Here is a 144,179-nt window from a genome sequence, read left to right on the forward strand (position 1 = left end):
TAACTGTGAAATGCAGCAAGCTAGAATAATGAACATTAGAATGTGATTTTAGAATTGTGTTTTGAATCCAAATAATCAAAAGTAAGCCAAGCACACTCCATACTTTCGAAATATGCTGGAAAGTCAAGAAATGAATATTGCTGGTAGTTTATAATTTGTATTGGTGTAATGGTGGAAGGTGAATCTTTGATCTCTTGACGAGAAATTTCACTGCTTTTACCTCCTTTCTCAGAGTAAACATGACGAGACTGAAAAATAGATGTCTCTTACTTTTCCACAGATTATTTATTGATAGATTGTATACTTAAAGTAGGTTAGGGTAGTGAAATTCTTTGAAAAACATATCGGCTTCGGACTGCCTGACTTTAAAAGGGAGCGTCTGCAATGCTTTAGCCTGCCAATAGGTCAATGATGTGCGTCCGCTGAAACACACCCATTTATGAAGGAGTGGCCTTCCATTTGTAATACAAAGGCAATAAACAAAGGAAATTGTCTTTACTTTGTACTCAGAAAGATCAACAGAAAACGTTCTAAGAGCAGAGTTGTGACGGTCAATATGATTCACAGAAGCGGTCTAATTAGCTGAACAAAATTTACTTTTTCGGAATCGAGATAGGAAAAAATGATTAGACATGAATTCAATTTAATGATTTCAATTATGGTATTATGCAGAAGAATAAAGCAGACACTTATCTTTAATTTTTTTAATCCCTTCGTATACAATAACGAATCTGACTGAAGCATCGAAATAATGAATTTCTGATTTTAAATCTACATATATATGAAAGTATTAAGTAATTTAAAATACAAAATTCACTTTAAAACACTACAAAATATTAGATGTTTTTACATTATTATAGGAATGAAAATAATATGTCCGAAAAAAGTGGCATCTAATTAGAAAGTTACATAAAATCGCAGGTCAATAGGTTAAAGAGAATTAAAATCAGTTTTATTTCCCACGAACTCGACGTCTTTTTAGGAGAAGCAAGCAACGCAGCTAAACTTGAGTGTCATTAAAAATATATATATATAATTTATGACACACATAACTAAAGATTTCGGATTAGAATATTTATCTAAATACTAAGCCTGTTTATGCTGCTAATCGACGATGAAATAGAATTTGGAGCATTTTGCTTCCAGAGCTGATGTTCTGTGATGATGCCACTTTAACAGCAGAAATCTTTACAAGCACAAATCAATATTTCGTTCTTTCGGTTTTAATAATGATCCGTTTCGAAGTAACAAGAAGGTTATTTTTGGACTGACTTCGTCGTCGGCCAGCATGCAAGTCTTCCAACTTCCGCAACACATCTACCAAAATACGTTTGGAAATTCTTTGGGTCAGACTTAACGTCCATTAGATTCACACATTATGCGGTTCTATGACGAATTAATTTCTAATCAGAAATTCTATAATTTCTAATCAGAAATTCTATTTTCTAGAATCTTATAGACACCTTATCACTGTGGGTCAGTATCAGGATAAGGGCAAACCAAAGATGAATACATGCATGTATCAAACTATGCATGTATTCGTCTTATCAAACCATGCATGTGTGCATCTATCAAACTGTGCATGTATTGAAAACGGATTTTACCTTTGATTACAATTTGAAAGTAAAGAAATGATAAATTTTCTCTGATAAATTACGGGATAATTTGTCCTTTTGGGACTACAAGGCAAATTATCACGCAAATTTGGACCTGTTTGGTCGAGTTTTTGTGAAAACACGATATTTTTTATTTCATATTTTTTAATTACTTATAAAACAGTTTGAATTTTGTTTCTAAGACTATTTTTTGGGAAATTGCACTGATTTTTATATTTTCACTTATAGACATTTTAATGCTATTTTACATTTTTGAAAGCTATTTTCTAGAATTATCTTTGGTAGAATTTTGTTACGAAAAACCTTATAATTTAAAATCGAATACCTACTTTTTTTGTTCAAATTTGGTATAATAATTTCTCTTCAGTTCCTGAACTAGAGAATAAGTAACTATTCGTTTAAAAATTTTCTAATTGTTTTAATGCTTTACAATCCGAAACAATTTGTAAATTTCATATTTTTCAGTCGACCCTAATAGTTAAAGTATGACTAAAAATATAGCTTATTTTTTTAGTTCAAGAGTTAGGTAATTATTTCTTAAGCTTTAAACAAAAAGCTTTTTTGCTTTATACCTCTTTTTAACCAAAAGGAAGCCCTTTTATTTCCAATAAAAAATATAAAAACTTTTGTCATTAAACTGATGTATTTTTGTTTCCTACCTATTTTTTCAGTCATTTTTATGCAAAAATTCAAAAATATAACTATATTAAAGTTTCCCCCCCCCCCCAAAAAAAAATCCCGAAAGTAGTCATATATCATAAAAGTTCTATGGATTTGTTGAATTCATTACGCAACTGTTCCTGAAGTGAAAGTGAAGAGTGCTCACCTGGCGATAGAATCTCGGCCTCCACATCAAAGACGTGACGTGTAAGGGGGCCAGGACCATAAGAAGTCTTCAATGATAATGCGTTGTCTTTTCGGTGTGCTGGAGTGTCAGTTATGCGTCTTCCTCCTCAATAGCGGTCTAAAATTACGAAGTTCGTCTTTACAATTCACTTAAAAAAAAAAGACATAAATGAAAATTCAAAGTGTAATCTGAGTTCAAATTCATCAATTCCATTCACCTCTCACCCTTAACGGGAATAATTTATCATGTAAAGGATTAAGTACAATTATTCCTGATTTTTAATAAAAAAAACAGTTTTGATGTAAGCAGTTGCCCAACTTTCAATTGATCAAAACATTTAGAACGCATCAATTTTCACATTAGGGAATCTTCATTCTCATTTTAAAGGTTTAAAAAAGTACGGAAACATCGATTCTACTTCAAAGGAGGGAGAAAAAAAGTGAAGCACGAAATCGATAAATTCCTGAATCTTGCAACCGCGCATCCGGACTTTGATTGGCCGCTCTATGATGGGCGGCGCCGAGTGTGTTGTCATATGACGTAGCAGCTTGGCTGCAGCAGAATCGTCCGTGGATCAGCTGGAAAGGTGAGATTGCTTGGTCGAGCGATGTTTTCGGTAGTGACATGTTCTGTTCTTTTTGATAACATTTTACGAAATAAACGGTGCTCCATATAGACGGAAGTTTCATAGATTATGAAACCTAGTGAAGGTAAGTCTTTTTTTTTTTTTTTTACAAAAAAATATCAGGGTTTTAAATGAGGCCTGATCCTCTTTGTTTTGAGAGTATTTCTGCTCACTGTTGCTATACGGGAACAGGCTGGTAACGTTACTGTAGCGAGGCCTGTTTTACACCAATAGGAACTTGGGTTCTCGTATTTATATTGTTTACATAATAGCAATTTAAAGGGATTTTATTGATATCTACAATTTCATTATAAAAGAATATTTTTTAACGAATTTTCGTAGTTTTTGTTTCGAGACATTTAGATATGCTTATTATTCATATAAATTTGTGACGCTGGTACATGTTGCATATGTGCAATTCTGAAATGCAGATCTTGGTAAAGGAAGCATAATATTTCACTTTTGGGAAAATTTACTATCGGCCATTAAAATATTAATTCTGTGCAATAATACAACTACTCTGCTACTTTACTTTTTTAAGTGTAACTTTAGATTGATTAATTATATTTGATTATTATTTCTAATTACATTAGATTGCAAATTATGATCTAGTTAAAGAAATCTAAATATTGTTCATATTGATAATTTTATATTGTGTATAGAAAAGTTTATAATATATAAAAAAAAGATTAACTTGGATTTATTTTGTGAATATTTTTAAAAATTCTTTTTCTTAAATCAAATGTGAAATCTGAATGTACTTGTTTGAATTTTTAAAAAAATATTCTATTCTAATCTTATTTTCCATTATTGTAAGTTTTTGGAAGAAATCCTAGATGTTTGATTTCTGTATTGCTTTAATATTATCTCATCTAAAATTTTATTATTTATAATTTGAATTTTTAAACAAAGATTCTTTTTTATTTGGCAAATTCTTATTTTCATGGGAAAATTCAGGAAATACCCAGTTTTTAAAAGTTTTCCACAGGTTTAAAATTATCATGTAAGGTTCTAACTTTTAAAGTAGCGTAAATTAAAATAACTTTTGAAATAGACGTGAAAGGAAAAGTAACTTATTATTTCTGACTTTATGCAGTTGTGAGAGTTAACATAGGTAACTTAATTCAAGTTAATTTCAGCTCCCCCTTTTACCAAAAGCCCACTGTGAAGCATATTGAAATTCAAAAAAAGTTTAGTCATTTAGATTTAATAGATTCTCCTCAGATAATGGAGTGCTTTCAATTTGTTTTGGGGTTTTACCATAATTATGTAGTAATTGATAAATTGTAATTTTTGTACTACGTCCTTAGAAAACTGTTATTCTCTTACCATGTTATTTAAAGACCTAATTGTTAAAAATACCATGCTAGAAGGTATACTCATGCTGTTTAATTTTTTTTTTTATTGTCTGAGATAGAGAAACTTTAATTTTTATTTTGGATATAGGGCTATTTAGTTTTATGTATTACATTTCCTTATTTTAAGACTTCAAACTTTCAAAGGACACATGTTTTTTTAAAACTTTGATAATCTAAATTGATATGTTTTTCTTTCTATTCTTTAATTCATTATGACTTTATAGAAAAGAATTATATGAGAATCTAGTTAAAAACATATATGGTTATATTCCTTATTATCAATATGAGTTGCTAATGGATTTCAGTTGTAAAGTTTGTATAGTAATAAAACAAGTGCTGTTTGGTGTTGTATTTTATTAAAAAGTATAAAAATTGAAATTTGTACAAGAAAATATAATATGCATTTTTTTAAATTGCTCGCCTATCTCATTATTATATTTGAGAAAATAAAGTTTAATTTGCATGACCTCTTTTAAGCATTTTTTGGGGGTAATGGAGAATATAATTTTTTTATTTAAATTTTCTTTCTTCGTTGTTCCTTTTTTTTTTTTTTTTTTGAACAACATGTAAAGAATATTTCTAAGAAATCATTAACCAAATATCAACTTTTACAATCAAACCAGAAAGTGGATTTGTTTTAAATGTAGAAACCTGTTTAAAATTAATTTGCTCGGATGAGCTAGCAGTTCACTTTGGGCCACTAAAAAACAGGTGTATTTTTTGCAAAGAAGTAAAGCATGAAATGGCAAATGGGTTATAAAAGAATAATAGGTTTGTAATAAATACAACTGAGTTAAACAAGGATTTTTTTTTCGTCGTTATTGATACATCTTTATGAAGGAGCGAAGCATACTTAGATGTGGCAAACTGTGATTCATTTCCATCTGCTAGCTTATCAAAATACATTTATGTGCCTCGCACAGTTCTTGTATTATATCCATCAACTGGATAGAGCAGACTATAAATTAGGTGTGAATTTACTTTTCCAAGATTAAAATCCAGGTTTTTGTGAAAGAGATATATTCTCTTTCAGTGAAATATTGATATATTCCACATTCTTCCTTTTGAAAGTTGCTGTGTTAACTGTTTTAAATAATTTGTAGTGAATGAATTTAAAATCTAGATTTGTAACCACATTATTTTTGCTTGATGGTTTTCATACTGCTTGCCTTTTTCAATGATGGTTACTTAATAATCCTAGCTCTTCATATTCTTTTGTTTTTTATTGATCATCATGATATTAAGTTTTTAAGTTACTCAATTAGTTTCATTCTACAGATAGTAGAGATGTTTTATATTTGGGGTAGACTCATTATAAGAATATTCTTATATTAATGATTATTTAATAGGTTTAAATGCTTATTTATATATTGTACAGCCGTAGTAAAATAAGGTGCCACTCCGCTTAATTCAGATATGTCTTCCTATGTGGGAACTAAAAATGACATTTCAAAGATAGTAATAAATGTTAAAAGATGCCATGTCTAAAAGGGATTGTCTGTATATGTAAAATTATACAGAAGAAATACTTAGAAATTTTCTATGGCAACATTCATTCCTGAACAGATTTCCCTTTTGAAAAATTGCCCAGAGTACAGATTTTGGTTACCATGATTACATCTGGAGGTATTTGGCATTTTTTGTTAAGGGATTGTTTCCATATGTAGATGCATAAAATTTAATTTCCTTTGTGTATCAATAATAGTATTTTTTTTAAAAAAATTTGTGATACTTTAAAATCATCTATAACATTACAATCTACATGTTAAAATCAGTTGCTACTTCATTCATAACAAAATACTTACAGTGATTTTGTTAGAATTTTTATTCTTTTAAGGAAAGAAGTATTAAAGAGTATTGAAAATTTTATTTAAATTGCACCTGAGTTGGAATCGTCATTAAAATGCTCCAAAATGGAAAGTTTTGTTGTTTAAACTGAAGAAATAAAAAAAATTGTGTAAAAGTAATATTATTTTAGTGTTGAATTTAATATCTTACTCATAGGAATAGACTTTACTTATTTTTATTCTTTTTACACGCTATTCCTGCATCTCTTTATCAGTATAGATTATTATAATCATCACTGCTTACTATTTATAATTAGATAGGAAATAATATTCCATTTTATTTATGAACATATAAAAAAAGTAGTGCATTTCATTCACTAATAAATGTAAATAAGTTTTCTTCCATGTTTTATCAGCAACTTGGTGTTCTATACAAATGCTTTTTGACATATACAGGATATATTAGTGAAAAGTAAATCAAAGAATATAACTTTAAACTTCGTTTATATTTTTAATTTTCATTATTGTAGCACTTTTTTAAGTTATTATTTGCCACGTACTTGGATGCTTCTAAAATGAATAGAAATTTAGAAGGTGTAGTATTAGAATAATTATAGGAAAAATTATTATTTATATAATTGTGAAAATAATTATTTCATTGGATGTGTATAAGAAGCAATCAGTTAAAGAATCGATGATTTGTGTTAGAACGTCTTTGATGTATTGAAGGAAAGTTAATTTTATTGAATTGACTGAGAAAAAAAATGAAGCATTTATCAACAAACAAAGTATTAATGGGGTAGTAAAATCAATAAAAGTGAATTTCATATCGTATTAATGTATCTAAATGTAGTATATTAAAAAAAGTTATTCTCAAAAATTTAAGAATTACATATGTTTAAATTTTGCATTCGTTCGCTCAATTTTGAAATTCTTTTCTAATTGCTATAAAAATAGATCTTTAGTTAATAAAAAAATTGAAATGTATTGTTTTTCAGTTTTATTTGATTCCGTTCTGTCCATCATTTAAATATTAAAAAGGAAATGCGTCATTAGATTGATAAAAATGGTAGGAAATTAAAATATTAACCTATTTCTTTGGGAATGATTAGAATTATTTGAAATTCTTTGTTTTCATATGTTTAGGGAATAAATGTACGATGCATTTTGCATGCAAAGTATTAGTACTAATTGCGTTATCTAATAATGTTTCGAAATTTTTGAAATGATAATGAATTTTTTAATTCTAATTTTGATTATATATGATATTATAATAATTACAGCAGATTAATCTAATGAAATATGAGATATATGTAAGAAATATTGAGCACTTAAAAAGAATCAATAAATTTAAATACAAATCGTCCATTTTTTTTTATTACAAAATATGGAGTTCATCCTGCATTAATCATTCAAAAGAAACATTTCGTCGAAATGTTTAGATAATTAAATGGTTAAATCTCGCAAAATATTTATTAAGAAATAAATCTCGTTTTTCAGTAATTTCTTATATTCTATAAGTGACTTAATATAAGCCAAGTAGAAATTCTAGCTCGCCAGAGGGTCAGAGATTATCCTGCACATTTAGAAGCCGAAAGTATTAATAAAATATTGGGAATGAAAAGCGTTTTTTTTTACATGTTTTTACCTTACAACAACGTTGAAAATATTTATTTCAAGGGAATGCACGATCCAGTAATGTTTGTATGCCGAATAAAAAAAAGAAAACTGCCGTCATTTTAAAATTTGTGAATGCACCCTTAAATTTTAGGGAAATACAGAACCTAGTGTTACGAAAAAACTACTCATAAAAATGAATTGAATCTCCATAAAACGGCATTTCCTTCTATTTATACGCAAATTAATGGGTATTGCCTTAAAATTTTGAAAAAATAAAGGGTATTGCCATAAAATTCTAATTTTGAATTTTTTTTTGTTTATTAAAAATTACTTATTAATGATAATGCATCGAAACTTTTTAATGTGAATATTGCCTTATTTTCATAAAAAAATAATTTGATCAATAACTGTAGTATTTTTTAAGATACGAAATAAAAGTTCAAAATGTTGACATGAGAAAATCAATTTTATTACCTCATAGTTTCGAATCGATTAGATCTGGACAAATAAAACTTGGTTTCCGGGAATAACTTTTCATATAGTTTTAAATATGAGAAAAATGGGTATTGCCACCGGAAATTTTGAAGTCCCTATTGAAATATATAGTTGGCCCTTTATGAAATTTTTAATTCAAAAGTCTTTTAAGTGTATATTAATTCCTTTCAAATAATACCTTTTTTTATGGCATGATTCGCGATTATACGATGAATGATGCTAGAATGAAGCTAGGTGGCTCCTTTATTTTCTGCGCACGCGCGCGATTGTACAAAGGGCGTCACTTATAATTATGTAGTCGCTTACTTCATTTCAGGTAGAAAAAGAATTCCAGGAGAGGGAGAGTTAAGATTCATTTTTTCCGCATAATTTAATGTTTTTTTTGGATATGTGGTGATAAGGTCTTGGAAGGCGAATTCGATTCTACCAGAGAACCACCATAAATTAGGGTGTCCCAAAAGTTTCTTTCTCATCGCGCTATGAATGGCCTTATCTGGCTGTGCCTGTGCAAACATGCAGGCTTATCTATTAGCTGTCTATGTCATCTGTTTCAGTCGTACAGTAGCTCTACTACACCCCAGGCCGGGACTACATTGTTAAAAAGTTTTGTCCAATTTGGTGTGGTTAGAAAGGCTTAATTTTCTACGAGCTTCTTCCTCAAGGTGAAGCAATAAATTCTACTGTCATCAGCTAGATCAATTAAAAGCTGCCATAAAAAAATTAAATTAAAAAAAATTAACTGCCATAAAAAAAATTAAATCAATTAAAAGCTGCCGAAAAAAAAAAAAAAAAACCTTCCAGAATTAATGAACTGACGAGGAGTTGTTTTTCATCATCACAACGCGAGACCACATATTGCAATAGTCGCAAGAGAGAAGTTCTGGCAGTGTGGTTGGGATGTTTTACCGCATCCTGCAGATCTCGCTCAGTCTTATTAATTCTTTCTGTCCTTAAAAAAATTCTCTTCGCGATAAGCGCTTTAAATCCATCAGCGAAATAAAAGCGCACTTCAAGGATTATGTCTTGTCCAAAACGCAACAATTTCGGAAAGAAGGCTTAATGAGGCTTCCTGATAGATGGGAAAAAGGTAATAGAGCAAAAGGATTCTTGTATAACAAAATAAATAATATCTTAAACTTTAAATATTGTGTATTCATTTCATATTAGAAAGAGGAAAGAAATTATGGGACACCCTAATATATGGGCCAGGTGGTTGTTAAATGCGACGTTAAGGATCCCTCTCACTGGTATTGTATTTCAGTTTCGGGAGGGTGGGGAGATATTGTTTTGGTCATTCGATTCCAATCCATCGCAAAATGATACCTGATTTTTTTTTTCAAAGCGAGATATTTATATAACTAAATGTCCAAAGCCCTACTTCAATTTCTGAGCTTTGTGCCGCCTTTCCAGTCTCTGCTTTGTTGTGTTGCCAGAATCCTTCTGAAATGCCAGGAGGTACCTTTTAACAGGTGATTTCACAATACTAACGGCAGAGACGGATTGTTAGTTCTGAAACGAACAATACTGGGAAAAAAATCGGAGCTAGGTATTTATAAATTCTAAGTTGGTTATTTAATTCTGCAATGCATCGAATAGCCGTTTGACTACATGTCTTTATTGCCATTTATGAGTATCACATGACTGTTCCAAAGAGCAATAATGTGTATTTGGAAATCCTTTTTTAAATGCATTTTGATAAATATTTGTAGAAAATTCTGACATAGCCAGAATGAAATTTAAAATGGAAACTCGGGAAAATACCAAGATGACTGCCATATGAATAGTTTCATCATTAAGATTACTATGAAATATATGTTTGCATTTTAAAAGTATATTGATAAAAAGGATTTTGTAAATTGCAGGTTGCGACTTTTGACACTGAGATATTGTTTAATTAATAATGTAGCCATTTGGCACATTTTAATTTTTTTTTAATTTTACGCAAAAATAATTAAATTAAAAATTTTTTTCGTAAATTAAATGCATTCATTCAAAAACGTATCTTTTTTGTAGAAAAAAAATGATACATACAGTTAATGTGTGCATTGCATTTTACTCATAGTAAATAATCAACGTATATGTTGCATCTAATTTTGCTGACTGAAAATTAAATTATGATTCTATAAAAAGTCCCCTCCTACACATACATACATTTTCCCTAAACGAAATAACAAGCTTTTAAAATAATTTAAGGAAGTTCTCTCTCTGCGATTCTTTTGGACGATCTTGCACCGACAAGATTTTTCTCTTCATATACAGCCATATTGCTGAATCGTGAAATTACGATTTGAGCAATACATCTATCGAATTTTTAATCAACTTGTAAATAATTCTACTGACCTCTTTTATATCTGTGATGATTAAATTTTTTGCCTGTGAGACGGAATCCTGGTTTTCAGTATATTTGCCAAGTTTTATAAGAATACAGATGTCGTGCCTTGTTGACGGATTTCATTTTCTAATGCTTGATGTAAATATTTTCAGTTGTAAAATCCAAGCTTATTAATTGCATTTAAAATTAAATTAAATTCTTTTACTTTCATCATTATTTTTTTTTATGATGTGCAAAACGTTCTAGGGCATAACATTGGGCTTAAAACTACCAAATTTAAAGCCTGATTACTTTTCTGTTAATACATTCATTGAAAAAAAAATTCTAAATTTTTAATAAATTAAAAATTAATCGAAATTTTAACGCTTTTTCGCCATAACATGGATCACTATTATCGCACAAAAATAATTTTTACATTAATTTAAAATTGGTGTTTCAGTGGTAACAGCTTTATTTCTGTGCAATTTTTTCTTTAGTTTTATTAAATTAAAAAAAAATTATTATATAGCAGATAATGAAATAGATTTTTACCATCCTGTAGTTTATAATATAATGGAATCGACTTCCATTATTTAATTTTGTAATATTTGGTAGCTTACTTTTGTTTAAGTTTAAAGAAAGCATTTTGCATTTGTAAAAAAAAAAAAAAAAAAAAAAAAACTAATGGCATAACGTTATACATTTGTAGACTCTATTTCGAAACATTTTGTTCTTTTTATATTATTTAGTTAATGCCATCGGTGCTGTTTTGTAACTTGATATCATTTTCGATGCTTCGGATAATGGTACGAATCCCCCCCCCCCACTTTTTCTCCCGTTTGCAGTTTTTATTAATGTTTTTTTTTTTTTTTTTGTCATTGGCGATAAATCGAAGTGGTTTTCTCCTTTCCCTTCATAATTGGCTACATGTCAAGTCGGCTTTCAACATCGTCTTTGGTTTACTGACGAGTGTTCTGTTTCTGAAGAAGAATGAAAAAGGGAAGCATCGAAGATGCAGAATGTACAATGGAACTTCCGTCGACGAACACAATTTATCTACGAATCTGACTTGCATTGCGAAATATGCAAGTTGATTATCAACTTAAATTTGTCATCAGCAGATTTCAGCAAAGCAAGCGGCATTAATTATTTATTTGTAAAAACATAAAATTTCGATTGATGTGTTAATACTATTAACATAATGTTGAAAACTGATCAGTTTGAAATAAAAGAAAATTTACCCCTCTGGTTTGCTGTAGATGTTTTAAGAGAAATGATACAGGTTTAGGTATCGTCCTCATCCTCTGACTGATCCTAAATAATGGGATTCTTCTGCAAACGGGATGTTTATCTCTCTTAGTCATACTCCATCTTGCAAACTTATTTTTCGAAAAAATTAAACAAGAAAAAAATTACCCAATTTAGCATTGAATAGTTTCATTCCTCGCTAAACGATTAAAATATACATTTTTTTTTTTTTTGCTATTATTTTTCCTTTCTCATCCTCATGCATTGCAAACATTCGATCCGGGTTTATTACCTTTTTCTGCTTTGTCTTGGCATATAAAGGCTTGTGGGCGACAAACGTAATTTCATTCTGCGTAACATTCAGCCGTCTGTTAGGAGCAATCACCGCCGTTCACTCGGGGCAAACATGTGACAGCATTCAGAATTTGCATGTCGATTCAACGACCCTGTTTTGTTACGTTAGCAGAAACGCTATCGCCACAGGCTTTTTGGAAGCAACGAGTACCGTCAGTCTTGGAGCTCTTGTTTTCGTGTTTTACTTTTTCTTTTTTCCCCCCAGTTCTGTGACTGGTTTCTTTCAATTCTATCGCTTGCGGTTTTGTTTAGAAATCATTCTGATTTTTTAAAGAGAAAAATACATCTTTGAAAGTGATAAGTGATAATAAAAGTGACACTTTGTGTTTTTTGTAGCCCCGGATTAAAATAAAATTGCAATCGATATAGTACTCACTAATTTTTTTTTTCTTTCGCTCTCATAACTTGCTACCAAAGCTTATGCTTCCTAAAGACGTTATTTTTATCTTAATAATCGTAATAAGTTAATAAAAGTAAGTTTGTGCTTATCAAATCGATTATTAATCCAGATATTTTCATTTCAGAATCATAGTTTTTAAAATATATATATGATCTTTTTTTTTTCTTTTAATAAATTCTTCATCCGTGTTTGATTTCTATATTAAAATTTGATAACGCAAGAGGATTTGTCCGTGCATAAATAAGTGGCGCATATTTAAAAATAAACAAATGTAAGTTCACCAGAAATAACTTCACGAATTGAAACCGCAACTAAACATTTTGGATCAAAGCGCGCTTCAGAATCAATCACTTTTAACTGTTACCATGGGAACTCTCAACTTTGACAGAAATTGACCATGAAAGCTTAACGTTTACGTCTTCCTTTTCCAATGCAGCGATTATTTTTTAAGACCTGGGGGGGGGGGATAGGCAACACTAGATATTCGAATTTTTAGCTTAATGGCAAATAATACTTTTAAAATAATTTAATCACTATATTAAATGGGTCTTCTCTTTTGGATAATATGCTACAAACGTTTCTTTTTCCCATTTGATAATTTGAAACATTCAGTGTTTTATTTATATGTATGTGCGATACTTTCTTTGAAGAACACAAATTTAGAATCCTTTAAATACTGATAAGACTATTTCCTCAAAATTATTGACTTTTGTCAAAATATCTTCGTAAAAGTCCTGACGAGCGCAATGCAGCAAATCAGGCAGAAAGACAAAGAGAGAACGCATTTTGAACTTATATAGTTCAAGCATTGAAATTTGCAGAGACGGTGTTTTGCTTCTGTGGGCAGTTATTAGATGACGCAATTCAAATATTAAACTGGCAATGAAGCTGGAGTCTGAATGAGTAGTAAATCACTCTAGGAATGTTATTAGATACATTTTTCAAAATTCAAGAGTTGTTTTATCAATCTAGAAGATTTTCATTTTATACTTGCAGATATCATTTATTCAAAAATTCACAATAAACTCTACTATTTTTTATTTCTTTGTATTATCTGAAGACATTTTGATGCCGTAAGTTCGATAATTTGCCAGTCTTATTTTGAAATCGCAAGCTGAGTAGGGAAATCTCACGTCATTCCACTTCACTTCAAAGCCAGTGTAAAATGGAAGGAAGACCCTTTTTAGAACGACATGTGTCGTGTGGAATATGTGGCAAAATAGTTTGTTTTGCAGAAGTAAATGAACACTCCAACTGTGAAAAGGTCACCGCAGCCGATGTCGGTACTTAATATTCTATTTGCTCCCCTCCTTTCTTTTCCCTTCCCGTTTCTTTCCACAAGACTTTTAAATTTTTGATGTTAATTTCTTGTCTATGAATCGATTATTCAGATGAGTATAAATCACTATTTTGCCAATAAAATTTTTTTCAAGAGCACCCAGTACTGCTCGGGATTATACTCAAATACACCAGGCAAATGGGTGTATAAATAAATTGGGAAGGGATCAATCATTGTTACTTGTAAAGTTAAAAAAACTTATTTGGAGAATCGTCAGTAGATATTCTGGTTATCTGTTCGTTTTCAATTATTCCGTTCGTAAAAAGCTCGTGTTTATAATTTTTTTTTTTAACCATTTCGGTTTTGTGAATAATTATAGCAAATTTAAATTGCATGAAATGCAGCATGGAATGAATTAAAAAATGTAGGATGACACTGTTAAAATGTAAGCTCAAATTCCAATTCTTTTATTGGCAGTAGTGAAGTTTTCAGTTGAATCACGTGCACGTTTTCGAGTTGCAACGTGAGAGTCCACTTACTTCACTCCACTTATTTTCCTATCTCGGAAATTTTCGAAAAATATCACAAACAGCTGTTAGGTGCGAGTTGTGCAGAGCTTCCTTTCTTTTAAATATTTTCTACCATGGCGTTCGTATATGGTTTGTTTCGGCTGGAAACTTGCATAGATGCATTACGAAAAGGAAATCCGACTCGGACCAGCAAGAAGTGCAGTATACTTCTATCTCAGTGGAATGAATCTTGGCTGCAAGCCCAAAGGGTTACTAACCAAGTGGATGTCACTTGCTCTCCTTCGAAGTGGTTATTCTTAGTGAAGAGGGAGAAAAGTTATGCTTCTTCCGCTAGGCGAAAAACCAAAAATTCTCGTGCATTTGCTTGAAAATTATTGCTGCTTCAGCCTTTTTTTTTTTTTTTTTTTTTTTTTTTTTTTGTGTGTGTGTGTGTGTGTGTGTGTGTGTGTGTGATTTATTATTTCAGTTTACGATTTGGAATTACTATAACAGGTGAAGTTTTTGCTGGTTATAAAATACTGAGAAAAAGATAAAATGTTTTTAATCATTGTTGTTTTTGTTCATAAACTATCGTACTTTGCGATTGCTGTACTTCGAACGGAAATAAAAAGCAAAAGCAAGCTGATATCACAGGACTAAAAATGAAATGAAATGAAAGCTGGCGAGCGATGTACTGGAGAGCACAGCATTTGATAACACAACTTAAGGAAGTTTTGGCATGCCTCTTAAAATGTCGACCAGAAACGTTTCAAAATTAAAAAAATCTCAGCCAAATTGGAAGGACGGTTGATAGTGTGTGAGAAGGAGTTGGGGGGAGGGAGTGGAGTTTTATCTCTTTTGCTTGTTATTCATCTAATAATTATTACTTCTTGTATTTGATAGTATTCTAGGAAATTGTTTTTCTTTTTAGGAGAGGGGTGTGAGTTTTCTTTTCAAATCTTTTCTAAATTCATTTTCTGCCTTAATGTTTGATGTAAAATTGAATTTTTATTTATGTATGTAGACATAAACAATAAACGAAAGCTTAAAAAATGATGCTGAAAATACAGAAGGTATTTCTATATTTTTGGAACTATTTTTCTGTAAAGAATCTTAAAGAGATTTTGATGCCTTCCTTCATTGATGCTCATATTGCAACGGTTTATAATCTATGGGCTTCGGAATGCCTTTTTCGTATTTATTTCTTCAAAAACTGAAGACGAAAATAAGTGGATCGGAAATCCTTTTGAGAAAGATTTCATAAAGAAATTTCAAATGAAGATCTGGTAATTGAACTTTCATGTGACCAGACTCTAAAATCATTTTTAGGACCTTTTCTGAGTAACGGCAATATATATCCACTTTTTGAAACATTGAAAATTGGGACATTTGAGTTCTCGCTCAATTGCAAATTTCAATTGAGCCTTTCTTATTTTGAATCGGGACCGTTGGTTTTTGAAATTTCTTAATTTATGATATATAAGTAACAACAATTTTTTTTTTTGCTTCATAAACAAAGTATTTGTTATTCTTTTATAATAAACAATAAGTCATTGCCAACTTGCATCCATATATTTTAGTCAGTGGGCCTCAAAATATTTTTTTAACTCAACAGGTCATCCAAACAACAAAGGAACTTGGAATTTTCTGTAGATTTTTTACTCAAATTCGCAACACCCAAATCGCCATTTTTTTTAAAAAAGAGAAGCATTTGATTTTGTAACAACCTAATAATTCTTGTGGGAAGAGAGAGGCCAATGTTACGCTATTAGCAAACTCGGTGCGATGCATTTTTTCTTTGTCCTGATAACAATAGGGAAAAAAGCGCTGGGGATTTATCCAGTCTTTGACTGGAATAAATCGCAGCTTCTTTTTGAGGGAATAATCGCTGCCATTTGGAATTGAACGCATTGAGTAATTATGATCCTCTAACAGGGGAAATGAGCCTATTTTTCTATTTCTTGTTCTGCAGTGCTGACAATAAAAAAAAAAAAAAATGTATCTGAATTAGGAAAAAACAAACGATGAAAGTCTTGTTTACATGCACATCTTTCGAAAAATTCATTTTTAACGAGTTAAAAGAATTAATCATCTATATCTATACTTATAATAAAGCTCAATGTGTGTGTGTGTGTGTGTTGGCGCTCTACAGGCCAGACCGTTTGACATACAGCTACCGAATTTGGTACATGTATACCTTGGAGGTTGGGAATGTGCACCTGGTGTTTCTTTTTTCGAATTTTTAATTAGAATTTTAATTATTAATTAAAAACTAACTTTCCCGCCAAAAAAATCTTCCATTTTTCCCACCGCCAACTTTTCCGCCAAAAAAATCTTCCATTATCCCCAGCGCCAAACGAGAAAGGCTTCAGTTTTTTTTCTCCCAACAGTAATGAGGCTAGGGTTAAAATTTTTCGGCGGATTATTTCAATCGGTTCTGTTTATTTTCTTAATGTTTGATGCATTTAAAATTAAACATTGTTAATGAATCAATCTTTCAGATTCATTCTGAAGTACTTTTGAATTAAAATAAAACAGAATAAAGGAAATTAAAAATTTCTAATCCGCATAGCGTTACCCCAACTGGCGTAGAAAAAATCACGTATTTGCGTTACGTAACCGGCGAAGAAAATTCACGCATGCTCATTCTGTTCTGATTGTTGCCATGACAACGTTATCAATGGATGATTTAAATTATTTTTGGGTTAGTTGCATGCTTTTGTAAGTAAATTGTATTTATGTTAGTTATATATTTTTTGTATATGCTTATAGTTTTAAGTACATCGTTTTTTAAGTAGTTTTTTTTTAAAACCTGTTTTCAACCGTTTATTTTAAACGATTCGTTTTATTTTCTTAGTGTTTGATGCATTTAAATTTAAACATTGTTAATTAATCGATCTGCTCATAATGAATCTAAGAAAATTTTGTTGACCAACTCTTGAGATATTACATAAATTAAAAAAGATATTCTTTAGTGCCCATAAAGTTTAAACGCTGAGTGACCCTATTTTCAGTAATCAGATTATAAAAAAATGCTTTGTTTCAGTAAAAAATATTATTATATTAATTGAAGATAAATTCTTTCCACTTTAATTTAAAGCATAAATTCTACGGGTGCTAACAGAAAATGAGAGAGATACATATTACGTTATGACTGAAGGCCTTTATAATATTATGAATGAATTATATGATAATCAAAATTTGAAGTTTTAAAATATTTTGATGAAGAAGCTATTAAAGTAGAAATTGCATAAAATATTTAATTATTAAAATTTTAACGAACATTAAGATTGGCGAACCGGCTGGTCGCCAAAGGCGGCTAGTATATAATAAGAATGTGATAAGTAATCTTTCTTATATCGATTTTTTTTTGTTGCTGCTGCTGAATGAAATGTTCATGCATGTGACTTTTAAGAAAATCAACTAGAAAAAGTAGTGCTTCCCTTGACACGACTGTCGGTAATTTTTGTGCTTAGTTTGTCCGATCATGATTACTAGAGCCATATGATTCGTGAAATTTGTTTGAGCTATTGGAATTGAGAGGCGTGGGAAAGCCCTAAGTCAGAAGTTACAGTGAATGTGTGTGTGTGTTTAATTTTGATATTTCAGAAAAAGAATATTTTTGAATCGTGTAACGATTCAACAATCACAAAAACGCACGCTGGCGCGCTTATGTTTAACCTGCGTTATCTTGCTAGCTCGATTTTTGGACTAATTTTGATTTGGTTCGACCGGTGCTTTTAGGTCTGCCATATTCTTAGATGGGCTATCTAGCTCAAAGGTGAGACAAAGGTGTGTGCTCCATTACTTGCTAATCTGTTAATATTTGAAGGCGGAAAGAATTATTACTTTGTCACGATATACAAATTTTGTACTGTATGTTTTATGGTAACACCGCTCCTTATAATTTTTGATTTCCTTATTTCGTATAAGATACTTCAATATTTAATTGATCTGAATAGAGGATAATGTGTATTTTGATGGTAACTCAAAGAAAGGAATCCATCTCCACCTTCCGATTTCACAAGAAGAATTCTATTCATATCTATGTATATAAAGCGCTTACGTGGACAAAAAATCAGGCCGAATCCGTTAATCGCCGTTTGGCAACACTTCGATCTCGCCTAGGAACATCAACACGCGGTTGATAAGATTTCAAGCGAACGTTATTCTTGCATCGGTTTAAAAAATTTTAAACAAAAAACCGGAAAAAAATTTTTTGCGATGAGTTTAAGTCGGGCTGTATCGATTTTAAAACGAAATCGTCGAAAATAAGAGGACAGGTTGAATAAAAATGCTCAAGAATCGTTCATAAGAAGATCCAATTTTAATGAACGAGATAAGGTTATGTGTACGGAGCGAAGTTTCCGAACTACGGGAGAATAGTTGTGGGACTATATCAGGACTCTGTTCTTTTTGCCAGGCACGTTAATAAGGGGGAAAAAAAAAAATCAAGTGGCAAATACACGAAATGTTGTCATGATATATATAAAAAAAAGTTTTGGAACATCTGTTGAATCCACCGGAAATATTGAGACTTGCTGATCAGTGATTCAATCGAAGGAAGAAACTATCGGAAGCATATAAGATAATATAATTCTGCTTTAGCCTTTGCTTCCATGGGAGCACAAATTTAATCTGCTCCTGGAACAGGGCCATATTGCTATAGGATTCATCGTCAGATATATCACATGGTTTCTGCTTTATACAATGGTCATAACAAACCGGGTTATGGTCAGTTATGTTTTTGATGCCAGTGAAGCCATTGAAAAACGCATAGCGAGAAATGAAGGATGTTTGCTCTCTGTGATGGAAAGATTGGATTCTATGTTGAGAGCAATCAATCCGTTCATCGATTGTTACCTGCAGATGCATCGTATAATTGAAGAAAATCCTGCTACTAATATCAGAAGGGACAGAATTTGAATATAGTTGCTTTCAGACAATTTAATTTTTTGTGAACATCAAATTCTTGTTCTGTTTGTGTTGTGTAGCTATGAAATTTAAACAATTGTGAGAAAAACACATTTTTTTTTTTGTAAATATCAATTTTTTGTTTTTATGGTATACTTCCCAAATTTGAAAAATTGTGAGAAAAGCGCCGATTTTTTTAAAAATTTGATTCTTTGGTGGATGTATATAGTTCTTTAAATGACAGGTTATTTGTGCTTACAGAAATAACTTTTCATTTCGTGAAGAACTTTGGTGCAGGTGATTTTTGCGAGTGTACTTTTTGCTTTACATTTTTTCATTGTTTTATCATATTTTGGAACAAATTGAATCTGAATATATCTGTTGGTAGATTAAAGTGGTTTAGTAGATGGCGAGCAAGCGAAGCTATCCGAAAGGAACTGCATTAGCAGTTCCTGGGAGTTGGCGGGCTTGAGGTTACTTGGGAGCCTTAGTTTTTTTTAAAAAAGAAAATGTTTTGAAAATATCATTTCGTTATATTATTGGTGGTCTCAAATGAAATGGGAGAATTCAAAGCAACTTCCGTCTGAGATTAGCGAAAGAATTCCCTGTGTGCATTGCGAAAAAATCGACTGTTTTCTCGCCAAGTCTGAGCAGAATTCCTACTTCATTCACGTCCGAATACTTTTTTTACGTTGGAAACGATGAAATGCTTTTGAAAGCATTCTGTTTTGTACGCTCTCTGTGTCTCAACGGACTTTTGAGTTTATAGCAACGATAAAGTTGGATGTTGTTTTGCACTTGGGAATTCGCTCCAAAATACACTACTATAGATATGCAAAAAATTTTCTGTTGCCCGAAACAAGACAGAAAAGAAAAAGCGAGTGTTACAGAATTAAACATTGCGTTTTTGTACACTTAATTGGAGTTAGTTCATTTTTACAGAATAAATTACATTCATTGGACGCAATTAGTTATATTGATTTCGAAATTGAAAGATTTGTTTCTGATTATATTACATCTGATACATTGCTTTCCGATTTCTGCTTCAACTCTTCGTAGCTCCATCGGATGGGAGAGGTAAATAAATAACGAAACAAAACAAAGGCCACCTGTTGTTGTCCTTGCTTGGGTTCACAAAATCAAGTTTTCGAATGAGGCGTAACTTCCAAATTCGTTCCTAGTGGAAAAGAACCTTGGATCTCGCTGCCAAGGTCAAGTGCCCTTCGTGAGGTTCTGTCTTTGTCATCTTTTGTTCCTCTTGATCCATTCGGGACCGTTGCCAGCAGCGACACGGTTACCTTTTACTATTACACGATCAGCTGTTATTGCGGAGAAAAGGACGTCTATATTTATGTGCAATTCTCAACTGTTTTATAGACTCTCTTCTCCTGTATGCTGTACCGTTGACATTATGTCATCAGCATTTCGTAACAAGGTGCGACTGCGCCTGCCAAAAAATTCGTTCCAAGTTGGCACCGCTGTAATGAAATCTCGGTATTCACTCTCCGTGTTTGTGAAGTTGGGTAAGTGGATTAAATAAGATTCTGATGAAGGTCGCACTCACAGTAAAAGCTGTTATGGATTGGAGCTAAAAGTTCACGCCCTCGCCCCTTCCTTCTTTTAGCAATTATTATTACACGACTCTCTCTCTATATATAGACGACCTTGGGTGGACAATAGTTTTATCTTGAATGACGCTGAAATGCTGTAAAGTTCTCTCGGGCTTCTTTCTGTTTACGCGTAATTTTTAGGATCTTTATGCAATCAAGAAAATATTTTGTCAGGGCTTTGTAACATGCGGTGATCGGGCACTTATTCAAAACGCGGAAAATATTTGCTCAGCATTCTCTGGTTTAGGGGCTCCCAAGACTTTTTCTTTTTCCCATAGTCCTTGAGTAGTAGTTTTTTATATTTTTGTAATCTTTATTATTAATTATTTCTTTGCGCGAATTATCAGTTAAAATATTTTTTTTTTATTAATAACGCTAAAGATTTCGATTAGCTTAAGAATTGAATTAATAATTCTTGGGTTTTATGATTTTTAAAATGGTATTAGTTCAGTGCCAAAACAAATAGAAAAGACATTGGAAAAATTCTCTTGTAAAAGTCAATTATCAATGTCTGATTTTACCGTTTTTTAAAGTGTCAGAAAAGTGACTTCGAGAAGATGCGGGATTTTTCTTGATAACCTTGAACTGAAAGAATAAAAGGCACTTGCTAATCTACAGTTGTTATGAAGATGCAAATGACTTATGCAGAATTCTACAATTTAATGGAGGGTGGGGTTATTGGAGTTAGAATTATTTGGGATATGCTTAACTTTCACTTAATACACAAACTTGAACCCACCAGAGACCACCGTAGATATAGGGAGATGAGAAGCTTTCGGTACGATGGTTGGTTCTTGCCACCTGGTGAGAATCAATAGTGCTAGTAACCCACTGATAATCGGACGTGCCTGCTACGGGAAGGTTTTTACCGTGACTGGTGATGACCCTTAGAATTCAACCTTAATTCCTGCCTGTGCTATCGTGGAAATTTCAGTTTTTTTTTTTTTAAATCTGAATTTTTTGTTTTCAGTCTTGTACGATTATCAGGACTACTTTCGTTCACCTATAATCGGTTCGCCTCGTCCCGTCCTGCCCATCCCCGCACCAAATGCGTGATATACGGTGTCCACCTCTAATTGAAAACAGCAGCAGACGAGACAGTTATTTTGTGACCGACCAATTGACTTAAACTGCTACGCTAAAGGAGTTTAATAAGTTTGTAAGTTAAGTTTGTAAAAGCGGCATCGTCATATTTCATTGTTGTTCCGTTGTTCGTTCCAGTTATTCGGCCATTTCTTAAGAGAACCCGCTGGGGAAAAAAAACCCAACCCGATCTCTGCACATCTTTGGCGGCAAAAATTCGAAATGGGAACATTCATGACTGACGAAATTTGGGATTAAGGCAGAATAAAGTGACACTGTCCTAGTTTTTGACTGCTTGTGATTGGCTTAATCCTTTGCGAGGTTCTTCTTTTGGAGTTTTACTTTTTTCTTGCTAGGATGTTCTATTGTCTTAAAGCTTTGTAGAGATAATTAATAAGGCACGGCAATTGCGACGTACCGATTTTGGAATCTTTTGCGTTTTTACAGGGAATATAAGAGCGTGACGTTGCAACGCAGTTTAATGTAAATGGTATATGCCTTGAAACTTGCAAATGACGATGCCACGTGAAATGAGCAAAATTTTCAGGCAAAGATAATAGTTCATCGCAGAAAATTTGATAACAACCCTAAAAAATCTTCACAGGCAACGATAAAAATGCGCGCAAAAAAGATTGCACATAAAATGCATACGAAAAAGTTTTCATTTCCTGTTTATAGAGAAATATGGGTAGTTTTTCAGAATCTTTTAGTTTTTATAAAATAATAATGACTTAAAATACGTTCCTTCACACACCCTCCCACATGTAGTTAAAAAGAAGTCATTCGAGGGAAATCTTTGACAAAATCTGAATTTTTAAGTGTCCACAGTTTGCTTGTCTAGTGTTCAAAAGTGGGTTTTACCGCTGATAAAAGGCTATTCGTAATAGAAAACGATGTACTAACAAAACTTTGTTTCGTTTTAAATCCAGAAAAATATTTGTTGTGGGAAATGAGATTCGTTATAAAAGTGCTTGAAATGAAACAACCATCTGCAGTTTCAGATAGCGGCTCTTTATATTTTTATCTCGGCTCCGAATGTAAATACGAAACTTTTTTGTCAGAAATATTTAATTGAAGGTAAAGACGCCTTCGTCCGCTGGGAGAGATAAGTCATCAAAAGTGTGTGCACGCGCGCTTAGAATTTTGAGTACTTAAATATTAAAGTAAGCGTGTTTTTCAAGAGAGCATTTTTTTTTCTCTCCACGAATAGTTACATGTATCTTTAGAAATTTCAGTAACTGAATGTGAATCTTTGCCTTATCTTTAATTAGTTGCTTATCAGCTGCTTACGTCACTGTCTTCGGAAAGTTTTCGTTTCGGCACTTTGCATGAAAACAAATAAATGACATGAAATATCACTCAAGGAAATCTCTTCTTAAGTTAACGAAAAGTAATGATTCTTGTATAGTGGAATTCATGCTCATGCCTTAAGAGAGAGAGAGGGGGGGGGACTGGGCCAGATTATAACAATTTTTGGGCAAATGCGTATATTTTTTAATGCAGTTGCGATTATTTAGTTTAATTATTCATTTTTTCTGCCGTTTAATTATTCATTTATTATTATGCATAAAAAACAATTAAAAAAATTTCTCTTGCCAAAATCAAAATTTTTAAAAGTTGTTGACTGTTTCAGCTTTTTGCCAATATGGGGCAAGTTGAAACCGTGAAACAACAACATTTAAAAATTTTCTTTACCATTACTTTATTAAAATGCTCAAGATATATGGCAAAATAATAAAGGTTTTCAAGTGATTTATTGTAAAAGTAGTCGTCTTTAGTGACCAGCTTGTTTGCCAGGAGTAATGCTCTCTAAAATTTTCAATTAAATATTTATATATCTTGGTCTCTTAAAAGCTTCTTCATCAAAATATTTATTAGCTTCCGATTTCGATGGTCACATAAGTCATATTATTAGAGAAGCCTTATGATATTTTGTTCATTGTATCGCTCTCTAATTTGCTGTCAGCTGCCGTGAGATTTAAATCTTGAATTTGAAATGAAGAATATAAAACTTTAATAAATGCGAACATTTATGGATCAACGTGCCATTTTTTCTAAAGAAATGTCTAATGAGATATAGAGGTCAAATAATTTTGACTCGTGATTTTTGGGAAGATAATAAAACTAAATACTAACAACTCAAAACTCTCTATTGACTACGAAAAAATACATTTTGCATTGTATAGTAGTAAATGTTTAGTTATACGTGTAATTCAAATTAAAGTAGCATTAATGTGACTTCTGTTGTTGTAGATTAGATGACAAATATATTATATTAGGATTGTTCAGAATGCACGCTGAATTGGAGTCATCTGCCAAACAGTTTCTAAGTTGGGTCTAATGTTATTCCTCTCTGGAAATGACTCGCAGGCATAGATGAAAATATGCTTAAAATAGAATGAGCCAGTTTCTTCAAACAGTTAAATGTTTGAGTCGAATTCTATGTTTCCAAAATTTTGTTACTGACATTTTTACTTGTGTTGCTTGTTAACATTTCTGTTTCAATCAATTCCAGCTTTTTTCCTGGTTTCAATAAATGTTTGAATCCACATTGAACTAGACTGGAAATCAATCAGTTGCATTTCAAATTCTTCAATTTTCAACCAATCGAATTGAGACAAATTCAGTTTATCAAATGAAGTCACATGCAAGCCGTTTTGCAAACCGTAAAATGCAAATCGTTTTGATAGGCGGCGTGCCCAAAACATTGTGTCGCGTGCCATTGGTTCGCCATCCGTGCATTAGACAATTAGTCTTGGTCTTCAAGCCTTGAATGACGTATTTTCTTCTAAACAGTCGAGCGAGAGGTCTAAAATCGCGCGTTTTTATAAAATAGATATTTAAATTGTTTTAATTGCAAAAGAGTGGAACTTTTTTCTTTAAAATATTAGGGTCCCAAGAGTATTTTAATTAAATATGATTCACAGAACAAGATTGGTATAAAAAATTTAAAATTTGCAATTCATCAGAGCATTTATTGACTAAAGTTACATCAAAAAATAATTTATTTTTTATTTAGACAATTTTGTTTGTAGATTATGGTTATTATTAAAGGTTATAAAATAGCTTCTTGGGCCCTGATTAAAGTGGATATCCTATACATATTAAATCACATTTGTATTAAACTGATTTGTTGAATTAATAATATAGATATTGTAAAAAGTCGTATAAAAATGTTTCTTGTATTTATTTTTTTAGAAAATATCAAAATTCATAATTATTTTATTTTATATAGACACTTGTTGAAAATGACACTTTTCTAGATTTAATTTCCAATAACAGTTAATTTATTTCCTAGTTTGAGTTTTTACCAATGTCATAGCAATGTAAAGGATAATTTTTTTCCCATTCGTGCAAAATGTGCTCATGCAAGTTAATTTTTTTTGTGCTAAATAAATTATTGAAAAATGTAATTAAAATATTTTTTAAAAAATTCATTGAAAATAGAAAATTAATTTATGAGGTAAAACAATAGAATCGTTGAAAAGATAATTTTGACTTTAACTTGATGCAAAATTCATGTTCTCGGAAGTTATCATGTTTGCTTTGCGCATTTACTCTGATCCGCTCCGTACGTCTAAAGTTGAAAGGCCCTGTTATATGTCACCAGCTACCCCTTTAAGACGAAAGAAACTGTTTGCCTTATTTTATTCCCGAACAAAATCTGTTCTGAAGCACCCAGTAAGCGAAATTTCCCTGCCAGTTGGTCTTCGTTGATTTTATAATGCCCTCCTTTCATTTTGTGAGAGCCAGTTTGCTCCTCTATGACTCATACTTTAACATTGTTCGTGTTAAAGCTGTTGACTTTTTCAAATTCCCTCCTTGGGATATCCCACAATTTTCGTTCTTGAATCCTTTCTCGAGATTCGACAAATTATTTCCCAACAGCTCTTTTTATATCATTGCTATCGGTATTCTTCTTTACTGCCAATTTTCGTGGATTACTCGAAATCGGATGGTCATGTTGGTTGTGGAATCGTACTTTCATCTGATACACTGAGCCACCGTCTTCACTATTGTTGCTCAGTTTTCACTACTGAGAGAGTGGCAATTTTCTGTGCTCTTCAGAAAATTTCAACCTCTACTCAGGGTAAATTTATTTTCTATATCGATAGCATAAGTGCTTTGGAAACACTTTCACATGACCGAAATCGAATGCTTTCGATTGCGATCAAAATTTTATTCACTTTGCGATTTTGAAAAAATGATGGCTTTCAAATTATTTTCTGTTGGGTTCCGAGTCATGTCGACATCTTGGGGAATGAGAAGGCGGATTTGGCTGCAAAATCTGCAACGACCTTTTTAAGACCAACTTCCCTTTCGTGACATTAAAAGGCTCGTCTGTCATCTAACTGGCAAAAGTCATGGGATCTGCAGATCCAAAATAAATTGCATTCTATTGAAACGGGCATTGTTTCTTGGCCTGTTCATCCTATACGTGAGATGGATGTCAAATTGACCCGTCTCCCGAAATGGCATACACGCTTCACTCACAGGCATCTTATATATGGCCAAAATGCGCCTATGTGCAGCAGCTACCAAGTTCATTTTACTATTCATCGTATTTTAATTGAATGTCCTGTTTTTAATTCACATCGTGCTCGTTTTTTTTTTTTTTTTTTTTTACCACGTCTTCTTCAACATTACAAGACTTGGTGGGTAAAAAATACCACCCAAGTATTTTTTTTTTTTTTTTTTTAAATTCTTAAGAGCTATTGCATTTTTTACTTGCATGTAACATTTAATTCTGTTTTGTGTTAAATATTCCTTTTCACATTCTTGTACTTAACATCATTGTATCAAATTTTCATGAATCATAATTTTAAATTTTAAGATGCTAAAATCATTTTTTACTTCATACTTATACAATTTTATCTTTACATATCTGTGCTTATAATTTAATAAGTGAGGGGATTTTTTAAATACTTTTTTATACTTTTACGAATTGATTCGTGCATTATAGCCAAACATGGCTCTTGCGTCAATATATCACACAAAACCAACCAACCACCCTGCCAGCTCAGGTTTTGTTCTTGTCGTCTGAATGCCATTCAGATTTACGTGGTGCAACTTCAATTAACCTTATCGTTGCTTCGGAACGGAATGTTGGTATGATATACTGAAATATATCATCAGAATTGCTGTACGTATCTCGACAAGCAAGATCCTCCCCCCCTTTTTTTTTTCAGAATTCGTATATTTTCTCCCTCTTTTTCCATTTCTTATTAATAATACTGTCATGTTCATTTTCCATTGCTTCTTTTTCAAGTTGATCGATCTATTATGAAGGGAAATTTAGTATTAATAATCATAATAGTAATGTTTAATTGCATAAATCAGCTACAAATCAAAATTTCGCAAGTTGTAATATATTACAGCTTTCGTGAGACTTTGAAACAACCTGTTCTATCGTGTAGTTTTCGAACCGTTTTTGTTAATAAAATATTGCGATTTAAAAGAAAAAAAAAAGCAATTTTTTGAAAAAACTTATAACGTAGGTAAAATAAATAAGTAAAATATTTTTGGAAAGATCAACTAACTTGTCTTAAATTAAAGTTTACGAACAAGTAGCCCCCCCCCCCCCCATTAACTAACTAATGGCATATTCGCGATTTCACACTATCAGTTTCAGTTGGGTGCTAACTGTACTTATGTCATGGGGTCTGTTATAAAATTAATATTTAGTGAAAGATTTGATTAAAAAAAATTTAAATATATCTGCTGAAATGCGTGTTACAACTTGCCCTTGTTATAACTAGACCTAGTAATACTTTGACGAAAATTTTTTTACTCATTAAAATCATAGTTTAATTTTTTTTTTTTTTTTGTTCGAATCATCGTAGTACGATCACGCTGTTGGCCCGATTCGTCTATTCTTATTTTATTTTTAAAATTTGCTCATAATCATATTAACAAAGATTAAATGTTCATGAAGATTATTTTTAATATCGTCGTAATGTTCTAAAAGTATAAATCTAACAACAAAGCATTTCACCATGCGCTATAAAGTATATTTAAAGGTTTATTAAAATTAGAAAAGAAAAATTGTAGGGAAATAAGTTTAAAAAAAAAAAAAGCAAAAAAGTTAACTTTTTGGATTTTGAAGGCGCAAAGTAAAAGATTTTGTATAAGTACCTAATTTATTGAAGAGAAATGTTGATATTTTGATGAATTTTAAATCGATTAAATTTTTTTATCTCTTTTATCGAAGTCTAGTACCTTTTCTTTGTAACGGTCCAACGACTATTCTGTTGAGCATTTTTTCATCAAGCACACAATTTACAACTGGTATGAATGCCAGTCCTCAACAGAATCTTGTTAAAAGTGCGTATCGCTGTTTAATTCTCGACTGCTGCGTTTTCGAGAGATCCATTCTAGTGCACAAACCGAGGACTGAATGTTTTCATATCCAAAAATAAAATGATCCTGGAACGACGTTTTATTTAACCGCGGAAATTATCCTTCCGTTAAATCTGCTGATGTTTCACCGTAACTGAAAAGGACAGTCGCGGTTGTCCCTTCCTGTAACAATGCATCTTGTGTGTTTTTCTCTCATCTATTCTTTTTAATGCGTTCGAATTGAGGCGGAGGGGTCAACGACACGCGCATACGATTAAGTTTCTTTCCTAGAATATTGTTTGCTTTTTTCCATTATTCCGTGATGAGGTCGCTTTCGGAAAATGCCTTTCTTCGCTCTGTCCGCATTTGTCCAGCCGTTGCTGTGTTTATAATTAAGAGTTTGCGCTCACGGCGTTAGTGTCCCTTCTTTCTTCTCTGTGCAGCGAAGACAAAGGATTGCAGTAATGTGCTCTGCGCGCATGCGCCCTTTGTGACTTGCCTGACCACAGGTTGTAGCGCTATGGAGTCATGTAATAGGTCGCGAATAAGTGTCTCTTGCATTCAAGCGTGTACGTACTTACGAGTCGTACAGGTTCGCAAGTAGAGGGGTGTTTCACAAGCGGCTCATGAATCAAACATTGATTCCCAGCGCAGATTTAAACGTATTCCAGTGTGATTCGTTTGTTCTGTGCGAGGTCTGATTTGCAGTTACTGGACGCGGTTGATTTTTATCCTGTTCGTTTGCTTCAGTTGTTTATGCAATTATAATTTTATTAATGCTAACATTCTACGTGTTTATTCAATATGCATATTTATTATTAACGATAATTTTATGCAATAATGTAATCATAATAATTATTCAATTTTGTTTTCAAACACAACTAATGGCCTTCGGTAGTTAACATGCTCATCGGAAATATTGGTTTCCAAGTTGTTAAATTATTGATTCGGTTCGGTATTTAGAATTCCAATTTTATTCTTTGATAAGATTTGTAAAATATGAATTTTTTAAAAATTGCTTTTTCTATGCCTGCTTTCAAAATGACATTTTAATCCCTAAACTTTATATTTCCTTGCTATGTGATAAAGAATACAATTTTCCATTCGAAAATGTGCTGTCCCGTCGATTCAACTGAGAATTCGTAACATATTTGAGGTGTTTGTGAAATATGATTTTTGAATTGAGTTATGATGTCGTGGTAATTCGATGCACGCACACAATGACCACATTTATGAGTAAGAATTGCAAAATGTTTGCTTAATTTAAAAACTAATTTTCAATAAAAAATAATAGGATGCTTTTAAATGCTAAACAAAATAAACTGAAAAGAAAGCTAGATTTCTGAAAATAATATTGACAAAAAAAAATCATTTAATAAGAAATAACTGGTAGTTTTCTAAACACATTTTCTGAAAAATAATTTTTTTTTCCTTAGTTAAAATATTTAAAAAGAAATCTGAACTGTAATAATTGTGAATTCAAAATGAAACTATGTATATTTATATAGTAGAGCAGCAATAATAATAATAATTATTATTATTATGTTACTAAAAAGTCAATTTGAAATGGATGCGGGAAAATATTTCACTTTGCGAAACTTGTCAAATGAATTAAATAAACTTAATTTACTTCAAACTTCTGAATTTTCTGAGTTACATTAAAAAAAAAAAAAGTATAAGAAACTATGTGAGTGAAAATTTCCTTTTGGTGTTTATGTATCAAAGAATTAAAATTTTGTTAATCATAATTTTAATACGAAATGATAATGTAACGTAAGGGATTAAATTCATCCGATGACAGATAATTCACTGAAGTGTCAAACACGTTGTTTCAATATTTCAGTTTATTGTGATCTGTCTGAATTACACGCGTTTTAGTAGTGTAATGTATTCGATCCCCCCCCCCCCTCTTCCATATGATGAATTCTTTATTTCAATATTTGTGACTTGGGAAACGTTTATTAACTACGGATTTTGAAGATTTAATTTTGTGTTTTAAAAATTAAGAAATTGAATGGCCAGCACTGTTATTTTCAGATATATGTAAAATTAAATGATGTGATATTCTTGATATTGTTAAAATAATCGGAAATTAGGACTTGCCCTTGGTATTTATAATTTTTTTTTTTATTTAGGTTCGAATAATTCAACAATAAAAATAAAGCTATATATATATATATATATATATATATAATATATATATATATATATATATATATATATATATATATATATATAATAAAATAATATGGAATTAAATATAAAAATTCTTATCTTGATTTCATTATGATAATAAGTTTGCATTTCCTTTTGTTAGGGTCCAAACATACATATTTATCGTAAACGCAGCAAGTAAATTTTTTCACTTTTTTTTATGCCTTTCGAAGAACTTCACTTTAAGTTCAAATTCGAAGTGAGAGAAAATGAAAAGTTAAGTTTCGGTACTCAGTGGTGGACTCGGGTATTTTGCGGCTCTGGCCAATGCACTTTATAAGGTCCCTCTTTCAACCCTTAACAGTCATGTGACAACAGTGCTTTGCCAGTTATGCATCCGATTAGGGTTAGTTGCTAATCAGTTAAATTTCGCATTTCAATACATTTTAAACTGAATCAACATGTTAATGATTTAATTTATTTTTTATTTTACTAACTACTGTGAAAATATATTCCCATACTACATTAAAAAAAAACTAATAAATTCTTGAAAAATCAATTATTACTTAATAATCTCTTTATTTATCCATACTTTTAACAAACCTAATGTGTGTGTGTTGTCGCTCTACAGGCCAGACCGCTTAATTTACAGCTATCCAATTTGGCATATGTATACCTTGGAGGTCGGGAATGTGCACCTCGGAGCGATTTTTTGAATGTTTTTGATTAAAATTTTAGTTAATTAAAAATGAAGTGAAATTTCGGCATTTTTTCGCGATCACTTCCGAAAATAGTGTCGCACAAAAATGAAATCTTAACATAAAGTTCAAAAGATTATCTTTTTACTGATACCATTGTTTTAACCTATACATTAAGTTCCTTTTTAAATAAATTAAATAATTTCAACAATTTATTTTCCACAAAATAATATATGACGCTTGCTCAGGAAAAAATGAGCCTCAAATTTATTTATTTGAAAATTAAACAACTTTTTCAAGCTATGCCATGAAGGAAGAAGGATCGCCGCGCCAGATTTCTGATTTTATAAAAAAAATCTTTTGGGTCTCTTCACGCGTGTGTGAGCTTGATCATTCAAGACTGTGATGACTTCAATTGGGCCTTATCGCCGAATCTCTAATAAATTTGTAGTTTTACAGGTCCATTCGGAAAACGCATCCTGTCATCTGAAAGTCTAGATTTGAACAATCGCTCAAAAATCAGGCGAATTTTATTTTCAAAAAACAATTTTGTTGTTCTGGTAAATGCGTGTTTGAGTAAAGCGACTTTCGATTGATATTTTCAGATCCCCCCCCCCATCCTGTAAAGCGAAATTCCTCCTGGCCCATTTTCTGCAGGCGGATTTATGAGAGCAAATCTCGCTTTCTGTCGTAACTCTCGAAGTTGCATAAGTTTCTCCCCTAGAACTTTCTAATTTTAATCTATCGCCCCGTTTTTGCCATCGTTTCGACCCTGTATGCTAATAACTTCTGAAGTGTTTTCTTACTCTCCCCTTCCAAAACATGCTTTCTTCCGTCTTCTGTCATTAGCGTTATCTAATATTTATTTAGAAAAATGTGTGTTCTAAATTCTCGCAGAGGAATAATTATTTTAAGTTGACTGTTATCACTCGGATTTTATGCATTTCGTTCTATCTTCGATTATGTGGCTGGAATCTTTATTCTAGTCAGTTTAATTATTTAAAGCTAAATCAACGCCATCGAATCTGTTTATTGTATTATGTTCGTGGTACCAAAGGTTGCGCTCTGGTATATTTTAGCGGTTAGATGTTTACGCTTTAGATCTCTGCATCGATCGTCTAGAAGAAAATACGGCAATCTGCTCCCGAAGTTTCCCAGGGCTGATTGGCCTAAAATAATGAAATCGTTGATTGTCCTGAATTCGTGATATTTAAAGCTGTTATAACTCAGTCGGATTGGATCGCTGATGATTGAAACATTAGATTGTCAAGATTATTTTACTCAATGTGATTCATACGATCGAAGGACTGCAAAAAATGTAAACTTTATAACTATTTTTTGACGTATATTTATTGACTGAAATAAAATATTACTTATGCCCTTCAAATACATTTGAAAATAAAACTGGAAAATGGAATTTCATGATGAATCCGAGAAATTTTTATTGAATAATTCTTTGCATAAATTATAAAAATTATTCTCTACTCAACTCAGGTTTTCAGACTGAAGGATTGGATGGATTCTATTCATATTTTTAAAAATTTTGAATCGGCCATTTCCTGTCTAAAACTCTACGAACTCGGAATAATTTCGGACGCTCTTTCTTCTTCGCTTTCTGCATTCTTATTCGGTACGCTTTCTGTATTCGTCAGAATTTTGACAAAAAATCTTGATAATGTATACAAATTGAACATTACATTAGATTATGAAATATAGAAAGGACTCGACGATTATTTCTTCGAAACGTGTTATATATAATATGTATACAGTACACTCCCGATTACCCGCGGAATTGGGTGGCGCGGTCACCGCGGATAACAAAAATCGCGGATAATCCGAAAAAAGCTAAAAACGGGTATAGCAAAAGAGAAAATAGTTATTCCAACTTTGAAAAATGTACAATAAACAGCAGGAAATGTTTAACTAACGCTTAATATTTTAGTATATCACTCAAAACTAACCTAAAATGCATTTTGTTAATGAAAAAAGAAAAGTGCTTTGTACTTACGAGAGGCCTCAAGGATGCACAGAAAAATTAATACATATGTACTGTTTTAATACTGTAATGTATTATGTAATTACAAAAGCATAACTGTAAAACGACACCTTTTTGAAGAAATCAGTCATTTGTGTTTGCTTCTTGCTTTGGAAGCATTTTCTCTTTGCTTGAAAGCAAAAAAAAAAAAACACTAAGTGCGGCAGGCGCGGATAACCCGCCCGCGGATAATAGGGAGTCTACTGTATATCTTTATAAATACCAGTCGCCGTTGTTAACCTGCTAGTTCGTAGAGGATATTGGTTATATTTAATTTCAACTGAATCGTTTAGATAGAATTCTATGGCGAGGATTTCTTTAAATTATCAGACATTAAAGCTGTAATGTTTTATGTATCTTGCATATATTCTATTCATTGTGTACATGAACTTTCTAATAGAGATCAGTCTCATGACATCATAGCTCTGTTAAAACGTAAATCTGCGGCCCACGTATCCTCTAAATTTCGCAATATTGTCACCTTTTTTTATTGGTCTTGTAAATGACACAAATATTAAACAAAATCTTTCTTCTGTTTTCTGGGCAGCAGTGAACTTTTCCCAGAAGTGGTAGATGGACAGTAGGCAAAAAAAGAAAAGAAAAAAAAGTTCCAGAATTCAAGAAAAATTTACACAATGTTAAATTGGCATCATTAAAAAGGCATCTTTTTTAATTTTGTAAAGGTGTAGCATTTATTCTTGTGTTATGTTTTTGGATGATAACGCGGAAAAAGCCCAAATTTAGTTTATTTTATAATTAACTAAAATTCTAATTAACATCTCAAACGAATCATTCCGAGATATATATTTCCATCTCCCTAGATATATATGTGCTAGATTTGATAACTGTCGGTCAAACGGTCTGGCCTTTACACACTCAATGTACAAAGTTGTTCCTAATGATTTTATCCCATTTCCAAAAACGCCTGTTAAGTCTGAGCGCAATTTTGGTCGACATTCGCTTTCGTTTAAATGCTAGAAATGATTGACTGCGCTGCTGAATAAGTCACAGCTCGGGTCGGTGGGTGATCAGGTGCGTTTCGTGAAATTTTGCATGAGTCATCGCGGAAGTGGTGGCGCTTCCGGGTATGTGGAGGAAGGACTGACCCACTGAGAGAGCAAGGGCAGGCAATAGGTGAACTCAATCTTATGTTGACAATCATTAAACTCTGAGGAAACGCGATCTCCATTGCGGAGAGCCTTTACCTTTGACGTAAAAAATTGGCCTCTCAAAATAATAACAAAACTTTTTGAAAGGATTAAATTGATAGACTAAACTAAATACTTAAACATAATGCGAAAAATGAGGCATTATTGAAATTAGTAAAATTATTACAATTACGTTTTCCTGTGTTGTTATTCTTTATTGTGTAACGCGACAGAATTGGAATATTTAAAATTAGGATTTTGCATTTCTTATTTTCAAATAAGAATATACCAACATTCATATAATATGGTCTTCAAAAGTTTTGGTGTATGCAGACCTGTTGAACAATGGCATTTTAGTTTTAGAAAATAAAAATATTTTAGGCCGAGAGCTCAGATGTTTGATTAAATATGGATTCAGTAATTATTTAATCTTATTGTGTAACTGCAATTTAAATGAGAAATGAAAAGTTTATTGTTTTGACAATTCGAAAATAAAAACCTTTGTCGAAATACCGAATCAAAATGTCGAGTTCAAAATGTGCATTACATGAAGCAAACCATGAAGTCTTGTTAGGACAGCATGATGCCAGCCGCTTCAAAGTGACACTTTTATTTAACTTGACTTGATTGTAGAAATTCAATTTTATTATCGATTTTTCTCTCGTTTCTTGATGCATTAGAAATTTAAATTTTATACACTTGTGTGATCTCTAAAACAATTTGCTATTTTAATATATTTAGAATATAATTATAAATGAATCATTAATAACATTAAATTTTTGATTCTGTACTAGTGGCATCTCCTGGTAATGAATTTGAGAAACAATAGTTCTCAAGATTAAAAAGCAGGAAGAAAAAATCCTCTTGTATAGTATGCTTACAAAAGTGTATTTTTAACGGCTGTTTTAAAAGGATTATATTTCATTTGTACAACATTTTAAAAGTTTTTCTCAAGGTAGTATTCGTGACTTTACGAATCGCTTCCTGCTGCTTCATACATATTCTTAGATATAAGATTTGGACACCTGATTGTCCGTGAATTGCGAATTGGGGTTTGCAAATATTCAAGACAAGTTTGAAATGTTTTTGGAAGTTTTATTACCTCGGTGAGTTCACATAATGGAAATTAGATTGTTATTGATTGCTTGAAAAGTCGCATTATGAAGATGACATTATCAGAATAGTTTTTTCACAGTAAAAAAAATGCTTTAGAAAGAAACATTATATAATGGACGATCCTCTTTTACTTTTTATTGATAAACTTTATTGGACAATTTGCTACTACATCCGAGCATTTTTAATGAATGGCAAGTCCATGTTGTAAGAAACGAGGGTGATCAAAAAATTCAAAATAATGAAGCATTTTTTCCTTTGACTGGTGCTTTGCAGTTTATTAAACCATTCTACATTCAATTTTGGACAAGTTGACTAACAACAGATTGTGCGGAATCAACCTTCGATTGAAGATTTTAGGTATTCTCACAAAAAAAAAAAAAAAAAAAAAAAAAATTATTAAGACAGAGTAAATTATTATTATTATTTTTTTTTTTTTTAACACAGCTATATTCTGGCACTTGTGGAATGACAAAATGGATAGATATTAAGTATGCCTATTTGTATGTGAATGGCAGTTTTAATGCTCAACGAAAACTGCAATGTATGGTAACTTAGGAAACCTAAATATTCTTAAGTTTTTGAACGCATTGATCAGCCGAATATCTCTTAAAGTTTGGTCTTGATAACGAATTTTTTAATTAAACAAAGAACGTTTAGCGCAGTCCTTCTCTTGTGGCATAAAATCAAATCGAATATCTAGTCAGGTTAAGTATCTGTTCATCTGCATGCAATTTCTGGAAAGCCATTGTTTTTACTTGGTCGCTGTTTCAATTTATGATTTGCATTTATTCTACGATGCCAACACAATGAGTAAAATTTTCCATTTACCGCTCTCGGGAAACGAAGTAGGAAATGCTGTATAATTTTGTGCCTGCAATTTTATGCATCATCTAATTTTCTGAGTGGGTCCGATTTGTGCGCTGTGTTTTTACTAGAATGGAGAGGACAATTGGAGCAGAACTTGTTAGCGCTTTCGTACGGTGTTATTAGGTTCTCCAATTGGTTCACTTCTTCAGAAGGGATTATCTTTAAAACTCATTCGAGGATTAAATGGAGGGATGCATTTTTACCCCGCTCAATATTATACAGTTGTTTTTAGTCCCTGGACGGGAAACACGAAAGTGTAATTACTCGAGTTTTGGATTTACTTCGTGTTCACGAAGAAAAGTGAGCAACTCAATGAAGTAAGTTCAAGTCTATTTGTATTGTTTCGTTTTCAAATCCTTGATTCTTGCGCTCAGTAATGGAACTCGTATTATTCAATTTTTTTTTTTTTTTTTTTTTATGTATCATCTTTATTTTTTTTTCTTCATTGTAGTCCTTTCATTTTGACATGTTTAATCGAAATGGAATTGATTCGTTTTTCTTTATTGCAATATTTTTTAAAGAATTTTCGATTTTACATTTCTTTCTTTCTATTTAAAAACATCCTGATGCTGCAGTGAGTAAGAAATCTATCTATTATGGTGAATGCGAATTTTTCTGTGGTCTATAAATATGTTAGAATATTATCTATAATTTGAAACTAAAAAATGTGAAAAAATAACTTTAGTTCTTGAAATCCGCGCGTACGTTTGTACCCTCAGTAATCGCTTCTGAATAAGGCATTTAAATAATTTAAGAATTTTGTTACTGTCAGTTAAATAAGTGGTAAATTGTTTTAAAGGTTTAAAATGACAAATGCGAAAAAATTATTTTTTGAGTTCTATTGTACGATTCTAAAGCGCTGTATACTATAAAATTATTATAAAAATATTTTCTCATTATCATTATTATTTTTATATAGTAAAATTTCCTCTTCATAATTAAGTATTTATTAAAGTAGTTAAATCTTCAAATTGAACTAGTTTTAACAGCTGTCTTCCTTTGTTCTTAGATGCCATTTTTCTGAGCTTCCGTTTTGCTTTATTTACTACATCTAAGAAAAGAAACATTTTATTACTTTTCATTTGCGCTATCCTGGATGAGGAAGTGTCATCTGTCGATATATTTTACATGAACTCTGCTGACGTTTCCTCCAGACGGAAACTAAATGACTACGTTTTGTGCGAAAGGACAGCTCAGCATAATTTCCAAGTTGGGGGAAGAATGTCCTAATATTTAGAAAGGCGGTGCTCCATGTGGGGTTTTGGGGGAGAGATGGTGCTATACAAGAGAATTTTCCCTGCTGATGTCAAATCCAGCTGTTAAAAATGCTTCAGATGACTGCTTTGCGGAACGATCCCCAGTAATTCTGGACCTGGAATTCTTTTTATAAGTGTGACCGAATGTTACATCCAAATCTGAATATAATGCCATCTACTAATATAGAGCATTTTTCGATTGCGCTGACCTGAACTTTGCTTTCGGACTGAAATGAAACTTGATGTTTATTTATCCGAAACATTTTATCTATTTATCTATCTTTTTGTCTCATTTTGGCTTTTGAAAATGGTTTTAATTTGTGACATAGTTGCCGTAATCTTTGTGCCGTACCTTGATATGGGCTTTGATATAAAAGTCATATACACGAGATATAACATAATTAGATTTATATTGTGTTTAAAAGAGTTTTTTGTAAATATCTCTCCGTCTTTTGCTGATCAGTTTGCATTTTTCTTTCGGAAAACGCCGAAGTCAAATTTGGAAAAATTATTTTTTGATGATTGGTTGTATTTTTTAAAAACATGTATTACAAATCTCACGTTTTCTAAATGAACATGCAAAGTAAATTGTAGGGGCGAGTTTGTTCTTTCTTTCGCTGAACAAATAAGCTGATAGGTTTGAAGAGTTTTTGTTTGGATAAGCTTGAAAGCAGTGAAAACGAACAAAAATTCTAACGATATGTAATTTCGCAGAATAGTTAAGATACTTCAGTGCATCATATGCCCAATGTTGGAATTATTTTTTAAAATACTCCATTGAAATATTTCGGCCACTATGGTTGTCACCAGGAAAATAATTGCACTATTTAATATGGTTGGTGCATTAGATCGTTTTCTCATGCTGATCAAAAGATGTGTTATCAATTAAATTGCGATTTTCAGTTCAGGGGTCCTTTTTTTCCTTGCATTTTTAAAATTTGAAACATAACTGTTTGATACATTTAAACATAACTGTTTGATACATTCTTGCAACACTGTCCAATATGGTGTATTTTCGACTCTAGGCATCCTGTTGGCATCGTAATATTTGTCCCCCCCCCCTTGTCTCAATGCTGTTCTGTCATTGTTATTACTTCATAATTCTACTACATTCTTTTTTTTTTTGCGGGGGATGTTTTTAAAAACACATTAAAATGTACCGATTTTTAGCTTTAAAATAACTGCCGCTAAAATTGAATTTCAAAAGTACAAAATAAGGCCAAATTTGTATAGTCTCCCTAAACACAATGGTATTCATTCTTATTGTATAATGGGAATGAATACCATAATTTGGTGTATGCCAATTTCTCAATGCTATTCAGCTTTGCTTTCTATTTCCCGATTCTAATTAAATTATTTTTATTGCGTCTGTAAAGGAAACCATTTTATGATATAAAACTGATACACACAATGTTGTAATCATTTCATGGGCAAGTTTCAACTTAGCGAACTCGCTTGTGAATTTTGTCGCTTTTCAGCTTTTACTGAATTGGAAAGTTTTTGGAGCAGCGAATAAAGAGAAGTGAATAGCCGCAAGACTTGCGCAGTAGCGAGGGTGTCAATAAGCATGACAAAGTCCGAAATTTTAGCTTCTTTCTCAAAAATGGGAATATTCATTGATACGAGGCATAACCGTTTTACCTGGATGGGCAGTGGAACAAAGAAAATCCATTCTAAATCACCCACGTGTGAATTTAGATCATGCATTTGGTAGATCGCTTTTTCAGAACTGTGTTGAATGTTATTACTGTTGCTGCATATGTACGAGTAAAAGCTAGATGCAGCTTGCTGACTAATTTATTGACCAACATTCGCAACAACAACTTACAATTGATAGGTAGTTACTCTTTGGATATATTTTGCAACTTTTTGTTTTTGTTTAAGGCGAAGTAGCATCTGTCAACTTTGGACTTTCCAGAACTGTAAAAGTATTTTTTTTTTCACAATTCAATCAAAATTAGATTTGAGGAACCAATTGGCAATTACCGATGATCTCTTTCATACTTGATGTATCTGCATTTGGAATTGTTTCAACAAAAAATGTTAACTCCTTTTTTTCTCGAAGCATATTTTACTTCTACAATTTTATCTTATCTTTTTCGAACAGTTGCTTAAACATAACAACAGGCAGAACATAATAACGATTTATTGTGTTCTGAAATTTAGTCCCAAATTACTTTATTGAGTAATTCAGATTGTTAATATAAAATACAATAGGAACAATTTCAGACGGATGGCACGTTTTAATTTTCTTGTCTGCTCTGTTGGTCATCTACAGAACCATTTGAATCGACAGCTATCAAATTGAAACACAGATATACTTTGGTGGCAGGAGACGTGCACCTCGGGATCATTAAAAAAATTTGTGTTCCTTCTTGTTTGTGTAAAAGATTTATTTTTCTAATATTTTATTGAATTAGTGAATGATGAGGTTTTAATTATTTCAAAGAAATGCGTTGAATAAAATATGGACTTTTTTTTAGAAACAATTCATGGGCGAAATGGTCGTATCTTCTTTTTGGAGTTGTCTTCTTACTTTCACTTTTTGTCTTTTCGTCCCACTCCATTCGTGCTTAAAAGGGATTCTTACTATCACTATTTTTTCCATTTATGTTCCGTTGAGCTTGAAAACCGGTGTTGAGGTCGATTTTTGGGGAATTTTATTTCGAAACAAACTCGAGAACAAAAGTTTATCTTTGATTTTTCAAATGAAAATGTCTCAAATTATACAAAGGAACTAAATTATCGTATTTCTTTAATCTGTATTCTACTGTGTTTAGTTATCTACATGGAGTTCTCGTTTTTCCGGATTCGTTCATTTTGAAATGTCGAATGTTATGATTAGCGGAGTAAAATGGGAATTATCTCAACTTTTTGCATTTTCCGTCATTTGCTTTTTCTTGTAATAATATTTCGTTTTTTCTAATTATTTTGCTTTCAATTGTTTTTTTTAAAATGAGAAGTGTATTTGATTTTTTTTTTTTATTATCGATTGCATTCATTTGAATGCTGATCATAATACTGATTTTATTAAATTTGGCGAATCGCGTTTCATAATTTGAATATTCCGGACTCATTAGTAAAAAATTTTAACTCCAAATTGTAATAGACATTTAATCCGTGTTTTTAAAAACGTATCTTAAACTGTTTCATATCAGTCCTTATACAGTTAAGTGAACGTCCTTGTCATCTTGCATGGTTTTCCATTTGTACTTGTTCTTCATACATATTTTGCATTCGATTTCGTTTCAGCATATTTTACTTCATCAGCATGTTCATTAAATTAAAAGATGCTTATAAAGAGAACTAAATTCCATCAACAATAATTTTTAGCCCAATAAATACATTTGGTTTTCAAATTTTACAAAACAATTTTAGTATAAAATCCATGATTTACTTTAGTTTCTCATAATGGAGGAAAAAAAGAATCATTCCGAAGTGCACATTGAAAGTTACCAAAGTGTATTTGTGCCAGAGGTTTGCCCCGTTGAGTACCAGTAGATCAATATTCTTCCCTATTTTTTTTTTTTTTTAAAATGCTGCTTCACATTACTGTAAAAATCGGTGTTTATTTTCTCGAATGCGAAGACAGTCTTGTATTCATCAGCAAAATTGATTGTTTGTTTCTCACAATTCTTCGTCACGTATGCAACTGGAAATATTTTCGGAATTGTATCATCAGGATCATTATAATTTAAAATGGCTAGACGGATGGAATTTGGTATGAGTTCTTGATTTCACTCTGTATATTTTCTGCTTAATGTTTCAATGAAGCTCGATCATGAGATGGCTGTCAGTATTCTCCTGCACGTGAATTCGATAATGCAATGAGGTGTATGAAATCTGGCGTATTGTTGTGTCATCAGGGTTGCAGATCTGACTATATCCGCCTGCGAGTTGACTGCTGGATGGATGTGTATGTAAACGCATCGAGTTAGAATAGTGAATTTTGGTAGCTGATCACACAAATGTGCGCACTCCATTGCGCATTAAGGCGCGGCTCGCCTTGAATCTGAAAAGAAATGTCTCTTTGGCTTCATTGCGGCGTCAGTTAATGCTTATGTTTATTATAACTATTTAGTTGAGTTTAGAATTGAAGTATCTCGGTGGATATTAGGAAAACTCTTCCTTTTTTTTCCACTGCTAAATAACTAGATAAAGATAAGCGTGCGAAAATGGGGTCAATTCATATATTAAATGTCACCACAACTCATCTGATTGCATGATACCAGGAGATATGCTGCGAGAAGTGCCATGGATTTCAAAATTGGCATGGCGTGCCTGACGTGAGTCACGTGATTGCATGCATTGACCCATTTCCATTTTTTCTTTCAGTTACATGGTTTCTCTACCCGTACCAAAGTTGTTCCACCATGCTGTTTGTTAAGAAAACAAAGACTTTAGCACTCTACGTTTAAGTAAATAAAATTCGTTTCTAAAACACAAATCCGATTTTCGGATACTATTACCCGCATACCAGAGATGAGTCGCCAAATAACATACCAAGAATGACACGTCTTATTCAATAAAAATGCTGATTTCCCGCCAAAAATTAATATTTCGTAATGTCCCTGCCAGGCAAGGCCTTCTCTGGAATAACACCTTGATTAGAGAATATGCGAGAAAGTTTCGGGGAGATCACTTCCGCTGTTAATTTTTAGTTAAAATCATACTCATTTTGTTATCAATTCATTGCCTATTTCGTGATGCGCTACAATTTTCAAATTTTGCCCACTTGTATACTTTCGATGACAGTATACTCTTAATATTTTGAGAATTTAATTAACATTTATTCGATTCATTTAAATGAATTTTGATTCTATGCAAGTTGTGCTATATGCTATGGAATTTGAGAAAAATAAGTGTCTAAATTGCATAGTATTTCTGATTATGACTTAAGACTGAGAAGTAGAAAATAATGAAAGTGATTTTATATTTTGGTACATTTGATAAGTGCTTTTGAAAACAATCTTTATTACATTTATTATTGGCTTTTATTAATAATCACTTATTAGTATTCTTGTAGACAGGAGTATTGCCGGTACAATCCGTATTACTTTCTTTATTCCAGTAACTGATTTAAAATAAAAAACACATGTTTATTTTCAGGGATAAATATGAATATATTCAGGGTAGGTCTTAAGGCCTCCATATCAAGTTTGGTTAAGGCAACACAATACCCTTTTCTTTTCTTTTAAGTTTTCGTAAGCAGTTATATTAAAAGAAATCGATGACTTTTTGCGGATTATGTTATTAAATTGATTTTGCCAAAAAGTCAGTTTTGCAAGCACTGTTATTGTAATATTTTAAAAAATTAAAATTGTGAAGCTTTTAAAAACTTTTGCAAAATTTCTTTATAGTTTTTACTTATTTCAACTTATTTTCTTATTAGTTCGATTATTGGCCAAAAATGTTAGTATGGTATTAAAGATATGACACTGTAAAATAATATATATATATATATTTTATTTTTGAAAAAATTGAAATTATGAAAATATCAGCTTTGACACTTAAAAAAACTCTCAGATCTAAATTTATACTAATTCCTATAATATATAATATGCAATGATATCTTTAAATCTAAATTAAATCCTGATTAGTTTCCTGATTTTTATCTTAATTTAACCCATATTAACTTAATTTTAAAATTTTTTTCTTATTTCCTGAGCTAATTCCACCTTTTTTATTTAATACTTCAGAAGCTCTGTAAAACTGTTTTAATCATCACTTTCACATTCGCCGAGTGAAGGGATAAAAATCCTTAATGCTTTGCAAATTCTTTTAAAATAGACTTATATTTCCCTTAACTAATCGACACATAAAAAAATCTCTTTCATAATCTCAATGTATAAAATCATTCGGGGAAAATATTTCGCTCTGTTTTGCTCTTGAGTCGCGCTGTAGATTGACGTTTCTCGTCGCTTCTTCCTTGTACATAAATGATGCCTCTCAGGATGGAATTAACCGGAAGTTGTAAAATTTCAAAGTGTCTTCTCTTTCTTCGGCCATGAAACTGTTTAAAAAATATGTGTTTACATTATAAATTTTCATGTAAACGTTGCATTTTATTCGCTTTGTAATTGGTAGATATCGAGTCACCTAACCCAAGACATTTGCGATTTGTTTTGCCAGTATTGTTTGAAATATTTAATGAAGAGAATTATTACGTCGTAGAAAGTATTTATATAGCAATTGGCGGTGAAAAAAAAAGCTTTAATTAACAATAAATGAGTTCAAAACAATATTACTTAATTCTACTTTTAGATATACCACATTCATTAATATGGCAACACTGTTTAAATAGCGTTCTGGTTTGTTTACCTTTTTCTAATAAAGGAAATTTTTCGTCTCTCAGCTCACAATCGTCTGAATAGCTAAAAAATACTCATATTAACCCTGCATTATTTTTTAAATAGTGATGAGGCGTCAAGCAATATCAAATTAAGAAAATAATATGAAAATCAGTTCATACGACTTCATAAGCGTATCTAGAATCAGCATTAAGCGCATTATTTAACCGAAAAACTATTTTATTTTAAAGTCGGGGTGCATCAGTAAATCAGCAATAAAAAGATAAACAACAGCAACAAAAATCACGATAGCATGAATCATTCTACCAAAATCAGCACAAACTAAGCAACATATTACTGTATTGCTGCTATTTGGGGCAACTCAAACACAAATCTTTTTTAGGATTTGAAAATTTTAGCTTATCATTTGAAAGCGTAATATAATTTTGAAATTCTACTCTTATTATTTTGAATAAATTTTGAAAAGATAGGTGCCAAATATGAGTAGATAAGTTTGGAAATATATCCGGTGCTAGGCGCTTCATGCCAGTTTTTGGCTAATCTTTTTCTAATATTAGATATAACAGATGATCGATAAAGTGCGATTGTTATTCAACTTTTTCAGATTCCGATATGTTTTCTTCCAAGACTTGGAAGAATTCGTCGACAGATTTTACTCCTGATACACGCAAAGTTAAAAATAAGAATGATTACCGCACGAGTGTTCTGCTGGAAGGTTAACAGTTTGCTAACCTCTTCTGATAAGATCAGCCGGCTTAGAATAACTGTGGACGTGGAAGATATTTTTTTAAAAATAGGTGTAGAATTTATTCACAGTTTTGTTCTTATTTTATCAAATCGGTTTTCTGAAACTGCGATAAATGTTGAATAGGAAAGATTTCCTCATTTAAGTTTCGTTGCAAGTGAAGTCTTTTTCTCGCAACAGATTCTATTGGATTGGATGTGGTCATTTCCTAGCTCAAGATGACCACATCCAACTCCTTTTCCCGTTCGCAATCCGTCGTCTGTATATCAAAGGTTGAACGAAAAAAATTTACTGGGGAACTGTTTTTTAAAAATATTTTATATGTAACAAATTTCAACAGTTATCTTTTTATCTTCTCTTATCTTTTTATCTTCTCTCTTACGAAATATAGAGAAATATTGTAATCAAAAAAAAAAAAAATGGAACTCGAAATTTTGACCTTTTGACCTTGAGTTTGAAAAACACTTTTTTGAATGGCTGATGAAACGGATGAAATTGAATGGATTGATTCGTTCTTTACACCGAATTTGTAAATGTCTCTCAAATTTCGAGCAAAATTCGCCCAGAGAAAGTCTTTCTATTTGGCTGTTCGAATATAAGTTAGCACATTAAAAGCAAAACAAAGAGCTGGATAAAATTCCATACAGAGATTTTGATAGTGTCAAATTTTATCAGTCAATAGTCATAGTCAAAGTGCCAATAGTCATAGTGTCAAATCAAACCTATCAAATTTTGAGCAAAATCCTACTAGAGGTTGATTGTCTCTCAGCCTGTACTTGAATATGTGAGAAAGTTTTGAGGAGACCCATCCCGATGGTTTCATTTGGTATAAATCCTAAAGTTCATGGCATCTTGCATAAACAAGTTATCAGTAAAAACATATTACGATTTATTTTTTCTTTTTATTATGACCTTCACTTATATACCAACTCCCTTCAAAATTCAATTCATTCTATACATAAATGTAATTTTAGAGCTCAAAAGAGTTGGCTGCCAGGGAAAACTTCGCGCCTCACACCTCTACTTTTGTGTACACTCTGATACTTGATACGAAGCAGTGAAGAAAATTGGCTGGTTTATCGGTAGTTCTCTATTCCAAGTGGTGCAGACGCATTTGACTGCCTAATCCTCTCGGCTCCATTGTCACCTTTCAATTACTTTCAGTCATTCAACTGAACGGTTCCTGAAAGTGAAGAAGTGGACCACCTCCGATTGGCCAGATTAGCCACTGATAAAAATTCCTTCCTTTCCATTGTTCTTCGGACTTAGCTTTGGGTCATTGGTTTGAGGTTAAGAAACGAATAATCGGATTTTTATCTGAACCAGGCTTTTGATGCTGATACGAATCCTAGTATGCATATTGCGATCTTAAAAGTTATGAAATTCGCATTTGTCCCCGTTCCAGAACGAGGCAGTGTCGCAATGGAATACCTCTGTTCGAAAAAGTTGGAGATACAAAGATATTGGTGTGAAAGAAAACGATCTTGCGATTTATAATTAATGTGTAATCTAGTTTGCGGTGTTTTGCAATAAAGGTTTTCCCTTTTATTATGACTTTCTCTAATATTTGTTCAATTTTTTCCAACTATTCACATCCTTTTTTACAAGTGAACTATTAATTGGACCTGCTTTTCTTTTTAGAATACTCACTTAAAAAGAATATTTTGAACTTTTTAGTATTCCTGTTGCCTCAAATTTAATTTCTTAGATAGACTATATATATAATATTAAGCGAGGTAATATTTAAAATGATCTGGATACACTTCGAGAAGCTCAGGTTAAAAAAACAAATGGAGTTGTAAAGTAATTTTGTATTTGTAGTTGGTATAATTACTCCCCCCCCGCAATTCCCGCTTTGTTTTCTAAGAACTCGCGAATCTATAAAATAAGACATGCTGAGCCTGAGCGATGAGAGCTGCTCATGCGAATCAACAAAAATAGTTGGTACAATTGCACATGAACTTGAATGATGGTCATTAAAAAAATACTTTTCTTAATCCATGGAGCTTCTTCATGTGTCTGCCTGATACCTAACGCACACGAATAATTTAATATAAGAGATCAGTTGCTTGCTACAGCCGGTTTCTTTCTTTCTTTTTTTCTTTTTCTCTTTGATAACCGTCGGAATTAAGCAAAGAAATTTGCGAATTTTGTGAAAAAGATTCGAATTTGGACGCCACATTAATCAATACAATTCATTTAGAAAAAGATTTCTAACATAAAATGTGCCTGATATAAATTAGTCAGGGAAAAAAAAAAAGCGTTTAGAAAGAAAACATCAATTTCTTCGAAATAATACATATCGAGAATCAAAGCTTAAATGTCCAAGTACGGTTTTCGAGAACATTACGCTTTTAGATAATGTTATTTATTACTATGCCGTCCGCGCGTCTAATCGGAATTCTTTTGCCTGGTTGTCTTTTATTTGTTCTGGTAAGAGAATGTTTGCGGAAGTCCAACGTGTTGTAGCCGGATGGCATAGTATTAAGAATGCTATTTCTCGATAAATCATTAAAATCAAATGTTAGAGAACACATACTTTTTTATTTTTGGAATTGAAAATAAATCTTACTTAAAAAAAAATAATGGAATTGAGCATAATTTTTATTGAAAAGAGGTTCGAGTGCTGGAATTTATGGACGTCCCCTGAAAACCTGCAGCTCTGAAGTATACAGATGGAGGCATCGCCCGATAAAAACCATTATACCGAATCCACATTTCCGCATCATTTGCACGCATTGTTTCATTTGGACATTTTTCGGACCCTTTGCGTTCGCCAGGGTCGTTTTGTCTCCTTTCGAAACCGCTCCCCCCTGCCAGAATGCTGTTTAGAAATATTTGCAATTGCAGTATGCCTCATATTAATTTCCTAATTGCAACGAGAAAGTATTGCAGTCAGCAAGAAATTCAAAGCTGTTGCTGCAGGTTTCATACGAATTTGGATCCGAAAAATCCTATTTGAGGTATTGTTTATGGGTCGGTCTGTGAATATTAAGTAAAAAACGCTGAGTTTGAAGGATGAAATGGAGTGTGTGATTTTATCATCAAAACAGTAAATCTGTGTCAAATCCATCTGTGGACGGGTTGTAAGTCGCTTTCATAAGAGCGCTGTAACTCAAACAGCAGAACTGGTCTTCTCAAAACTTTCTCGCACACTCTCTAATAAGAAATATATCACAGAGGCATGGCATTGGTGTACAGTCATTACAAAATATTAATTTTTGTCAATTTGTATTTTAGACGTGTTTTTCTCAACTGATGGAAACAAAACAAAAGTCGACACAGAATTACATTTCTAATCATGTATCAAATTTGATACATTTAAGTCATTGCGTTTTTTGAGTTACAGCGTTTACATGTTTCTGAAAGTATCGATCGACAAAGGCCAACCTCTTGTTGGATTTGGCTCAAAATTCGAAAGGTGTCTCTCTGTAAACGTGAAATCTATGTGCCGAATCTTGTCTATCTTGCTGTCTTTGTTCTGTAGTTATCGTGTTTGCTTATATTCGAATAACCGATCAGAGAGCTTTTCCTATGAACGAAATTTGCTCATCATTTGAGAGATGTCTAGAAATGTTCTCCGTCTAACTGAAAGCGTTTTTCAGTTATTCTCGTCACAGACGAACGGGCAGACAGACGTAATGCCAAAAATGTGTTTTTCGTTCTCGTGGAGATTTGAAACCTGGTATTTCTTCAAAATCGCCAGTTCAAATTTTTTGACAATGACACCACTTTCTTTACACTTTTTTTCTTTTGCTAAAAAATTTAAAAAAAAAAAAAAATATGAAATTTATTATATAGTCTTCACATGAGAATTGCTGATCAGGGCCAAATTTTAATCGCTTGAAAGTTAAAGTTGATTTCGTCATCATAATACGAAGTATAAAACGCGCCATCTCGTATAAGTATACCAAACAGTCGAAAAAAGAAAACTTTTCCTGACTGGAATTGAAAGCTTCGTCTCGCATCTGTTCCCCCCTCCTTTTATTTTCTTCATATGTAGTATCGAAACGTATGATGTGCGACTTAGATGCAAGTTTGTGCATTTATTCTTAATGTCAACGTGCTGCTTCAATATTTTCGCTGTTCAATTGTCAATGAATCGATTCATTTAAATGAATTTTGATTCCATATCATTTTGCATGGAGACAAGGTTTTGATGATCTAATTTAATTCGAAAAGGGGAAAAAAAAAAAATGTGTGTGCAGTAGGAGGTTCGTGTGCCATTGTTTGAGGAACGCACATTCAATGTTCATTAAATGGAATTAGTAATTCGAGAAATTGAAGAGAAATATTTGTTGAAACTTTTGTTTCCTTCATTCTTATTGTACTTGTCGCTGAACACCTCTCCGTATCTTAGATAATAAGACGAAGAATTTTAAATGTTTGCTTGCATCTTCTTTCTGATGTAGCGCGCAAAAGTTTCAACTGACGCGTTCATTTAAGCGTCTTTCGTGTTGCAGACAAATAGGCGTTCCGAAATTCTGACCCGGCCGTGGTTTCCGCTTTCAGTGACGCTGCGGTATTGGCGGTGCAGGATTAATCTATTTTCATCATTGTACCCCCTCCCGGAGTGCTGATGACTTTTTCAGTAGAGCCGTGCATCTGGTGAGGATTTCATGAGGGGGGGGGGAGTCAAACGAGGGTTTCTGGGAAGGTTGCGGTTGCATTTCGGACGGAACTATTAGGGTGTCCCATAAGTTTCTTTCCTATTTCTAATATGAAATGAATACCCAATATTTACTGTTTAAGATATTATTTATTTTGTTATGCAAGAACCCTTTTGTTCTATTACTAGAAAGAAGGCCTCATGATGCCTTCTTTCAAAAATTGTGTTTTGGGCAAGAAATAATCCTCGAGGTGCGCTTTTATTTCGCTGGTGGATTTAAAGCGCTTATCGAGAAGATCATTTTTTAAGGACAGAAAGAATTAATCAGATGGAGCGAGATCTGGAGAATTTGCAGGATGCGGTAAAACATCCCAATCATACTATAAGAGCTTCTCTCTTACGACTCATTCTATATGTGATGTCGCATTGTTATGATGAAAATGAACGCCTCATCGGTTCATTCAATCTGGCCGTTTTTTCCCCCTCCCTCTTCGAACCAGTAAATATTTTTTCGCATTTTCGAGTCTTTCAGCCGTTTCGAATAATATATATAAAAATACTAGTCCGCTTTACCTTCTGTTGAATTTACGTTGTTGATTTATATGTGCATTTAAAATGATTTTCGTACCTTATGACGTGTATGTGATTATTATTATTTTTTTTTTTTTTTACAGGTAAGAAAAAGTTTTTGTTTATGATTTTTTTTTCTTGTTCATTGGGTAAGTTTCGTTTTAGAATGTATTCGACTCTTTTCATTTCAATACTCGATTGCATATAGATTAGGAAAGTAAACGATCATTGTTTTGTTTTTAAATTCTCATGTTCGTGCATCTTCAAAAAATCTCGCTACTTTTCTATCGACCCTTTTGCATCTAGATTTTTTTCCTTAGAAAATATTTCATCTTCAAAAATTTTTTTAAAAAGTTGAACTATTTTTCAATTATACATCTCAATTGCCTTCATTCCAAAAATGACTTGCATTTAAAACAGCGGAAGTGATAGACAAAAAATGTTAACTTGTTCTGATGTAGAAGGATATATATATATAATATAATGCGTGTATAAAATCAAGAAAAGCTTGCTAAATGTGGTATTTGTTCTCGCATTTGCAATGTAACCTTTTGGGGTTGTTAAATCCCACTAGAAACCGTGGGTGGTCGGCTCTGGATCTTGAGATTCCAGTTTCGGAACCACCGAAGAGCGCCTTATTAGCGCTTGTCGAATCGGTCAGTACGTTCATTTATCGAAACAAAAAGGCATCATGACATTCTTTTTCTCATTATAACCACATATGCACTGTATGCGAAACTTTTTGAATAAAGTTTACTTGAAATATCTCTGCTCCTGTATAATGATTTTCGTAACTTGATGAATGGCAAACAATGTAATGGATCCGTGCAACTACGTAGATAAAAACCTTAGTAGTCTGAATTCTAGTATTGGAAAATATTCCATTCTTCAGAACCCAGATAAATTGGAATGTGTGCATGTTTCTTGCACAAATCTGCAGTTTCTGTTCGATCTTGATGAAACATGCTCTTCAAAATATGGAACAGAAGGGGAAAGAATATTATGAACTTAAAGTGCAAAATTATTTGAGTTAAATAGAAAGTAAACTTAAAAATGTGCATGGCTTTCGTCAAGTGCCTTTTCATTAGCAAATGAGTGTGATTTTTACATAATCTGGAAATGGGGAAAATCTGTATTTCCAAATAATATTGAATCAACCCTTTTATTTCATAAATTATTTTACCATCCATTTTTCAACTTTACTTTTGCACCAGAAGTTTTGTTTCCTTGCAGAATAGTTAAAAGGAATTCTAGAATTTTTTTTTAAATTATTCAACATATCTTAATTTAATTAATGATTAAATATTTTTAATTTCTACTTTTAGCTTACATGAACTACTTGCTATCTAGGTTACATTATCCGTGTTCTTTTGAATACCATCAGGAAACAACCATATTACGAAGATATAAGTCGGATTTTAAATGACACTTTTAAGTACCGTCAGTCAATAAAGGGTAGGCTAATGCAGACCCATTTTTACTAATTTGTAAAATCTTCCTATTCTGCTCTCAAAAATCGATCGCCTATTATTATAATAATCGGTTACATTGATTCTTCGTGAATGACCTGCGCGAGGACACTGCCTTGCTTGCACTAGAAACTGCTTCTGTGGGATGATGTGGTAACGATGGCCAATGAGCTTTATTTCCCTCCGGATGCGTGCATTTGATGAATTCGAAGCGGGTCGACAATCCGGTTTGTATAAATTTGGTACTTTCATCTGTATTAGAAGCAATGCTTTGTTTTGGCGTTCCACTCCCAGACATGCTTTTTTCATCAGTTGTCAATGGATAATAAATTCAGTTACTATATACAGTATAAATAAATATACAGTTTTCTTTCGTCCTAGAATTTTACAGATATGAGGAGACAAATGCAAATAAAATTCAGTCATATCAATTTTAGAAAGCTGGAGAAAGGGTCTCCCCAAAACTTTCCCGCATGTTCTCTAATAAATGTGTCATCCCATTGAAAGCCTTGCATGGCACTGGTTTACAATAGTTACGAAATATTGACCTCTGATGTGAATTGAGCATTTTTACTTTCTCGCATACGGAGTATGAAGAGAAATCATCAAAAATATTCCAACTCGAGATTTTGAAGTATCTCTGATTTTTAGACTACCCCGAGTTCCAAAAACACATTTTTGGAAAAATGTCTGTATGTTTGTCTCAAAAGCGTTCTGTCAAAGTCGATCAAAATCCGTTCAGAGGAAATCTGTCTCACCTGCTGTTCGAATATAAATGAACACGATAACTACAAAGCGAAGAGAGTTGGGTGGATAAAATGCGGTACATAGATTTAATATCTATAATGCAAGATACCTGTCGAATGTTGAGCCAAATCGAACTAGGGATGGAGCGTCTGTTGGTCTGTACTTTAAGAAACATGCAAACGCGCTTACTCAACGACATATAAGTCTATGAAGTTTGGTATTTGATTACAAATTTTTATTTCGATCGGTTGCGAAAAACGCGTCTAAAACACAAATCCGTTTATTGAATGCTGTTAGCCGCTTGCCATGGATGAATCGTTAATAATCTCGCCAAGGAGTACGTGATAGATTCAGTTAAAACGCTACATTCACGCCAAAGGTTCATATTTTGTAACTATTGTGCAACAATGCAAGTTGTTCTCCGGGATAACACATTTATTGGAGAATGGACGAGATCACTTCCTTTCGTTACTGAATGTGAAATGTGATTTTCGGCAATGGATCTTTGGTGTGCGGTTATTGATATTGGAAAATCGAATTTTTCTTTTAGATGCGTTTTTCGCAACCGATTAAAACCAAAATGTGACACAAAACTGCACTTGTTGGCGCAAAATCACATAACAGATTTGATATATTTAAGCCAGTGCGCTTTTTGAGTTTTGGCGTTGTCATGCTTCTGAAAGTACAGAACGGTAAACGTTCATCTCCTTTTTGGATTTGACTCGAAATTTGAAATATACCTACATTATAAATGTTAAGTCTGTGTAGCGAATGTTAGCCATCTAGCTCTCTTCGTTTTGTAGTTATCGCGTTCAGTAAGGTTTATACAAAAACCGGTTTTCGAATTCAATATTTCCAAAAAAACAAAAAAAAAAAAAAAACAAAAAAAAAACGGTTTTAGCCGGTTTTTGAATTTTTGTGAAAAAAAAATGGAATAGGGAAAAATATTTTATTTAATTTATATAAAATAACAAAAACAAAATCAATGTCAAAGTCAAAATATATTTAAAAAAAATTAAGAATTACATATACTTACACAAAATAACGAAAACTCAAACAAAAATTTCAAATAATACTTATATTATTTTCACTCATTTTAATTTCTCCTAAGTAAATAGGATTTTAAAAAACATAAAATATCCACAGAATGGTGGTTAAGTTTTGTTCTTATTTTGGACACACTATTGCCTGAAATTGAAAATACTCGTTCATTAGCTACTGAGCTTGATTTTATAGTTTTCATGGCATCAAATAACTAAGTTTTGTTCTTTTATTCGTTGACTCAAATACTGAAAATTCAGCTTTCAGTGTCTTTGGATTTTTAAGTTTTTCTTCAAGGTCTTCAAAAAACTTTTGAATCGATTTTTTCATGGCTTCTTTTAAAAAAACATTACTCTGATGAGTAGTTTCTTCGATTTGCTCTTCATCAGAATTGGTTTCCATATAAGAATTCGGAAATATTCTAGACAGTATTTTTCCAGATAACTCAATAATTTCGGTTTTTGAAGCTACAGAAAGTGCACTAGATTTCTTCGCTGAATTAGAAATGTGCAAATACAGCAAAAGAGTTGCTCATTCTACTTCTTTTTTGAATTCGTTCTTCTAAAGCATAAAATAATGTCAAACATTTCAGTGTTTAATTTTTTTAGTTCATTTAACAGAAATTCAGATATACCTTTTCTTATTAATAAATTGGTATCGCGTCGCCTAAGCCTTCAGCTGCTAGACGAATCGGTCCCTACCGATAAAATTCATAATATATACTGAAGAAGAGAAATATCCAGGAGTACAAGAAAACCGGTTTTCAAATGTGACCAATGTACGTTAAAAAAAACCGGTTTTTTGAAAACCGGGGTTGAACGCCCCCCCCCCTCCCTCAAATCTAAGCGTTAACTTATATTCGAACAGTTGGACGAAGAGATTACCTCTAAACGAAATTTGCTCAAAATGTGATAGAAATCTATAAATTTGGTGTAAAGACCATTTACGAATTATTTCCGTCTGTCTGAAAGCGTTTTTGAGTTATCATTGTCACAGACGGACGGGCAGACAGACAGAATTTCAAAAAATGTATTTTTCGAATGCAGGGAGGTCTGAAACGTCTTTGTACTTCATGTAAGAGAAAGTAAAAATTTGCGAAGCTGCCGCCACAGACCATCGAATCGAATTGCTCTGGAAAGCGGTGTTCATTCTTCTTCAGTGCGATCCTAAAACATTTAAAAGTTGTGTACAGTTATTGAACTCTGTTTTTTTTAAAATAAAATTTGAAGAAATCAGCTTTGAGTCTTTCAACCTGAGTTCTCTTTTAATTTGAAACCGCTTATTGAAAGCTTCTGCATGCTTTAAGAATAACGAAATACTCCCTCAGATTTATTTCAATGGGGTAAATTGTCGACCTGTGACCTCCTTCCACAAAGAAGTCTGCATCGTCCCGCGATAATCTGATGGAACTCGTTTTGCGGTTAGAATAGGGAAAGTGGGAGGGGATTGAAACAGTGGGCATTGAATAAAAAAAAAAAAAAAAAAAAAAAGGGGCGACCTTGAAGAGCGCGAGCGATCCCCCCCCCAGCCTATTATTTCATCAAATATTTGTATTTTTTTTGTTTGCGGATGAGTCCATTTTTGACCGGGACGCGATCGCTGCAATCGAAGAGACTTCAGAGATTGCCGATGGACAAAACAAAGCCAAATGCTGTTAAATTCGGCTCCCGAGTAATAGAAATTGTTTTCTGTATTTTTTTTATTTTTGTTGTTGTTGTTGTTGAACATGTGGGGCATTGGTGTACTTTTCATATTAAGTTGGTAAAAAAGAAATTAATCTAAGCATTTGTAGATTAATATTATTTTAAGTATGGGTTTTTTTAAAGCTGGTATACTGTCTGTAAATTGTAATAAACATATACGCATTTAAATAACATAAAAGTTCGAGTAAATGCCCGTTAAGTATCGAAAATAAAAAAAAATTGTATTTGTCGACTCATTAGATTGCGATTCATCGCCATGATAACGAAAAATTGTTTTGAAAAACTGATACCAGATACTCAGTATTTCCTAAATATTGCTATTTTACGATATATCAAAAAATTGGCGTCCGTCACAACTGCCATGTATTAACGCGTAGGACACGCGTTGAAGGCAAGTTCAGTTTCTGCGGCCCGTGGTTTTTCCCAACGATTATTCATGCTAATGGCCTGAGATATCGTGAAGTGTTGCACGGGGGTGGTCACCTATCGAACGACCACATCCTTGCCTGCTCCGTGCGGTAATTTGCGGTATTTCCAGCCGTTAGTAAGAACTAAAGGAAAACTGTATTCACAGGAACCCGGCTGCCTTCTTTGTGTCTCTTATGCGAACTCCGGTTTAAAAGAACTGGTAACCTTTAAAAATTTATTTTTCAGTTTTAGTCTAATGAATTAAATCATTTCACTGGCTACAGGAATGTATCATTTTTATAGGTTTGAGAAGCCGAAAACTTCTTCATTATCCTTGAATAATGAATCTGATAGGAGCTTCTAGGGTTGTCTCTTTCACGAAACGGGTTATCTGCAAGTTTCAATTCATATAGAAAAAAATTCTATGCATTACAATCGTATAAAAATTTGTACAACAATATTTACAAACATTATACATCTGTAAAGCACATTTTTATTTTTTTACACAATAATATTAATCTTTAGATGACATTTATCATAAAAAAAAAAGTAACACATACTGTTTAGATTTTTAAGCTGAATAACTTTAATTATTTAAAAAAAATTACTAGCATATTTAAATGAAAATAAGTTGACTGTAGTTATTAAACCCATGCTCTTATATTATGCTGATTTTAGAGTACTTTTACTCAGAATATTTTAGGCGTGTAATGGCCCCCTAAAAATTGTGGTTATGTGCTTGAAAATTATCGCATCAAAATACATATTCGATTTGCCATTAAAAATACTTTATGTAGCAAATATTTTTTTATTGTTTTATAATTAAAATAAATCATTCGTTTTGTATGTCCTAAATTTTCTATCGGATATTAAATTTTACTTTCGGAAAATCCCCTTTATTTACGGTGATATTTTGGCCATTTTCATTCTGAAAAACGTTCTAGTTGTCTTAAAAAGTTCCTGCTTACAGATAACTGGGAAAAGAATGGATATAGTGATTATAATTAGATGAACGCATTAAAAATTTAAAACAATAAAAATAAAAACTTTCTGAAAATGTCTTAATGATCAGTGTATTAAAAAGGAAAAATAATTTTATCACATTTCTGAAAGTCAAAAGGAAAATAGTAAATGCATGGGTGCAAAAAACTGTAGAAAGTTTTAAAGCCACAATGAATGTCATATGAATATTAAATAATTTTCCTTTGCTTCTGATTATGAGAATTGTAATGCATGATTGCATAAATTGCAATAAAATTTATACTTAGTACATTTCTGTCTGTGCCTTAAGTTTTTGCTACTTTTATTTTCACCTCCAGGATTCTGATATTTTTTATTACGCCGATAAAAGCGTTTTTTTTTAAATTTTATTTTAATATTTATTATTATAGAATAATTCGAGTGGTTTTCCTGTTCGTGGTGATACAATTTTGTGAATGGCTTTTCACTTACTTTCAAATGCGTAAAACTTTGAAATTTTATACACTTGCGTGTTCTCGATGCTAATGCACTTAATTAAATCAATTGATGAACTGATAATGAGGTTTTGATTCTTTTCGCATGATGCCACCTGCTGGGGAATTTCAGAAAGATTGATTTCTCTTTTCTATGGGCTTTGTTATAAGAACATAAATTAAAAAGTAAATAGTAGAAAACTAAGAAAATATTCTACTTCAAAAATGCGTTGGATTATTTATTCAATGCATTGATTCGTTAATATTAATTGAAAAGTATTTCTGCCCTCCGTCTTTTTGTCATTGGAAATTGTAAGTGCCCGCGTTTCTTGTTCCCTTCACTGCCTTCGAAATATCACCCAGCAATGAGGGCTTGTTCGAGAAAAAATGTGGCAAATAAGCAGATAATAAAAAAGCTCTGTTCTAAACGTCCGTTATTCTTACCGACGCAAATCGAATGCTTCATGTTTGTAATCGAATAATGTGACGCCATCGGCTTTGTGACATCACAGAGTAGTTTTTCCTCCCTCCCGTTATTATTTCACTAAGAATAACGGATTTCAGATGCTGAAATAACTTAGTTCTTAAAAATGAGTAGAAAAATAGTGAATGATAAATTGAAAAAGTGACAATTATATCGGCGTTCTTTACAGATTCATCTGAACTGGCATATGCTACTGTTATGTACATTTTAAGTGATGGATAAGTGTGTGTTTATGGATAATTTCTCTCATTCGCCTGTATTCTTTTGTTTTTCCTGAATGTAGAATATCATATTCAAATTAAATTGTGCCCTTTATCTTTACTGCAAACAAATTTAATTTCCTTTTGATGGCACATTTTTAGTATATTATGTAGTGCAGTGTTGGTAATTTGAAACTGTTGAACCGCAAGAAGAATATTATTTATGCATTAATTCGAATTAAAAAAAATGGTCGTTAAAAGTTACAACATGGTAAAAAAAAAAAAAAAAAAGATTTTGTGGATTAAAAATGGTAGTAAATGTTAAATATTTAAGTTTATGAAATTGTGCTTAATTGATAGATTAATTATGTTATCGTTTTAAATATCAAAATAACAATTGTAATTAAAAAATTTTGAAAATTTCAAAGATAAAATTATTCAGTGATTTCTTGAGATTAATAAAAATGCGATATGCAGAACTTTGAATTCAACAATTGTAATTCGTTTTAATGTCATACATTAAAATAATGCACTTATGCAATGTGCTTGTTCTCTCATTAACCATTTATTTCATCTTGTAAAGAAGACAAAAGTTTCCGGACCTAAGTACTTGTAAAACCCCTTGTTCTGTTGTGTTCCAGGCTGCTTCCTTTTCAGAAATCAAAATCGCCGGCTTAAGTTTCTCATTCCTTCAATGTGTTTGAAATACTGGCGATAAAAATATGGCGAAATTTTTCTTTTCCCCGAAGAATTCGGGAGTTTTGGTTGATCGCGTGCTCGCTCAAAGCCGAAGACTGGCTCTTGATAATTTACATGCAAGAAATCGTCGTATTTCTAAATGTGTTGGAAAATTTTTTCTAAAAGTAAACACTGACCGAATGCTTCTTTGAGAAATTCCTTTGAACAACCGTTCCAAAAATTCCTTAAAGCAGTAATACAAAGCTTATAGTCTTTCTCAATGCCAGATGAAGGAGTTTCCTAGATGTACATTACTAGAACGCTTGTTCCTAATGCAACGTGTCAAATTCCTTTGTCAGCTGTCGGATATTAAATAAATGAAATCCGAAATCGTATAGATTATCCAAATTAAACATGCCGTGATGCCTTTATTTCAGGAAAACAGAATTAAGCAGTGTTTAAAATTTGCCATGCATAATTTTAGAGAATTAGTATTTATAATATACAACATTGGATGGCAGTCAGAGTTGAAAAGTTCTTTTCAACTCTTTCTTTTCAGATTGAATATTTATTTTTGCCAGTTCTACTCGAGACAATTGGTTCGGGTTCCGTCCAGAATTCAATAAGACTTGGCGTAAAGGCCGCCTTGCACTTATGAGCTGTCGTGTTCATGGTCAGATTAATCTTAAAATGTTTTTTTTAAGTTTGAAATGCTACATTTTTTAGACTTCACGATATTTTCTGTTCGCATATAAAAAGTTGAAAAGAAAAGACAGGGAAATCAAGAATTCTATTCCTCACCTTCGCAGAGTAGAGTGTTGGAGAAGGGGTCGTTGCTAGATTTCCATTGTCATTCCGTGACGTCAGAGTACTCGGAGAATAATCTGCCATTTGCGTCAAAAGTGAATTGTCCAATCAATACTAGGGCTTAGACTGAATGGGCTTCGCGGATGGGGAAATATTTGCCACTCAGGGTTGCTTAATTCCTTTTTCACCTTCGTTTGAAAACTGGGTCGAGTTCTCATTCCCTCCCTTCTTTGCTAAAATAGATTGTTATGAAGGGTTTTTTTGTTTTAGTGAATGACAACAAGTGTTTGTAGAATTAAGAATATAAATTGAAATTTTTTTAACAGAGGAGGTTTTGTTTCATTTTTTGATTCTCTATGCAGCAACCACAAAGCTTGTTTGATAAATAATCAGCATTAGCAAATCTTTAAGGAACGACTAATAATATTAATATAAATAAAAAATATTCGTCCGCCCGACGCAAACGCCTTCTTACGACAATCCAAATGCTAATTTTTAAGGGCTTTTATCTGAATTTTAGAAATTCGACAGGTATACGACTAGGAAGAATAGAGAGGAATGTTTAAGCAAATGATATATAACAAATTTTTACAATGTCAAATGTCCTGAAAAGATTACAGTTAGAATAATATATGCAGGGTTAGCAAAAAAATAAGTTACCCACTTCAGAGGGCTCTAAAATGCGTTCTATTGATCCAAATGAGGTAAAATTTGAACTATAGATTGAGATGATGCGCTTTACATCTATTAAATAAAAAAAAAAATTAGTACAAAAATTCACCGTTAGTGGCGTTGTAATACACACAAAACCATTTAATATGGTTTATAATTGTTAAATAAAGTAAAATTAAAATTGTACAATATATTCTCCTTCATTTTCAACAATACGCTCTAATCGGAGAACCATATTTTCTATACATGACCACCGTCTGTCTGCCGGAATATTAAGAATATGGCGACGAATATTGCCCTTCAGATCTGGTTGAGGTGATGTCCTTTGACTGTAGATATTGTCCTTCAAATAACCACACAACCAACAGTTTCAGAGGTATGTACGGCGAGTGAAGAGGCCATGTTATTGGGAAATGACGGCTGGATAACTGGTGCTTCTTTGGAATGCTGTATTAACTATCGCTTTACACGACGATCAATATGAGGTGGTGCACCATCCTGCATAAAAATGATGTCTTGAAGGCATCCACGTTGTAGAGTAGTTGACATTGCAAAATTTCTCAACATATCATGATACCGTTGTCCTGTGACAGGAAGAAATTTGGATTCCATTTGAAGTTATCTCTTCAAAGAAATACGGTCCAATGATAAAGGTAGCTGTAAAACCACACCATGCTGGCACTTTTTCAGGATGCTGTTCCTGGATAACGCGAGGGTTTTCTTCTGCCCAAATTCGACACTTGTGGGTGTTAACTTGCCCATTGAGGTAAAAGTGGGCCTCATCCACTCCACAGAATGTTCCATGGCCAAGTTGTGTCAAGCACCATTCGAGCAAGGAACTGAAGTGCAAAAGTTTTATGGACCTCTAAATCCTCATCCTGCAACAGGTGCACAGACTTGATTTTGTATGGATAAAAATACGATACGATTTTTTGTACAGTTGAATACGGCATGTCCTAAACACAGGAAACAACTGGCAAACTCACACTATTATGTGGCGACTGACTGCTGGACTCATCGACATTTTCTATGCTGGAAGACGGGATTTTTTCCCCCGTCCTCTACCAGAAAGAATGCCAAGTTGCCCAGTTTTTTCAAATTTCTGTATCAACTTGCGTAGAACACCTGGAGACAGTGAACTTCTTCGTATCTGCTTCATACGACGAAATCCCTTTAGAGCTACAACGGAGTTTTGTTGCTTCTGGTAGAATAATTTTATCAGTAGCGCTTTTTCTTGCAACTTAGGCATGACGAACAGAGAAGAAACTAATGTATGCGCAGAGTGTGCCTTCTTTTTATCCAAAGAGAAATGGTAATAGTCATGCGCTGTAACGCAAATTATGTTTCACATTTTCGATATATGCAATTTGTGTTACAACACCACCTAATGGTGAATTTTTGCACTCATTTTTTAAAATTAATAAATGTAAATACTAGCATCGTCTGAATAATCTGTAATTCTAATTTTATCTTATTTGGACCAATAGAACGCATTTAAGAGCCCTCTGAAGTGAATAACTTATTCCTTGCTTATCCTGTACATTACTACTAATTTTGAAAAAAAAAAGTTGCTTGATTAATGAAATAATTAGCAAAATTATCAACGTTAAAAAAGAGAGCACAAGTAAAAAAAATTAATGGGAATATTGAATTTTTATTTCATATATATACTTTTCAAATTATCTAGAATGTGATAAACGATAAGATAAAAAATTATTTTAATAAATAAATATTTAGTAAACGTTTGAAGTTCACAAAATTTGATTTTTTGTTAAAACGTCTCCGTTTTGAGCATTGTGTTCACGTTAACTCGCCTCACAAGGAAGTCTTTGTAGGCATCATACAAAGTGATTATAAATGACTTTGCAGCCCTGTTAGAAAGGAAACAAAGTCTCGGAAATCAAAAATAACAGTTTAATTTAAACACAGAAATGTTCAGTGTGAGCCCCTCCAGAAATATGAAAAAAGTATCTGGAATGTGTGAATATATTTACTCGTCTATTTCTTGGTAATTTCAAATAAAATTATTTGAATTTGACGAACAGTTTTGAAGTTAATTGATTTGGAACCATAAAATGTTTGATAAAATAAAATCATTCGTTAAAATTAATATTAATAATAAAAAAAAATTGAAATTTTTTTTCCTCTCCCCGTGGGACGAAATTTTTTTGTAACTGCTTGCTTGTTTTGCAATTGCAGTGGAGTTGTGCGCACACCACTTGTATCATTCGCAGTTTTTCTCCCGCGAGCAGGTGCGTGCGAAATTCTTTGGCTGATGTCCAGGACTTCCATTGACTTTTACCTTCATCGAAGGCCTTCTAAAGGCACTGGCAACAGGCAAGCTGGTGGCATGGGCTGATGCCAGAGAACGTGCAACTCACGAGTGAGAGAGGCACAAATATTTCAAGGACATGCCTTGATTGGAGGCATTGGCGTGCTCTGCATTTATGTAAAAGATCTGTTTTTTTTTTTTTTTTTTTTTTTTTAAATTTAAGTGAGAATGAGCATAAACCATTGCTTCCTGACATAATCGCGGATTTTCACTGCCGCATTTGATGTCGATCCTTGATCTTCCGACGTGGTTTTTGCTTCATTAAGCCAACCTTCCATCCATTTTTGTAGACGTTGCTTTTATTTCGATTGCAGTGTAGCAGCACCAACTGTCATTTCACTTTGTTTCGCACACAGCCGCAATAGCGACCCATTCGTTCATCAGAAATATTGGTTTCATATTATTAATTGGAAAGATATAAATATTCAAAACGTATTCGTTGTTGTTTGAAAACTTTAAAAATTTGAATTTAATGAAATTTTTAAATTTATTCGAAACGAAATTACTTTTTTTCTACCTGATGTCAAAACAAGGATTTTGGTGCGAGTGCTGTGAACTACATGGCAGCGTATGACTACATTTAACAGGTGAGATATTACAAAATATTTTCATAATTAAAATACTAATTGGTTTTCTTCAAAGCATCGTATTATTCTTCCAAACGAAATAACATAAAGTTTCCAAAAAATGATATAATAATTTTCAAAAAATATATTGAAAATATTATTTAAACTGAAGTAATGTAACGTGAAAGGAAAAGTTTAATTTTTAAGCCAAAATGCCTAAAATGGGAAGCACGAACTATAATAATTATGAAATTAAAATGAAACTTAAAATCTGTTATTAGAAAGAAAAATTAAAAGTAAATGCTTTTTATCACAATTACAAAAAGGATCAGATAAAAAAAAAGAGTTTTATAATTGCGATTTTGATTATTTTCTTTTTTACGATTCATGCATGAGTAAAACAGAAGTATCTGTGCTTTGCATTTATCCACGCATGTGCGAAAACCTCAAACTGCGCATGCGCAAATTGAAGAGCTGTGGTATACATATGCGATATATTTCTTTGTTTACGTCTGATTTTAAACAGCGATTCAAAACTTTCAATTTTAAAACAGTTTTTCTATTGTAGATTTTTAGTGAATTGTTTTGTTTATGAACATATCATATTTTTACCTTTTTAACAGTCCACACTTATTGGGAGTATTTCTGAGTGTGTGCTATAAAAAATTGTTTTGTAGTTATTTTTGATGATTTATAAATATATTTTTATGTCTGTTTGATGTTGCGTGACATGCCCATGTCATATCGGGTGGAGGCTAGACTTAAGTCTAAAGCTAATTTTTCCTCTTGGATGTTATGCCACTGGCAACGCGTGCGGATACTGCTAGTGACTATATAATTTATTTAGGAGGCTTCTTCTGGAGTGAAAGTGTGGGGCCATATGTTTTTTTAAAAAAAAAACTTTCATATATCCATGGCTTATTGTAGCGTATTATTTGTGTTTTATTGAAAAATAAAGCAGAAAATAGGTTACAGAAGAAATTCAGTTTGTCTCGGACTTAATTTTAAGGAAATTTAGATTTCGTTTAGATAAAAATAAAGAAATAAACCAAAATTTTCCACTCCGTTTTTAAAGATTTTTTTATGATGTAAATAGTTTACCATTTTAAGCAATCTGAGTCGCAGCAGCTGGTATTTGATGTTCATTATTTTTACATACTTGTATTCGTATTATACAAAAACAAAGTATCGTTACCATCAAATAAATAAATAAACCTCGAAATTCAGTGAATATTCACGTTTAAAACTGTTTGAATTCAGAGAAAAAATTGGAATGATATCGATGAACGCAATAACTAAAAAAACGCAAGAGCTGGATGGTTGAAATTTGGTATATTTTCTTTGTATCAAGTGATGGAGCTTTGTTACATTTTTACATTTTTTGAAGGGCTAAAATCCCATTGCATTTCTCATCATCTCCACATAAGGGTTTTAGCGTCACTCTCGGATATTTTCGGATATTGTCTAAATGTTCAGCTCAGGAATCCAGATCAAGAACTGTTTTTTCGGAAATAAAGTCTTCTCCGAACAAATTCGTGCTGGAAGAATTGCGCAACTCGTATTTTGTTTTAAAATTGTTTCTTCATTTCTTTTGTTGATAGCAATTCTTATTTGTCCCATCTACTCGTGAGAATGCGCAACAAGAAAAGCCTTGCTCCTATGTTTGAGCAACAAATATCCGCGTGGAGCATTGTTCTAAAAATTAAAATGCATGCTTTGTTTTAAATTGAATCATTGTATTAAAAATGTATTATTTCTGTACCATTCGTGAAGTTAGTGTAGCATTCCCAACAAAACACTCATTCCCAGGAGAAGTTTGAAATAGCGAAACCACAAAATGGTAGTCACTGTGTCCATCTATGCATTTATAAACATTTTCGCGTATTCAAGGGAGAAAATGAAGGGGGGGGGGGGAGTGTCATTTCACTTCAATAAAGTGTATTACTTCTCTAATGCAGCAACATTAAAAATGGTGCTAGTGTTTGTTGTCTCCTGCAACGGCGGCTGCCACTTTCCTCGTCACACTGCCACGCGCCGAGCGCTGCTTTGTTTATTTTCAGTGGAAGCAGGTACAGAGTGAGACAAGAATGGCGTTTTTAGTGTTAAACCAGTGATGGGGAAGATTGGGTGGTTCCCCTCAATCATTTTTACTTTCTCGTGGACGAAGTTTAGAGAAAGTACTGTGATAGTCAAAAAATTCGAAGTTTTGAAGAATCCTCCTGAGTTTGGAGAACACATTTTTTGACATTATGCCTATCTGTTTAAGGCAAAGATGATTTAAAAGAGCTTTGAGCTAGATGGATGAAATTTGGTATGCCTCACATTTGCAGGCTTCTATCAGATTTTGAGTAAACTATTTTCAGTAAAAGTCTGTCTGCTTGGCTGTTCGAATATAAGTTAACACGATAAACTGCAAAACGGTGAAAGCCAACGAGTCACGCTCGATAACTCAGAAACGCAATGATTTAGATGTGTGAGATTTGGTATGTGACTGCGGTCTAGTTCCGTATCAAACTTCAATTTCAATCGTCTGGGGGGAATAACGCGTCAAAAACATAAATTCCCCTTTATTGGAGAGTGTGCGAGAAAGTTTCCGGGAGATAACTCGCTGATTTTATCTCGCGTTCTAAAGACCGTACTCTGTATCTCTCTCACTTTTTTTGAGAAGCTTTTCAGCATCCGTTCTCCGCAGGGTTGTCGAGTTGCTGAAGAAGGGAGCTGCGAAATTAATGGAATGGATTATTGTTAAAAAAAAAAAAATGAATGTCCTTCGCTGCAGTCGTTCACCTTATGTGGGCCGGAACGAAAAAGAGTTCGTGGTCGTTTCTCTTCATCCGAGTTATTTCCCCGATACGGGGCGTGTTCTCTCTTGCCGACGATTCACACCCGCCGTAGGTTGGACCTCTCTCTCTGTACTTGCACAGCATTATGCTTTTCGCATCATTGTGAAGAACGTCATGTCTAAACACGCTCCCCTCTCCCCTTGATTAACCGAGTCCAAAATGTGACGCATATCTTAGCAACTTGAGTTATGTAATCAAATGCAATTTTTATTACTTTGATGTGTATTTGGTTTGTTGCATCTACGTATGAGTCATCTTCCAGGCTGACACGTAAATCTTAATCTGAAATCTTAATACCACATTTCATCCATCTTGTCTTTGAATTTTCGGGCCTCCTGTCTTTGAATTTCGGGATAGATACACAAGATTATTATAGCATAAGAACATGAAAATTACAGTAGAAGTTCAATTTTTCTGAATCGGAAATTTAATGTGAAAATATTTGTTAGACAAGAAAAGAGAAATGGATTGGTTAGGATTTGGATAATTGATAAAGATGAGGGCATGTCTTCTCTGTTGCGGAACAGACACGTGTTCAGAATACACTCTGCAACTGAATTCTCTCCTGGACCGATTGTCTATACAAATTCTATATTTTCAAAATTTTCATTCTCTTCTGTTGATCCCAGCTGCAAACAGCTGGAGTTTATTTCTTTTCGGCTTCCTCGTATACTCGCACAATGTGACGTCATCATGTAGCGAAGGAAACCGAGAGGCCAAATAGCAGTTGAACTCATCGTTTGATATTGATTTACCCGGTGATAAGAACACATACCATGTTTACCGATATGGAGCTCGTTACGCTTTTGAATGATCACTGCGATGTTTCTTCCTTTTTGAAATCTTGGCATCAGATTTTATATACGGTACACGAAAAGCACCTGAACACTATTCAGCATTTAATGCAGTCCGTCGCAGTGAGAATCGAACGAAGAAACAAGCCGGTCACCTCCACCTCCCGCAGGGTGACATTAAGCTTCATTATTTTCTCATATATTGAAATTCCCGTATGCGAAGCATAGAGGAAGTATTGTAATCATCAAAAAATTCGAACTGGAAATTTTGACGAATCTACCCGTTTTAGATTTTCCGGAGTTCGAAAACGTATTTAAAGACATGTTTGTCTGTCTGTAACAAAGATAACTCAAATCACTTTGAGTTAGAAAGATGAAATTTGGTATATGATCTTTATACCAAATGTATAGGTTTCTGTCAAATTTTTAGCAAATTCTTTTCTGTAAAAGTGTCGAATATAAGTTTACACTGTAACAACAAAACGCTCAAAGCTTGCGACCAAAATGTCTTTTTCATTTGTATACAAATAACCATTAAAATAAAACTTTTTTTTTTTGAAAAAAAAAAGTACTTTCCTCCGTTATTTTTATTATATGGTTAAACTAATTTAATAAAGTTTCTTAATGTCCTTTTATTGGTGCTATGAAGAATATAGATTTTTTATATTAATTACGTTAAACGTTTATTTCTTCTATGATTCATTATTACGAAATTTAATTAAAAGTATCGATTAACTAAAAGTATTAAAATATTGTTCAAAATTTCGTCTTATCAAAAAGTGAAAGAAAAATCATTCGCGAAATACTGTTTCATTCCAGTCCAGTTTATGAACCAAATCTAGGAATGTAGACCGATTTACCTGTCATGGCTGAAATTACAAAATCGTTCTCGAAGCTAATGTTTGCTTTGTAGGAACTTGATCTTGTGTCAAAGACGGCTGCGAAACAAAAAGGACGAATATATTATTCAAGGGAAAATAACGTTTGCCGTTTTCTTGAGGGACCCTCTAATAAGCAGTTCTGTTCAGAAAGTAATTGAAAGTTGACGCAAGCACTCGGAAGTAGATATCGCGAGGGCGAAGCGTACTGGATATTCATGTATCTGAAAATATGACCTGAGAATACTAATTGTCGGATTCATTCGCGATCGTCATCTCAGCATTGGAATGTTTTCGATGCCTGGAAGAAAATCGCCCTCGTCCACTACCACACCTGATATTGAACTGGCAATTTATTCATCTGTGGGAGTTTTTTTTTTTTCTTTCTCCCCTTCCTCATTTCGAATAGCTAAAGGTCATCCACTTCTTTGAACTGCGGTCAGTGACATTAGCACTCATCTCTAACGTTTAAATGGAAGACGCCGTGGGACCCAACTCCAAACGAAAAGTAGGTGAAGTGAAAACGCACGCTATTAAAATCTGAGAAACAATATGCAAACTAGGATATGAAAGTTGCTGAATTTCTGAAGTCCTTTGAGGGGCATGGATAAAGCATATTGCATTATTCAGCAATCCATTGCACCTTTTTTGCTTGCTATTCGTTTTAGTTTTCGCTGATTGTGCCCATCGATAAGTCTTGCGATTTGTTTATAGTTTTCCTCATTTTGATCGCAACTGAAGTAGTAAGCTTGCCCAGGGTCAAGGAGACGTTTTTGATCTGAGAGCCGGCGCAGTCCGGAACTCTTCGCATAATAGTGAAGCAAAAATCGATTCATTTTCTAATAGGCTATATATTAACATCCCCGTCTAATCTTTTGAGTTAGAATTCTGCTGCCTGAATTAATAATAAATTTCATGTTTAATTTTTTTCCCCTTTTGAAAAGACTATCATTGCGCAGATCTTGTCATTATCGATCAGACGTGTTTCTTACGTGGAATGCGTAATTATTTTTTGAGTAATTTTGAAGCCTTTTATTCTTTGTCGTGTATACAGCATACATTCTACTGCTAACAAGTCATCACGTTGTTTGACTTCCATCCTATGAAATCATGGAATGCTCATGCAAACGCTATTCGAATGAATGCAGAATTCCAGTTTGCTGCATACTTTTAAGCTTTGATCTGAGTATTCACATTGAAAATGTTTGATTTTCTTAATAATTTTGTATATCATTATAAAGTATTTTTTTTAACTATTGAAAATACTATCTTTTCATTCTTTCCAACGCATGCTGGGTGCGAATTGATTTTTTTAAAAAATAATTGAATACCATGTTTTTTAATTTTAAAGATAAAGTAAGTACGAAGCGAATTATTCTCTGTCGTCAGTGGCTCGTGCTTTGTGAACTCCGAGTTAAAAACAGTAAAAAAAAAAAAAAAAACAATAATAATAATAATAATTGAAATTGAAAAAACAATATATTCTGTTAATGCCAAAATAAATGTCCTTCTTAAGAGGAAAGTAAAAATGCGTGATAAACTGATTTGAATCTAAATGAAATAAATCAAGCCTCTCATAAATGGCTTTAAATACACCTCTATTGAAAAATAAATTCGACTTGGAATCAAAGGTTGATTTATTTTTCCATTAATATTGAAATAATGACACATTTTCGTTTCTATATTCATCTTATTGTCGTCTTCTTTTTTCTTTTCTTTTTTTTTTTTTAATCTTGATTCTCTCTCGCACACAAAATGATAAAGAAAGATAGAATTTGATTAAAAGAATAGATTGATAGAAATTACAGAAATAGATGATTAGAATTTATTATGCACACGCGCACAAGAAAATGATATTGGTAATTCAAAAATGATTAAAAGTTACCAAATTCAAGAATTTCTTTTTGACTTAAAATTATGTATCTTTATGAATTTAAACTTCCTGACATTTCTTGCGTTTCGTACTTGGAGACAAGTTTTTGGAAAAATATTTAATGCTCTAAAATTTGCTGATAGACGCATTTTTCCAGTGAAAACGATTCTAAATTTTTGCCATCGACGAAGGTAGTTCATACCAACCGGTGATAAGACGGTTTTCTTTTGTAAGCATTGTTTTATTTTGTTTGCAAAATAAAAAAAAAGTTTAGCTTTAAATACAAGAGAGAAATATAATATATGGCATTTATCTAAATAGTACTTCACTTAGAACATTTTAATATAAAAATTGTTATAACTTTATATAATTTTTAGAAATTTTTAAAACCATTTACTGGATTATTTCTCAACAAAGAAGAAAAATCATGATCCATCTTTCCTTTGACAAAAATGTATTATATTATGCAAACAAAAGTTCTCGTGAAACCATAACAATGAAGACTTTGGAATATCTCAAATTATTGTAGTATGCATCATTTTCCATGCTTTGAAATCTGTTATAATAAGACCTTAATATTTATTTTTAATGCAGACAACTACTCTAGTCGCGGAGGCTTTTGAAATTTTTGAAATTCAGAAAATAAATTTGCCTTTGTTCTCTCACTACTCACTGCTTATTGTGTCTTTGGTTTTGCATTGAGCCTAAAAATAATAAATACTTTCGGTTGTCAGCCTTTGAATGCCTAACATAATTAAAAGTTCTGTTCACTGTTTTTTGCACAGAATCTTAAAAACCAAATTCCATAACTTTCAGAGAATTTATGTAAATTTACACATATATACAGTATTGCAGACAGAATTTTGTTTTGTGAAATGCAATGCATTTTTCCAAAATAATTTATAATTTAATTTTGGTTCAAAATTGGATATATATTTCTACATGTGGTTTTGCAAGTCTATAAAAGAAATAAGTTCTTGAAAATCAAACTTCTCGCTGTTTCATTAACAGAGTGTTTATAATTGCATATCATAATTCCAACTCCTTGCTAATTCTTAACCCCTATGTTGATAGCGGAATTACAACTGCTTATTGTTTTTCTCTGCAAAGTTTGAACTGTTTGCGACTGTTTGAACAAGACACTTTTGTATGATATAAATGTTTACGGAAGTTGCGCGACCTAAAAACATTATCTTCAAGATTCGTCGTTAGCTGCAAATAAACACGAGAAGTGTTGCTCCTGAACTTTTTTTAAACACCTGCATGGCATGACGTCATTTGTCTTTTCTCCCTCTCTTCCCCCATTTTTCCTTGAAAATTAGATCCTTGATTTTTTTTTTTTTTTTTTTTTTTTTTCCTTGCCTGATACAGAGATCCGTGCATGCCCTTGAATTAAGTCGCAATCTTGTCCGATATGGATATATAAATGATCGCGCAACTGTCGGTAATACGTTTTTGTTTTTTGAAGGCTTTTGCTTTTTATTGATAAACATCCATCCTTTTCACATTTGGAAACAAGTTCTGGCCTTGGGCTGAATCGGATATTTTTTAAGCAATCGTATTGCATCGATATTTTTTTTGTTTTTAAGACATCTCTATGAATGAAATGTTGCATAGAAGGGAAAAGTTCAAATGTTAAAATCAAAGTTAACTTTTTTTTTTTTAATGCTTTAATAAATCTTAGTTGGATTTCGGAGTTGACACATATTAAATAACGTGTTAAATCATTGAAAAAATGAAACATCAACAGATATCTATACAAAATTTTTATTGATTTTATTCCGTCAAAAGTCATTCAATTGGAAAAATTGACTTGAAAGTAATATGCTTCATTTTGTTATTCTAGATGCCATTTGTTTATAAACCGCATAATTTATTCACATTTAACGAAAAAAGTGTAATGGTGAGCGTAAGTAGGGGCATCAGGTTATAACTTATTTATCTATTTTTGAACAGAAATCATTTATACGTACATGAAAATTTCTTCATCTCAATTTACTATTGAGTCTGGTTTCCTTCTGGAAATATCATTTTCAGAAAAAGATGCCTTGGTTTAAAAAAAAAAAAAATCATCACTTTAAAGTAGGCAGTTATATAATGCAGATACTTTAAAAAAAATAAATATAAATTTTTAGCACCAAATAATACATCTGAAGTTCAATCTAAACCCTGTAACTATTTTTTTTAAATTTTAAAATTGTTTTTGTTAATTATATGCACTTACACAATAACTATTCTCTGCTCTTAAAACACTCCTTTGGAATGACAAGGAGAAAACTTTTTATGGCATATTAAATAAGAAATTTCTCTGACCGCAAAGAATGCAAAAAGCCTTTCCAACTAACTTCAGTTATTTCAAAGAGGAGGATTAAAAGAATATATACAGTTTCGAAATGTTTCACAATACAAAAAACTGAAATCATAGTGTAATAAATAAAATAGGAAACTTTAGTAATTAAATGTACTGATGGTATGTGGTGTCAGACATATAATTGTTAAAAAGATTTTGCTTTTCTTCCCCATCTGTATTTTTTATTTTTTTATTTCTCATATTTTATGAGTCGATTCGCATTTAATATCTTCTCCATCTTGGCAGTGGCAGAATTCCAACTAGAAAGACCAAACAACTGCCTAGGGTTGCTAGCAAGTAGATTAAAACAAGTATTAGCCTACTTACCTAATAATTAAATTTGCAAAGAAAACAAATTCTATGAAATATAAAATATTGGGATTATAATGTATGTTAATACCAAATTATTAAAATAATTATAAAAAAATTAATTATTTATATATTGGAATATTATTTGTTAGTTATGAATAAAGTTTCAAAATTCATAATAAATATGGTTCCGGATTGCACGGTTTCAGCAACTGATTTATTACTCTAAGCCAAATGTGGTAAGAGTGATTAAATTTATTGAGTACCGTTATTGCAGATATGAGTTGTTTTCAGCTACCCGTGCTGCCATCTGTATTTAGAAAGTATAATCAGGGTATTTCCATAATGTAAATACATTTATTTTTTAAATGATCTCTTCAGATCGAAGTTGGGTTGCGTTATTTGCTAATCTAAAACAGAAAATTACTTTATACATCTCTTTTTATACATGAAATATGCTATTCGTACGTATTTTATGTGATGTCCGCGTGATTGTTTCTTCATGCCGTGCATTGAAATTTTTATTATAAAATTGCAATGTTTCAGAGATGCATGCTGCTGTCGAAGAAGTGGATTTGGATCCTTGTGATCTGTATACAGATTTGGGTACGTTGATCGTGGAAGGCAGAGTACCTGGAGTGACAGAAAAAGGTTTTGGAGAAGGCCTACACTGTTCTAGTACTCATGGCCAAAACAGACACCAGTGTGACCCATCATCACCTGAAGTAAGCAGATTTGCTGTTAATTTTAGACATGGGAGATTATTAGCGCGTCAAGTTTTGAAGTAAAATATTCAAATTAAAAAGTATTTTAAGTGAGACGTTACGTAGCTAAAAATATTTCATCATTATTATAAATAGATCCGAAATTAAAACACTTCATGTATGACAAGTAATATCTTTATCTCTTTTAATTTGTAAACTTAAAATAACAATGAAATGTTAGCAAAAGAATATGAGAAAGAATAAAGTAAAATCCTTATTTAGTCCTTTAGTAAAATCCTTTAGAATAGTTCTATTTATACCAAATAGTTACTTATGGATAGGACCCTCAATTTAGAGCATCCTGTATTTTAAATATTAAGAAATAGCTTTGAATAGAGGCATATAAATCTTCAAATGTTTTAAATATTTGTTCTTAGAATAAACAAGAATTATTTTATCCTCTTAGTATTTCAAGTATGTTTTCATATTTTCTACTGTAATAATAATAATTTATGTTTATAACATCTTTAATATTTCAAGTATTTTTCATATTTTTTACTTAAATAATAATTTATGTTTATAACACCTTTATGCTTTTGCAGTGCTTATTTTGAGAAATTTTTTAATGTGAAATATAGCAGTGAATTTTCTTTGTTCATACTAGTGTCAGAAATATGAACAAATTCTCAAGCACATGTTACTATTATGGAAGAATGGAATCCCAATGACTATTGAGGTTTTACTATACCCCAGCTGTTGTTCACCTTTCCCAAATGTTGATTCAGTACCTGACATGCCATATCTTTTGCTGGAACAGTGGACTATTCACATGCTTCCCAGAAGGTACACATTTATTATATTTATTTTCAGCCTGTTTCCCACATTACTTATATTTAGAAAATTTTCTTGCCATGTAAGACCAATAAATTACTTGTGTTTAGTGATGAAGATTTTTTTCAGCTTAATGATTTAGTTCTCTAATGGTAATATGTGTTGGATAATATGATGTGCAAATGGTTTAAAAAATAATGGAGTATGATAGAAACAAGTTAAATGCAAGAAAAATAAATTGTTAACAATATGGTATGACTAATATGAATTTTGAATTCTTATGAATAAAGTAGAATGGAGTTGGATTCGTTACTTTAATAAATTACATGAAAATAATATACTTGTATACAAGTATATTATTTTGTACTTGTATACAAGTATTATATTATATATAAATACAAGATATATATAAACAAGATTGATGGCATGGTTTCCAAAACAATTGTTATACTCACTTCAAAAAATAAAACTAATCAGTATTTGTTGAAAAAAAAATTTCATTTCTTAACTATTATTACCAGTTTTTAATATAAATATGCATTATTTCTATAATATAATTTATTTTTAATATTTTAAGTATAATCTAAATGTTTAATTTTTTCTTTAAGTTCAAGGGTAAATAATAAACCAGTATACTGAATTATATGCTGCCATTAAATAAAAGTTTAAAAAAAATGAAGGGGGGGCAAATGATATATTTTGTGGAAACATTGTTTCACTACATATATATCTATTTTAAAACTAATAGCATATGCATATTTAATCCTAGTATATTAATTCCAAGAATTCTTATTTTGTCACTAAGGTACTTGCTGTTTTATTTACTCGAATATCATCTCCCCCCCCTTTTGTAATTATAGAAAATTAAGAATGCATTAATAAATTCTGAGGGTATAATTATTTCTATGCATGTTCAACTATTAAAATTCACTTTTTATGGTCCTAACAAAATTACAATGTACCTATTTTACTATGTGATTATAATTGACCTTGATTTTTTTTTTTTTTTTTTTCTGTATTCATGAAATGATTTCAGTGTAAAAGAGTCGTCTAAATGTTTTAAAACTGCTTAATTTTAAGGAATTATCCTGTGTTTCTTTACTTTTATTGTTTAATTTAATGATTGTATCTTCATGAAATAATTGTTTTTCCTTCTAGAAATGGAACTTTTTTGAGAAAACTGGACATAAATTATAATTTTAATTACCATTTTGTTAATAAACGTCTTTTATTTGAATGAATGTATTAATGTTACAGATGATTCTAATATGCACTCCCTTGAATTTTTAAATTTTTATGTTATACAGATTTCTAGAAATTTTGCAGTTGTGTTTAGAGAAAATAATAATTTCTTTAAAAAAAATGAAGAACTTTGTGTTTTAAATAAAGATTTTAGAACTTAAAATAATGATAAACACTCATAGATTACAAAAATGGATTTTAATTTAATTACTTTCAGTGTTTTTTTTTTTAAATACATATGAGGTTCTTTCTTCATTTGTAAATTTTGGGATTCTTTATGAAAACAGCAAAACAGAAACAATTAAAATAAACAAGACTTATTTCAAAACATAATTAATTAGTACAAATATTATTTTAAATATAGTAAAAAAAGTTATATTACTGCAACTTTTCATAAATATTTTAATTTAAAATGTGCGTGATAAATTATGAGCAATTGTATTTCAGAGTGCCAGATGCCAGTATCAGCCCTCGAGGTTTGATTCAAGCAGTTCGTTCTTTCCTGTATTTTTCCCAGCTGTGTGCATGGTACAGTTTGACTGGAGGGAAATCTCCACAAAATGTTCACTACAGGTTTGGGCTTTATTATTTTAATTTCACAATAGCTGCATTAATTCTACTAAATTATTAATTTTTTATTATTAAGAAGAGATTATGAATTTAATTTGTTGTTGAAAAAAAACAACAATGAATTAGTTAAAAATGTTCTTAATATATATTTTATTATATTTTCATCACTATTTTTATATATTCAAAATAATAGTTTTAATTATTTTTTGTTTCAAGTGTTTTATAAAATTTTAACTGTGCAATTTTAATTGATTGTTAAAAAAATTAATTTTTTTATAATTTTTTTAAAAATTGTAAGTGGTTGATAAATATGAAGATCAAACAGTTTTATGTAGCAAAAAAGGGAAAAGTTTTATTGCATTTAAAAGTATGACAATATCTTATTAGTTAGAATATATTTTTGAGCAATTACTTAGGAGAAATTCTCGACTTTGCTCTATCATTTAAAATTCTATTTTAGTTTGTAATTTAATGCTATTGATCATGGTGATTCAGGCATTGCAATTATAAGGATAATGTGCATTTTAAATTGAATGCTTTTCTAGGGAAATTCTTCAATACTATTTTTTAAAATTTATAGTTTAACTAAAAAAAAAAAAAAAAAACCCAATATTTATTAGCGTTGCCAAAATTAAATTGTAAATACTTGTTATCCTCTTAGTATTACTTCTTGTAAATTTAATGATCATTTTTCATTGTTGATTTTGTAAAATTTCGCTAAAAAGACTTTCTCTAATCAAATCACTAAAAGTTCATTTTAATCTCCACTTGATTCTTGATTTTTCTGAAAAACTATTTCTTTTCTAAACTATTCAAAGACTAACATGATTATAATATTTATTGGAAACATTATAATGAAAATAGAAATTTGTCTACAAAAACAGTCAATTTTGTCAGATATATTTTCAATAAATCGGTTACTTTATGCATATGCTTGCCATTAAAAGGAATTTTTTAAAAAATTGTGCAATTCAGTAGTTTGTGGGATATCAGGCTAATTTAAAGCTAATGTGATGCTAAAAATAAATTGTATCTAAAAATGTGAATGAAAAAAAAATCTTTCTAAAAAATTACAACAAGGAAAAGCAGTTTTTAAATTAAAAATCTCTTAAGTTATGATTTATTTTTAATATTGAGCAGTTTTAATAAATTATATACTAGTAATAACACAACAAGTCTGATCAGCGCAATCATGCAAATATGTAATCAGTATCTCTATGCTGTGGCGATATTGAGGAAAATGGCTTATGGATATCACTGGAAATAAAGTGTTATTGTAATGTGTGTGTGTGTGTGTGTTATCATTTTTTTAATGCGTAAACCATTAGCAATTTGCTGAAACTTGCATGTAAAAGAACAATACATATATTAATAATATAAAAAGGTAATGCTGTAAGTGATTTGAAATAATATGCTAAACACATCTAATACCAAATATACTATTTAACATTACCTAGATAATAATGCATTGTAATTTCATTGGTATTAGATTGATATGTGCAAATTAATTTAATTTGCACATATCAATTTACACTTAAATATTTGAAAAATATAGCCAAAGAGAATATGCTTGGTATATAGCTGTGTTATGTAAAAGTGTAGATAAGTAAATATATCTTTTTAATTATTTTTTTAACGTTAAATTATATTACTGTATTAAATCGATTTTGATCACATAAATAAAGCAAATAATAGCTCACCCATTATAATAAAGAAATAAATGGAAATATATTTAAACAAAGTAATTTCCAGCACTCGATAAGAGTTAAATTATAGAAATAAAGCCTTTTTTTTATATTGGTTTAAAAATAAATTGATATCTAATTTTTGTAAAATACACTTTCAATGTAAATAATTGAGATTTGCCTGGCATCTCTGGACATTGTAGATCTTAAATAAATTTTTTCTTGACAAGTTCTTTATTTTTTGTTGCTTTGTTTATTATCAGTTAAAACTTCTAGTTTATGGCATAAATTGAGCAGAAATATTCCATAAAAGTTTTAATATTTCTGAACGAGAGGATAAGATCTGAAATATTTCTTTTAAAGGCAATATTATTGAATTTAATATTCCAAAAAAGCTATTTACATTCAAGTTCTCTTTTTCTTTTTATATAAGCTGGTCTTTGCTTTGGCAATAAAATTTATTTTCTGATTTTTTTTAAAGAACGGCTTTTATGTTTCTTAACTTTTAAAACATTATCAATATTTTAAAAAGGATACTGGTTCTTTACTGTCTCTCAGCATATCATTGAAACCATTACCAGATACATATTCTTTCAGAAGGCAGTTTAATTTATTAACACTTTCAGTAGCCTAAGAAGTAGTAAAATTTTTAGCTTGGAGATTATTTCTGATAGCATTAACTTAATTCAGTTTTTTTTTCTATATAGCTACCTATATAGAATACTATCTACTACCATACCATATAGAATTAAATTTTAGAATTTTTTTTCTCTTAAAGATGTGACCTGCCTTTTTTTGTGGTATGATCAATTTTTTATTGTTATTAATTCATACATAGTATCAATCTTCTGTTACTAGAGATTTTAATGAAATTATTTCATCTACATGGTTTGATCAACTCATGTCTCACAAAAGTTTCAATGTTAAATGTGAAACATGTATTTTAAAATGGGTAGTTGAACTGGAGAAAAAAGATTGCAAAGCTCTTGAATAGTTGAAAAAATTTGATTCAATCACACACACACACACACACACACAAGAAAAAGCACATGTACAAAAAACCAAATATTGCACAAATTATTGCAAACAGTTAGCAGTAAATGCAATTGAAAAATAAGCAACTTGTTCATTGCATTTAACCTCTTATGTGCATCAGCATGATATATTTTCTGTTTTGAAATGTTCAAACAAGAATATTTCTATTCAGATAAGCAGCTAGCTAGATTGCTTGTTTTATTATAATTTTACCTTCATCCTTTATAGAATGGAAGGTTAAATTTAATTTTAAAGGGGTATTTTTTTTATTTGAAGTTTTTTTTAAAGGCTTGATGCTTTTTTTACTTGTTATTCTCATATTGATAGCGCAAACAGAATAAATACAAAATAAATAAATTGTAATAAAAAATTAATAACTTTAAAATGAATTTGTTTAGTAAAATTATTAAAATAATGATTCAGTACTTTGAATACAATTTTTGTATTTTAATGCTCGGAATTCTTTATTAAATGCAAGATTTTTTTTATTGAATAATTTGTGCAGCTGTAAAATCTGATTGTAATAAGGATTTGAAATATTATTTACTTATATTTATAGGATTATTACTTTCAGTTATACTGAGGATATAAAATATGAATACAATTTATAAAAAAATAAAATCAGTTAAATAAAATGTTTTTTTTTTATAATTTTTAATTGGATTTCATATTATTAATCTTAATAAATCTAAATCATATAAGATATCTTAACTGTATATTATTATTTAAAAAGACCAATGAAAAACTTGAATTCAGAACATTTGAATTGACCTAATTTTACTGCATAGCAACAAATGAATGAAAAAATATTTGCAAGTATGCATTTTAACATGCATAAAGTTGTTTATGAATTTGTTCAATCTTAGTTAATAAGCAAAATTTTTCATTCATTTTTAATTAAATTGTCCTGAAAGATGGTAATATTGCTGGTTTTTTTTTTTTTAAGTAATAAGTATGATAACTAGACATTTCAATCCCTTTTGCAGAGTTTGTGTGCCAGGTGAAGCTTTCTCCAGTAAATTTTCAACACAACCCGATTGCCACATGTTCCCAGTAGCAAACATTGGACGCAATTCTGCTATGAAAGTTTTGATGAAATGTCATCCGAGATGTGGAGAAATCCCTACAGTTCCTTGCCATAAACATTCCAAACCAAACCTGCCACTCAAGACATTGAAGGGAAGTTCTGAGGTATATGACTTGCACAACCCCTCCCCTGGAGGATCATATGCATTGGATGGAATTCTTCCTACTGGTATGGCTTCCAGGACAAGCAGTCCAGCTGATTCGATGCTGGGAGAAAGTTTGCTCGACCCACCGAATTCTCTATGTATGTACCCAAAGCGGTATCAATCGCCTTCCCGTTGTGGCAGCCCAAGCATTGAAGTCCCCGAACACTTAATGTTTGGTAAAACCAAAATGAAACAAGAAGAATCAACTCCACAAAGACGTAGCAGGCCTCAAAGGCGACCAGTTGTTGAACGTTTTTTAAAGAAAAATTTGGGTAATTCTTTGTGTAGCTCCACTGAAAGCAAAGCAAGAACTTTTGATAAACAGATTGCTGCAAAAGATAAACCTCCAGATATTTTTTCTCTTAAGCGTGATGCTGTTTTAAACTATTGCACCATTGAGGACTGTATGAAGCATGTACCTAAAGATGAGTTGGATCAGGTTTTAGAGAGGCTGCGTAGTAGGCATTGTTGGAAAAAACGGACAACTGACGACAGACAAAGTCTGGATGTAACTGACTTGCGGAAAGAAAAAAATCTGCACAACAAACCTCTTGAAAGTTATTTTGAAAATATGACACTTGATTCTGATAAAGTGGACCAAAATAAAGACAGAAAACAAAATCCATTTGCTAAGGGTCAGAATCAAAACAGTTCAAAACAGATGTCAAAACAACCATTGTGGTTAAGTGAAAATAATAGCATCAAAAAAATTTGTGATAAAAAAACAAAGTTTCTAATTCCTAGTGAGAAACTCTCCTCTTTTCCTAGCATTGGAGAAGGAAAGTCGCACAACAATGGTGGTAGTTCTAATTTAGAAGAAAGTCAATCTGAAAACTCATTAACATATAGGCTAAACTTACAAAATAATATCTATTCAGATTTTAAGGGCAGTCGAAGCAATATACATTCAAAATTAAAAACAGATGGTGCAATTTCAGAAAATTCAAGATGTTTTAAAAAACAAACATATCAACATGATTGTAATGATAGCCCTAAACAATTAACTGTCCATTCAAAATGCAGTTCTGTGAATATAAAAAAATGTGGGGCTTTTCTTTCTAAAAACGTCAATGAAATTGATGGGGAAAGAGAATTGGATATTGAAAATCAAATATTGGATGACAAGGAAGTAAGTATGCTTAAATAAATATTATATAGTTTAAGATATGCAGCAATAAGTATTAAAAAAGATATTTTAAAATATTTGATTTTTTTTTTCATGCTTTACATAATTTGGTAGCAGCATACAAATCATTTATGAAAAATAATGGTTGTCTTAATTATAAAAAAATATATTATGTGTTAATGTACTATTTCGTGCAGTTGGTACTGAATAAAAAAAAAAAGAATAAAGTGTTGAAAAAACCGTATGGTTATATTAGAAAACATAATGAATAACATTTGATAATAATAACAACAAAATTTTATTATATATATTTTTTATTAATAATTTTTTCATTTACAATTTCTTTATTTTTGCTTAGATATGAATAGTTTAATGATCTGTTTCTAATTAATTTATTACTGCTTTAATGGTTATGGAAGATTATAAAAATAATTATTTTACAGTTTATTCTAGATAATTTCACAGTGTAATTTTGAAAAGATAGATTATGTAATAGTGATACTTTTTATTGCAATTTCTATACCATATTGTGAATATATATATATATCATCATATACAGGTTATCCTGAAAAAGAAGAAAAGGATTTATTTCCTTAAATATTGAACCATATATATATTTCCATAACAAAGTTCATTAAATAAAATAAGCAATAATATGAATATGCTTCAAATTATGTTTAGATTGAAAATAAAAAGTTTTAAAAATTAATTTTTTTATACAGCCTTTTTAATGTAAAAGTATTGGTAAGAGAAATATTTATTTTACTCATATATGCATACACATGTTTCATGCCTCTGCCTATAGAATTAGCAAAGATATTAAAAGACAAATTTATTGATTTTGACCACATTTTCATATCTATCGTGTATGAACGATTCTTTATTTGCACTTTTTAGCTATGATATGCACTTTTTGAGATGTAATTAAAAAGGTGGAAATGATGATTATGCATTTATTAACTCGCATTAAAATTTTTTAAAATGGTCAATGAAAGATGCATTTATGGAAGTATTTACAAAACTTGTTCTTGCAGTTTTAAATACCTATAAGGAGTTACATTATTCTAATAAGACTTGTGTACCTACTATCTAGTTTATTATTTATGAAATCGACTTTTTGAGTTTATTGGCAAAGATCTTTTATATATAACAGAGGTTTGATATATCCAGAAGAGTGTGAACAATTTTGTGAATAGAAGTGAAAAAGTGTCAAGTTAAAAATCCAGGAGAAAATTTAACAACTCTTGTAAGCTAATTCACTTGATATGAAGAAGAGGACTAATTTGCTATTGACATGTGTTGAAAATTAATTCATTAATAGAGATACAATGCTATTCAAATATTTAAAGATATTAGTCACTATTCAAGCCAATCAAACAAGTTTTGGAAAATGCCACATCATATGTTTATAGAAAATTGCCATTATTGATGAACCTTTAATTTGAAAAATGGATTTTTATTATTCCAAAAGTGATTATTTTGAAGACTGGTGTTCCCATCAAGGTTATAGCAATAATTGTATGCCCAAACTATATTTCTGAGGAAAAATGAGTTTAATTCTACCTGAAGCACAGCATATTTGTGAATCTGTAGAAATCATTTATTATTTGATTGTAGCTACTCGGAGTCCTCAAATACTATATATGTTCCAGTTATTACATTGAAATATTCTTTATAATGTCGTTTTTTTATGTTGAGATCTGAATTGATTTCTCTGAAATATCTTAAATGTTCAACTTCTGAAAACTTTGATTGTTTTTCTTTATAAACTCAAAGTTGTAACTTTCAATTAATCAGAGTGAACTAGAGTTGACTTGTTCAATTTCTTTTGAGTCATGATGTTTGAATGCTATATATACTATTATTCAAATATATATATGTAATCTGTTTTTCTACATTGAAAAAATTTGTATTTTTGAAATAATGTTTGTCTAAATGATAAAAAATTTGCTTTGCAATTAGCCGTTCTAAATTTAAAAGTCGTATTTCTTCTAATTTTTTAGATAGAAGCCTGAAACTTTGTGTGCATAGAAGAAGCATTTTACTAATTGATATTCAGACACTATGGTGGCTTATAAAAATTTGATCCTTTTAGTATAATTCTTTTGACTAATGTAAAGTTTCATAGTAAGAAGCAGACTTTTTTTTATGTCTTTCATAATGCGATTTTCTCCCCCCCCCCATTCGTGTCAGTTTCATTTCAGAATTTGCATACAACAACACTTTCTGTACTTTATTCACATTTTGCAACACTTTCTGTACTTTATTCACATTTTGCAACTCTTTCTGTACTTTATTCACCAATTCATGTAATTTGTTGCAAGTTAAACAACTTTATTTTTTCATCACTATCACTGCTTTCGCTGTCTGTTGTTGGCTACAAAATCATCCTATTCATTATACATCATATCTTGATTAATTTTTTGTTTAACTTCTTTTTCTTTCATATCTGAAAATCCTTTTTCTGAATTTCTTTTGAAAATTTTGCAATATCGCACCATCTTACAATAAGGATATAATGCATATCTTGTATTGCATTACTGCATGTGGATGAAATTCTAGTTTCTTGTGATGCATTACCACATATTGATGAAATTCTAGCATTGAAAAAATTAAATGGAAACAATTAAGATAATGCTTTTGTATAACCTCGCATAGTATTCCATCACAAAAGCTATCAGTTTATATTATTATGTACTTTGTTACATATAGTATATGTTTTATATTATCTAAATTTAATATGCTTTTAAATAGTTTATACAATAGTATGGGGGGGGGAAATAAAAATGAAGAATACCTGAAAATTAAAAAAAAAAAAAGCCTAAAAATATATTTCATGAATCATTAAATATTTAAAATAGGTTATTATATTTGAAATTGTTCTCTATAATGTAAGCAAATATTATTTAACACCATATTATTAACATAATTCCTTTCAGCTATGTGTGAGAAAAGGAGGGAAAAAAGCACCAAACCTCAGTTCTTTTTGTCTTAAATGTTGCTGCATCAGCTGGTTCCTTCTTCCATTATTTTCTTCCATTTGTCAGATTTTATCAATTAAGGATTTTGTGCTATAATTTAGGCACAGTTTTTTAGGAAATCAATTTTTGTTATCAATTTTTCTCCATAGGTTAAAATAGAAATTTTTTTAAGTAATATTTACTGTGTTAGCAAGACTATTTTGAAGTTTCACTATATTTCTAATATATTGAATGCAAGAAAAATTTAGTATTTCAAATAAAGAAATCTGTTTACTATGATTAATTTAAAGTCTTAAAAAAATCTATTTCCTATCGGGTTTTATTAAAATGCATACTTTATCTTCAATTATTGTAAGTGAATAATTTTTTTAAAACCTTTAGTCAAGGATTTCATTTTATGAACTTACAGGCTATTCAAGAAATTCCCTCTGCAGAAAAGAAAGCAATATTTCGGCGTTCTTTAGACAGTGCCACCAGTTTAGTCTTTCATAAGAGAAGTGGTCTTCCATTAACTTCCAGTCCAGTAAGAATGTGGCATATTTCTTTTTTAATGAAACAGCCATTCATTATATGCAGCACTTATATTTTCTTACCTAAATATTGAAACTAATATAACCTGTGTAAGAAAACTTATTTAAGCTTATTATTAAAAAGTAGCATTTTATAGCTTCCTAAAAAAAAAAAGCTTATTATTAAAAAATAGCATTTTCTCTCTAACCTATATAATATTTTTGCTTGTATTTTATTCTTTAAATATTGTTTGTAACTTATTTGTGGCTTGACAAATGTGAATCAGCTGAAACAAAAGTCTACATCAAAGAAATTATTGCTTTTTTTTAATAAAATTTTTTTATTACTTCAAATAAAACAATTACAATTTTGTATAAAGAATTTCAAAATATCAATGAACCAAATATTACTTTTATTTCCAAAATAAGTCAAAAGCATTTTCTACTTATCGAACTATTTTTATAACTTCTGAAGAGTATTTTCAAATCACTCATTTTAATTTCATTAAGTCTATGAAAAAGTTCTTTTTCCCACTTTTTTAAAAGTAGTGAATAGCATGAGGTATCAGTAAAGAAAGCCATTAATAAAAAAATTGGCCAATTGAATAATTAATCAGGATCAGTGTTTGTTATAAATTTTTCTCCCTATGATGTTTTGCTTCTTAAATCTTTATCAGGTACTGTTATGTTTCGCTTCATATTTATGGAGATTTTATGGATCAAATTCTTGTTTTTTTTTTTTTTTTTTTTTTACACTAAATTTTAAAGATTAAATACCAGAAATTCCTTATTTTGTATATTATTTAAATTACCATTATCTTAAAAAATAATTTTGTGTTTTTTTTATTAAAATGTAATTATAAATGTAACATAAATTTCAACAGTCTGTAATATGTATTTGATTGAATTGGCTGGCATACCTGCCATTATTATATATATCATGTGAACATTGTAAGTAATGGTTGTTCAAATTTTATGTGATAAAAAAAATAGCTGCTAATATTCTAAACAACCAAATGCTATAAAATTTTATTTTTGTCTATTCCTGTGAATATTTAATGATTGACACTATTCAGCATTGTGTATATTCTGGCCGTATTCAGCATTGTGTAGAGAAGCCCTACCATTTGCCATCTTTTTGGTGCTTTAGTAACTTTATAAAATGTACATATTTTATTGATCTAATAGATCCACTAGTTTTGAAAATGGATGCATTAAGAGCAACTGAAATATAGGTGTCCTAATGTTAGATATTAGATGAATGTTGGTGTATTTTCAACATATATCTAAATATATTAGATTGAGTAAAATTTTTGTTTTGATCAGAATTTCTATGTAATGTTGAAACATTTTTGTAGTGATTTTCAATTTTAATTGAGTACTAAACTTACATTTTAAAAATTAGTGAATACCTATGTAACCTGTATTGGTTCGGTAATCCTGAAGGTATGTAATAAATTTCTGAAGTACTCAAATACCATAATTTTCACTCTTTTGGGAGAATCGATACAATTTAACAATGTTTTAGCTGGGGGAAAAGTATCTCTAAAATGAAACAGATAATAAAGCAGATCTTTGGATATTTCTTTAAGAAAATTTCATTTAAAAATGATTTGTAAGTTTTCTTTTCAAAATAATAATTTAAAAAGCAGCAAAGAATTAGACCCATTTCACTATATAGATTCGATTTTGGTATCAATGTAAATGAAACTGTATTTATGCCTGCTTAATTGGTTAGGATTTGCAGAAAAAGATTTTTTTAAAAAAATCTTAATAATAATTAAAAGGAGTTTTTGAAAATTTGGCTCAACAAAGTTCAAATGAATATAGTTGTAAAATTATGATTAAGCTAAAATATAGTTAAATAATATAAAATAATAAATCAGTGATTGTGTTAAGTACTGGCATTAGAATTTAATGTAGTGACATCTTGAAAATGATTCAATTTATGAAAATTGTAAAGTAATTAGTTAATAGAAAATGAAGAAGTCATTTTCTAATTTTTAATTCTTTTCACTAAAAATTGAATGTATACAGTACTCCAAGCCAAACTCGGACATCAAAGAAAAGATACTAATACAGTCAAAATTTTTAAACTAAAAATGATATGGAACATAGTTAAATGAGTTTTTAAAAGTATATTTATTGCAATTATAAAAACAAATAACAAATATTATGAATTAATTCATTTTAAACAAAAATTATGGCAAAAAACTAAAAATAAAAAATAATGCACAAACCATACTCGGACGGATAAGAAGATTTTAAAAGTTAATTTATATTTCAGATGAATTAGTATTTTGTGTGCAAGCTCTTGTCTTAAAATGGTTATAAAAAACATTTAGGCATAGATTACACCAATTTTTCTCAAATTGGGTTAAATATTTTCCCATTTCTTGTAACAATACTCTTAAAGTCATCTTTACTGGAAACGGCTTGCTCTTGGACTTATTTTCTTAAGGTATTTTCATGACTTTTCTATGAGTTTCATATTAGGGCTTTAGGGTGGAGTGTCCATGACATGAGGACAATTATATAGGAGCCAGGAACGCAATTTGTTTCGGATAATTATCTTTATAAAATCGCTAGTTCTTGCCAAGAGAGTTTTTACATACACTTGGTGGCAAATTTTTCTTTAAAATGTCGAGGTATACATTCTTGTCAATTAAACACAGGGTTCCATTGATAAATAGTTTTTAAATATTTATATGTAAGAAAAGATTGCTAAACTCTTTATGAATCAACTATTCACATATTGAAATTGCTCTTTATAATCAGCAAAGAAATCCATACTAAAGGACTTTTATATTCCTTTAGGCCCCCACAAGGAAAAATGGGACGAGTTTTGATTATGACAGCACACTTACATCTGTGTCTGCCATTAAAAGGTATTTTTTTCCGTAATAAAAAAAAAATTGAACCTGCTACAGTCTTTTTAATAATAAAAAGTTGAACCTGCTACAGTCTTTTCTGAGGTAAATTTAAAACTTTTGGTTTTGGAACTTTTGTTTAAACTTTTCTCTTAATTTCTAATATAGGCTTTAATTTATCAGTTAAATTCACTCGGATATGTTTTTTGTGATTTGTTTTTGGCTGTAATGTACATTTTATTCAATTCCTTTAAAAAATATGTTTGCATTTTATATTCTTACTTTTTTCATCTTTGAATTTCTTCTTGTTGTGCTTTTTGTTTGTGTATGTTTTTAAGATTAATGAATTAAGTATGCAGGATGTATATTTATATATATAATATTTATAATATCTTTTTGTCAGAGCATTATTTGAAAAGCAACTTGAACAAGATGTCCAAGAAGAAGAGATAAATAATCAGCTGAGTACGAGTGCTCCGGCATCTATATTCAGTAGCAGCTTATTGGGAACATTTGAGGTTTGTATTCATAATTTTCAATCAATCATCTAAATCCGTTGTGGTGTGTTAGGCAATACGAGGACCGTGGCAAATATGTAGAATGGCAATTCATTTTGATGTTCTGGAGGATAGTGACAACTACGAAACACCTTCAATTTAGGTCTCTGACATTTTGCCATTCCTACTACTTTAGTATGTCATTGAGGTAAAATTACTGAAAATTTACTTGAGTCCTTACTTTCATAAAATTGTCAAATTGAGTATTGTAGACTTAACATGTTTGTACAAATTTGGAAAATATTTCTTTACGTAGACGACAAATTTCGATTTTACAAAATAAGATAAAGGCAGATTTTAGAATGGGGGGGGGGAATGCAAGTTGCAAATACCTACTATTTCCATTCTAATCAATTTATACAGGATGAGTATGATTAAAGTTCCATTTTGAAATGGTCATAAAAAGAAAACTACTGGACCAAATATTATCAAACTTGGAAATAGTTTAGAGAAGGCCATGAGAATTTCTTTTCTGCAAGAAAAAAAAAAAAAAATCACCAGGAGGAAATGCCGCTGGGTGCAAAATTGTTAAACAAAATAAGACGTGAAGAAATTGGTTTAAAAAGTCTTTAATCGTTTCTGAAACGGAACTCTTTGTGGAATTATGCATTAACCGTAATAGGTTGTAATTGGCTTACTGCAGGAAGAAGCAAATGACTTATGCAGATGCGCGCGCTTTATACATCATTTGATTTTCCAGATAAAAGTGAGCCTGTTTGACAGAGTTCTCATTGTTATGAACCGGCAGTGAATCTAACTATCCAAGACCGTGCTTTTCCCATTAAATGTTATTACGAATGGGATAGCAATGAACGGTGTGCTTTGCAAAGGTACAGTTCAGTAACAGGAATATGCAGAGGGCCGATGACACTGCAGGGTTTGAGGGAAAATGATGGCAAAGTTTGAAGCCATGGGTTTATTATCTGTTGCCCTTGGGAGAAGGACACCTGCTGAGGCTGTTGCATTAACATTGGAGGAAGCAGCAATGGAAAGCACACACAGTACTTTGCACGTCGAATGGACGTGCCATGAAGTACGATGTACAAAATTATCCATAAATTGCTGCAGTTCTATCCATTCAAAATCAAACCTATTCAAGAACTTCAACGTAACGATTCTGCTACAAAAGAATCTTTCGCTTTGGAATTCCTTGCACGGATGGAAATACACGAACATTGGCCATGGAACGTTTAATGGATAGATGAGGCCCATTTTTATCTAAATGGCGATGTCAGTATCCATAATTACAAGATTTGGGCCAAACAATTCCCTCATTTTATCTACTCAGTTGCATTCTCCCAAAATCACCGTTTTGTGTGGTATGGCAGCTAATTTCATAATTGGTCCATTTTTCTATGAAGAGAAGTCGACAGTTGGACCTGTTACATTGTGATGATAGTGGTGCTACGAAGAAGCAAAAATAAACTCGTGCGCAATTTAAAACATTTCATTATTGAACTTAGAAGTTGTGTGAAATCTCAACTCTACTTTGTTGATTGACTTGTGTTCGAAAGATTTGATATACGCATTATTGTTGCCTCTTTAATCTACGATCGTTATATTTAAATATTTTAAATGTAAATATTAAATTTTTATGTCGTCTTACTTTGGATTGAATTATTTTAACAAGAACACGCCTAATGTATGAGAGCACGATTTCTTCAGTTTCGCTTTATCAGAATGTTTATGCAGTGTGACTGCAGCTCGCTTTGAGTCAATATTAAGACGTTTCATGTTAAGTGAACTTCAACAGCGTGGGATTTTAGACACTACGATTTTTATGAAGGACGGAGCTCCATCGCACATTGGCACATGCATCACACAGTTACTTAAACAATATTTAACGAATGGCCGAAACGTCCCCACTTCCTGGCCATCCCGGTCAGCAGACTAGGATAAGCAAGAATGGCCATCCAGGTGGCCAATTTCTTCTGGCAATGAGGTTATCACAAAAGCATTGTTTATGGTGATAATCTAAACAATTTGGTGGAATTGAACGATGCGATACACCGACATGCGCGTAACATTCCTCCTGATATGTCAAGAGCCTGTCGTTGAGAATGGAGTAATGCGATTTAACTTGCTTTCAGAAAATGGGGGACGCCACTTTGAACATGCTTTGTAACACGTTTCAGAAGCGATTAAACACGTTTTCATGCCGTATTTTATTTAACAATATCGCATACAGCGCTATTTCCCCTAACGGTAAGGCTTTTATTTTTCCTTTTGGCAAACAAATATTCTAGACCTCCTCTAAACTATTTCCAATTTTTATAACATTTGTTCCAGTAGTTTACCGTTTATAATGATTTCAAATTAGAACATTAATTATAACCACCCTTTATTTTGTTTCTGGGAAGCATAGTTAATAAACAGAGCAAAATGCGGTAAAAAGAATGGCAGCATTTCTTAAAAAATGTTCAGTAAATTATCTAAAAGTGCTAACAAACTGAAGAAAACACAATGAAAATGTTTCAAACAGTGAAAGTTTAAAAGATAATTGACTTAAAAGAATCGAAGAAAAAAAAATCTGGTTATCTATGTTTTATTTTAAAAACTGTTCTTAAAAAGTTCTGCCTCCCCAGCTATAAGCAGATTAATAAGTTGAGATAGTAATAGCAGATTTATTTTAAATGCATTTCAAAGAAAGAAATGACCAAAGAATGACCATCCTATTTATAATTGGTAGTGGTGAACGAAATTTTTTTTTGTTTTCATTCATGTTTTTATAAATGATTTTGTATTTACTTAATTGTATGAATTCATAATTGTTAATTTTAGTGCTTGCATCTTTTTCAAGCAAAAGTTGTATATAAGTTTAAATGACAGCATTCTAAGTTTCGTGTTATATACTTCATATTACAATTTCGTTTAATCTTTTTGTATAACATTACATTGTGCATATTACGAATATTGAAAGAAGATTACTTTTTTTTTTTTTTGATGCGAGCTTTACATTTTACTTTTTGATCAAAACTTTGGCAGATATCTTTCTTATTATCTTTTAACATCGTCTTTTTTTAAAGAAATGAAAGTTGGAATTAATATTTTTAAAATTTTATGTAGAAATTTTTTTACTTGTTACTTTTAATTCGAAATGCAAACTGTAATATCCAATTTTAGTTATTTTCTTTTAGAGGCACATTTTAGCTGCACATGTGATTATTTCTTCTACCAGCAATAATATAAAAGTAGTGTGTGGAACTCCTTTCTCCCCTTTTCGATCCATTTTTAGAACTAGAAAGAATTAATAAATAAGCTGGAATTATTTTACAGATCCTTTATGACAATAGATAGCAGATAAATATATTCTTTTATCATATTAGTTAGGAATCATGAGATATCATATATAAGTGCTTATTTCAGAAATTTGAAAAGATTATTATTATTTTAAATAAATTTAATTTATTTAAATAAAATAATCTTTTTCAAGAATACAGGATTGATTGAAAGAGACAATGAATAGTTCCATTATCTTTGTATACTTGGTTTATTTATTTGATATTAAATGCTATAATTCATCTGACTGAATCAAAATATTTTTTTTCCCCTCTCGCTTTTATTATCCCTCAATTTACGTTAAATACTCTTATTCAGATGTGGAATTTTACCCTTCATATCCTTAATATTTAAGTTTCTGTTGATGTGTATTTCTTAACAAAGCGCTGTTTATTGATAGGAATCTGTTTTGAATGGTCGCTTGGAGCCAGTGAGCACTGTGGAAGGATTCACTGCAGAAATTGGAGCAAGTGGTTCATTTTGCCCGAACCACGTCAAATTGCCAGTGACTGTATTTTTTTATACTTTACATGACATGGACAAGGTTGCTTCACCATATATGGTTTGTATACAAATTTAAACTACTCTGTGTTAATGTTCAGTTTTTATTATTTAATGCCATTTGATATGATAGACCTTCAGATAGTTAAATTAAGCCAGTTATCAATCAGTTATTAAAATCAGTATTAATGGCTTTTCTGTTTCATTCTGCTTTCTAAAGTTTTTTTTTTACTTAATCTAAACCAATATTAATAAATAAACAATCCAATCAATGAATTGTAGGTAACGAGTTACATTTAACTTACGTATAATCAGACACATCATAAGAAATTCAAAATTCTTGATTTAACTGTATGCTTGGATATTGTTTATATGAATATGAATTGGGAAAATTGTATTGTGGCGTTAAAATTATTATATCAGGATTGCCATGCCATCGGAAAAACACAGGAAATTGTTTTAAAAAAGAGCTAAAAAAATGCAGAGAAATTTAAATACCGGGAAAAGACAGGGCATTTTATGTTTCTTTCTTTCTTTCTTTTCTTCCCCCCCCCCCTCATCTAAAAAGTGCTGATCTCTAAAGATGGCAAGAATAAAAAAATCATGGTCGACGCTTCCAAAAACGGAACAATACTATTCACGATTGTGAAATGCAAAAATTCGCACTTTTTCTTCTCTCTCCCTCTTTTTTTCTGTATAGATCAGTTCAGTTTCGAGTTGAGACGGCTGTTCTTTTTCCATAAGATCCCGAATTGTAGCTAAGGAGCATACGCGAGGCTTCTGTAATTGTGCGAAAGATTAGAATACATTTTTCTGGCGGGAATAGCAACATTCAATTTGCAGATGCATAGCAAGGGTATTTAATCACTCACATGTGTATTTATTAAAACCATCTTAATTGGTTTAATAAATTTATAAAAAATGCTATAATTTGATTTATAAATTATTTAATAATTTGAAATTCATTATTTAGAAAGCAAACCTTTTAATTAGTTTCTAAGTGATATAAAACTTCAAAACTAAATACATTCATTCACTGAAATTGCAATAACTATACAATTCAAAATATGAAAATGATTCAAATTTTATCTACATTAGATTCAAAATCAAACTTGCAGAGAAATACAATTTTTCATGGTGATTTATTACTTGTGAAAATTGCTAAAATATTTAAGTGTTCTTTGCATATGTTGCCTTCCTTTTCTTGGAAGTTGCTTGTTAAAGAGCTTGGAAATTGAGGTCTTTGTTACACATTTTCATTTTGATCCTCTGATATCAAACATATCAAACATCTGAGAATGAAGGACATCTTATCATATATTGTCTTTATTCAACGAATCGATTAGCAACTCACTAGTGTTTAAATGCAACAGATATTTTATGCAGTGTATTTTGCAATATCCTTATCTCTAAAAACAAAGGGTTAGTATAAAAATTGCAGTAAGTAATTATATAAATAAAAAAATCATATGGTTATTAGCTTTTAGATGTGCAATAATTTTTACTTTCTATTTTTTTTTTTTACTAAATTATTTTATTACCATGTGCATTCCAAATAATCTAATACTACTATGATCTAGAAGTGCAGACTATCCCACAAGGTATGCAGTGTCTAATATTTACCGATTCGGACAGAACACGTTAAGACGAGTATTTTGATGCATAACATGTGGGGGTCCCGAATATAGCGTCATAATCTAATGAAGGTGTGAAGCTTGTATTAGGTAAACTTCAAAAAAAAAAAAAAAGGCGAAACCAGAAGGAAATCAATGTTTATTGAAAACTTTCAATACAACAAACTTTCAAAATGTCAGCTGTTTGAACAAATGACATAGCGAAATCTGGAATCGAAGTTCGCAAATGTTTTCTTCAAAACACCTGTTCCAATTTCCTTGGCCCTGGTTTCAATTGCTTCTCTCAAGTTGTATAATGTTGTAGACTGTGTGAGATGCACTGCGTCTTTCAGACGTTCCCATGTAAAAAAGTCGCACGGGTTAATATCCGGGAGTTAGGTGGCCACTCTATACCATTGCCTGTTTTCGTATTGGAATCAACAGGATCATTTATCGTGAAAATTTTCTGCTAAAAGATAGAAATATCACTGAGTGCGGTGAGGTTTAGCACCATCTTTCATAAATCAATAATCGCTTATCTTTTCTATGTCATGCAAGAATGGGACTACACCGTCATGCAGCACTTCGGAATAAGTTTAACCGGTGACATTTTTCAGAATAAATAAATTGACTTATTGATGCCTTCGGCAGATACCGTTCACCAAACTATGAGCCTAAGGGGGCGCGGTAGCCGAACTATTGCATTATGAGGATTTTCAGGGGCTCAGAACCTTCAGTTCTATTTGTTAACATTTCCTTGGAGGTGGAAGTGCTTCCCGTCCCTAAACTAGATTTGATTAAAATCAATTTCGCCACATTTAACCTTATTAATCATCGTGTTTTCAAAATCAGTCCTCTTTAAACCATTCAAATCGGTCAATGGTTGATTGATTTGAATTTTGTTAGGGAAAAGAGCCACATCCCATTTCATTATCTGATGCACGCACCGTACTTTTGGATTTGTCGAGTTGTCGTGGCATCTCTCGTACCTACGTTGATGGACTTGTTTTGCACACTTCTTTCACTTTATAAACATTAGCTTCCTTTCTAGCACACACCTCTTTTTTCCTCATAACTAGCACATTATCCAACACAGTGCCGGTCTCCGTATATCTTTCGTACGTTCTTCTGATCGTCGTGCCATTACGTTGTAGTGATTGCCGAATTTTCCATCACAGTCGCTGGTGATTGCAATTCAGGATAAGTCAGCACCGTGGAAATACCAGCTCAATCGAATATTTCTTCATTTCAAAACTACAACAATTACGTACAGTGCACTGTAATTTCTGTGAATAACACGCTATTCGTTCTCATCAAACCTTTTCTCTATGTTTATATATGCCGCGTCGGGAATTTGCATATTCACTTGTAAACGCGGTTTTCCTCTCATTGGTTGCCCCGAATTTGCATAGTCACCTAGGGAAACTTCCATGTTGTGCAATCATCGTATGCATTGTAATTTGGAATACAAACTGTCGGATTCGTAATTAAAGTTCTTCGTGTAATTAGACTGTGACACTATATGCGGGAAACCCACATGTTATACATCAAAATACTCGTCTTAACGTGTTCTATCCGAATCGGTAAATATTAGGCGCTGCATGCCTTCTGGGAACATCCTGGATATGAAATGCTTTACTTAAAATACATCTAAAATAGATATGGTCTTCAAACTTTTATTAAACATTTTTCTTCTGATCGTCGTTTAAACATCTAAACAAAAGCCAGGATTTTATTTTATTTTAATGTTTGAAAATAAGTTTATTTTTAATAAGAGATAAATTTCGACTTGGACAATTTTCCGAAATGGTGATGTGATTAAAGAACTTGCATTAAAATTTATTTGTGCAAAGCAATAAATTGTTTCAAAAAGCTTTTAAAGACAACTGCCAATCAGAAACAAAAGTGTTTGAAAGAATAAAATGTTTAGAGAATGTTATAGATGAGGAAGACCTGTCATTTCATCCAAATGTCCATCAGATCAAAGAATTAATGTTTAGTTATCGTTATATAAGAGTTTGAAGCAGTATTAAACAAAAATAACAAATACTGTGGAGGAATAATTTATGGTCTTTGCACCATGATAGTGCATCTTTCCAAAATGCTTTTATTCATGAATTTTTTGTTTAAAAAAAAAAAAAAAGAAAGAAAGAAATTCCCAAATGTGGCTCCACAAAATCTGTATTTCATTTAATATGCCATTGTGAGACTTTTTTTTTTCACGAGTAAAATGGTCTCTTTGTAGTTACCATTTTAAATCCATTAATTTGATAAGAGCAAGTTTGCTACAAATTCTGAAGGGATGACTTTAAGGCATATTGCATGTTGTTGTTAATGTTGGCAGATGTGCATAGCAGTCAGAGATTACTTTGAAGGAGGTGCAATAAATTGATACCTTTTTGTTTCATATCATTACTGTAGATACTTTCTGATCATAGTAGTATTTCTTTTCATATTTGAAATAAAGGCTTGGAACCAATGAAATGTACTTTTGATTCATGTTACTTAATATAAATGAACATTACTATTCTGTTTATTAGTTTAATTATTACTTTGCAAACCTATTAATGTGTATAGAATAGATGCAAAAAACACCCTTTTAATATATTTGATAAGTGATAAATAAGATATTCCTACCTTATGTTAATTCAGTTGCGAAATTGCATTTTCTTACCTGTTAACTGATATGACACATTATTTTTATTGAAACAAATTGAATATAAGTACTGTAGTATGTAACTAAAATTTATGTATTCCAAATGTGCTTTCATTTTTTTTTAAGTCTCTATTTTCCTGTCTGATTTTCATTAATCTGTAGTTCAAAATTTTCTATATTGATACTTGAATTTGGAGAATCGAATACAAATTGACTGTGACTCAAGTGTTTTAATTTCTTTTCGAAATGAATTTACTATGTTGTCTATAAAATTAACATGTAATTTTTTTTAAATATCAAAAGTTTAAAATTCAAAAAAAGGATATAATGGAATGTTCATTATGTATTTTGTTCAGTTAAATTCTTTGAAAGAGGTTTCTTTTATCTTCCTTGTTAAGATAAATTAAAAGCTGTGCTTACAAAATGTTCTGAGAAATTATGATAATAATCTTAATATGAAATTAATATTATTAACCATGTAATACTGCTATATATTCTTTTAAAACTGGTAGTAATAACTGAGGGATGTGATGCTTTGTGATGAGACATTGTGATGCTTTAAAAAAATATTTCGATCAAGCAAGAATGTTTAGTGGCATAATTCACATGAACACTCACTTCTGGCCATGGAATTGGAAATGGCATTTTTATGTAGAAACTGGCCAGTAAATTGGAAAGTGGGACTTTTTATGCAATGAAATATTTAAAGAAAATGTTGTATTGATATTATATAGCATCGTCTGCAATTAGATTAGCATGTGGGTATGAGGGAAATAAGAGATTTTTAATGTATTATTGAAATAATTGTAAAATTAGTAATAGCAATCTTCCTTTTTAGGGGCATATAAATTTAAGAAGTAAAGACTATCATATACCCAAGAAAGGAACTGTCCAAGTGGTAAGTTTTGATCTAGTATTACTGAATCTCACCTTTTAAAACAGTTGAAAAGAATTCAATATACCTCAGTATGACATATAATATTAATAGCTTTATTTTTCATACTTTGATTTATTTGAAATATTAATCTAAATAAAATTTATCAGCTTTTCATAACTATAATATTTGATTCTATTTCATTGTTATTGAATTGTTTCATTTTCATGTTGTACAATTTTTGCAATTTGTTTTTCAATATGGAATAAATTTATTGAAAAAATGAAAGTTTGTTATACACAGTTTGTAACTTAATGTTTAACTTTTATATTGATAGTTAGATTATTAGCGATTATTAGACTTGGAATAACCCTAATCATGTGAAATTTTATTTTTCAATTATAATCAGCACTTTATCTTCAAAGAAAAAAAAATGATATTGGTTACCTTTGAAGTCACGAAAAGAAAGGCTATCATAAGAAAAGAAATTTAAACCATCCTTTTTTTAGGTTTGTTTAAAAGTGTGGATCACTCAGTTTGGTAGTATTAATATGATCATCTATTTTAGTAATTACTGTATAGTCAATACCAAAAGTGTGATTGGAGGTTCGGAGGATATGCAAAGTATATTATTTGCATTTAGAAACATTGTTTCTAAATGCAAAAACCTTGTTTAGAAACAAACCTTGTTTCTGTTTTAAATAATCTGCATAATCAGGAAAATAAATGTTTTAAATAGTTGATAGTAAAATAATAGATGAATAATGCCATAATAGTTGACAGTATGTACTAAATCATATCTTAAGTTCATCATTACTGGAACAATCTGGAATTTTGTCAGGTGTAGGAGTTTAATTAATTAATAAAAATATTGATTAAATTCAATTAATAAAGATTAATAAATTGAAAGATTATATTCTCATTAATAAAGATTTATAAAATAAAAGATTATATTCTAATATTTATAGATTTCTGAAGATGCCCATTATTTGTAGGAGTGTGGCTACAAACCAAATAAAACATGCATATTGTGTGAGTGCATTGAGTTGGATTCCTTGCAATAGTCTCAGCTCATCTCTCTGCTCCTGCTGAGGGAGAGCTGAATCATATAAAAAGCATTGTAAATAAACCAGCATTTGGGGGCGTTATTTAATTAACTCTACAGAAATGATGATTATTAATTTTAGGGAGAAGCACAATTTTGTCAAAACTACAATCTGAAAAATATTTTTCTGCTGCTGTTATCAAGGCGTTTATTTTCATATCAAATTATACAGAGTGGGTACAATGACTTATTTGTATATTTTTAAATGGCTTTTCTACAGTATATTTTTGGTAAATTGTTTTGTCTGTGAACATAACTTATTTTTTCCTTTTTAACAGTCCACACTTATTGGAAGTATTTCTGAAAGTGTGCTATAAGAAATTGTTTTCTAAATATTTTTTTCATGTTTGTTGCTTCATGTATGTATTTCATGTATGTTGCTTCACATGCCCATGTCACATCGGGTGGAGGCTAGACTTATGCCGAGTTTACACTCGGCCAGTAGGCAACGCATGCGCTGAAAGGGACTGATATTTACCGCAATTTCATAAAATAGATTCAGACATTCCATGCTTGGCTATGAATTGCAGTTTTGTCACCCCTGAATTTTTCTTCTTCACTGCGCATTATATTAAAATGATGGATAATTGCACAAAAAAAGACATGGTAAAATAAATAAAAAAAAAAGGACAACAAAGCTCAATTTGGAAAATTATAGGGGAAAAAAAAAAAAAAGATGGCAAATAAAATGAACACACACACACACACACACACACACACACACACACACACACACACACACACACACACACACACACAACCTCGCACCAAAAAGAACAAAGAGCAAAAAATGTCGGAATTAATCTATGATAAGTGATTAATTTTTTCAAGCTAAGAAAAACTATCGAAATTCTACGAACGCATGTGCAGTAAGAAAAAAAAATGCAAAGCGGCGGCATGTTGTTGTCCCATCGGGACCTACTGGTCGAGTGTAAACCCGGCATTAAATTTAAAGCTAATTTTTTCTCTTTGATGCTATGGTATGGGCAACGCTGTGCGTGTATTACTAGTAGGTAATATATACTAGTTTAATAGTATTTAAGAATTTGGAAATATATATATCCTCTTGCTTTGTAGGATCAAAACAAAAAGTTTTATTGTAAAATGTATCATGTTGTCAAAATAAATAAGAAGCAATAGATTAAATGCAATTTTGCCATATAAATGAAATTATCTTTTCTTTCAGTATCTCTAAGCTGCAAATATATGTTAAAACGTTTTCCTGCTGGTTTTCTGCATGCTATTAAATTCTTCTGTCTTAAAATGTAATTGCGCAAAAAATACCTGCAGTAAGAAGTAATCCGGTGTTAAGACCCGAATATCTCATTTTTAACCAGTTTGAAAGTTAATTATTTCATCTTTTTTGCATATCTTGATGAATGTTTTTTCTAGAAACAAATGAATGTATGTAGGTTAAATTTGATTTTGTTCTTTGAAAAGAGATGCATTTTCTTGCGCTGTGTGCTGCTCAGAGGATTGATTGCGACTTGTCTTTAATATATGATATAGGAATATTAAGATTTCTGTGCAAGCTTCAGTTCTGCAAAATTTACCACTCCTTCTGGTATTAGAAAGATTCTAATTTTATTTATGCATTTAACTTTTTCAGACCCTGTTTAATCCGCACGAAACTGTTGTTAAAATGTTTGTTGTTCGATACGATCTGAGTGATATGCCAATTAACTGCCAAACTTTCCTTCGCCAACGAACTCTCTACATGCCCGCGGACGCATCCGAGAGTGACCCGGACGCACAGAAATGGCTGCGGTATCTCGTACATCTCAGGTAAGCTGCAGCTATTCTTAAGAACAAGTTCGTTGAATAACAACCGTTTGAATGAGTCTAAAATTTGTTAATCTTCATGCTAACCACAGCTTTTCCCTTATCAGATAAGGAAAAAGAGGTTGTTAACAGAAATTGTAAGATTTACCTTTTTGCTTTCTAAATTTCATTTAGCAGTTATTGATTTTTAAAATATAGGAATAACACAAAGATAGTCGCTTCACTTGGTTGCTCTCATGGTTTCTACACCTCTTTCATTGATTATTTCTTTCTATACCGCAATTAAAAGACCTGCTGTAACTTGAACTGTTAATTTGCGATTCGAATTTCCTAACTGTTCCTGTGCAACTATTAATAGGCTTGCAATGACCTCGCATATCTATTTAAGTTCAGTATGCTTAATTATTATTATTTAACCTTGGAGGGCATGCATCGGGGTTCTAAGGTCTGAAGATTTAAAAAATATATCACCAAAAATCAGTTCATTAGAAAAAACTTCCAGCCTCACAAAAGTGTCATTCAAGGTCATTTGAAAGCTGGTCAGCGGCATTGCAGGAATTTCCCTATTTTCTTATCTCTGAAAACTGATATCATGGTCTGAAGCCTGATGTACCTACTTGTATTTTAGCATTACGTAGAGGAAGGGTGCAGTTATATTTTATTTTTAATTTAGAATTATAAATTTGTTCTGTTATCAATAAATAATAATTTCAATGTAAGTTTCTTATAATGTGTCTTTTATTCTTCAAAATTTTTAAAAATAATTCTTGAAATTCTTTCAAAAATTTCAAATTTTTAAATATTTTAAATTTTTTAAATAAAGAAATTAAATGTGATATTTATGCATAAACTATTCTGCCTTTTGTATTGTATGCTTTCATGCAACTAATGCTTTCTGTTGTCATCATAAGTATCAAGTCGTTGTATCAATGTTTTGTTTAGTAAAAAAAATTCTGCAAGCTGCAAAACACAGTAGACATCCTAAAATAAATACAAGGAACATGCATTTTTGTTGGTTAATAAGCATGATATTGAATAAAAGATAAATAATAGTTTCTGTTTATGATGGGGGAAAAAATCCTTGTCACATTTTTACTGAATAGTGTTTGCTTTTTTTCCCTGTCCTTAACACACATGATATTTCCAGTTTTTGCCGATTCTGTTATTTTTTTAGGGTTCTTGACCAGTTTCTGATGTAGGGTATGAGGAAACTTGAATTCTATTTAAATTAGCCAGTTTTCTTGTACATTCAAGTCAGTTATTTTAATGGTGCACATTTGCAATGAAAATTGTAATTATAATAGATTTCTTGTTATTAATGAGTTATAATAGAGTAAAATAATGAAGGATCACAATATTACATTCAGTTAAAAAAAGAAAAGACATTAATATTATAGTAAAAAAGCAAAATAATATCAGATTAGTGTTTTATTTCAAACCATTTAGAAGTTAAAGATTCCATATTCAAAAAATCTGCCACCCCTCAATCTTTATTGAAGCAGAAAAAATATTTTTGATTAATTTATCTTGTCTTCACTTCAACTTCAAATGCATTAATATATTCTAGGAAGCAAAAATTTAAATTTAATTTATTTGCTCAGTGGCCATAACTATCATCCTCCCTCCTTTCTCTCAGGGAATGGAAGAAAAATTTCCTTTCTTCCATTCAGTTATTGAAAAGAAACTTAAGAGAAATGTTTCCTCTTATACTTTCACCCATATTGTAACAAAAGCTAACTAAATCTTACTCGGTATAAATGCATATTTTCTATATATTTGACAGAACACTGAAGTTCACTTATAATGTGATATTCTTTAAAACATACTTACATGAGATTTTTATGGCATGTATGTTTTATTTCTTGTAAAGAACATATCTTGCTTTAAAATCTATGCTGGTTGAAGGATTTTTGTGACACATGAACCATTTTGGCCGATGCCAAACTAGCCTATGTTTTGTTAAATTGAATCAAAATAAAATTTTTATTTTAGTTTTCTTGAGAAATCCAAAAATGAAAATGGAATGAATCGAAGTATTGTTGTGTTCAAATATGTTTATAAATATCTGTTCCTTATGGAAAGTTTCACCTTATGCTGATTTTTAGTAAGTTCATTATAAGGAGATTGTCTTTTGCAGAAACATTCACTTGAAATGTATAAAATTTGAATATCTTGTTAGAATTTCAGATTATGGAACATTTATCTTTTCTGAATATAAAACATTTCCAATTTAACTATAGATTATTTATTTTCTACCTGGAAAGATTTGTATAATTTTAGATATGTGTGTATATATAACCAATAATAATGTATAGCCAAATAAATAATATATTTCTTGCCTCTGTAGGTTTATGAGTTCCAAGTCTGGCCGTATCTATCTGCACACAGACATCCGGCTGATCATCTTCCGCAAAAGTGATCTGGATGCAGCCACAGTTCATGGTCAGAGACCTTATGAGCTGCGAACTTTCACACATGGTCCAAGCAATCCGAAGTTTTCCCCGCACAAACCTTGAATAAAGGATATCTTGTACATAGAATACTCTTCCAAATGTGATCAAATACATATACAAAGGCCTAGTATGTTTAATTATATTATGAAGATCTTGATTTATATTAATACACATATATTATATATAAATATATATATACTTAGATTTAAGGTTAATTTATTTGGCTATATATTATCAAAGTAAAGGGTGCACTGAAAAAAAAATGTGTGTGTCTTTTCTTTTGGATATTCTTACACTTACAGAATTTGTGATATTTCACAGTCATTTAATTTTTGGCGAAATGAAAACAATAATTGGTACAAGTAATAAAAAAATATACATAAAAAAATACGAAAAAGGAAAATTTGCACGGAAACATTATTTCAACTAAAATTTGTTACATAAACAAAATGTATTGAATACTTTGTGTGATAATTTAACTGTTAAAAAATGGTTCTTGGAAAACATTTATATAAAAAACTGAAAGGAAAAGGAAATCGCAGCAAAATATCTGAATCTCTACATTAAAAAAAATGCATCACATTAAAAATATAATTCTAAAAAATATTATAATATAATCATAGTAAAAAAAAAAAAAAAAAAACTCTGCAACGACTTGGGAAAAAAAGTGATAGCATCCAAAAGTTCAAATTCTATCTGGAAAAATGTATTTTAACATTTTTTAGCCAATGAAGATTCCTTCAAGTCCAATGATTATTGTCATAATTGCATTCATTAGGCGATTAGAAATTGCATATTTAACCTAGATATGCATCAAAAATTGAATAAAATAAATTGATAGCAACAGATACATTAACTCATGAAAAAAAGAATCTTTCGAAGTACAGAGTTAAAAATTTATGTTGATTATAGAATATTTATATTATTAGAAAATTTATATTTTATTAGAATATATGAAGAACTAATAAATTATTCATTTACTTTCAATAAACATAACACGAAAGATTAATTTCTGAAATACAAATTACCTTAGAATAAAATCATATAAAGTGAGATATTACAAACTGTGATACATTTTTATACAGATTGTTTTTGATTAAAGAAATTACGGAGATGTAACGATCTTTTTCAAAAATAATTAATTGAAAGATTTGACTTAAATTCATTAATAAAATTTATCATTGAAAATCATATTTTGGAATTTTAAAATGCTGTAAAAAAATAATTCTACGATATTTTCAAAAACTGTGTTTAAAAGTTCCTTATTTTTTAATTAAAAAAGTTTTTGAAAAAATATCTTTTATGTATGTTTTCTAGCTTTCCAAATTTACAATATGTACTAAATTTAGCTATTTTAAAGCCAGATGATGGAATTTGTAATGCTTTAAAAAAAAAAAAGGAAGTAGACAAGTTTTTGGCTTTTCTTATATAAGACCCTTTCGTCTAATAGGCATTAGAAGAACATATTAAAAGTTGATTTTTTTAAAAAAAATTGTTTCGAAATTTTTTAATGAAATTTTCTAATATTTTAAAGATGATTTTCTACTTTATTACTTTAAGCAATTAAGAGGGTTCTAAATAAGAAATACGGAGTAAGGAAAATTTTGATAAATCAGAGAAATTTATAATAAATAGGCATTCGATTGATATGTGATAAAAAAAAACGATGTATGGAATCACTTAATCTTTTGCGGAGGAAAAACACATAAATACGAATAATAGTGAAAAAATTGTACTTTAATTTATAAAAACTTTAAATCTGTTTATTTGGAATGGTCTCCTTTTAAAACTCACCAAGCAAATAGAAAATCGGGAACAGCTTTTTATTCCTAATTATTAGTCGCGAGTTACAGAGGAAACCTTCTCCAATCCATATGAATTGCCATACATATTGTAAGAATAGTTATACTGCTCTGATTAAAAATAATTTTAAAGATACCAGAAAGAGTTTGCCTACTTTCATGAGGTATTCTCATGACTAATCCGGCAACATTCGGTATTAGAGTTATTACTATCATCAGAAAATAAATTTCTCTTTAAAGAAATAATATCGATTTTTCAAAAATTGGAAAAAAGATGAATTTTAATTTTTTCCACAATATAATTTATACTGCAAAATGTATATGAAATGTAAAAATTCTTCAAAAATAACTATTTATCAAAAGCAATTACTAAACATCGAAAAGGAGAAACGACCTGAATTGTTGAGGAACAACTCATGGATTTGAACCTCGTAAAATCTGTTTCACCCCGCGCCATTACTATTCGTAAATTTATGGCAAAAAAAAAAAAAAAAAATCTCCAAGACGAAACACAATCTGATTTTTCCTTATTCCCAGGCTTGAAACTGCTTCCTCGTGGTCACTGTTTTGTGTAATGACGACTCAACTAAAGAAAATTTAACTGCTTGACGTAAAAAAAGAAAATTCGATTCGAATCCTGAAAAGATTTCCGAAAAATGGCTTTAAAGTTCGTTTTTAGCTCTGAAGTCAAAGGAAATTACTTATTGAAATTGAGAAGATGTAATTAATGTTGATCATAGATGGATACTTTATACTTCCTGACCACATATCCGATACTTTTCGAGCGTAATATTATCATTTTTCCCTCCTCCTTCACTGCGATACAAATCTTTTGATAAGGTTCTTAGCATTTCAGAGATGGAGTTTGCGATATCAGATATACGCATCATAAAACTGTTATTTTAAGAAACCTAGCTTAAAATAGTGAAATTTATTCCATATGTTTTCTCTTATCCAATCGACATTATTTCATTTTATTTTATTCGTTTATTTTTTTGAGAATCGTGAGAATATAAGTTTTTTTTTTTTTTTTTAATAAAGAGAATTATTCCTATATGCAGTTAATTCTTCAGTTTTGCCCGCCCAGTTAAAGGTGTCCAGAGCAAATGCCCTGTCATCCACCCTTGTTACATTACTGATTCAAATACTCTATGAGCCAACGCATCGGCATCCATATGACGTGTTTTTCCGATGAAATCGCTGGTTAACAACTTAAGGAATCGTTAGAAGCGTATGCAAAAAGTTTTGAGAAAATATTGTTTCGGAAAATTCATAAGATCAGCGGCAATCCGATATAGCAGGTGTGTGGTGGTACATGCCCAATAATGTCAACAAATAATGATGCCCAACAAATAATGGCATTTACTCAACATGAATGCGCAGACAGTGAGCACAGCTAAACGTACACAAGTGCAGTACTAACAATCAGCAAATCAGTGGTAAACAACCGTAATAACACAGAGCACTCAGAACTCCGCAGGAAGAGACATTCCACGCAATTATTCACGTCCCTCAACACATCTGCTTCAGCTGAACACGACTACCAACACATTATACTACACTTGACTCAACACTGACCAGCTATACAGCACACAACTCAATTCTTTCTCAATGATCGACCCCACGACTCGGCACACAACTCAATACTCCTAACTCTAATCGTTTGAGCTCAACATTGATTCACTCTAGTTCGATATCTTGACCTTTTTATAGTTTCCGAAGTAGAGCACAGAAATTTCTTGAAGGATTGGTATAATTCTTGCTCTAATAGTCTTATTACTAAATTCCTATTGATTTTAGAATCTTCATTTTGTCACCAAAGTAGGAAAAATTCATCATGAATTCGTCAAACTTTTCTCCAAATTTTAACAGGTATCAAAGAAATTATTTAAGGCCAAAAAGTGTTTCTTCCGCCGCTGCATTGCATATCCAGGGAAAAAAATGTTTGTATATATTTCAAATATTTTTTGTTCTATATCGAATAAAAAATAAATAAACTTAAGATAAGAGGACAGATTAAGAGAATAGATACTGGAATTGTTTTAAGAAAAACCATATTAGCAGATTCTGTAAATCAGGTATCGTTTGTAAAAAAATATTGTTCTAAATTTCACCATGAATGAGTGTGTAGAAAAAATTATTATCCTATTAGCTCTATGAGAAACGTAGCTGAAAAACAAAGTGAAATCGGAAGTAATTCTCATAATTCACCTTCGGCGTTAAATAAAAATGTTGAGAATATTTCGCATAGTAATGTTAGTGCGAAAAATAAAAGCTGTTTTACAAACTTGTTCAGTCTTTGCTAGTTCGGATAAAAAGTCGGTATTAACAAGTCCCATTTTGGATAGCGCTTCTCATAAAAGTTTTATCTCAGCTAAATTAGCTAAGGCGCTAAATCTCAAACCAATAAGATACGAAGAGCTTGCTGTACATTCTTTTGGCCAAACTATGGCTCATAAAAAACGATATCCGGTTGTATGCTTGAAGCTTGAGAATAGGCATGATCGATCAAAAATCTATATGCTCGAAGCTCTTGCAATAGAAATAATTTCCAATTTGTCTTTAAATATTCCAGACGACTCTATTTTGAGCGAGTTGAAGGCAAAAAACATATAACTTGCCAACTCATTGAACAAAAGGATACCGGTGAAAACTCTAGTTGGCAGTGGCTCCTTTTGGGAACGTTTGTTTGGTAATAGATTCTTCTATTTTGTTTGAGCTGAATAAATTTTGGGAGATTGAGGAATTTCCTAGAGAGATGCGAGGCCTTTCTGAGAGGGATGATCAATTGATAAAACCCTTAGAAAATAATTTGGAATTTAATGGAGAATGGCATGTTTGTAAAATAACGTGGAAGGATAATATGGAGCCTCCGGCTGAATTGGATTCTAATTTTGAAATGGCGGAAAGACGCTTTCATTCATTGAGAAGGAGGAGATTAAACAAAAATCCCAAAATTGCGGACCAGTATAGACAAGAATAAATTAGAATGCGATATTGCCGCTGTTTATGAAGACACAAGGACGGGATGTTATATGCCTCATAAAGGGGCTATCCGTGACGATAAAGCTACATCTGAAGTTCGAATAGTTTATGACTGTAATAGTAAGGGAGGGGAAAGTAAAAAAAAAGAAAAAATCTTTGAATGATTCGCCTGAGACGTGAGTTAATTTTATTGGATGTTATTCTTAAATTTCGGGAAATCAAATTGCGTTTTGCGGAGATTTAGAAAAGTCATTTCTTATGATAAAGATTGCAGAGGAAGATAAAAAGCATCTTACATTTTTATGGTTTCAGGAAGATACGGGCAGCTCAAAGCAAGTACTTAATCTTAATCGTCTTTCCTTTGGCCTCTCCCTTTGCTTTGGCTTGCGTTTTGAAATTTCATACGAGGAAATTTAAAGCTGATTGTCCTAAATGTTGTGAAATATTAAATTCTCTCTTCGTCGATGATCTATGTGATGGGGGGCGCAGGATGCTTATCAGTTAACTTCGGCTATAGATATATTAAGCTCCGCCGGGTTTAATTTGGGGAAATTAAGAATTTATTGTGCTGAGCTAAAGAAACTTTGGTATGAGAATGAGTATGAAGAAAATACTGATCATGGGCAAGGATCAGGATTTTTAGGATTGAGCTGGGATCCAATTAAGGATGAAATTAAATTGAATTTAAGGAATGTCAGGCTTCTTTGAAATTTGGAATCGCCAACTGAACTTCTAAAAGACGTGCTGAGAGTAATATCTCACATTTTCGATCCTTGTGGACTAATCAGCCCTTTTGTATTCATGGTTAAAATTCTCATGCAAGAATTATGGGAAAGAGGCCTCGAATGAGATGAACAGCTGCCACAGGATTTGAAAGAAAAATAGAACACTTGTGCTCTGAATTCTCTTCTATAGATACCATGGGGATTGAACGTGAAATGTTCACGAAATTAAAACCGCATGACATTTCTCTTCGCGTCTTCTGTGACGCTAGTTCTAAAGTCTATGGGGCTGTATGTATTTCCTATACATCGTAGAAGGAGGAAGGGCTAAGGTGAGCTTTATTATTTCTAAAAGTAAAGTTGCTCCTTTGAAAACCTTTACCATTGCGAGATCGGAACTAATAGCAGCACTCATCGGTGCTCGGTTAGCAAAATACTTGCAGGACACCTTTCCATCTTTAACTAAAAGAGTTTATTTATGGAGTGATTCGGAAATTGTTATCCATTGAATGACAATATCGGCAAAAGTATGGAAATCCTTCGTATGTAACAGAGTGGCTCAGGAGCAGTCACTTACTTCTCCGCACTGTTGAAACCGCTGTAGTGGAACGAAATACCCCGTTGATTTGACTACGAGAGAGGAATCGCCATTTCTCTCGAGTTCTCTCTGATGGACGGGACCTGCGTAGCTGTCTCGATCGGTACAGTCGTGGCCTGTGCAATGTTCATCAAATCTCTCTGATTCCATTTGTGATAAAGAAATATTTTCATCAGAATGACGAAGAGCTGAAACTGCCAACACAGTGGTTGCTACTGCCAATGGTGATGATTGTATTTCAAGCTGTATTAACATCGATAAATACAGTAATCTTTGCAATTTTGCGTATTGCAGCTTTCGTGAATAATTCTAAACCTGGTTCTTTAAAATTAAGTGGACCTCTTAATGCTTTTGAACTTCAGACAGCCTTACATTCTTGGATCAAGGCTACTCAAAATAAACATTTCGGAGCTGAAATTCACCAGTTTCTTTCTAATAGTGTCATCTCCAAGGGTTCGCATGTGTATAATTTGAACCCTGAATTCGATGAAAATGATTTGCTGCAATTGAAGGGTCGCCTGCAATTTTCTAGTGGTGACGTGAGTGCGAAGCATTCTTAGCTTCTCCCAACCAACGATAAATTTGTAAAATTACTGATATTTGAGGCTCATTTCAAAATGGGTTATTTGTAGTGACATAGGAGACTATGTAGACGTTTTAAGATAAAGACTGGAGAAAAGGTGGTAGCTCCACTATCTCCTGACAGAATTCTAGAACATTCACCATTTGATGTATCTGGTGTAGAGTTTGCAGAACCTTGTTTTGTGAATCACTCTAATGATAAGTGTTATTTGATAATATTTACTTGTGCTGTAGTAAGAGCTGTTTATTTAGAATTAGTTCATAATATGAGTACTGATTCATTTTTATTAATTTTTAGAAGATTTATTTCTTGCAGAGGTTTGTGCTTTGTAATTTATTTTGCTATTCTGCTAAGGCTAAAACATTTTTAAAAGCAAATTCTGAATTAAGTAAAGGGTGGAAATATATTAATAATCCTGAAGTTAAAAATGTATTTGCCTCCAAAGGTATTGTTTGGAAATTTATTACTGAAAAGAATCCGTGGTGAGGAGTTTCTGGGAAAGGCAGATACGTGCGATTAAAACTTTTTTAAAGAAAATTATTATAAATCAAGTCTCTATTTTAAGGAATTAGAAACGATTTTTTTAGAAATTGAAGCTATTATTAATTCTAGGCATATCACGCATCTGTACAATAAGCCTTCTGAACCTTCACCGCTCAGTCCTTCTCATTTTCTAATTGAGAAAAGATTAACATCCTTACCTGTAATACAATCTAAAATTGAGGAATTAAATGTAAATATAAATTCTTTAACAAAAAGGATTAAATATCAATAAACAATTTTGAATCATTTCTGGAAAAGGTGAAGAAAGGAATACTTGCTTAATTATATCGCTCCACAGCCAGGTAAGATTTGTTCATTTAAGGTAGATGATGTTGTTTTAATTAATAATGAGCGTTATCCCAGGAATATGTGGTTAATTAGAAGAATTTTGGAATTGTGTCCAGGACTAGACGGACATACTCGTCCTCTTCTCATCAAAACTCCCAAGGGAGACATAAAATGTTCTGTTCAACTTGTTTGAAATTTAGAGATAAATCCGTGATTATGTAGGTTCAATTAATAATGGAATTGTTTGTGTTCGTGTATGTGTATTGAAATTTAATTCATTTAATTTTTCATTAATCGGAAGAGTATTTTATATTGTTTCTGATATGATTCATGTATTTTGTATTTTTATATGAGGTTGGAACTTTAATAATGGCAACTATTTATTTACATGGAATACAAAAGTGACTCATGTCACCATATTTTACAGTCCTTCACTATAGAGTCCAGCATTGTTTACAACCCGTTTTCAACGATGTGGAAATCGCAGAATCTCTGGAACAGTTTTGAAGCGAATGCCACGATCTTATCCTTCATCTTAGGAATTAAGTCAAAGTCACAAGGGCTTATATCTGGGGAGTATGGTGGATGGTAAAGTATTTTCCAGCCCCAGCGATCGAGCAAATCAGCCAAAGCTTGCACTACATGCGGCCGAGGATTGTCTTGCAAAATGATTGGGATGTTCTGCAGAAAGTGTCATTTTTTTTTTTTTTTTTTTTTTTTTTTTTTTTTTTTGAAACTGGTCTGAGATGGTGCTCCAAAAATGAGCAGTAATACTGCACATTGACGGTCTGCTGTGGAGGAACGGTGTGCGTTAGGATGACACCATCACAGTGGCACAAGAGAATCAGCATAACTTTCACATTGCTGGGGTTCTGAAGAAATTTCGAATTTCGTGGTGACTCGTAATGACGCCATTTTTTTGATTGACGTTTCAGGTTTCGCTGGTACGATCTGGCCCGTCTCATCCAGCGTAATAGTACGGCGTAAAAAAGCCTCTCCTTCGTGCTCATAGCGCTCCAGGTGGGTTCGAGCAGCATCGTATCGTAGCCATTTCTGCATTTTCATCAAATGATGTGGAACCCATCGTGAAGCAATTTTTCTCATGCCCAGGCGTTCCTTCAGAATGTGCAGCACAGTCGTATGCGCAAATCCTGTCTGTTGGGCCAGCTTACGAATGGTGTGGCATCATCACTGTCCATTAGTGAGGCAACAGCATGCACTTCTGCTTCGCTGACACTAGGACGACCTGGCCGATGCATGTCTGTCACATTTTGGAATCCTTCATTGAAGGCTTTTACCCATCTTGCAACAATTCTGTAAGTCAAAGCAGATTCCCCGCAAGCCTCTTGAAGCTCTAGATGACATTGTCGTGCTGTACGACCTCTGGCACATTCAGTTTTTATCCAACTTAGTAGTTCTTGTTTTGAAAACATCCTGACAACTCTTACTTTAGACCGCAAGCTAATACAAAGATCAGTTCTTCGCGTCACTCCGCATGCGCGTGATGTAGGAAGGACGAGTCTTTTTGCTGAGAGGTAAGATAGGTATGTAGCTAACGTGTGGTATATGTGACATTCTTTGGTTTTGTTTGCGTGGCGTTTTTACAGCAGTGTTGCCACTATTAAGTATATGTTAATGTTATATATGTTAATGTATATGTATATGTATATGTTAATGTAATGTTATATTTGTAATATATGGAAAGTGAATTTATGTAAGTTCAGATGGGGAGTGTTGCGGAGGGTGCACAGATGTCGCTTCCGCCTCTTGTTTGCATAGTGTTTGTCAGCAGCCATCCCCCGAGAACGGGGGCGTGCGTGGCAGGCACAGAACCCAACGCATAGAATTTGGAAAAAGGGCCATGAACATTAAGCTTTATAAATAGTTTAATTAGTATATATATTACCAAGTTATCGTTAATAAATATTTAAAAAAGGCACCGATTTTTGAATTTACTAAGCACCTCCACTGAATACAGATGCAATAATTGGACATTAATATCGTTCTGGAACGTTCCTTTTATTTCACTCGGCTTTTCTTGAATTGCTCTCGAATATTGTTTCGCATGTATTGCTCGATATTTCTTCGATTAAACTAAACAATGATTCTGTTATGCTACTCGACGAGCAAGTGGAAAATACTTATTGCTTATTAAAGAAACGTCATCCCTTTGAAAACTCTTGGAGGGTGAGAAGATGGATTCAAACAGGAGTCCGTAATCTGTATCAATAAAAATGGGTAAATAATTTATATTTCATAGACTACTTAATAAATTTTCTTCACATTTTGCTCCACTTTTCTGTTCATAAGAAGAGTTTGAATGGCAATTCCTTTAACAGTACATTTTATTAATTCAAAGTAGTGTTCTCATAGATGGAAAATCTGTTTTTTCTTCTTTAATTCCGATAGAATGAAAATATCTTAATTTATTTCATTTGTCTCAAACTTGCCACTTTCAATGTTTAATTGAATTTTTATTATTAATTACATATTCTAATAATTGAAATAAGCCTGTGGTAGTAATTGATACGATCCGTGAGTCGACCAGTTTCCCAAAAGTTATGGAGTTTGGAACGAAGGCTCTTATTTTTTTCTTAAAAATAAAATCTCAGGAGTGAAGAATATTCGTGCATTGTGATATTATATATATTGTTTTTTAAAGCATGAAGCCTTTTCACCTAGAACAATAACGGACACAACATTGAGAAAGTCATCAAAATCAAAATTTTTGCAGCTTATTCATACCATTCTAAACATGTGGACTAAACAATTTAAGTCTCTCCTTCATTCAAAGAATGGATCGCTCCTATGCATGAATCATTCGCATTTATTTTGCATTTTTCTTATTTTTGAAAAAAGTTAATTGTCGTCTGCGTCATTCCGCCGACGAAACCAGAAATGCTCCCAGAATCAGCCTCTCCATTTTCTAAAAATGGAATTTTTGGCGAGTAGTGCGAAGGAGAACCGGCAAACCGTAACGACCCTACTGGAATGGATCCGTCCTCTCTGCCTGCAGTGACGTCATCCGCCAGAGAATAAATACCTGCCGACGCCTGTCCTTCGCAGACCCGCTCTTTCCAGCTCACGATGCGAGAAATAGTACACATTCAGGCCGGCCAGTGCGGCAATCAGATCGGCGCAAAGGTGAGTCCCTTCTGCTAATGCGGCATTCATCCGCGATTAAGACGGGCAATTTTTAAATAGTTTGCGGAGCAAATTTCAGATGAAGGGTGTGGCCTGGGGGGGGCGCGTTTCATTCCGAATAGAATGCCGCACCTGGCAGTGAATATTGTGCAATATAAAATTCGATGAAGGCATTGAGGAATGATATTTTAAAATTGTTTTATTGTCATTTTTTCATAATTAGTTAGTCATTCAATGCACGAGAGAAAAATAACATTTTTTTAGATTTAATTACAAATTCCTAAAATTTTTAAAATTCATATTTTTTTTTCATGGCCTCGAGCTATCTTTCTTTAAATAAAAATGAAATATGTGACGGGTTTTTTTCCCGTCTTTTATAGCATACATTTATTTATTAAAAACGAAGATGTAAACATGGCTCCACATTTAAAAGGAAGCGTTTTAATCGTTTATTCTTTAATGCAGAATAATTTTGAGATTTTCGTAGGCGCGTCATTCTTTTAAATAACAATGCTCTTGACGATTTTTTTTAAAAGAATCTTCTGTCTACTCCATTGGAACATAATTAACAAAAGTGGACGATTTTTTTTAAAAAAAATTCATCACTATTTTTTACTTTCTCGTATAAAAGATACAGAGTACTTTCTCTGTACCTTTTGTAATCATTAAAAAAAAAAAAGTCGAATTCAAGATTTTGACGAATGTTCACGCTTTAGACTTCCATGAGTTCGAAAAACGCATTTTTGGAACTATGTCGGTTCAATCGTGTGTATCTGTTTGCGCCAAAGATAACTCAAAAATGCTTTGAGCTAAACAGATGAAATTTGGTATATGCCTTTTACACCAAATGTGTAGATTTCTATCAAATTTTTAGTAAAATCTGTTCTGAGGAAGTCTGTCTTTCCGGCTGTTTGAATATAAGTTAACGCGATAAATACAAAACGAAAAGAACTAACTGGATAAAATTCAACATACCGATTTAACATCTTTAGTATAGATAAGTGTCAATTTTGAACGAAATCCAACTAGGGGTCGACTGTCAGTCTGTCTGTCATTTCAGTAGCATGTAAACGCGGTAACTCAAAAACGCACTGACTTAAATGTTTTAAATTCGGTAGGTGATTTTGTGATTGCAATTCTAGTTCTATGCCAGATTTTGATTTCAATGGGTTGGAAAAAGACACGGCTAAAAGGCGAATTCAAATTTACTTTCTTTTAGAGAGTATCGGAGACCCCTCCGGTTGATTTTAAATGTGGAACAAGTGCGTTGCTGCTGCTTCGCCTGCAAAGAAAGAACGATGAAGCGACTCTACTGGTTTCTCAGACTGAGGGAATTCTGTTGCGAGAATTGAAATATCTGATCATTTCTTTGGTCGTTATCAACACAGGAAAAATCCCCTTTTCTCTTTTAGTTTAGAAGAATATGTTTTTACCCTAAAGAGACCAGTCTAATTAATTTTTTATATTGTTTCGTGTAAAATGTTAATTATGAAAATTAAGATACTTTATTTTAAAAGGATCAAACTAGATACTGAAGGGGTCAAGACGGAATAGATAATTAAAGGTCTGACATATGATTATTCTCCCTTTATAAGGAAGATTTCTCCAAAAGTTTTTTTTAATCAAATTTATTTTTAAATTTCAAGTATTTTTTTACTATGGGTCAATAAAATAAGAATAGTCTTTTCACGTCGGGATAAATAATTCGAAACAACTGCTTCCGGAATATGCGCTTCATTGAGGTCTCCTGGATTCGGATTCGCAAGAGAAGTTTACAGAACCTTTTATTATGGGCCTTGCAGACTATGGACGTTCGTTCAAGGACTTGAATAAATATCGGAGAAGTGGCCTTTTCACCTGCGGATTTCCTCGCTTTCCATCGGGATAAATTTGTATCGGGATCGGATTTTGTATAAAATCAGAATCAGATGAACTTGAGCTCGTCGCATGAAGGGAGAAAGAAGTTCATGCGATTGATAAATTGAAATTATTCTTGATGCAGAAACTGTCATCTAAAATGGAATAATCTTATAATTTTTAATAAATTCATTGAACTCCACCTATGATAAATGAGCCATTTAGTTGCGACACATTTTTCTCAATGCTTTGAAATAGAGAAATCTGTACCTTCAAACAATGTATTAACAATGATATAAACCGTTGAGGCGTGGTCCCCCTTAAAAATCCCTCGCAAAATCTCTCTAATAACCCAGAGAAAGCCTTACATGTCATTAGCGTACAATAGTTATGAAACATTAACCTTTGGCGTGAATTTGGTCTTTTGGCATCAATGTCTTTTTCTCAATCTATCGTGTGATCTTTGGTGAATGTTCTGGGGATTCATCTCTAACATGTGGTTTGTAGTGTCTAAAATTCGAATTTATGTTTTAGATGCGTTTTCCCCAACCGATTGAAACTAGAATTTGGCGCCGAACTACAATTGTAGTCACAAAATCGCATATCAAATTTGACATGAATCATTGCGTTTTAGAAGTTACCGTGTTTGCATGTTTTTGAAAGTACAGGCGGACAGACGGTCAACTCCTTGGCCCATTTTGATACTCTGTGGATTTTGAATTTGTGTATCAAATTTTATCTATCGAAATCTCTTCTTGTACTTGCTAATAGATATTCGGCCAGCGGAACAGACATATTTCCTCTGAACGGATTGTGTTCAAAATTTCATAAAAATCTATAAATTTGGTGTACAGGCTGTATACTACATTTCATTCGTTTAGCTCGAGGTAGTTTTGAGTTATCTTTGTCACAGAAAGTCATAACGCCAAAAATGTTCTCAAATTCTGAGAGGTCTAAAACTGGGAGATTTGGCAAAATCTCGAGTTCGAATTTTTTGACAATTTTGATTATGACTCTATATTTCGTATATGAGAAAGAAGAAAAAAAATGTTCTTTTTCATTAAATTATAAATAATAAATTGATTCTTTGTAGCCACTTTATCAAAATTTTTTGTTTGTTTTTCTTTAATTTTTTTATTAACTTGAAATTTATTAATTGATTAATACTGCAATTGTTTATCCCTGCTGTACGTTTCACTATTTTGATGAAATGTGTCGTCGGATCACTTGTGCTATATTTCTATTTACTTATTTCCTTTTGTGTTACTAGTAAGCCCTTCGCCGAACTTCTTATTTAGAGTTACAAGACTAACTCTTATAATTAATTGTTAAACTAAACTGTTACAAGATTCTGAAAAATGGGCAAATTTGTTTCCTTTATTCCTGAGCAACCCCCCCCCCCCCTACCCCCATGCACAGAATAAAATGAAAAGAAAAATATTAGTGAATATCAGAGTTGTTTGTATTAAAAATAAATGTAACATTATGATAACAAATCTCAGTATTGAAAATTATGGTTGTATAATTAATTATTTGGATTGCGAATAACGCTAAATTGATTAAGTTTCTTTCTTTCTTTTTCTTAGTATAAGTAAATACTATTTAGTCTTCTCCGACAGAAAGGATGTCGAGATAAGGTTCATATACTGACATCCTGAATTTTCTCTTCCTTTAAAGCATAACACTTACCTAAACGATAAAAAGAAAAAAAAATAAATACTGAAATTAAAACTAGGAAAATAAAAAAATATTTTTTTCCTGTATATTGATAATTCTGTATGTACGTGATACTGTTTAGAAGAGAATAAAAACTGTGCATTTTCCATTCATGTGTTAAGAATCAAAAGATTTTATTAATTTATTCATTCTTTGGAACCACCACTTTATATTTGTGCCCGTACCACAATGCAGATTAAATAGTTGGAGCAGTACCTGGAACCATTTCGTTATGGCGGAAAATGTTTACAAATCACGTAAGCAATATGTCATGGTTAAAGCGAAATGTCACGATAGCTGCGATCTCTTCTAGAATATTATTATTTTGAGACTGGAGGAATGCAAGGGTTGAATGCTTCGCTTCGCTCGGGGAGTCGTTCACCTGAAAATGTCATCGTGTTTGCTCGTTCATTCCCAGCAGCGCACTGCGAAATAAAGAGGGGGGGGGGGAGGATCGAATTTTTGAAAGAGAATTAACATCGGAACCGACGCATTGTTAGTTCTTTTGGCTTAATTCAATAAAAGACAATTTTTACAATTACCAAAAATTAAAATATTTTTGAAAATGAAATTGATTTATGTAAAGAAATTCATACAAATTATTAAATAAAATTAATTTGTCTGAATTATTAAATTAAATTCATACAAATTATTAACTTTTGATTTATGTAGAGAAATTCATTCAAAATATTAAATAAAATTAACTAATTCAATTTGATTTATGTATAATTACTTAAATTCATAATGCTTTGAGTTAAGAAACTGAAACATCTAGATTTTTATGCTGCTGAAAAATTTAGCAAAGCCAACCAGCCTACTTTTCAGCGTCAAATATTGGCACATTACTATATTAAATTTGAATAATTAATTATTGATTTTAAGGTCTCATTATGTGGCCAATATTATCTTTTGAATTTATTAAGAAAGAAAAGTTCTAATCAGAAGAGGTAAAATAGCGTGCCAGGGTAATTTTAAAAATTGAAGAATTTTATGGTAAATAACTTTTTTTGTGCTTAAAAAGGGCCAAATAGATTTCAAGTTTTATTTACTTATTTATTTTTTATTTTGATAACTTTTTAAAAATTTTATATCTATTTTCCATTTTTGTTATATTCCTTCCTTTAAAAAAATGAATAATTTGACTGATGTATATATAATTGTATCATCTAATTGCTGTCCCAAAAGATTCTTTCTCACCGTGCTATGAATGGCCTTATTTGGCTCTGCTTGTCAAACATGCAGGCTTATCTATTAGCCGTCTATGTCATCGGTTTCAGTCGTACCAGAGATCTGCTACACCCCAAGCCGGGACTTCACTCCAAAAAAAGTTTCTTTTGTCCATTTGGTAGGATTGGAAAGACGTCATTTTCTACGAGCTCCTTCCTCAAGGTGAAACAATAAATTCTACGAAATACTGTCATCAACTGAATCAATTAAAAGCTGCCATAGCAAAAAAAAAAAAAAAAAGATCAGAGTTAATGAACCGACGAGGCATTATTTTTCATTATGACAACCGGGACCACATATTGCATTAGTCATAAGAGAGAAGCTTTTACAGTTTGCTTGGGATGTTTTACCGCATCCTGCATGCATACTCTCCAGATCTCGTTCCATCTGATTATGACTTCTTTCTGTCCTTAAAAAATTGTTTTCTCGATAAGCGCTTTAAATCCATTAGGGAAATAAAAGCGCACCTCGAGGATTATTTCTTGTCCAAAACACAACTATATTGGAAAGAAGGTATAATGAGTCTTTTTGGTAATAGAGCAAAAGGGTTCTTATATAACAAAATAAATAATATCTTAAACAGTAAATATTGTATATTCATTTCATATTAGAAAGAGGAAAGAAACTTATGGGACAGCCTGATATATTAGGAAGTAAGAAAGTTTTTTTAAAAATCAAATGATATGGGCTAATTTAAAAGCAAAAAATAGGAAATTAATTGAGATTTAAATTCGATTAGGGAGTGACATTACATATATATGAATTATGGTATGACGAAACCAGGGCTGTACACCATTTTACAGCACACTAATCAGAAATCCTTGAAAGAGTGGCAAGTCGAATGCAAAAAAGTGAATGCATGGAAAATTCAATAAATTTAAGTAATAAACAATAACATTAATAGGAAAAAATATTGTTAAGAAATTTTCTTTCTACTTTCTTCTAAAAATTTTCTACGGCTCTCTACAGGGAATAAAAAAAAAATAAAAATAAAAATTTCGGGTGGTTGTTTTTTTTTTTATCATCATTTCTTAAACAGATCACAGCACAAAAATTTCTTGACATTGCACAAACGTCAAATTTTTAAATTTTGTGATGTTACTTATGTAAACGTTCTAAAATTCTTATTTAGAAAATTTAGACTTAATTTTTCTTTCCCTTTTGCTATTATTTGTATATGCAATTACAATGACAAAAAAAACTCGAATTTTGGCTAAAGATAAGTATGCAGTTCTGCAACCGAAACTCTGTGACGAATTTGTGTTTTTCCTCTACTGTTTTATTTTCAATCCAAAGGAATTAAAAACTTTTAAAGGAAAGAGTGATATGAATTGAAATAAAATTTTGGCATTCATACTTATTTATTTCCGCTAAGAGAATGATAAAGGAGAATACGAGCTCTGCATTATAGCTGTAAAGCTGCACTCTTACATATGACGTGACCATTGATAAGGCTCGAAAATGTCTGCATGAATTTAGGAATATTCATTACGCTGACATGCGATATCTCACTGCGATATGTTTCTAATCACGCCTATTGACGAGATTTCTCATTTTCTGTACGTTGGCCGTGTTGTGGAATCAGATAAAAAATTATTTTACCTTACTGGTCATAGTTCGGTATGGATGATCCATTTCTTATTCATCACCTCGGGATTTTCAGTACAATTCAAAACTTTGATGCGATGTTGACAGTGTGAATTACTTATGCGCTTCCATTGTGATTCGAACTTAATTGTGCGTTTTGCTTTCAGTTCTGGGAGGTGATCTCGGATGAGCACGGCATCGATCCCACCGGCACCTACAATGGAGACTCTGACCTCCAGTTGGAACGAATCAACGTCTACTACAATGAAGCCACAGGTACTCATTGGAAAATTTTCCTAGCTACTTATTAAGGCACGCACAGCACATGCTGGTGGTCGCGAACCTCTCGCAAGTAGCGACTATGGAGAGGTCTTCCGGTTCGCTGCGAGCGGTGCATGCTAATTGCTTTCGAACCAAATTCTGACGGTTTTTTGGTAAATGCAAATTAATTAACAGTTCAAATATGGATGTTTTTGCATGTAATTCATCGAACCCTCTTCAAAATGCCAACGAATCTGCTAGGTTAGAGTTGTAAATCAAAGCTTATTTTATTTTAAACATATTAATTTTCCTTATCATTTTTAATTATATAAGTATTATTTTATTAATGTGAATACTATACAATTTTACACGAATTCCGTTTTTGGTTATTACCAAAAATTTTACTTAGAAAACAATTCATTTATAACTATAATTTAATTTAATTCAGCATACAACTAATCGTCTTTAAGTACCCATTAGTTCGTCCGGGGTATTGCTTTTTCCGGCAGTTAGATTAGGAATGCATAAACATTTAAAATTTCACTGTTGTTGTTTGATAAGAGTGAAAAACGTGAATTTAATGGAAATTAGCATGAAAAGAGATTACTTTATTCTAAAGCTCAGTTCAGCTTTGTTAAAACTTTCTGCCCTTAGAAATTGGATTACTACGCGTTAAAGCCTATTTGGTGAGATACAAAGCAATACGGTATTTATTTGCTGTTTTTATTTCGCTATCATCAATTGCTTTTTCATATTGCTTTTTACCATAAATATATTTACCATATTTATCATCATTTCTTTTTACCATAAATATATTTACCATATTTACCATCATTTCTTTTTACCATAAATATATTTACCATATTTACCATCATTTCTTTTTACCATAAATATATTTACCATATTTACCATCATTTCTTTTTACCATACATCAATTGCTTTATAAAATAATATATATCAATTGCTTTTTACCCTGCCTGAGCAATCTTTCATGCGATTTTACCGCTAGTGTATATTCCTGTATTTATTTTAGCTTGTTCTACACATTGAAAACATATTATAGCTTTTTGCCATTTATGCTGTAGTAACTCTACCCATCTGGTTTGAAAATAAAGGAGTATAATATAAGAAATTTATTTCCATTAAATGTCAAATATCTTATACAAAGAGTAGTTTTGTTGGTTTAAAATCATTTACGCTTATTTATTTAAAATACTATTGACAGTTTTCTTGTATGTAATTCTTTCTGATGCTTTATATATAGCATATTCAAATATGCTATAAAACATTAAAATGCTGTCTCTTTCTAAATTTGTTGCTGAAAATGAAATGGATCTTCTTGAATAGGAAAATTACTGAATAGATTCAACTTCAGTGGACTTTGGGCGAATTCGATTCATGGCAAATCTTTTCTGAAGACGTGACCTCAAAATGCAGCAAATGTTGTTACACGTTATATGAGTTGCGCGGATATGCTTGCCTCGCTCATTGAGTTCCTTTGCTTCAAACTTTAAAGAAGTAAGTTTCGAGGAAAATATATTTCAGAATTGTTACCGCGGATGAACGGACTATTTTCTCTGAAGTTAGGCGAATGATCAAAATTGATTTTTTTTCCAAGCGACATTCTTGCCACGTTCAAGTGTCTAAACGACTATAATTTGATTCCACCTTAATTGAGTCATAAAAATTTTTCATGCAGGCAACTCTCATATCGACGCAAAATTGGAAAATATTTGTCAGTTTCATTGTCCAATATTTTCCAAGTGTTGTCAAATTCATATTTTTTATTTTTTTAAAAATAATGTCAAGTTCATTGATTTCATGAAATATGAATTCTAATTTAGGAATGATATGTTATTCCCAGAAAAGATTCTGTCCGTAGAGCCAGCCACTCAAAAAGATTGTCACGAGCTTTTGCTTGCATTCTTGCAATTAATAGAATGCTTGTCCTTTGCAGGTGGTAAATATGTCCCCAGGGCCATTCTGTTGGACCTGGAGCCCGGCACCATGGATTCGGTGCGATCTGGCCCCTTCGGACAACTCTTCAGGCCGGACAACTTCATCTTTGGTAAGTTTCTCTTCTCTAATATTCGAATTGAAAGACGCCGATACTATTCGATCCTCTTCAGCTTAACATATTAACTCCCATGGAAAATCTTTTATTTTTTATTATAGACCTTTGATTTGTGAATAGTTTGGACCTATCCTCCTCTACTAATGATGCTGTGCATAAATAAACAGAGAATAAGTAATTAATCAAAAACAACACATAAAAAAAGTTAACAAATGAAGATGTCAACCAGATGAAAACAACTTTCGGATCATGTTTACGTAGGTTCCGAAAGCAGCATAAATTGGTTTTGGGAACTGTCACAATTCCGAAGGGAAGAATCGTAGGGAACAGAAAGGAACAAAAGTTGACACTCAGTTTCGAATTGTAGAAATACTGAAGTTATGAACACTAGTTGGGGTGCGTCACTTCATTTTACTTCTTGCTGAAGAACGCGTCTTCTCATGATCGCCGAGGGTTGGAAAATTTTCATTGAATGAAATTAACTATTCTAAAGGGGGGAAAAGGAGCAGTCGTCTTTCTTAAAACAAAAAATAGTTATAGGATTTCCAATATACATAAGAACAATGCATATATATTAATACTTTTTAAGTGGAAACAATATTCATTTAATCAAGAATATTTATCAATTATTCCTATGTTAGAAAAAGTTAGAAAATGAAGTCTCAATGAAAGGTAATTAAAAAGAAAGTCAATTAAAACAGTTAGGTAATTGGAAAATTTTAATATTGCTATAAACATTGTTGAATCTGTAAAAGAATACCTTGTGAACATCCTGCTAGGCAGTGTCTCACTTCTTTTTCCCCACAGGTCAGAGCGGTGCTGGCAACAACTGGGCCAAAGGTCATTACACAGAGGGAGCCGAGCTCGTGGATACTGTGCTGGATGTGGTGAGAAAGGAGGCGGAGAGCTGCGACTGTCTGCAGGGCTTCCAGCTGGCCCATTCGCTAGGCGGCGGCACCGGGTCAGGCATGGGCACTCTTCTCATCTCTAAGATCCGGGAGGAATACCCGGATAGGATCATGAATACGTTCAGCGTAATGCCATCGCCAAAGGTAGTTGCCCTTAAGGATAATTTTCCTTTGAGCTATTGTATGTTCTCCCCGGAACTAATCTATATATTCCTCAATCACTCTGAAGATAGTTTATCCTTTCGTATTATTTCAGGCGTGATTTATTGCGAATGAGGGAAGATAAAAGGGGTGTCTCAAAGGGATCCCTAATAGCTCTCTAATAGTTCCCTAATAGCTTTTTAAGAATGGAAAGCATTTCAGGGCTTCTCTGTATGAATCTCCGTTTTTGAATATTGGTTTTAAATCCAGCTATTCGTAATATAAAAGTACCGAAAAATCTCATGATTGCTTACAAACACTTGAAAGGGGAAATAAAAGTGGAGCATCGCAAAAATAACGCAAGACTACTTTCCGCTAAACCTTTGCTGACTTTCACAGCTTTTCCCAGGGCTACAGTGGTATAGTACATCTCTGCTTCGAGACGGGCAGGGCTTCATGTTTGAGTCGTGCTGAAAACCCGTAGTGTATGCGTCCTGGTTCATGTTAAATCTGATTTCATGGGCCAAATGTCCTCTCGTTGGTGCAGTACGGAGAGGGAAAGGGATACCAGCTCAGGTGTCATTCTCATTGTATGACCGAGGTCCAAAGTTACTAAGTGCGGATTTCCTGTGCGGAAGCATTTAAAGCAATTGGACACCAGGCAGTTATTGCATGCATGCATTTTACACACGGCTAACTGATTTCTTTCTCATTTATAATTTTGAATGTCGCGTTCTACCTTTTTGGGGGGTTGAAACGACAACATCCATTTTTAGTTCTTTTAGATGTTCAAATCATTCAGTTAAGTTCTCTTTATTTAAAAAAGAACAGTAAAATTTAAAGAAACGTTATGTAAACATTATGTTAAGGATAGGTCTTCTCAGTATTTGCAGGTACTAATTTGTTTTGAATTAGTCCTGCTGCAATTTATGATATAACAAAAGGGAAACAATTCGTATGTCGCGCATCCCCCACAGAAAACAGACACTTTTCCTCAGAAAGAAAGCCAAGAGAGGTTTCAAACAGAAGAGAACGTAGGATTGTACTTGACACGAGCACCGTATTTTTAAGATTATGAGCTAAAATCAAGTCATTTGTACCTGTTATAATTCGATATCAAAATGACAAATTTTCAAGATCTCAATCATTTTTGGACATAATAATTTATTCAAGAAAAATTTGATCAAATAAATTGCAGCCCATGTTCTGATTTCGGTGTTTAAAATGTTTATGTTTCATTTCGATACCTAAAATTTACCATTAATCCCTCGAAATACCCGATTCAATGAGAAGAAGAGGAAACTGCAGCCGTATGTGCATTAAGGAGACCTGAAATGTCAAAATAACTAATGTTTAAAATTAGTTATTGTACAGGCATTGAAAGTACAAATTTAGAACATGGTCACAGTCTGGAAAACTCAAGGAGTCTCTCAGATTATCTGCAAGCAATCTCTGTTACATCAGAACAAAAATTTGGACAGCGTTCCAGAGAGAAAAGTCCACCGTCATTTGTCATATAACATTCCCTGAAATGTCAAAATAACTAATGTTTAAAATTAGTTATTGTACAGGCATTGAAAGTACAAATTTAGAACATGGTCACAGTCTGGAAAACTCAAGGAGTCTCTCAGATTATCTGCAAGCAATCTCTGTTACATCAGAACAAAAATTTGGACAGCGTTCCAGAGAGAAAAGTCCACCGTCATTTGTCATATAACATTCCCTGAAATGTCAAAATAACTAATGTTTAAAATTAGTTATTGTACAGGCATTGAAAGTACAAATTTAGAACATGGTCACAGTCTGGAAAACTCAAGGAGTCTCTCAGATTATCTGCAAGCAATCTCTGTTACATCAGAACAAAAATTTGGACAGCGTTCCAGAGAGAAAAGTCCACCGTCATTTGTCATATAACATTCCCTGAAATGTCAAAATAACTAATGTTTAAAATTAGTTATTGTACAGGCATTGAAAGTACAAATTTAGAACATGGTCACAGTCTGGAAAACTCAAGGAGTCTCTCAGATTATCTGCAAGCAATCTCTGTTACATCAGAACAAAAATTTGGACAGCGTTCCAGAGAGAAAAGTCCACCGTCATTTGTCATATAACATTCCCTGAAATGTCAAAATAACTAATGTTTAAAATTAGTTATTGTACAGGCATTGAAAGTACAAATTTAGAACATGGTCACAGTCTGGAAAACTCAAGGAGTCTCTCAGATTATCTGCAAGCAATCTCTGTTACATCAGAACAAAAATTTGGACAGCGTTCCAGAGAGAAAAGTCCACCGTCATTTGTCATATAACATTCCCTGAAATGTCAAAATAACTAATGTTTAAAATTAGTTATTGTACAGGCATTGAAAGTACAAATTTAGAACATGGTCACAGTCTGGAAAACTCAAGGAGTCTCTCAGATTATCTGCAAGCAATCTCTGTTACATCAGAACAAAAATTTGGACAGCGTTCCAGAGAGAAAAGTCCACCGTCATTTGTCATATAACATTCCCTGAAATGTCAAAATAACTAATGTTTAAAATTAGTTATTGTACAGGCATTGAAAGTACAAATTTAGAACATGGTCACAGTCTGGAAAACTCAAGGAGTCTCTCAGATTATCTGCAAGCAATCTCTGTTACATCAGAACAAAAATTTGGACAGCGTTCCAGAGAGAAAAGTCCACCGTCATTTGTCATATAACATTCCCTGAAATGTCAAAATAACTAATGTTTAAAATTAGTTATTGTACAGGCATTGAAAGTACAAATTTAGAACATGGTCACAGTCTGGAAAACTCAAGGAGTCTCTCAGATTATCTGCAAGCAATCTCTGTTACATCAGAACAAAAATTTGGACAGCGTTCCAGAGAGAAAAGTCCACCGTCATTTGTCATATAACATTCCCTGAAATGTCAAAATAACTAATGTTTAAAATTAGTTATTGTACAGGCATTGAAAGTACAAATTTAGAACATGGTCACAGTCTGGAAAACTCAAGGAGTCTCTCAGATTATCTGCAAGCAATCTCTTTTACATCAGAACAAAAATTTGGACAGCGTTCCAGAGAGAAAAGTCCACCGTCATTTGTCATATAGCATTCCCTGAAATGTCAAAATAACTAATGTTTAAAATTAGTTATTGTACAGGCATTGAAAGTACAAATTTAGAACATGGTCACAGTCTGGAAAACTCAAGGAGTCTCTCAGATTATCTGCAAGCAATCTCTGTTACATCAGAACAAAAATTTGGACAGCGTTCCAGAGAGAAAAGTCCACCGTCATTTGTCATATAAAATTCCCTGAAATGTCAAAATAACTAATGTTTAAAATTAGTTATTGTACAGGCATTGAAAGTACAAATTTAGAACATGGTCACAGTCTGGAAAACTCAAGGAGTCTCTCAGATTATCTGCAAGCAACCTCTGTTACATCAGAACAAAAATTTGGACAGCGTTCCAGAGAGAAAAGTCCACCGTCATTTGTCATATAACATTCCCTGAAATGTCAAAATAACTAATGTTTAAAATTAGTTATTGTACAGGCATTGAAAGTACAAATTTAGAACATTGTCACAGTCTGGAAAACTCAAGGAGTCTCTCAGATTATCTGCAAGCAATCTCTGTTACATCAGAACAAAAATTTGGACAGCGTTCCAGAGAGAAAAGTCCACCGTCATTTGTCATATAACATTCCCTGAAATATCAAAATAACTAATGTTTAAAATTAGTTATTGTACAGGCATTGAAAGTACAAATTTAGAACATGGTCACAGTCTGGAAAACTCAAGGAGTCTCTCAGATTATCTGCAAGCAATCTCTGTTACATCAGAACAAAAATTTGGACAGCGTTCCAGAGAGAAAAGTCCACCGTCATTTGTCATATAACATTCCCTGAAATGTCAAAATAACTAATGTTTAAAATTAGTTATTGTACAGGCATTGAAAGTACAAATTTAGAACATGGTCACAGTCTGGAAAACTCAAGGAGTCTCTCAGATTATCTGCAAGCAATCTCTGTTACATCAGAACAAAAATTTGGACAGCGTTCCAGAGAGAAAAGTCCACCGTCATTTGTCATATAACATTCCCTGAAATGTCAAAATAACTAATGTTTAAAATTAGTTATTGTACAGGCATTGAAAGTACAAATTTAGAACATGGTCACAGTCTGGAAAACTCAAGGAGTCTCTCAGATTATCTGCAAGCAATCTCTGTTACATCAGAACAAAAATTTGGACAGCGTTCCAGAGAGAAAAGTCCACCGTCATTTGTCATATAACATTCCCTGAAATGTCAAAATAACTAATGTTTAAAATTAGTTATTGTACAGGCATTGAAAGTACAAATTTAGAACATGGTCACAGTCTGGAAAACTCAAGGAGTCTCTCAGATTATCTGCAAGCAATCTCTGTTACATCAGAACAAAAATTTGGACAGCGTTCCAGAGAGAAAAGTCCACCGTCATTTGTCATATAACATTCCCTGAAATGTCAAAATAACTAATGTTTAAAATTAGTTATTGTACAGGCATTGAAAGTACAAATTTAGAACATGGTCACAGTCTGGAAAACTCAAGGAGTCTCTCAGATTATCTGCAAGCAATCTCTGTTACATCAGAACAAAAATTTGGACAGCGTTCCAGAGAGAAAAGTCCACCGTCATTTGTCATATAACATTCCCTGAAATGTCAAAATAACTAATGTTTAAAATTAGTTATTGTACAGGCATTGAAAGTACAAATTTAGAACATGGTCACAGTCTGGAAAACTCAAGGAGTCTCTCAGATTATCTGCAAGCAATCTCTGTTACATCAGAACAAAAATTTGGACAGCGTTCCAGAGAGAAAAGTCCACCGTCATTTGTCATATAACATTCCCTGAAATGTCAAAATAACTAATGTTTAAAATTAGTTATTGTACAGGCATTGAAAGTACAAATTTAGAACATGGTCACAGTCTGGAAAACTCAAGGAGTCTCTCAGATTATCTGCAAGCAATCTCTGTTACATCAGAACAAAAATTTGGACAGCGTTCCAGAGAGAAAAGTCCACCGTCATTTGTCATATAACATTCCCTGAAATGTCAAAATAACTAATGTTTAAAATTAGTTATTGTACAGGCATTGAAAGTACAAATTTAGAACATGGTCACAGTCTGGAAAACTCAAGGAGTCTCTCAGATTATCTGCAAGCAATCTCTGTTACATCAGAACAAAAATTTGGACAGCGTTCCAGAGAGAAAAGTCCACCGTCATTTGTCATATAACATTCCCTGAAATGTCAAAATAACTAATGTTTAAAATTAGTTATTGTACAGGCATTGAAAGTACAAATTTAGAACATGGTCACAGTCTGGAAAACTCAAGGAGTCTCTCAGATTATCTGCAAGCAATCTCTGTTACATCAGAACAAAAATTTGGACAGCGTTCCAGAGAGAAAAGTCCACCGTCATTTGTCATATAACATTCCCTGAAATGTCAAAATAACTAATGTTTAAAATTAGTTATTGTACAGGCATTGAAAGTACAAATTTAGAACATGGTCACAGTCTGGAAAACTCAAGGAGTCTCTCAGATTATCTGCAAGCAATCTCTGTTACATCAGAACAAAAATTTGGACAGCGTTCCAGAGAGAAAAGTCCACCGTCATTTGTCATATAACATTCCCTGAAATGTCAAAATAACTAATGTTTAAAATTAGTTATTGTACAGGCATTGAAAGTACAAATTTAGAACATGGTCACAGTCTGGAAAACTCAAGGAGTCTCTCAGATTATCTGCAAGCAATCTCTGTTACATCAGAACAAAAATTTGGACAGCGTTCCAGAGAGAAAAGTCCACCGTCATTTGTCATATAACATTCCCTGAAATGTCAAAATAACTAATGTTTAAAATTAGTTATTGTACAGGCATTGAAAGTACAAATTTAGAACATGGTCACAGTCTGGAAAACTCAAGGAGTCTCTCAGATTATCTGCAAGCAATCTCTGTTACATCAGAACAAAAATTTGGACAGCGTTCCAGAGAGAAAAGTCCACCGTCATTTGTCATATAGCATTCCCTGAAATGTCAAAATAACTAATGTTTAAAATTAGTTATTGTACAGGCATTGAAAGTACAAATTTAGAACATGGTCACAGTCTGGAAAACTCAAGGAGTCTCTCAGATTATCTGCAAGCAATCTCTGTTACATCAGAACAAAAATTTGGACAGCGTTCCAGAGAGAAAAGTCCACCGTCATTTGTCATATAACATTCCCTGAAATGTCAAAATAACTAATGTTTAAAATTAGTTATTGTACAGGCATTGAAAGTACAAATTTAGAACATGGTCACAGTCTGGAAAACTCAAGGAGTCTCTCAGATTATCTGCAAGCAATCTCTGTTACATCAGAACAAAAATTTGGACAGCGTTCCAGAGAGAAAAGTCCACCGTCATTTGTCATATAACATTCCCTGAAATGTCAAAATAACTAATGTTTAAAATTAGTTATTGTACAGGCATTGAAAGTACAAATTTAGAACATGGTCACAGTCTGGAAAACTCAAGGAGTCTCTCAGATTATCTGCAAGCAATCTCTGTTACATCAGAACAAAAATTTGGACAGCGTTCCAGAGAGAAAAGTCCACCGTCATTTGTCATATAACATTCCCTGAAATGTCAAAATAACTAATGTTTAAAATTAGTTATTGTACAGGCATTGAAAGTACAAATTTAGAACATGGTCACAGTCTGGAAAACTCAAGGAGTCTCTCAGATTATCTGCAAGCAATCTCTGTTACATCAGAACAAAAATTTGGACAGCGTTCCAGAGAGAAAAGTCCACCGTCATTTGTCATATAACATTCCCTGAAATGTCAAAATAACTAATGTTTAAAATTAGTTATTGTACAGGCATTGAAAGTACAAATTTAGAACATGGTCACAGTCTGGAAAACTCAAGGAGTCTCTCAGATTATCTGCAAGCAATCTCTGTTACATCAGAACAAAAATTTGGACAGCGTTCCAGAGAGAAAAGTCCACCGTCATTTGTCATATAACATTCCCTGAAATGTCAAAATAACTAATGTTTAAAATTAGTTATTGTACAGGCATTGAAAGTACAAATTTAGAACATGGTCACAGTCTGGAAAACTCAAGGAGTCTCTCAGATTATCTGCAAGCAATCTCTGTTACATCAGAACAAAAATTTGGACAGCGTTCCAGAGAGAAAAGTCCACCGTCATTTGTCATATAACATTCCCTGAAATGTCAAAATAACTAATGTTTAAAATTAGTTATTGTACAGGCATTGAAAGTACAAATTTAGAACATGGTCACAGTCTGGAAAACTCAAGGAGTCTCTCAGATTATCTGCAAGCAATCTCTGTTACATCAGAACAAAAATTTGGACAGCGTTCCAGAGAGAAACGTCCACCGTCATTTGTCATATAGCATTCCCTGAAATGTCAAAATAACTAATGTTTAAAATTAGTTATTGTACAGGCATTGAAAGTACAAATTTAGAACATGGTCACAGTCTGGAAAACTCAAGGAGTCTCTCAGATTATCTGCAAGCAATCTCTTTTACATCAGAACAAAAATTTGGACAGCGTTCCAGAGAGAAAAGTCCACCGTCATTTGTCATATAGCATTCCCTGAAATGTCAAAATAACTAATGTTTAAAATTAGTTATTGTACAGGCATTGAAAGTACAAATTTAGAACATGGTCACAGTCTGGAAAACTCAAGGAGTCTCTCAGATTATCTGCAAGCAATCTCTGTTACATCAGAACAAAAATTTGGACAGCGTTCCAGAGAGAAAAGTCCACCGTCATTTGTCATATAACATTCCCTGAAATGTCAAAATAACTAATGTTTAAAATTAGTTATTGTACAGGCATTGAAAGTACAAATTTAGAACATGGTCACAGTCTGGAAAACTCAAGGAGTCTCTCAGATTATCTGCAAGCAATCTCTGTTACATCAGAACAAAAATTTGGACAGCGTTCCAGAGAGAAAAGTCCACCGTCATTTGTCATATAACATTCCCTGAAATGTCAAAATAACTAATGTTTAAAATTAGTTATTGTACAGGCATTGAAAGTACAAATTTAGAACATGGTCACAGTCTGGAAAACTCAAGGAGTCTCTCAGATTATCTGCAAGCAATCTCTGTTACATCAGAACAAAAATTTGGACAGCGTTCCAGAGAGAAAAGTCCACCGTCATTTGTCATATAACATTCCCTGAAATGTCAAAATAACTAATGTTTAAAATTAGTTATTGTACAGGCATTGAAAGTACAAATTTAGAACATGGTCACAGTCTGGAAAACTCAAGGAGTCTCTCAGATTATCTGCAAGCAATCTCTGTTACATCAGAACAAAAATTTGGACAGCGTTCCAGAGAGAAAAGTCCACCGTCATTTGTCATATAACATTCCCTGAAATGTCAAAATAACTAATGTTTAAAATTAGTTATTGTACAGGCATTGAAAGTACAAATTTAGAACATGGTCACAGTCTGGAAAACTCAAGGAGTCTCTCAGATTATCTGCAAGCAATCTCTGTTACATCAGAACAAAAATTTGGACAGCGTTCCAGAGAGAAAAGTCCACCGTCATTTGTCATATAACATTCCCTGAAATGTCAAAATAACTAATGTTTAAAATTAGTTATTGTACAGGCATTGAAAGTACAAATTTAGAACATGGTCACAGTCTGGAAAACTCAAGGAGTCTCTCAGATTATCTGCAAGCAATCTCTGTTACATCAGAACAAAAATTTGGACAGCGTTCCAGAGAGAAAAGTCCACCGTCATTTGTCATATAACATTCCCTGAAATGTCAAAATAACTAATGTTTAAAATTAGTTATTGTACAGGCATTGAAAGTACAAATTTAGAACATGGTCACAGTCTGGAAAACTCAAGGAGTCTCTCAGATTATCTGCAAGCAATCTCTGTTACATCAGAACAAAAATTTGGACAGCGTTCCAGAGAGAAAAGTCCACCGTCATTTGTCATATAACATTCCCTGAAATGTCAAAATAACTAATGTTTAAAATTAGTTATTGTACAGGCATTGAAAGTACAAATTTAGAACATGGTCACAGTCTGGAAAACTCAAGGAGTCTCTCAGATTATCTGCAAGCAATCTCTGTTACATCAGAACAAAAATTTGGACAGCGTTCCAGAGAGAAAAGTCCACCGTCATTTGTCATATAACATTCCCTGAAATGTCAAAATAACTAATGTTTAAAATTAGTTATTGTACAGGCATTGAAAGTACAAATTTAGAACATGGTCACAGTCTGGAAAACTCAAGGAGTCTCTCAGATTATCTGCAAGCAATCTCTGTTACATCAGAACAAAAATTTGGACAGCGTTCCAGAGAGAAAAGTCCACCGTCATTTGTCATATAACATTCCCTGAAATGTCAAAATAACTAATGTTTAAAATTAGTTATTGTACAGGCATTGAAAGTACAAATTTAGAACATGGTCACAGTCTGGAAAACTCAAGGAGTCTCTCAGATTATCTGCAAGCAATCTCTGTTACATCAGAACAAAAATTTGGACAGCGTTCCAGAGAGAAAAGTCCACCGTCATTTGTCATATAACATTCCCTGAAATGTCAAAATAACTAATGTTTAAAATTAGTTATTGTACAGGCATTGAAAGTACAAATTTAGAACATGGTCACAGTCTGGAAAACTCAAGGAGTCTCTCAGATTATCTGCAAGCAATCTCTGTTACATCAGAACAAAAATTTGGACAGCGTTCCAGAGAGAAAAGTCCACCGTCATTTGTCATATAACATTCCCTGAAATGTCAAAATAACTAATGTTTAAAATTAGTTATTGTACAGGCATTGAAAGTACAAATTTAGAACATGGTCACAGTCTGGAAAACTCAAGGAGTCTCTCAGATTATCTGCAAGCAATCTCTGTTACATCAGAACAAAAATTTGGACAGCGTTCCAGAGAGAAAAGTCCACCGTCATTTGTCATATAACATTCCCTGAAATGTCAAAATAACTAATGTTTAAAATTAGTTATTGTACAGGCATTGAAAGTACAAATTTAGAACATGGTCACAGTCTGGAAAACTCAAGGAGTCTCTCAGATTATCTGCAAGCAATCTCTGTTACATCAGAACAAAAATTTGGACAGCGTTCCAGAGAGAAAAGTCCACCGTCATTTGTCATATAACATTCCCTGAAATGTCAAAATAACTAATGTTTAAAATTAGTTATTGTACAGGCATTGAAAGTACAAATTTAGAACATGGTCACAGTCTGGAAAACTCAAGGAGTCTCTCAGATTATCTGCAAGCAATCTCTGTTACATCAGAACAAAAATTTGGACAGCGTTCCAGAGAGAAAAGTCCACCGTCATTTGTCATATAACATTCCCTGAAATGTCAAAATAACTAATGTTTAAAATTAGTTATTGTACAGGCATTGAAAGTACAAATTTAGAACATGGTCACAGTCTGGAAAACTCAAGGAGTCTCTCAGATTATCTGCAAGCAATCTCTGTTACATCAGAACAAAAATTTGGACAGCGTTCCAGAGAGAAAAGTCCACCGTCATTTGTCATATAACATTGCCTTGTTCGGAGTTCACCCAAGAAAAAAATGTAGAAGGCATATCGATACATTCCTTTTCGTCTCAACATCTCCTTATTTCTTCTACACCTGAAAAAAAAAAAAGAAAGAAATCTGATCATTTAATTGCTGCAATCAGTTAAGGAAAAGAGAAGTAGAATATTTGAAATGAACAAAGAAAGTTGTTGAAACTTAAATCTGGTCATGAAACGACAGACGAAAAAAGTAAATGCATGATCATATCATTCTACTTTTGAAATAATTATTTTCTGCTTCGGATCAAGAAGATGAGTTTATCTGTATTATTATTATTACTAGACATTTTTATTGTTCTCGAATCTTGTAAAAAAATTTCTTTTATTGCCTAACCAACTTTTATTTAATTTGGCTTATTTCATGTTTAAAGATAAAATCCAGTGGTCGATTTTTCACTCAATTTCTTATGATCTGCAGGTTTAAATTTTATACAGTTTGTATTTTCACAGTGGAAATATATTTTATTATTTTTATCCTTTTATTAATTAAATTAAATTAATTGTTTTTATTCCTTATCACCTTTGATAAAGAGTTGGGAAAATTAATCATAGGATTGCATAGTGCTGGCTGCCTTTGGCAATCAGCTAGTTCGCTCAGATTTTGTCTTTTAAGTTGATTAAACGTTAAATATGGAATGCATTTTTTTAAAAGTTGACCTTGTTATTTGATATAATCGAAAATTATGAATTTAATTGAATAGATTTGCTACAAATTACTGTAGGTGTAAATTAATTACTATAGGTGCAAAATAAATACGAAATAAAGAATCAGAAGGGAAAATCCAGATTTAATGTCTAAAGAAAAGAATATTTTTACATCATAATTTGAACATTGGCAAAAGCATGCGATTGAATGTTTTGATAGATGGAATTTCATCATAACAGTAAAAGAATTGTTACAGTCTGTATATTGAAATGAAAATATTTTTAAAAGATAATTTTTTGAATTTCAAGGCAATGAAAGCCCATTTTTGTGAGATAATAGTTTTGTAAGATATAATCATCAATTTCATAACTAAGTCATAGCTATTATTTATCTAGAGACAGTCAAACTTATATTAAACTATTTGTTTGATGCCTATTTCTTGATTTCTGTTACGTCTTCTTTCCTCTGACTGAATGAAGATTTTTGGTGACACATCTAGCCTTCACCAGAGCATTTTTAAAATTTAGCTGTTCCGTAATTAGCGAAATGTTGAATTAAGTGCAGTTATAAAAATGCTCTATGACGCAGTCTGAAATGTTTGTATAGTGTTTTGTTTACATTTAACTGCTATCATTCGACAGAAAGAGCGATTTCTGGGCCATGTGCGTTAGCGTTATATATATAGGTTTATAGCAATGAATTATAGATTGAAGACTAAATGGTTAAAAATAAATAATCTTAATGCACTACTAAGGTATTTTCAAATGATATTTCTATTACGTTTATTCGTGATCAAAAACGTTCTATCCCTCTCTGCTACAGGTATCGGACACCGTCGTAGAGCCCTACAATGCCACCCTTTCCGTCCATCAGTTGGTGGAGAACACAGATGAAACCTATTGCATTGACAACGAAGCGTTGTACGACATTTGCTTCCGTACGCTGAAGCTCACCACCCCCACCTACGGCGATCTCAACCACCTGGTTTCCGTCACCATGTCTGGAGTCACCACATGCCTCAGATTTCCAGGACAGTTGAACGCCGATCTCAGAAAACTCGCTGTGAACATGGTGCCCTTTCCCCGCTTGCATTTCTTCATGCCAGGATTCGCACCACTTACCTCTAGGGGAAGCCAACAATATAGGTGAGAAAACAAAAATGTAATATTTCTCAAAAAGTTTATATTTAGATGGACTAACATATTTTTCTTACTATATGATGTGTTTTTTAGAAAGCAAACTCTTTCAATCTTTTCGAGGTACCCAAATCGATGTATTCCTACTTTCCTACTTTCCATAAACTGCCATGCAGTCCTCCTCTGAGTAGAATGAAAATATAAATGCATTTTTAAATTTTTGAAAATTATTACTTCTAACTCTTTTACCGATGACAAATTTGTTCCAAGATAGCTTCGTAAAGACACTTAATAAGAAATAAAGATCAGTTACATTTACAGTAAACATACAGATTTTCTTACTACTATTTCTCTCTCTCTCTCTCTCTCTCTCTCTCTATAAGAACTAATTCAGAAATATGTGTTAAACAGTTTAGAAAACCAGCAAACACTCATTCTTTTAAGCTGTCTTGTTGTTCCAGATAAAGGAAAAATTATCTTGAATTTGCGATGAAAACGCTTTGTATTTTCTCCACAAACTTGCTTTATACAACTGCAGCCATCTGAATTGTTTATGTTTGCTTATAATTTTTAAACCACATTAATTGAATAGAAATTGATGTCGTACAAAATTTGTGATTTTTTTGGGTTAAATTTATTTTAATTAATCGATTTGGCCAGATATTAAAAAAAAAATACACACCATTCGCAAAAAAATTAATTTAAATACTATTCAATATATCTATTGTTAATTTACTACTTGAATGAAATATTTCTTCAGCCTGAATGCGATTCCACATATTTTCTTTCTCCAGAGCCCTCACTGTGCCAGAGCTCACTCAACAGATGTTCGACGCTAAAAACATGATGGCTGCCTGCGATCCAAGGCACGGGCGCTACCTGACGGTGGCCACAATTTTCAGAGGCCGCATGTCCATGAAGGAGGTGGACGAGCAAATGTTAAACGTGCAGAACAAGAACAGCAGCTACTTCGTCGAGTGGATCCCGAACAACGTGAAGACAGCCGTGTGCGATATCCCACCTCGAGGCCTCAAGATGTCCGCTACCTTCATCGGAAACAGCACCGCTATCCAGGAACTCTTTAAGAGAATATCCGAGCAATTCACAGGTGAGTATCTCAGGGCATCACCACTGAGGCAGAACGGTTTACGATTACTTATACTCATGCCGGGTTTACACTCGGCCAGTAGGCAGCACATGCGCATAAAGGGTCTGATTTATGTTTGCCACAATTTATAAGATAAATTCAGACATGGCTATAAATTGCCGTTTAGACGTCGACGAATTTTCTTTTTCACTGCATATCGTAGAAAAATAATAGATATTTAAACAAAGAAACATGGTAAAATAAAGAAAAGGTCAACATACAGAAATTTGGAAAAATATAGAAAAGAAATGACACACACACGCACACATACACATATACACACATACGCACACACACACGCACGCACACGCACACACACACACACAAAACCTCGCATCAGAAAGAACAGAGCAAAAAATACCAGAATTAATCTATGATAAGTGATCAATTTTTTCACTCCAAACCCCCCCCCCGCCAAATTTTACAAACACATGCGCAATAATAATAAAAATGCAACAGGAGGCATGTTGTTGTCCCGTCGGGACAATTACTTGCCATCGACCGCCCAGGATTTTTCAGCCTTTCTACGCATGAGCTGCCCACTGACCGCCTTATAACTGGCTGAGTGTAAACCCGGCATCAGTTTGAATAAAATTCATAGACGAATATACAAATTAACACAAAATACTCTGAAATCGTCCACAGTGAATGCGTTGATACCGAAGCTTCAGCTACGAGAATGGCAAATTTTCTCTCGTGCCGAATCTTCTCGATTCGCGCCGGGGATCTTCTGCTTCGTGCAATATTAATATATTAAACTCTCGGTAATTACTCGGTAATTCTCGTTAGTTACATGTTAAAGGGTTACACTCCACTGCTCGATCCGCTCACCAATCTTCACAAATCACGCTGTGATTCTTTTCAGATCCCAGCTCGCATTAATCTGAAAACAATTAAAAGCTGTAAATTTTTTTATCTTGTTAATGTCAACTAAATAATATTTGTATCAGAAATTAAAGAGATAATTTATTAAATATGTGAACAAACATTTCCGACATTAATAATTAAGAAGAAATAGTAGAAATCAGGTGTTCAGTTATTGAATGCATAGGCAAATGGTTTAAAATTTTTAATAAGATAATACGGTATGCTTATGCGCTGCCCGACTTTTTGATGAAAGACAAATATTTTTCGATGTAAATGTAGTTTTAAATCTTTTAAAGAAATGTCCCTCTTGTGAATAGTCATCATTTAAATGTGTCAAGCTGTCTTTGCTTCCCTGTGTTTTTATGATGATTACCATTCTGCTTCTTGTATGTAATTGAAAATTAATAAATGTAGAGTAAATTTCTAGAAAAACTGAAAGAGAATTCATGATGTGAGTAATCATATCTATCGCTGTTTTAGTTATATTTATAATTATTTTTCTGTTTAAAAATCAAATTATAAATCAAGTATAAAGTGAACGAAGTTTTGTATTAAAAAAAAGAGTAAAATTTTAATTAAAGTTATCTGTAAGCTGTTAATTTAATTTTAAAAAAACCAAAAGGAAAAAGAAACAAGTTGCATCTATACCCTGACCTCTTGCATGCGAAGCGTTCACAATTACACCGTTGGTTGGGAATAGGTGATTTTGTTTCTGGTATATAAGCTATGCTGAAAATTTAAAGGCTGTTTTCTTGAAATCGGCAGGCTATTGTGCTTTAATATTTGAATGAATGATTTTCGTAAAGATATACTTCAATTATACTATATCTCATCCCGAACTCAATTTTCAAATACGTGCCCTCCCCTTGTAAGTCTTTTTCATTGGACTGTAATTTCCTGATGCTACAGTAGCAACGGGAATCAAAAACTGCCGTTATTTGCTGCCATGACCAAATTGCGAAAATATAAAACAATTTAAAAAGCTAATATTTGAAATATTATAAGTAGTTTTCAGCAATTTTTGCACTCTGAGCAATCCCTGTTTAATTCAAATTATTAAAATTCTTAATAAATAATTAGCAGAACATTTTCAGTCATTTGGCTGATGCCATAAATGGCTTGTCTCGGGGGAAAGGGTGACAATCGATTAAATAACTTGTGCAGTCCAAAAGATCCTACTTCTAACACCCAGTCTTCACACCGAGCTTATGGATTACGCCACACGTTGCGAGTTGCTGAAATAGGCTTTGGGTAAAACGACGCATATTTTCATTTGCATTAACCCCCTGACGCTCAAATTTACTTAACTTTCTACTTAGAGGACATGTCATCTTTAGGACATTTTTATTAATTTCTATAATAATATAAAAATATTTTAGATATTAAAGCATTTTAAGGGAATTTTGCATTTTACATTGCTTAATACTCTCACTTAATTGTAGGTTTAAAATTAAAAATTCGATAACTCGATGCGCGATTCTGTCTCATCGTTGTTGCTAAGGGGTTCAGGATTTTTAATACTTCTGTAAAGATTGGAGAGATTAACGCGATGGTCAGATTGATAGATTTATGTATGTATGCATCCAGTTTTTAATGTTTCCACCAAAGGCGAAAAGTTTCATGATTGCGTATGTGTGGTAATTTCTGTTCATTTACATTAAGTACTCGAGTACGCTTTAAAGAATTTGAAATTTTTCATAGCCATGTTCCGACGCAAGGCCTTCTTGCACTGGTACACCGGCGAAGGTATGGATGAGATGGAATTCACAGAGGCCGAATCCAACATGAATGACCTGGTCTCCGAGTATCAGCAGTATCAAGAGGCAACCGCCGACGACGAGGGAGACTTCGAAGACGAAGAACAGCCCGTTGGTGACACAGCCTAGAGAGTCAGAAACCTTCACTTTAGAGCCTCTAAATTCCCTCCCTCCCATTCCGAATTTTTAATACATGTATAATTTGTGACGACACGCATTCCAGTTTACTGTTTTACATGGACCGTTTGAAACGCATTTTCCTGCAGATAAACAGGAGTTTATCAAGGCGGACCGCAGTGCTAAATGCAGAATTTTGATTTGCTTCAAATTGTTTTCCTCTAGCGGATTCTCGTGCAAACGAAGATTTCTGATTGGTCAGGAAACGAGCGAAGAATACTTTATTATTATTATTGTTTAAAGATATTTTTTTTTAGAAAATATGTATAAATTCGTATTGGGAGTTGTCTTTTATTTAAAATTTCTTTAATCTAATGTGCAATCAATAGTTCTACAGATTTTTTTTCCGCTCAGCGTTATTCTGTGATTTTTATTTCTAAATAAATTTCAGTTTACAACTATTTGTTTCTTTGTTATTATTTATAAACATTGTTTTGGTCACGTTCTACACATCACATGATCAATTCGTGCTAAACGGGGTATCGTTATGGAAGAGGGTGTGGCGCCGTTCCAAGTTTTAATCCGCATTCTAACGACCTGTGAGTCTGCAGACACACACACCACCGTTGCACTTCCTGCAGACAGGGCACACTTCCCCCTCTTGCTCCTCTTTTGTGGCTTTCCAGTTTTTTTTTTTTTTTTTTTTTTTTTTTTTTTTTTTTTTTTATGTCTGTCCAGTTTTGTCGGTAAACTGGTAAGAGGGGAAAGTGTGTAATGTCACTCACAGGTCACTGAAACTTGGCTTTAGCAATGCGGGGGAAATAATTTCATTTGTTGCAAAATAACCAGAGGAGGAAACGATCTCATAGATTGCTTTTTCAGACAATATATGTGCTCTTTTGTGACAATTTTTATTTATTTTTTCTCACCGTATGTAAAACAAATTTTTGGACTCCTCTTACAGATGTACTAAATTGCAGAAACTATCTTTATTGTTGTTGCAATAAGAAATAACAAGTGCAATAAAAAAAAGAAAAAAAAAAAGGGAGACAGATCATCCCTGGCCACATCTTCAGCTTTATCGGTATAAAGAAAATCCCTGGCGCAGTCAGTGATTATTTTGAAGAGGGCTGAAATAATGGAACGGCAGCTAAAAATATGCTCCGCACACTGAAAATCTCTTCTTATTTTTAAGAAGGTGTATAATTAAATAGTTTCATGGCACTATTTATTCCGAATTGATGAAGATGAACATGAAAATTTTGGTCAACAATTAATTATCAAAATGCTTTCTTAATGAACATTTTCCTATGAAACCACTGCCTGTCAAGTTCAGTGTGCAGACTGTGCGTTTAAGTGCCAGTCAGAACTTCCTTTTTAAGTAAATACACACATACGTATGTATGTGTGTGTGGGGATAAAGAATAAAGGATTTAGCAATTTAAGTTTTGAAACGATTCAATTCGGAATTGAAAGATAAAGGAAAAGAAAAATATACGGATGATGGTTCAACACGTTTTCTCTATTGCTGCCCCAATGAAAAGTTTTCACATTTTTTTTTTCAAATATATGAATTCGCCCATTGAAGTGAAAGCATTTTGGAAAAGAGGGACAGCGGATATTATGTGCAATGGCCAATTCGCCTGTTGGCAAGCGGAAGAGCCTGTTCAAACAAATTTCCCGCATCTCTAATGAAGCAAATCATTAAAATAGAAAATAATTTTACTTTGCAAACGTACAAACTCTTTGCACTGACGCTCAATTTTTTTTGTTTGCTTAGGAAGCTCTATAAACGTAGTAAAAGAAGTGAACGAATGCCTGAATATTTCTCTTTGCATGAATATTGCACGTCTTATGCGAGGAGTGCTTATTCGATGATGAGTGGCTCTTTTTCTTTTAGGAGTTGCATTTTTTTCTGATGCAGTTAATTGATTGATTTCTTATTCTTAAGCAATAAATAAATAAAAATCACCATTAAAACTTGCATGCAATTAACGATTATATGTGTATTAGAATTTTTGAATAGTATTAAAATTTTTAAATCCAAAGTCTTTATACAACATATTTGTAATATTACTAATTAGTCTCTTTTAGCGACCGCCAGGATGAATGCTCTCCAACATTTTGTGTAAATTTTTATAGTCATGTAACTCATACTATGATATAGGAATCAAGCTGTTCTGTTCATTATAATATGTATCTCTCTAATTTTCTGAAAGACTTCGTAAAATTTGTGCTTTAAATTAAAACGATAGTGACTAAAATTCGATAAATACAAAAAACATTTTTTGTTCGAAAGAAACTTTTTTTTAAATACAAGTATAGAAAACAGATTCGTAAGGCATTGAAATTTTATGTGGACTATAGAATAATTTTCAAAATTTATGCAATATCTCAAAGAATTATTTAATAGAAATTTTTTTGATTGATTAAATATTCATTTTTTAGTTTTATTTTCAAGAGGATTTAAATGGCATAAATAATAATATTTTATTTCGTTTCTGTCAATAAATATATTTCAAAAAGTTGTGATCTAAATTTTAAACAATCCTTTGGTCCTATGGAATCTTATTTTGCAAAATGTTTTTGATTCACAAACCTTTAAGTAATAATAATAAACGTTTCTAGCTTTTGTGATAAAATCTAATCAAATTATAAAGTTTTCAATGCTACAGTTTAAGAAAAATCAACATTTTCAAATCCAGGCCAATCAGTCTTGGGGAAACTCTGAATCCTTAGTGACGCATCTTTTTATGAGACGGTCAGTGGAATGGTATAAAACCGTCCATCTTTATTTTCTCATGTTGTTGTGACAAAATAACATCTTTATTTTCTCATGTTATGGCACTTTACAAGTCCGCTGACAGTTATCTGTCAGCGATTTAAGCCAATTGAGCGTCTCTTGTTTTTTCAGTAGCCCCAACTGGGGTCAAGAGTACGACTTATCTACTTCATGCGCCACATTCGCTTGCACAACCCCGTTTTACAGGGGGACACATTCACACACCTCACAGATAGAACTAAGAAGAAGAACAGGCATGCCGAAACCGGAACGCCCAGATCACGGGGAGGACGCATTACCCCTATGCCAGGACGCCGGCTTCATTTCTCATACACGAAGTATAGAGAAAGTATTACAATCATCAAAAAATTCGAACTAGAGATTTTGACGACTCTCCCCGAGTTCGAAAAACACATTTTAAGAAAATGTCCGCTTATTTTTGACAAAGATGATTAAAAAACGCTTTGAGCTAGATTGGTGAAATTCGGCATATAAATTTTTTTATACCAGATTTGTATATTTCTTTCTAATTTTGAACAAAATTTATTCGGAGGAAGTCTGTCCACCCGACTATTCGAATATAAACTAACTTTTTAACTAAAAAATGAAGAGAACTGAGTAGATAAAATTCGGTGCACCGATTTAATATCGACAGTGTAGTTATCTAGCAAATTTTGAGCCAAATCCAACCAAGTTTTGACCGTCGGTCAGACTGTACTTTCAGAGGTATTCTTGATAACTCTTCATTGGATTCTTGATAACTCAAGAATCCAATGACTTAAGTATATCACATTTGGTAGGTGATTTGGTGCCCACCGTGACAGTTCTTTGACAAATTTTGGCACTCATTGGTTGGGTAAGACCAGCCTAAATCACAAATTCACTTTTAGGATACTATTAACCGCATGTTAGGGATGGATCGCCAAAAAAACCGCCAAGGAATTCATGAAAGATTTAGAAAATGTTCTAAATTCGAGCTAAAGGTTAATATTTCCTGTTGTACGTCAGTGCCATGCAAGGCGTTCTCTGCTTTATCGAAGGTCTATAATTTTTAGAGTGGGATAGGGGAGAATACCTTTATTACAGAGTATGCGAGAAAGTTTTGGGAAAGCGAGTCCTGGTTATAAGATATTGTAAATCAAATTTTTAAAACTAACTCACTTTCAGTTGCGATAGAGTGGAACCTTTCTTTTTATTTAAAACTATTTTTATTCTTTATTGGCGACCATTTGGTTCCCTGGGAATATTAATTACATTTTATTTCCTTTAAATCGTATAGTTATAACTTCGTGTCCATAATTCCGTCCAGTTATCAGACATCAAAACTGTATTATTTTAGTTGTCTCTTATATATGTTCTGTTTATAGTATATATAAACTTTTCCGATGTAAGCCAGTCCCATTACATTATAGAGCTATTAAAAGCGTGAATATTCAATTCTTCTAAATATAAATAATATATTCAAATCTTCTAAATTTATCTACATGGTAACATCATTTTTTATAAGACTCGTAAACTATATAGATATTAAATAGAAACCTTGTACTTTAGCTTTCAGCATTGGGAAAAAAATCACGTGATCAGATAGACGATGGAACAGTGAAAGCAGCTTGAGGTACAGAGCAACAATGTGATTGTTCATTGGAAATCACGCAAAAATAAATAAATAAATAAACAATTTTAAAAAACTGTCAAAATTCATCAAAAATATGCATGTCTTTTAAATTGGTATCTTAAAAAAGATAATTTTTTAAATTTCGAAACAGTGTGAAATTTCTTTCTTTCTTTCTTTTTTTTTTTTTTTTTTTTTTTTTGCAATATTTTTCGAAGTTATGGCGAGAAAATGCCAAAATTTAACCGTATTTTTAATATAATTCAAATAAAATTTTATAAAATCTCTCTGAAAGAAGTGCACATACCCAACCTCCAAAGAATACATGTACCAAATTTAGTAGCTGTAGGTCAAACGGTTTGGCATGTAGAGCGCTAATACTCACACAGTTTCATCTTTATTATTAGCACAATAAGTGAATAAAAAACTTTATGATGTAAGGGACATTTTCTTGTCATATATTCTGATTCTTTATCTTCTAATTCTGTTACTTTGTATGTTTTTTATGTAATTTAGTATTGGTTTGTTTGTATGCATAATATTATGATGTTATGTAGCTTTTGAAAGCAGATTTTTCATTGGTGTTACAGATTCATGTAATATACTTTTTAGCGATAATATTTGACTTAATAATTGTTTTTAAAAAAAATAAGTTAAGGAACTTTTTTTTTTGTTCGTAGCACATATTGTTGCTTTAGAAACTTAAGTTAATATCAAACTGAAAAATGGTAGGCACAGGAAGAATTCGAAAGTTTTAGATAGTAAAAATATCATGTTCAGTTTCTTAGATTTATGTCATTCTAATTTTATTTTCACTGTACCCCAAATTTCTTAATCTTCTGAACATCGAGGAACTTTTATAAATATCTCATTGATTTTGTGGACAGAGATAAAAAGCACCAGTTTTTAATCAGAATGCCTTGTATGTCGGAACAAGGTTTTTCCTTGGCGATGTTTTCCGTGACCGCAACAAATCCCGTTTCCACGCCAACTGGACGATCAATTTTGCAAAGATGCCCGTGAGTCACTGCTATCGAGCCGGAGCTGTCTGGTCGTCACTCGATCTTCCTTCCTGCGATCGATGAGATGGCCAAAAATTGGGTTAAGGCTAAGTTTTCAAAACAATCAAGTTGTACGATGGTGTTTTCAATAATGATAATTGTTCAAATTTGAAATGTAGATAAAAAGAAATTTTTTATCGAACAAAAATTATATCTGATTTAAAATACTGTACATTTATAAAACCAGCGGGAGGAGGTTTTCCCAAATTTTCTCGCATACTCTCTAATAAAGATGAGTATGTGTTTCAGAAGCGTTTTTTTTAACAACTGTTTGAAATCAAAATTTGACGCAGAATGACAACTGCAGTCACAAAATTACATGCCATATATGATATGTTTAAGTCATTGCGGTTTTGTTATCGCATTTGCATGCTTTTGAAAATACAGAAATACAGATTTTCAGCCCCTTGTTGGATTCGGTTCAGAATTCGATGGATGTCAGTATAAATGTCAAATCATGAACCGAATTTTGTCCATCTAGCTCTCTACGTTTTGTAACTTATCTTTGAAACACTGCGCAGATAGACTTCCTCTGAACGGACTTTATTCAAAATTTGATAGAGATCTGCAGATTTAATGTCAATGTATACCAATCGTCTAACGCAAAGCGTTTTTGAGTCATTTTTGCCTCCGACAGCTGGGCAGACAGACATTTTTTCAAATGTGTTTTTCGATCATGGAGGTCTGAAACGTGGAGATGCATCAAAATCTAGCACGTGAATTTTTTGACAATCCCAGTACTTTTATACTTCGCATGCGAGAAAATAAAATGAATAGAACATTGATTTAAGCTGTCATTATTTATACTGAATAATAAAATAATGAATTAAAAGAAATAAACTTTTCATATCTCAAAAATATATTTTTTAGTTGATTGAAAG

General features: G+C 32.0%; 2 protein-coding genes across 3 annotated transcripts; both read left to right on the forward strand.

Moving 5' to 3' along the window:
* Positions 1–3,007: 3,007 nt before the first annotated feature.
* Positions 3,008–101,371, forward strand: LOC129987929 (atos homolog protein A-like). 2 transcript variants are annotated; one of them, XM_056095933.1, is made up of 12 exons: positions 3,008–3,173; positions 72,059–72,237; positions 72,881–73,059; positions 74,737–74,862; positions 78,566–79,940; positions 83,328–83,441; positions 86,245–86,315; positions 86,701–86,815; positions 90,534–90,695; positions 95,742–95,801; positions 98,492–98,667; positions 101,012–101,371. In XM_056095933.1, the coding sequence occupies exons 1-12, from the start codon at positions 3,158–3,160 to the stop codon at positions 101,178–101,180; spliced, it is 2,742 nt and encodes a 913-aa protein (XP_055951908.1). In that variant the 5' UTR covers positions 3,008–3,157; the 3' UTR covers positions 101,181–101,371. The 2 variants fall into 2 exon arrangements, with proteins under 2 accessions (XP_055951908.1, XP_055951909.1); XM_056095934.1 differs by lacking the exon at positions 3,008–3,173 and adding an exon at positions 62,103–62,486.
* Positions 101,372–111,655: 10,284 nt separating this feature from the next.
* On the forward strand, positions 111,656–138,304 carry LOC129988180 (tubulin beta chain). Its single transcript, XM_056096336.1, has 7 exons — positions 111,656–111,782; positions 118,337–118,445; positions 120,388–120,498; positions 121,312–121,556; positions 133,642–133,964; positions 134,750–135,063; positions 137,671–138,304. The coding sequence occupies exons 1-7, from the start codon at positions 111,726–111,728 to the stop codon at positions 137,853–137,855; spliced, it is 1,344 nt and encodes a 447-aa protein (XP_055952311.1). The 5' UTR covers positions 111,656–111,725; the 3' UTR covers positions 137,856–138,304.
* The last annotated feature ends 5,875 nt before the right edge of the window (positions 138,305–144,179 follow it).

The sequence above is a fragment of the Argiope bruennichi genome, chromosome 10 (genome assembly GCF_947563725.1).
Source record: "Argiope bruennichi chromosome 10, qqArgBrue1.1, whole genome shotgun sequence".
NCBI classification, from domain to species: domain Eukaryota; kingdom Metazoa; phylum Arthropoda; class Arachnida; order Araneae; family Araneidae; genus Argiope; species Argiope bruennichi.

What these genes read in the sequence shown, in the direction of transcription:
- LOC129987929 (XM_056095933.1), top strand. An exon ending in TCTGTGTCTGCCATTAAAAG is followed by an intron (nt 86,316 to 86,700) that starts GTATTTTTTTCC and finishes TCTTTTTGTCAG; the next exon opens with AGCATTATTTGAAAAGCAAC. An exon ending in CGGTATCTCGTACATCTCAG is followed by an intron (nt 98,668 to 101,011) that starts GTAAGCTGCAGC and finishes TTGCCTCTGTAG; the next exon opens with GTTTATGAGTTCCAAGTCTG.
- LOC129988180 (XM_056096336.1), top strand. Translation starts at nt 111,726, where the DNA reads ATGCGAGAAATAGTACACATTCAGGCCGGCCAGTGCGGCAATCAGATC. An exon ending in GCCGGACAACTTCATCTTTG is followed by an intron (nt 120,499 to 121,311) that starts GTAAGTTTCTCT and finishes TTTTCCCCACAG; the next exon opens with GTCAGAGCGGTGCTGGCAAC. An exon ending in GCGTAATGCCATCGCCAAAG is followed by an intron (nt 121,557 to 133,641) that starts GTAGTTGCCCTT and finishes TCTCTGCTACAG; the next exon opens with GTATCGGACACCGTCGTAGA.